Source organism: Crotalus tigris, unplaced genomic scaffold (assembly GCF_016545835.1).
Source record: "Crotalus tigris isolate CLP2741 ecotype Arizona unplaced genomic scaffold, ASM1654583v1 scf7180000017977.1317863, whole genome shotgun sequence".
In the NCBI taxonomy this organism is placed as follows: domain Eukaryota; kingdom Metazoa; phylum Chordata; class Lepidosauria; order Squamata; family Viperidae; genus Crotalus; species Crotalus tigris.
The window spans coordinates 935,675-1,079,853 of record NW_024096755.1 but is presented as its reverse complement, the minus strand read 5'-3'; the positions used below and the strand labels follow the sequence as shown (position 1 = coordinate 1,079,853).

The 144,179-nt window shown below is 39.1% G+C and overlaps 3 protein-coding genes and 2 pseudogenes across 3 annotated transcripts; all 5 read left to right on the top strand.

Moving 5' to 3' along the window:
- The first annotated feature begins 13,728 nt into the window (after positions 1-13,728).
- LOC120309058 (vomeronasal type-2 receptor 26-like) lies at positions 13,729-28,230 on the top strand. The gene is made up of 6 exons (XM_039345853.1): positions 13,729-13,871; positions 14,832-15,123; positions 16,146-17,075; positions 18,003-18,230; positions 22,251-22,377; positions 27,329-28,230. The coding sequence occupies exons 1-6, from the start codon at positions 13,729-13,731 to the stop codon at positions 28,228-28,230; spliced, it is 2,622 nt and encodes an 873-aa protein (XP_039201787.1).
- A 4,248-nt stretch (positions 28,231-32,478) lies between these two features.
- On the top strand, positions 32,479-55,962 carry LOC120309057 (vomeronasal type-2 receptor 26-like). The gene is made up of 6 exons (XM_039345851.1): positions 32,479-32,648; positions 34,939-35,230; positions 39,561-40,421; positions 40,843-41,070; positions 54,094-54,220; positions 55,061-55,962. The coding sequence occupies exons 1-6, from the start codon at positions 32,479-32,481 to the stop codon at positions 55,960-55,962; spliced, it is 2,580 nt and encodes an 859-aa protein (XP_039201785.1).
- Positions 55,963-69,828: 13,866 nt separating this feature from the next.
- LOC120309056 lies at positions 69,829-88,770 on the top strand (annotated as a pseudogene).
- Positions 88,771-94,121: 5,351 nt separating this feature from the next.
- LOC120309055 lies at positions 94,122-104,696 on the top strand (annotated as a pseudogene).
- Positions 104,697-110,218: 5,522 nt separating this feature from the next.
- LOC120309053 (vomeronasal type-2 receptor 26-like) lies at positions 110,219-130,259 on the top strand. The gene is made up of 7 exons (XM_039345850.1): positions 110,219-110,240; positions 110,537-110,621; positions 120,199-120,490; positions 121,892-122,752; positions 124,255-124,482; positions 125,892-125,945; positions 129,267-130,259. Exons 1-7 carry the CDS (start codon positions 110,219-110,221, stop codon positions 130,257-130,259), a joined length of 2,535 nt encoding a protein of 844 aa, XP_039201784.1.
- Positions 130,260-144,179: the final 13,920 nt, after the last annotated feature.

The following is a 144,179-nucleotide window of genomic DNA, read 5'->3' as shown; positions in this document are numbered from 1 at the left end:
AGCTGTAAAGCAGAATACCATAGATTGTCACAGTAAATGTTTTGTACATTTGGAAAGGCTGGAAAGTTGATGCATCTTTCCATAGACGATACTGTGGTAGTAGGGTAATGTCTATGTAAGTAGAAGGCAACATTTAAGTAACTTTATAGAAAACAATTATGCTTGGAAGAGTTAGTGGTAAAAGGCTGCCAAAGAACATGATGGTTGGACATCACCATAGCTAACACCTGCCAGAGCATAGAACAACTCAAAGTAATGGAAGATCAGAAGATGTGGAGAGACCTGACTATAGAATCACCAAGAGCCAGACATAACTGAATGGATAACATCATCATCATGGTCTTCATGATCCCGACCATCATCATAATCATCTAAATGCATGTTACCTTCATTCTAATTCCTTAGTTTTATTATTAAGAGCTATTGAATTGGATATCATACAAATTTAATAACTTATTAATTATATTCTCAGACTGATGTGATATCTCCGAATTGATATTTATTTGTTTCTGCTTCAGTCCCAGCCTGTTTCAGTATGCACTGAGAGTTGCCCTCCTGGCTCCAGCAAGAAAATGAAGGAAGGGGAGCCCTTTTGTTGCTATGACTGTATTCCATGCCCAGATGGGAAGATTTCAGAGAAGGAGGGTAAGAGATGTTATGTTGGCATTTATCTCACCCAATGGTAGCAGTCTCCAAATGCAACCTTATATACATGAAGGCTCTTTTTTAACCAGCATTTTTTTCCAATGTTTTGAAAAGGATTGAGATACGGTAGTGTTAGGGCTTGCTGAAGACAAATCAGGTGACCATTATTATCATATCAGATCACATGCATAGATTATATGGAGAATTATACAATTATATAAAGAATTAGAATTCTAAAGATCTTTTACATATCAAGTTTTTGAAATTATATTACAATACCAGTCATTAAACATATTGTTTAAAGCATTCTTGAAATCTACACACTAATATTCAGTTGTTTAATTAATGGGGAATAAAAATGTTCTAACTATTCTTAAATATATATAAAGATTATTTTAAAGATATTCCTCACTCTATATCCTCCAAAAGCTCTTCAAATCATTTTATTTTTCAGATACAAATGATTGTTTCTTGTGTCCAGAAAGAAGCTATCCAAACAAGAATCAGGATTCCTGTATTCCTAAATCTTTGACATTTTTGTCTTACAATGAACCTTTGGGAATCAGTTTAGTCTTCTTTATTCTTTTATTTTCTTTGATCTCAGTGATGGTGCTTGGAATATTTGTGAAGAACCACAACACTCCTATCATCATTGCCAATAACCGAGACCTCACTTACATTCTCCTCATCTCCCTCCTGCTCTGCTTCCTTTCTGCATTCTTATTCATTGGTCAACCTGAGACGATGGTATGTCTCCTACAACAAACAACTTTTGGAGTTGTCTTTGCGGTGGCTGTTTCTTCAGTGTTGGCAAAAACCATCACAGTGGTTCTGGCTTTCCAGGCCACCAAGCCAGGATCCAAGATGCGAATGTTTGTGGGAAAGAGACTGTCCAACTCCATTGTCATTTCCTGCTCTCTTATTCAAATAGGTATTTGCATGACATGGCTAACAATTTCTCCCCCATTCCCAGACAGTGATATGCATTCAGTAGTTGAAGAAATTATTTTGCAGTGCAATCAAGGCTCTGTGACTATGTTCTACAGTGTCCTAAGCTATTTGGGCTTCTTGGCTATTATTAGTTTCATAGTTGCCTTTGTGGCCAGGAAATTACCTGATGCTTTCAATGAAGCCAAGTTCATCACCTTCAGCATGCTGGTCTTCTGCAGTGTTTGGATATCCTTTGTTCCAACTTATCTGAGCACCAAGGGGAAGTGCACTGTGATGGTGGAGATATTTTCCATCTTGGCCTCTAGTGCTGGTTTGCTGGGCTGCATCTTTCTTCCTAAATGTTATGTAATTATTTTGAGGCCTGACTTGAATACCAAAGAACACCTAATGAGAAGGAAAAAATGATGATTTTATATTTTACTAGGTAGCATTTTTATATAAATCTGTTCACAAGAAATTGTTTAGAAAACTTAAAATGCACAGACAAAGCTCCTCTTCTGAAATTGTAAAAGCAGCTGCTTTTTAAATCAAGCTTATGTCTGCTCTACAGAATGCCACTGAGCTGTTCATTTTATACATCTGTGCATTACCCTAGTTTTATCTTTGGGATACAGAATGTGGAGTAATGTGTAACTCCACAAACATAAATAGGCTGCATTTAACAGCTTCTGAAACTACCTTATTCATCATGAAAAATATAAAGATGTTTATATGTTTATCAATAGCAATAGCACTTAGACGTATATACGTAAAGTATTTTCTAAGTAGTTTACAATGTCAGCATATTGCCCATAACAATCTGATCCTCATTTTACTGACTTTGGAATGATGGAAGGCTGAGTCAATCTTGAGCTGGTCAGCAACGAACTCGTGGCTATGGTCAGAGTTAGTCTGCAATACTGCATTCTAACCTTGACCCACCATAGCTCCTTAATCACAACTAAGGTCATCTAGAAAAAAAAACTCTTGTTCCAAAGTTTTACCTGCAGTTTTTAATATGAGAATATCTAATACAGTGTTTCAATAAATAACAATATATGTAATTCAGGATTGAACTGTGGAATCCTTTCTGCAACCAAGCTCAGAGAGCATGAAGGACTGAACAGTATCATATTTTCATGGCTGAAATTGTGACAGTTCTTTTTATATACAGTTATATATAAAGTCTAATATTTTCTATATCAATCTTTTGATATCAGGAAAAAACTGATACCCTAAGAAAATGGGATTTCCAATTTTGAATAAAAATGCAGTCATTTTAAATGAATCATATTCAATTCCAATATAAAAATTGTATTACTCTTCTTTGATTAATATTCATCTGCACAGACATAAAGAACTACTTTTCTAACAAGAATGCTGAGCTGGCATTTACAATACAATTGTATTTCAATCTGGTGTCCTCTACAGAAGTCAGTATTTCATCTTCCAGAATTCCAGGCTATCATTACCATTGTGGTTTCAACATATCAGAAGAGTGTGCATAAAAAAGTAGGCTAATGAATATACTTAAATTAACACTTGACCTATAGTGTTGAAGGAAAGTTCACTCTGCTGTTAAGACTTCTTTTGCAAACTAAAGGCTGTTTGGTTGAAAATATTGTCTTACATTATTATGATCAAATGCAGGTGTAAATGTTCAAAGTAAATAATAAATATGAAGGACAGGGCACCTGGTTCCATATAGCTGAATGATTAACATTAATTTTTTCTATTAATACCTTTACAATAAAATAAATGAATTAAACCAGTGGTGGGATTCAGCCAGTTTCGCACCAGTTCGGCAGAACCAGTAGCTATTTGTTTGTTGCCCAGGCCCAGAACAGACTTCTGAAAGTGGCATCCACACAAGAACCAGTTGTTCACATATTTGAATCCCACCACTGAATTAAACTATAATCATATGTCAGTTTCTGTTACTATATGCTAGAGTTAATTTCTCCCAAAGCTCACAAAAAGTAAATTTGCATAAAGCAAGACTGTGGGGGGGAAAGTACACGCAGCAAACTGCCATGCTTCCCCCCCCCCACAAACCTCATAACCTTTTGATACCCTTTGTCCCAAGGAAGCAGCCAAAAGGTCATCCCCTTTTGACTTAATACCTTACCTACCTAAATAAATAATATGCTTTAAGTTTCCCCTTATCTCTTCCTGTCTTTATCTCTTCTTGTCTTTGCCAGTTCTTTCTCCTTTTTACTCTACCTGTATTTGTTTTTACAGTTATATATAAAGTCTAATATCTCTGAACAGGTAATATGTTACTAGAAAATAGTTGCTTATACGAAGGAATTTTTCAATTACTTTATGTCAACAGCTAAAGGTTAAACTTATAAATGTAAAAATGTCAGCAGTTAATGGTAAAGCCTATGCATGAAAAAAGTATATAAGAAGCAATAAACTCAGAGTTTGTCAAGCTGTGTCCTACAGTTTCAAACCTCTGCTCAAGACATGCCTGAGTCTTTTTCTTAGCATCGTTACAACTGGCACCCGTGGAGAGGGACATCCCCTCCCGAGGGAAAGCAGCAACCAACATATTTACAGTCGTCTGGAACAGAACCCTTGGTGCACCTTCTCGTCTTCTCGTCCTGCGAGATTTCTCAAACTGTAAGTATGGGCTGCGATATATCTCACCTTCAGCAAAAGCATGTAAGAGACAATGCCTGAAAAGGAGCTTAGGAAGCTGGTGAGTGAGATAGGAAAAAACTGTCTTTGGTATCCTGAAAGGGGAACGCTCCAACTTAAGGATTGGGAAAGAATAGGTAACACCCTTCACCAGGAACCCTGAGCCTCAGTGGATGTTTTATATTGTTGGCATCAATGTCACCATGCAGTGGAAAAATATGGAGCTGATGCAGTACAATTAAGTTCTACTCCCTCTCCAGGTTTTAATCATGAAAAGGTTTCAGTTCCATCAGCTCCTATATCTTCTATGATGGATGTGACACCTTCAGAGAAAAAGAATTCTAGATCTTATGTTTCCATTCGCCATGTATTAGAAAATCAAATAGTGAAAGGAGAGGGAGATATGCAGGAAATAGCAGATATGCTCTCAGTTTGTCCTGTACATTTGACTGGGCAGGTAGATGCGAATGGAGCCCCAGTGGTTGAATATCAACCACTTTCTTATGCAATCTTAACAGAATTGCGTAAGGGTATAAGAGATACTGGGTTAGGTAGTTCATATGTTCAAGGTATGTTAGAAGCAACAATGAGGAATCATGTTTTGGTACCAGAAGATTGGAAAACAACAATTCATATGTTATTAACACCAGCTCAGTATGTGGTATAGGATAGTGAGTTTAGACATCAATGTTCATTAAGAGCAGCAACTTCTGGAGGTGCTTACCTCCCAGAGCAATTATATGGCTCTGGTAATTACACTCCAATGGATGCACAAATTGTTTTGCCTATAGCTACTCTTCAAATATCCTCTGAATGTGCTTACAAAGCTTTTGGAAAAGTTCCTATAACTGGGAAACCATCTCAAGCATTTTCAAATATTCGTCAAAAGGCAAATGAACCATATGTAGATTTTATTAACGTCTGCAAGATGCCTTGAGATGACAAATTGATAATCCTGATGTCCAAGCAGAATTACTTATGAAATTGGCTAAAGAAAATGCCACCACTGAATGTAAACGGGCCATCATTGGATTGGGAGCAAAACCAGATTTAGCAGAAATGATAAAAGCATGTCAGGACATAGGGACTGTTTCTTTTCAAGCTAATCTCTTAGCTGCAGCTCTTACAAAACCTCAGGGGAAATGTTATAATTGTGGTAAAATTGGACACTTTAAACAGGATTGCAGAAATCCTGGGGGAGGAAGGTATGCCTCCCGACCATTTAAAAATAATGCTAGGAGACGTCCAAAAACAAAATGCCCTAAGTGTAATAAGGGATTTCATTGGGCTGATGAATGCTGGTCAGGAAACTACTAAGCGGGCCGGTCTCTGGCCGGTTTCTGGGTCCAAACAGAGACCCTTCAGTAATTCCATCAACAATTAACAATAGCTCTGCTGCCACTAGAGGGAGTGCTGGGATAGATTTAACTATCCAACAAGAAGTGTGTTTCAAATTTCCAGAAGAAATACAAGTAGTTCCTTCACAACTTTCTGGACCTCTCCCTTCTAGATATGTTGGATTAATTTTGCCTTGATCTAGCATGGGAAAAAAGGGAATTTTTGTAATACCTGGAGTAATTGATTCTGACTATACAAGTGTGATCTTTATTCAATTATGGACTAACATGCCACAGACTTTGCCAAGCAATACTAGTCCTGCACAATTACTCCATTTGCCCTATTTTGTCCCTGCAGGGGGTCATGATAGGGATCAAGGGGACAGCGGGTTTGGTTCCACAGATCCTGTTGTAATTGCATTAACCACCCCAATCACCACCCAGCGACCCTGTCAGACAGTCTTTTTTCAGGGTAAGCCTTTTGAGGGCATAATTGATACAAGTGCTGATGTTTCAGTAATTTCAGCTAAAGATTGGCCTGCGTTTTGGCCCACTGACCCATGCCCTAGTGTCTGGGGTGTAGGAGGGCGACAAGGTGCACAACAAAGTACACAATTTCTTTCTGCAAGTCTTCCTAATTCTACTGTACCTGTTCAACTTCGTCATTTCATTCCTGACATTCATGTCAATCCTTTGGGGATGAGACTTGCTTAGTAAATGGGGGGCTACCGTCACCTTCGATGAATAAAATGTTTGCCTTACCCTTAACTTGGTTAACTACTACACCTGTTTGGGTGGAACAATGGCCTCTTCCTCTATACAAATTACAGGTCTTAAAAATTATTGTTCAAGAACAATTACAAGCCAAACACATTGCCCCTTCCACTAGTCCATGGAACACTCCAGTTTTTCTTATCAAAAAGAAGTAGTGAGAAGTTTGTAACAAAAAAAATTTCCTGTCTTTGTTTTTCAACTGGCTGCATTGCTTTAACAGCAAGAGAGACCAAAAGAAAGAAGGGGGGGAACTGTTCGTTTTAAACTTTTTTTTCCCTCTCTGCTTAGAATTCCAGTTTGCGAATGGAGATGAAATTTAATCCCTGCTCTTGCAGTTTCAGCTGGCAAAATCTTTATCTATCAACCAAAAGAAATAACTCTGAATTGTTTTACTTAAGTTTTGTAAATGTTTAACCTACTTAATAGAAATTTGTTTCCATCTTTGATTAACTTGGAATTTAACTTATTGACCAAAGGAAAACAACCTGGAGATCTCATTTGTAGTTCCAGCATTTATCACAGTTGAGCAAATTGAGTACTTGAGTACTCAATTTGTGGACAGAATTCCATATAAAAATTGTCACTTAACACTTTTGATATTTCTTACTAGTAAGCTACTTACAGGAGTATTAACTGTGTTAGAAGTGCAAAAAGTATATTGTATTGAATGGCTTTACTTATCCCATCCCAAAATGTTTTATCTTTTATCCAGGCTGTTGCTGAAATAACCTCAGGACATAATCAAGCTTGTCCTTGAAATGGGACTGATTTAATTAATATTGTTCTTCTTATCCCAAAATTTGATTTTCAATTTTATTTTCAGAATAACTTATCTCTTCAATGCTGACTATATATGCTGTATCTCATATCATCTGCCTACACTGCAGTGCAATCCTCATCACAACGCTCAGAATTGTCTGCTGCTATTTTAGCTTTCCACATCTTTTCTCAACAGACTTTTAACTTAATCTCTGATTCTCATTATGTGTGCCAATTTATTTTTAATCTTACAGGTGCTTACATCATGCCCAGGATCAACTCCAATCTTATGGCTTTGTTTTTAACTTTACAGCAGCTATCCTTTGTTTCTCACATATGTATCAGTCCTTTAAGGACTGCCTTCATAAATAATTAAAAAAGGAGGGATCAAGGGTACCTAATTTGCATCAAATCAATAAACCAGCTAAATATTTCTTTTCAAAACACTACTGCCTACCAGCGTCACTTTCAGCAGAAAGCTGTGCTTCCTAATCCATTGGTATATTATCAGCAATTGCCTGATAAAACCTGGTTAGATCCAATTCCCTTACTAACTTGGGAACGAGGCTATGCTCTGTGCTTGCTCCTACAGTCCCTCTCTGGATTCCAGCCTGGTGTGTGTGACCAGCCAAAGATGTCATGGCATCAAGTCCAGATCCCAATACCGGAAATGAAGCAGGTGACTCTTCAGACAGCGCAACGTCCCTTTAGCTCTCGCCATCGCAGTCGGCCAACAACCTGGGGTGATGTGAAGAACCTAATATCCAAAGCACAGGAGGTTCTGAGACAACAGGGAAAAGAACCTACACCAGAGAATTTATGCGCTGCCATATTTGCGGTTTTGATGCCAATTCCTTAGTCATTCTTTGCCTCTCTTTCCTTCTTAATTGCTGCATGGGGGCTGAAGCTCTCCCATCTTATCCTTTAGAATCATGGATGAAATATAATATTTGGGTGCAATTAGCTAATGTAACACAAGTGACAGACTTTTGTATTTCTGAATCATATGACATGGAAAATCTACTCTCTACCTGTCTTATACCTGTGTGTGTCCCAGCTTCAGTTTTATGTATTGTTTCAATGTTTCTGATCAATCTGGCATTATTCAAAAGCAAATTAATGTTTTACATAACTTGGCTTCTGATTTAAAAATTGATACCTTAGGAAATTTGTGGAGTGCTTTATGGTCATGGCTTCCCATTGGCCTTCTTGGAAAGATTGTTCAATATCTCATTATAATAGTTGCTATCCTTATCAGCTGTTGTTGTTTATTTCAATGTCTTTTCTCTTTACTTAATAAGATGTCTTGCAATCTTCCATACTAAACTAAGACTACTAACTACTCCCGCTTAGGATGTCTTCACTAATAAAATAAAGAAGAATGAGATGTGGGGAAAAAAGCACATGCAGCAAACTGCCATGCTTTCCACCCCCCACAAACCTCATAACCTTTTGATACCCTTTGTCCCAAGGAAGCAGCCAAAAGGTCATCCCCTTTTGACTTAATACCTTACTTACCTAAATAAATAATATGCTTTAAGTTCCTTCTTATCTCTTCCTGTCTTTATATCTTCCTGTCTTTGTCAGTTCTTTCTCCTTTTTACTCTACCTGTATTTGTTTTTACCTGCTCTCTGAATAGTTAATATGTTACTAGAAAATAGTTTCTTATATGAAGGAATTTTTCAATTACTTTATGTCAACAGCTAAAGGTTAAACTTATAAATGTAAAATGTCAGCAGGTAATGGTAAAGCCTATGTATGTAAAAAGTATACAAGAAGCAATAAACTCAGAGTTTGTCAAGCTGTGTCCTACAGCTTCAAACCTCTGCTCAAGACATGCCTGATTCTTTTTCTTAACATAGTTACACAAGACACTGAGCAGCTGGGCAAAAGAGGTGTAGATAATAGCTTTGGTCCTTTCTTTATTCATTCTACTAAAGGTTTTAGTAGCTGAATTCATAATACTTGAAGGCAAGTTGTATACATGATTTGGGCACTAATAAAGTAAGATCCAAGTTCATATGAAGAACATGACTTCCATTCAGGACAGGAAAGCTAGTATCTGTCTTCAGTCATCTTCAGTCATCTTTTCTTAACACATTAAGATCATAAAAAGTAAGACATGGGATGGTATGCATGACTCTGTCTTCACCTAGTCCTTAACATCATATGCATTGAGATAAATCCCCCAAAAGACCATTTATTTATTCATAAAATTTGCATGGCTGCCCATCTAAAGCTACCCTGGACAGCTTACAGCAACAATAAAACTGTCCAGAGTTACCCTGTGGTAAGATGGATAACAAATAAATGAATGAATGAATGAATGAATAAGATGGACAACCAATACATAAACAAACAAACAAATAAATAGAATCAAACAACCATAAAACAGTAAAAATAATAAAACAAAAACCTTGCACCTTAAATGTCCTCTTGAGAGGCACTGCAGCAAGCTCCAGTTGCCCTCATTCCATACTTTCTATATATATAAAATCTGTATTTTATTTTTATAGAATTTTTACTTTCCATTTATAGCGGGGATCTCCAACCCCCCAGCCATGATCCATTGGGAACCGGGCCGCCAAAGTGGCAGGCAAAGCACACGAGGCTTCATTTGCTCATGTGTGGGATTTAGGTGTGGGTGCCGCTGAAGCCACTGCCGCCGGTCTGCAGAACCAAGAAAGGTTGGGGACTCCTGATCTATAGAATCTTTCTCCAGCATTTTGATAAAACTCCAGGTCCTAATGGCCTTCCAAAATGCTCAAAGGGTGTGGGCCCAAAGGAAGTTTTTCCAGCAGCTAAGACAGACCCTGAAAAGGCCAATTTCCAAAGTCCCACCAGTAGCAGGATTTCAGGAAAGTGACTTGGTGACGCATACTCCATCAGATCTAGTGGCAAAGGAAGATATTTTCAGGAAGAGCTAATTCTGCAAATAACCAGGTCCCATGTCATGCAGGGCTTTAGAGCTGATAACCAGCATCTTGTATCGGACTGAGAACTGGGAATCACTACAGCTTGTGCAATAAAAGCATAACATTGGTAAATCTTTGAGCATCCCATAGCGTGCAAGCTGTACAGTCTGAATTATATCAGTAATGTCCTGGAATTAGAAAAACCAAATATTACCAAAGTTCAGAATTCTATTTCATCATCTTTCTGAGATAAAGACCTGGCATGTATTACTGAGACCTGGCTGGGCCAAGAGGGAGGTCTTCCTCTCTCAGAGATGTGCCCAGATGGGTTTCAGATAATGCACCAACCGCGATTCCAGGGAAGGGGTGGGGGAGTAGCAATTCTTGTCCGAGAATCCTTGAGACCTCGCAGGATCCCTGCCCCAGAGGTTGTTGGGTGTGAGTCCCTTCTCTTGAGGTTGGATTCAAGGGTTCAGTTGGGCTTGTTGTTGACATACTGCCTCCCAGCTATGTGACAACAGCCCTGCCCGAGCTGCTGGAGGGGGTAGCCAGGTTGGCGGTGGAATTCCCCAGGCTTATGGTGCTGGGGGATTTCAATATGCCATCACTCGGCGAATCCTCCGGTGTGGCTCAGGAGTTCATGGCTTCCATGACAACCATGGACCTGACCCAGATAATTCAGGGTCCGACCCATAGGGGAGGACACATGCTCAACTTGGTATTCCTCTTGGGGCAGTGGAGACGTGATTTCGATTTAAGGGGTATAGTTATTTCTTCCTTGTCATGGTCGGATCACTTCCTATTGAGGTTAGATTTCTCTGTCCTACTCCCCCACCGCAGGGAGGCGGAACCGATTAGGTGGTTCCGCCCCAGGCATTTAATGGATCTGGAGGGGTTCCAAATAGTGCTTGGGGGTTTTCCTGATTCGCTCCTCCATGAACCGGCTGAGTCCTTGGTTGCTGCTTGGAATAAGGCGGCATCAGGGGTGTTAGACCGGATCGCGTCTTTGCGACCTCTCTGTGATTGTGGATCCCGGAGGGCACCTTGGTTTACCAAGGAGCTACGGGAGATGAAGTGTCAGAAGAGATGTCTAGAGTGACGCTGGAGGGCTAGTAACTCCGAACCCGACCACACACTTTTAAGAGCCTATATTAGGATTCATTTAGTGGCTATACGAGCGGCAAAATGTTCGCATTTTTCCACACTTATTGCATCTGCAGAATCTCACCCCGCCACCCTGTTTAGGGTGACCCATTCCCTACTTAACGTTCAGGAAGCCAGGGAGTCCTTACAGGGTAGGGCGGAAGAATTTGTGCAGTTTCTATCAGACAAAATCGCTTGGATTTGGACAGACCTAGACTCCGATTGGGCAGGGCCTTCTGAGATGACACGGGCAGGTCTTAGCCCAGTTTTATGGGATGAATTTGAGTCTGTGACCACTGAGGATGTTGAAAGAGTGGTGGGAGTGATGAGTGCCTCCACTTGTTTATTGGACCCGTGTCCTTCCTGGTTGGTCTCGGCCGCCAAGGAGGTGACACGAGGCTGGCTCAGGTGTTGATCAATGCTTCGTTGAGGGAGGGGTCTTTCCCACAACCTTTGAAGGAAGTGGTTGTGAGGCCCCTTCTCAAGACCTGGCTGATTTAAATAACTTCCGCCCAGTCCCCAATCTCCCCTTTTTGGGGAAGTTTGTAGAGAGAGTGGTGGCGCTCCAGCTCCAATGGTCTCTGGATGAAGTGGATTACCTAGACCCTTTTCAATCTGGCTTCAGGCCCGGCTTCAGCACAGAAACTGCTTTGGTCGTGCTGATGGATGGCGGGCTCGAGACAGGGGTTATTCCTCTGTCTTGGTGCTACTTGACCTCTCAGCAGCTTTTGATACCATCAATCATGGTATCCTTTTGCGACGACTTGGAGAGGTGGGAGTGGGAGGCACCATTTTACGGTGGTTCTCCTCCTACCTCTCTGGTCGGTCGCAATCGGTACTGGTGGGGGGGAAGAGGTCAACCCTGAGGCCCCTTGAATGTGGGGTGCTGCAGGGGTTGGTCCTCTCCCCCCTCCTATTTAACATTTACATGAAGCCGCTGGGTGAGATCATCAGACAGCATGGGGTGAGGTTTCATCAGTATGCTGATGATACCCAGCTATATATCTCTTCCCCGAGCTCTCTCAGTGAAGCAGCTGATATGATGGGCCATTGCCTTGAAGCCGTGAGGGTCTGGATGAGGGTTAACAGACTCAGGCTCAATCCTGACAAGACCGAGTGGCTTTGGATGTTGCCTCCCAAGGATCATGTTAACTGTCCAGTGTTGACTCTAGCAGGGGAAAATATACCCCCTTCGGAATGGGTTCGCAACTTGGGTGTCCTCCTTGATCCACAGCTGAAATTGAAACATCATTTGATGGCTGTGGCTGGGAGGACTTTTGCACAAGTTCGTCTGTTGCACCAGTTGCGACCCTACCTGGACTGGGAGTCTCTCCTTACAGTCACTCATGCCCTTGTCACCTCACGCCTGGACTACTGCAACGCGCTCTACATGGGGCTACCCTTGAAAAGTATTCGGAGACTACAGTTGGTCCAGAATGCGGCCACGCGAGTGATAATGGGTGTTCCTCCACGTTACACCTATCCTCCGTGAGCTGCACTGGTTTCCTATTGGTCTCTGGGTCCAATTCAAGGTGTTGGTTATTACCTTTAAAGCTCTATATGGCTCAGGGCCAGGCTATTTGCGAGACTGCCTACTTCATCATAGTTCCCTTCGTCCGGTTAAATCCCACAGGCTGGGCCTCCTTCAGGTCCCGTCAGCCAAGCAGTGCCATTTGGTGGGGCCGCGGGGGAGGGCTTTCTCTGTGATGGTGCCCACATCTTGGAACCAGCTCCCCCCGGAGATTAGGACCGCTCCCACCCTGTTGGTTTTCCGCAAGCTGCTTAAGACCTGGCTTTTCCGGCAGGCCTGGGGTTTATAAAATCTGACCCCTGGATGAATCTTATTGTATTGTTTGTTTTGTTAATGTTATATTGTGTTTTTATTGTTAGCTGCCCGGAATCCTGCGGGAGTGGGGCAGTCTATAAATTTTAATAAATAAATAAATAAATAAAACCATTTATTTACTGTATTTATTGCAGACATGAATGACTGTCAAAAACATGTAAATGGAAATTGTCCAGATAAGGCAGTATTTTTCTATTCCCAAGTTAATAAATTGGAAGGGGGGGGGAATCTTTCAAATGTGACTCAGAACCTATATACTATTAACATACTTTTCTTTACTAACCTAAGGGGAATGCTACTTCATCTGCAAATCCTTTGGGAATGGATGTATGACTTAATAATAGCTTTTCTGTTTTGAATCTAAAGATTTGCATTTTATTCTTTTTCACTATGGAGTTCACTGCTCACTAACAACACTCACAAGTAAGATTGTAGCTTCTTTTTCTCTTGAGGTATATATGCATAAACACTGATGCCATTTAGAGCTAGAGAGAAGAGACAAGATTATGGATAGGTAAGGATCCATAACGCTAACGCTAGGCAGTCCAAGGTTCAGACTATCAGGAGATTGAGGCACCATTCAAGTCAGGCAGTATTAACCACAGATACAGTAATGGCTGGGACCTAGAAGAAAAGAGAATCATATCCTTTGCCTTTGCACTGAGGATGGCATTTTTATTAGTGTTCCTACTAGTACTACTTCCTTCCATGGTGTGCAAGAGTGATAGGTGCAGCATGTATAATCCACACACTCCATATCACAAATACCATCATCTGGGAGACCTTATGGTTGGTGGCATTGTTTCACAGGCTGCAATTGTCTTCAAACAAATCAGTTTAACCAAACCTCCCCCATCAGCAATGCCTGGAGATTTTATGTAAGGAATTGTCCATTTAATTGTCTTTCAGAGATTTCAGTCACTGAAATAGTTTAATATCTGGCCCTAATTATCGGCTAACACTAAGGAGATACTGAGAAATATAGTTTGGAAAGTATTCACACATTTAAAGCAACATTCTCAACTCTTAAGGTCCTCCTTATTTGTGACTTTGATTCCCAGTTTTTTGAAGATGGGTAGGAATTAAATAAGAGGATGCTTAGATAGTAGAAATCTAATTTAAACCTATTTCTTCCTGTAATATTTCCATTGTCTTCATTGCTTTCTTCTGCCTGGTCTCACATGATGCTACCTTCTTACATTTTTTAAAAAAAAATTGCGCTTCCAGTTTTAATATAGTTTTTAATATGGTTTTCTGTCTGGAAAATATTTATTGATAATTTAAAAAATCCTCTGGAAAAGCAATATTCTTTCTTACAGAAACACAAGTAATCCAGAAACTTTTGTACAAGCGTTAAGATGTGTAATCCTAGCTATTTGCAGGAGCTTAAATAGCTGTACCTTTGAAAACCATTTATTCTGAGTTTTAAGTACTTTTTGGATTCCTTCAGTTCCTTATTTTAAATGTAATTCAGTTCATTTATATAATCAGTACAAATAATTGTAAAAACATTTACATATATGAATGCTTTTATCCCCATCCTTTTATATGTTGCCTAATAAAGTTTCATGGATGATGTCCATATGTGTGTGTGTGTGTGTGTGTGTGTGTGTGTGTATGTGTGTGTGTGTATGTGTATATATATATGTGTGTGTATATATGTGTGTGTGTGTGTGTGTGTGTGTGTGTGTGTATACCTGAATGTGATATCTGGGAAAAGGTTATATATTGCTGTCAATTTGTATTAATTCAAAAGTTAATTTGTGTATTGTTTCTTCAAGAGGTGCAGAGAATGAAGTCTGGTATTATTTACCTCTATTCATATTCTCTCATTGTAGCCCCGTTGCTAAGAATTACCAACACATCCTGGCTATGGCATTTGCTATAAAGGAGATAAATGAAAACCTTCAAATCTTACCCAATCTCACCTTGGGTTTCCATATTTATGATAGCTATGACAATGCTCAAAGGACTTACCAGGCTACAATGCTGTTTCTTTCATCAGTGGAGAGACTGATTCCCAATTACAGCTGCAATATCCATAATAATTTAGTATCTGTTGTTGGGGGATTAGATGCTGAAATCTCTCTTCATGTCTCCACCATGTTGGATATCTATAAAATTCCACAGGTAGGATATTTTTTTAACAACATATATGAAATTTAACATACATAAATCCTGTAAACTTTTAGTTAGGTAGTTTCAATTGCTACAAAACAAAATATTATTAAATAATTTAAATATCCCTTTCAAGGTAGTGATTATAAAAGAAAGGACCAATGACTGGCAGAAAGTGCTCTCCTCAAACTAAAAAAAGGTTTTAAAAGTTTGCTCTTATTAAAGATAAAAACACCTGTCACCCTCTAATATCTCATTTACACAGTTTCATTGTTAAGGTTTGATCCTTCTGAAAATGAACTCTTACATTCCATTTCTACAATATTATTAAAAAAATCTGATCATTTTCTTTGGGCATATAATATTATATCAATAAGTAGTCTAAATTACATGCTTACATGACATATTGATTCCACACTACACTTTACATTTGTGGAGGGCAAGGCAAGCAGAAACTGGAAGTGACAGAAAGGAAATAATGACTTTCTTGGGAACAAAGATGCAGGAAATTGGGAATCAACAGGAACAGATCTATAAATATTCAGAAGAGGAAGGCTGAAAAGAATATCCTACAAGTCAGACAAAGCAATTAAGACTTAAAATGAGGTAACAACCAAAATATTGTTGCAAATCTGATAAAAAATGGAAGCAGAATGAATCTTTCCTTGCCTATCAGTGTATATCTCCAAATTCTACTGCAATAAGGAAGAAGTACTCATGTTTTTTCATGGATGAGGGGCTCAAAAATATACTGAATCTCTCTAAATCATTTTGAATCTCAGTCAAACATTTCAGAATTGTCTAACACAATTTAACATCATTAGGATCAGTTTGAAAGGATGTTTCAATGAGTTCTAAATTTAAGGCACCATCCTAACATTTATGACAAAACAATGCAAACATTAAATACAGCGGGAACTGAAATGGGATTTCAACTAATACTTTATGTAAGTATTATTGGATTCTTAATATATTTTATCTACATTGTAAGGGTTCTATACATGCTGTTTTTATTTTTCCCCATTTTTCTCTAGCTTATTTATGGTTCGGCTCCTTTGATGAACGAAAAATCTCCAGAGCTCACTTTTTACCAGATGGTTCCCCCAGATCCACTTCAGTATGCAGGAATTGTCTCACTGCTCCTACATTTTAGGTGGACGTGGATTGGGATCCTTATCATGGACGATGACCAAAGCGAAAAATTTGTACAAACTGTGATTCCAGTTTTTTCCAAAAGAGGAATTTGTTATGCTTTCATTGAAAAAATTGGTAAATTTAGTGATATAGATGGACTTTATCACATGCTTCAGAAAGGAGTAAAAATATATGATCAAGTCATGGGTAGTAAAGCCAATGCATTTGTGATCTATGGGGAATCCTTCACCATGATATTTTTGAGATGGTTGCAATATATACCAAGTATAGAAAAGACAAGAACTAGACCAAAAGGTATTGTGTGGATAATGACAGCCCAGATAGCGCTGACTTCCTCAGCATTTCAACGCTCCTGGAGTACGGAAATAATCCATGGTGCTCTCTCCTTCTCAATGCCCTCTGCTTATCTACCAGAGTTTCGGTCATTTGTTGCAAAACAAAATCCCATCTTCAGTAGAAAGGAAAATGGGTTTATCAGTCAGTTTTGGCAAGATGCTTTTAACTGTGTGTTCTCAGATGAAGTTGTGAGTGATGTGTCTGGAGGCATTTGTACTGGGACAGAGAATCTGAAAAGCCTTCCTGCCCCTATTTTTGAAATAGACATGACCGGCCATAGCTACAGTATCTACAATGGTATTTATGCAATAGCTCATGCTTTCCATGCCATATCCACATCTAGATATAAACACAGAGCAATGGGGGTCAGAAGAGGAGAAAAAAACCATAGACAAGATATCATACAGGTAATACAGGTATTACAGATTATCAATATCCTCATTTGCCAGATCACCATCCATCTAAGTATATTGGTAAGCCTGCATCTGCATTTCATCTGCTTTCCCATCTCCTGAATATGAAATAACAGCTCATAGTTTTGTCACAATAGTTCCTTTCCATTGTTACTATTTGAATGTTTTATTTTGAATTCTATTGAGTACCTCTCTATGAAGTTTAGGATGTTAAAGTTATATTTGTGAGATTAACATTAGAAAACTCACTCTACTGAATGTCTCATTGAACTGTGTTTGTCTGTCTATGCCTGTTTCTGTATCTGTCTGCCTGTCTCTGTATGTTTGTCTGTGTGTGTCTCTCTGTGTGAGAGAGACATAATAGCAGTGTTCCAATATTTGAGGGGCTCCTACAAAGATGACAGGATCAAACTATTTTCCAAAGCACCAAAAGGCAAGATGAGAAACAATCAGTGGAAACTAACCAAGGAGAGAAGCAACATAGCACTAAGGATAAATTTCCTAATGGTGAGAGCAATTAACAATGGAACAACTTGCCTTCAGAAGTTGTAGGTGCTCCATCATTGGAGGCTTTCAAAAAAAAAAAGACTGGAAAATCATTTATCTGAAATGGTATAGGGTAGGGGTGTCAAACTCGCAACATCATGTGACATATCATGACTTTTTTTTCCATTACCAGCAATGAGGTGGGTGCAGTTTCAACATAACACATCTGGCCCAGGGGCCAGCTGTTTGACACCCCTGGTATAGGGTCTCCTGCTCAACTAGAAGATCTGCAAAGTCCCTTCCAACTCTATTGTTCTATGTTCTATGTGTGTGTGATTCAGTGACAATAAATGTAAAAGATATCAACAAAGAATGCAATTGTATATCTTTTTTTTCTGCTATGAAAACTATCATCATGGGAATGAGTAGTTTAACCTTTCAAAAACTCTTCCAGTTTTATTTATTTGGTTTATTTATTTGTTTGTTTGATTATTTGTTTAGCTTCATTACTTTCTAAGAAGAGTCTCTTTTAACAATAGTGCTGGGGACCAAATCTCCTTTGACCAAAATGGCATAATAAGAGCTGGCTTTGATATTATCAACTGGATTGCTTTCCCAAACAAATCATTTCTTCGTGTAAAAGTTGGGAAGATGGATCACCTAACTCCTCCAGATCAAGGTTTAAGTATCAATGATGACCTCATTACATGGCACATTTTGTTCAACCAGGTAAGGTCCAGTTATTCCACGTGGTTCTGAATTAATTCTGACTTTTATTCTGATGTTCATTTTCTAGACGATGCTTGATGTACATGAAATATTGATATTAATAAGTTTTATGTCAATTCATATGATGAGATATTACTCATATCTGCTTAGATGGCTAGCTCTACTAATTATGTTTGAAACAAAAGTATATTATTATACCTATTGCTGAAAATTGGTGTGAAACGCAATTGGGTTATTTGACACTTATAAATGTTGGTTTAAGCTTTCTTAATATTGGAACCTTTGCTTTTTTAAATTTGAAATCTGTGATTTTATCTATACTGGCAGGTGCAGGTAGTCGTCAACTTTGTTTAGTAACTGTTCAAAGATACAGTACCAATCGGTCATCACACTAACAACCATTGCTGCATCCCCATGATCACATGAGCAAAATTTGGGCACTTGGCACTTGGTATTTGTTTGTTTGTTTATTTGATTTCTTTCTTTATTTGCTTTTCCAGTGTGTCTGATGGCTACAGGATCTAATATGGTATTTATAATGGTTACAGGATCCGATATTGTATTCATGATGATTATAGGATGTGATATGTTACTTATGATGATTACAGGATCTTGCAGTTACATGATCACCAGCTTCCAAGCAGCAAAGTCAAATGGGGAAGCTAGATTAATGTAATAACCACTTCATTTACTTTATTTATTTATTTATTTATTTAATTGTATTTATATGTCGCCCAATTCCAAAGGACTCAGGCCGGCGTACAAAATTAAAACAATCATCTAACAATAAAACAATAAAATAATACAATCATACCGTGAGTCCGATCATATCCCGGCCCCCCCGGGGACATCAGCCCCAGGCCTGCCAGAACAGGAGAGTTTTAACGGCTTTCTTAAAGGCCGGCAGGGTGGGAGTTGTTCGAACCTCGGGGGGAAGTTGATTCCACCAGGTCGGAGCCACCACAGAAAAGGCCTTTCCCCGAGGGCCCACCAGCCGACATTGTCTGGCCGACGGGACCTGAAGGAGGCCCAATCTATGGGACCTCACCGGTCTCTGGGAACTGTGCGGCAGTATGCGGTCCTGCAAGTAACCTGGCCCTATGCCATGAAGGGCTTTAAAGGTGATAACCAACACCTTGAATTGCGTCCAGAGACCCACAGGAAGCCAGTGCAGCTTGCGGAGGATAGGTGACACATGGGCGTACCTTGGCGCGCCCACAATCGCTCTCGCGGCTGCATTCTGAACCAACTGCAGCCTCCGAACGTTCTTCAAGGGTAGCCCCATGTAGAGCGCATTACAGTAATCCAGTCTTGAGGTGAGAAGGGCATGAGTGACTGTGAGTAAAGCCTCTCGGTCCAAATAAGGCCGCAACTGGTGCACCAGGCGAACCTGGGCAAAGGTCCCCCTGGCCACAGCCAATAGATGTTGTTCCAAATTTAGCTGTGAGTCCAGGAGGACACCCAAGTTGCGTGCCTGCACTGAGGGAGGTAAATTTGCCTCCCCCAGGACTAATGATGGACCATCCAGTTGACCTTTGGGAGGCAAGACCCAGAGCCACTTGGTCTTGTCAGGGTTGAGTCTAAGCCTGTTCACCCCCATCCAGACCCTCACATCTTCCAGGCAACGGCACATCACGTCGACTGCTTCACTGAAAGGACATGGGGTGGAGATATACAATTGGGTATCATCCGCATACTCATGATACCTCACCCCGTGTCGCCGAATGATCTCACCCAGTGGTTTCATGTAGATGTTAAAAAGGAGGGGGGACAGGACCGAGCCCCGAGGCACCCCATGATCGAGGCGCCTAGGGGTCGATCTCTGTCTGCCCGCCAACATCGACTGCGACCTGTCAGAGAGGTAGGAGGAGAACCACCGCAATACGGTGCTGCCCACCCCCACCTCTCCGAGACGACGCAGAAGGATACCATGGTCGATGGTATCGAAAGCCGCTGAGAGGTCAAGAAGCACCAGGATAGAGGAATGACCCCTATCCTGGGCTCGCCAGAGGTCATCAGTCAGTGCGACCAAAGCAGTCTCAGTGCTGAAGCCGGGCCTGAAACCAGATTGAAAAGGGTCCAGATAATTAGTTCCATCCAAGGATCGCAAGAGTTGGGACGCCACCACCTTCTCTACAACCTTCCCCACAAAGGGGAGGTTGGAGACAGGACGAAAGTTCTTCAAAAGAGCTGGGTCCAAGGAAGGCTTCTTGAGGAGGGGCCTCACCACTGCTTCCTTTAAAGGTTGCAGGAAAGACCCCTCCATCAAGGAGGCATTGATTATTGCCTGGAGCCAGCCTCGTGTCACCTCCCTACTGGCAGAAACCAGCCAGGAGGGGCACGGGTCCAATAAACAGGGGGTGGCATTCATTGCCCTCATGGCCTTGTCCACTTCATCAGGGGTCACAGGCTCAAACTCGCTCCAGATAACATGACTAAGACCAGCCCCCGGCAACTCAGCTGGCACTGCCCAGTCGGAGTCCAAGTCTCTCTGAATCTGAGCGATTTTGTCCGAAAGAAACTGAACAAACTCCTCAGCTCTCCCCTACAAGGGTTCCTCCGCCTCCTCCACTTTAAGAAGGGAGCGGGTCACCCTAAACAAGGCGGCCGGGCGAGATTCTGCGGACGCAATAAGTGCGGAAAAGTGAACACGCTTTGCTGCCCTTATCACCACTAAATAAGTCCTAAGATAGGCTCTTAAGAGTGATCGGTCAGATTCAGAGTTACTGGCCCTCCAACGTCACTCTAGACGTCTCTTGTGGCGCTTCATCTCCCGGAGCTCCTCAGTAAACCAAGGTGCCTTTCGGGGACCACCACCACAGAGATGTCGCAAAGGCGCAATTTAATCCCGGACGAGTTGTGGGCAAGGGAGTCAGGTATTTCCCCAAGCTCCTCCTGGAACCGATCTGGGTCCATTAGGCGCCTGGGGTGGAACTACCTAGTCACCTCCCTCTCCCTGCGATGGGGGAGCGATGCTCTGAAGTCCAGCCTCAATAGGAAATGATCTGTCCATGACAAGGGCGAGATCTCTATTCCCCTTAATTCCAGATCATGTCTCCATTGCCCCGAGAGAAACACAAGGTTGAGTTGTGACCACCCCTATGAATCAGATCCTGGATTACCTGGGTCAGGTCCATGGTTGCCATGGAAGCCATGAACTCTTGCGCCGCCTCTGAGCGATCGCCGAGTGATGGTAGGTTAAATTCCCCCAGTACCATAAGTCTGGGGAACTCCACTGCCAACCCGGCTACTGAATCCAGCAATGCAGGCAGGGCTGTTGCAACGCAACTGGGAGGTAGGTACGTCAGCAGCAAGCCCAACTGAACCCGTGAACCCAACTTCAATAGGAGGGATTCACACCCAACAACCTCCGGGGCAGGAATCCCACGAGGACTCAAGGACTTCTGAGCGATGACTGCCACTCCCCCACCCCTGCCCTGATGTCGAGGCTGATGAAGCACCACAAACCCGTCCGGGCACATGCCAGGTCCTCCCTGCTGTCCAATATTAAATCACGGACAAGGGGGGCTTTGTTGACAATGGACCTGGCATTAAGCAACAGCAGCCTACAACTAGGGCCCTGTACTCCCCTGTCACCAGTACTACAGGATGAGCCTTTTGAGGGGCCGGAACAAGGAATCGCTCTAATATAGCGAGTCCTCATTCCCCAAATATGGCCTGCCCCTCGGCTCCCGCCATATCTGCCCATCCCAGTCATAACTTTAATGATTAACAACTGTAGCAAAAACAAATTGATGTGACTCAATCTTGCAACTGCCTTACTCAGTTGCCGTTTGAGAAATGGAAGTTAACTCTTGTTGCAAGACAATAATTTTGTCAGAGAGCTAGTTTACTATATTTAAAGGAATTAATGTGGGGCGGCAGGGCTTTCTTCAAAATACATTGATGGATGAACACAAGCAAAAGTGTTATGGAACAGAAAGAGATTAATGTGTACTTAAATGTTTACAAAAAATTGTATGCCTTCTTCAGACTATTGTTATCTTCTTTCATTCCTAGGTGCAGCCTATTTCTATCTGTACTGAGAGTTGTTATTCAGGTTCCAGCAAGAAAGTCAAGGAAGGACAGCCATTTTGCTGCTATGATTGCATCCCATGCCCAGACGGGAGCATTTCAACTGAGAAAGGTAAAAAAAAATATATTTGATCTGGGTTATCTGAAATAAATTTGCATAAAAATGAAGTACATATAGTCTTCAATTTATGAACACAAATTAAAAATCCTCAACTTATAAGCCCAAAATTTCCATTGTTAAGCAAGATAGTTGTTAAATGAGTTTTGTCCAATTTTACAACCTTTCTTGTGACAGTTGTTAAATGAATCACTGCAGTTATGTTAGTAACAAGGTTGATAAGTGAATCTGGCTTCTCCATTGACTTTGCTTATCAGAATGTCACAAAAGGGATCACATGACCTCAGGACATTGCAACCATTATAAATGCATGCCAATTGCCAAGCATTTGAATTTTGATCATGTGACCACAGGGTTGCTGCAATAGTAGTAAGCATGAAAAATAGTTTTTTTCAATGCTGTTTTGAATGGTCATCAAAAAATGTTTGTAAGTCTAGGATTACCTGTACACTATGTTTTGAGTTACTCCAGATAGTAGGAAGCTGTGATATGTTAATAAGTCATTTCTCAAATCAATGGAGTAATAGATTCCGCTCAATGGAAGTTCAGACATAGTTTGCTCATGAATTATGAGTAACTATTTCCTACTTTCAAGAATCAATCTTTTTAAAATTAACATCTGTCACTGAGGAATTTATGAAATATACTTGCATATATGCACCTCTCTCCGAGGTGGCGCAGCAGTTAGGGTGCAGTACTGCAGGCCACTTTAGCTGACTGTGTTCAACAGGTCAGCGGTTCAAATCTCACCGGCTCAAGGTTGACTCAGCCTTCCATCCTTCAGCTTCGTGCTTTGAGCAGCAATGTGTGGTCTTAGCTGTTTATTCCTTTTAACTGCCAGTGGGGGTATGAACTGATTGGGTGGGAGCTTGGCTGTGTTCTGATTGGGTGGAGGTGTGTTCTGAATGGTTAGGGGCTTGGCTGTGCTCTGATTGGCTGGGGGAGTGTTCTGTTTGGTTGTGCTCAGGTTAGTCTGAGTTGCAGAGGGGTTTAAGATTTTGGGCTGCCTTGCTATTTTCTGGCTTCGCGTTCGTGGTCGTGCCTCCTCTTCATGGAGGGTGTCAGTTTGCTTCATGTATGGATTGGAGGGGTTTAAAGTGGCTAATGATGCAGCTGTGGTCTGGCTTCTGGTTTGTGGTCGTGCCTTGTCATCGGTGTGGCTTTGGGTTTGTTTTTTGCGTGGATGTGTGGTGGTGACATCCTGTGTGGTTTTTGTGAGTGTGGGTCTGGTATCATTTTTTGCGTTAGGGAATCGTTTGTCAATAAGAGCGGGTTTCCAAATGGCTGGTAGGCGGGAGGTATCATCTCGCTTGTTCATGCTGTGTGGGCGTTTTTCTATCTCGATGGCTTCTCTGATTATTCTGTTATTAAAATGTTCACTTTTGGCAATGGTTCTGGTATTTTTAAAGTCAATTTCATGTCCTGTGGCTTTAGGGTGTTGGACCAGGGAAGATGTTGGTTCCTCTTTTTTGACTGAGTTCTTATGTTCTTCAATGCGTGCACTTATTCTTCTGTTGGTTTGTCCGATGTATGTGGTGGGACAAGTGGTGCATGGGATTTCGTATACTCCTTGATTTTCTAATTCAATTTTATCTTTGGGGTTTCTAAGGATGGTGGATATTTTTCTGTTTGTGCAGAATGCTGTTTTGATGTTGTGTTTATGGAGGATCTTACTGATTCTGTCTGTGGTGCCTTTTATGTATGGGAGGAGGGCTTTGCCGTTTTCTTGTTCTTTGTCTTGGATTTTAGTGGGGGTTTCTTTTTGGATTAGGTTTGTAATCTTATTTCTATGGAATCCATTGGATGTTAGTACATTGGTGAGAGTGTGTAATTCGGGTTTTAGGTGTTGTTCGTCAGCTAAGCGTTTTGATCCTCCATAAACACAACATCAAAACAGCATTCTGCACAAACAGAAAAATATCCACCATCCTTAGAAACCCCAAAGATAAAATTGAATTAGAAAATCAAGGAGTATACGAAATCCCATGCACCACTTGTCCCACCACATACATCGGACAAACCAACAGAAGAATAAGTGCACGCATTGAAGAACATAAGAACTCAGTCAAAAAAGAGGAACCAACATCTTCCCTGGTCCAACACCTTAAAGCCACAGGACATGAAATTGACTTTAAAAATACCAGAACCATTGCCAAAAGTGAACATTTTAATAACAGAATAATCAGAGAAGCCATCGAGATAGAAAAACGCCCACACAGCATGAACAAGCGAGATGATACCTCCCGCCTACCAGCCATTTGGAAACCCACCCTTATTGACAAACGACTCCCTAACGCAAAAAATGATACCAGACCCACACTCACAAAAACCACACAGGATGTCACCACCACACATCCATGCAAAAAACAAACCCAAAGCCACACCGATGACAAGGCACGACCACAAACCAGAAGCCAGACCACAGCTGCATCATTAGCCACTTTAAACCCCTCCAATCCATACATGAAGCAAACTGACACCCTCCATGAAGAGGAGACACGACCACGAACGCGAAGCCAGAAAATAGCAAGGCAGCCCAAAATCTTAAACCCCTCTGCAACTCAGACTAACCTGAGCACAACCAAACAGAACACTCCCCCAGCCAATCAGAGCACAGCCAAGCCCCTAACCATTCAGAACACACCTCCACCCAATCAGAACACAGCCAAGCTCCCACCCAATCAGTTCATACCCCCACTGGCAGTTAAAAGGAATAAACAGCTAAGACCACACATTGCTGCTCAAAGCACGAAGCTGAAAACACCAGCCTGAAGATGACGAATGGGACTTCGTCGAAACGTCGCCAAGGCACTTCCAATTTTACGTGGGAGAAAACCCGAACAACCAAAAACATATATATATATATATATATATATATATATATATATATATATATATACATACATACATTGCTTACTGGTGTACACCGCTTAGAGAGTGCTTGCACTTAAAAGCGGTATATAAGTCTCATAAATAAATAAATAACATTATTTAGATCATTATTTTTTGTCTTTCTTCTTGACCAGGGTCTTCAAACCTGGCCCTTTTATAACTTGTGGACTTCCAGAATTCCTCAGCCAGGCATGCTGGTTGAGGAATTCTGGGAGTTGAAGTCCACAAGTCATAAAAGGGCCAAGTTTGAAGATCCCTGTTCTTGACAGTTAAGTATGGGGTGTTTTATGCCAAGTGTTTGTCTGTTTGAATTCTAAAATCCCAGACTTTATTTTCTAATACTTTGTTTATGTTGTCGTTCCCACCAGTTCTTGCTTGCAGGCAAATAGTATTTCTTATAAATATCCCTTTGAAGGTGTTGATACTTTCAAGTTGTTCCTTTTTTATCATGATAGAGCTATTATCTACATACGAGATCCATATTTTGGGTTATTTGCATGGGAATTTCTACTCATTGCATTATGATCTCTGCTATGAGTCCTGAGAGGTGATCTCATGGGTGTTTCTCCAATTTGTTGGTATATATGTCCATCAAACTAAAAGTAGGTGGTAAGACAAAGGTTGATGAAATCCATGATTCTGAGTGTTTACATCTTAGTGTATTTAGTATATTTGGACACATGAAACTATCAACAACATATTCAAAGGGAAGAATAAAGCAGCAATGCACTCCCCTTCCTGGATATCAGCAGCAGCAGAGGCAGTGCCAGCAAATTAGAAACACATGTCTATCATAAAACCACCTTCACTGATCAAATGCTCCACTATTAAAGTAGCAACCCAAACTACCACAAAAAAGCTGTGTGAGAGCATTATTAAATGAGCATGAACACACTGCAGCAACCAGGAACATCAGGAAAAAGAAATAGATCATCTCTACATTTTCCAACAAAATGCAGACCCCTGCAACTTTGCCTGACTGCCTGACATTTAACCCACTACAGCACAACCAATACAGTCTGTGAAAAGGGTAACACTGCCATACACGAAAACATTTCAGAAACAACCAATAGACTATTACAATCACATGGCACCATAATAGTACACAAACAAACTAAAGCCCTCCAAAACATCTTAAGTAAACCAAAAGACCCATAGCCTAAGAAAAGAAAACAGGAGATACCTACAACATACAGTGTAAGGATTGTAATACAACCCTATGTATGACAGACAGGTAGAAGACTAGCATATCCATGAACACCAATTAGAAATAAAAAGACATAATGAAAACTCCTTAATTGCATAACACATGGACAGACTTCACCATAGTTTTAACTGGGAAACCATGAACATCCCAGAGCAAACTAAGTCCAAAAATGATAGAGAATTCCTGGAAACCTGGCACTCAGACAAATCAGCCATCAACAGGCACATAAACACAAACAATATCTATGTACCATTTCAAAAGGAATAATCAAAAAGCTAAAAAACCACACCATCTCCATGCCATCAACCAACACCCAGAAGAGATTAACACCAACATTAATAACTACACCAACAATTAAGCAGGAAACAATACCCCAAATAAGGAACTATCAACTCTAACAGTTCAGAAAGCACCAAGAACCCCACAGTTCAACTGTGGGCTACAAATATTCTCTTCTGTCAGTATCATTACTTTTCTGGACTTCTAGTTCAATTTTAATCTAGTCCACCAGTCCAGCTATGTATCTAATATCTGGAATTACCTAGGTGTTAATTCCCTTGATGATTTTTCTTTCACTGAGTTTGAACACTGTTTCACTCTTCCGATGCTGTCATTATAGTATGCCTATGCTTCTACTCTTCATGTAGACAAATTCTTAATTTTAAATAAAATTCAAAAGATAAAAAGATAATTATGTAATTCAAAATTTATCAATAATCAGTGAGCTCACAGACTTTCTATAAACCAACTTTTTTGTTTAAAAAGTTGGTTTATTGTGATAGGACACTGTTCATATTAATGACATGCTAGCAAGATAAATGTAAAATCTTTTTTTTTCTTTTTTAGACAAAAATGAATGTGTTAGATGCAAAGATGACTATTACTCCAACACAAGAAAAGACTTCTGTATTCCCAAAATTGTCAGTTTCTTAACGTACAAAGAACCTTTAGGGCTGAGTTTAGCCTGTCTTGCACATTCTTTTTCCCTAGTCACAGTTCTTGTGCTAGGCATATTTGTGAAGAACCACAATACTCCCATCGTCATAGCCAACAACCGGGATCTGACCTACATCCTCCTCATCTCTCTCCTGCTCTGCTTCCTTTCTGCACTCCTATTCATTGGCCAGCCTGGAAAAGTGACCTGTTTTTTGCAACAAACAACTTTTGGAATGGTCTTCTCAGTGGCTGTTTCTTCTATCTTGGCAAAAACCATCACGGTGATTCTAGCATTTATGGCTACCAAACCAGGTTCCAGAATGAGGAAGTGGGTGGGAAAGAAATTAACCAATTCCATTGTTTTTTCCTGCTCCCTGATCCAAGCAAACATCTGTATTTTGTGGCTGTCAATGGCTCCCCCTTTCCCAGATATTGATATGGTCTCAGTGCCTGAAGAAATTGTACTACAATGTAATGAAGGTTCTGTGATCATGTTTTATTGTGTCCTTGGCTATATGGGTTTCCTAGCTCTCATCAGCTTCACAACAGCTTTTCTTACTAGGAAGTTACCAGACAGTTTCAACGAAGCTAAGTTCATCACCTTCAGCATGTTGATCTTTTGCAGTGTTTGGTTGTCTTTTGTCCCAGCATACTTGAGCTCCAAAGGGAAATACATGGTGGCAGTGAAGATCTTTTCCATCTTAGCCTCTGGTGCTGGGCTTCTAAGTTGCATTTTTTTCCCTAAATGCTATGTTATTGTGTTACGACCAGAGCTGAATAACAGAGAACAACTAATTAGAAGAAAAGAATGATAAAAATTATTTGTTATATTGTTGATCAATTTTTGTAAGGGTAGAATTCTATTTCTGTATTCATAATAGAAGATTTTAAAAAATAGTATTTTTAGCTACTTGTCTGTATACATTTTGCCAACTCTATCCCTATCCCTTCATTGAAACTTTGATTTCTATGTCTATGTTATTAAACCTTAGCTGTGGACCAGCTCTCTAAAATGATCTAGGAATGGACCAAGATTAGAGAAAAAAGACTGATAAGTGCTGTAATATCTGTAAATTGTAATGCATTTCCTGATCCCTATTGTAGTATTCTTAGCTATTAACATGGTCAAAAGGTTTCCTCCATTTCTGTCCTATCTCATGTATGGTTCTGGAAACCTCCAATTAATATGCAATAAGCTAAGATATAGTAGTAAAAAACAAAGTATCAGTCTCAAACATATTTTGTAGTTCTAACACTGTCTAACAAAGAAAAAAAGACAAAAGAAGCAGTCTGGCATTGGGATATTAAACTCACCATCTACTGTATTAGAAACACCAGAAATGGTAAGTATACTGCAAAGTTCAAAAGGAAAGAGAATTACTGGAAGGAAGCAATGACAAGCAACATGTGAAACAGAATTACAGCTTATTTAACCAGATTACTCAAATGCCTTTTTCCTTCTGCATGAAAAAACTATTGAATGTTTGGCCAATGAAATATAGTGTAAAGTGTAAGTAAAGTGTCCCCACAGACCCTAAACTGTACTGAAACTCATCCGCTTTAAGATTTCCACACTTCTGCTTTACTTTTCTACCAGTTTAAAGTAAGAGCCAAGGTGGCGCAGCAGTTAGAGTGCAGTACTGCAGGCCACTTTAGCTGACTGTGTTCAGCAGGTCAGCGGTTCAAATCTCACCGGCTCGAGGTTACTCAGCCTTCCATCCTTCCGAGGTAGGTAAAATGAGGACCCAGATTGTTGGGGGCAATATAAATATATATATACATTGCCTACTGGTGTACACTGCTTAGAGAGTGCTTGCACTTAAAGCGGTATATAAGTCTCATAAATAAATAAATAAATAAAATAAACTGCAGTTCTTCAGTATACCAAGAGGATATAATGGCTTGGTAGGTTAGGAAAGGCCCTTCAGGAATCAACAGCTAAGGACAACTGCACAGTGCAATCTTCAATTGAAAGATGCAGTGCCTTAGTATAATAACCACTATCAAATTTGGGAATTCTCAAAAATCCAATAGATGACAAATAAAAATGACTGTCATGAATGTTCTAGCAGAAACTACCGAAAGAGAACTCCAAGCAGGATTTCTGTATTGCCAAGGTGATAAGATTCTTATTTTCATGAGAAATTTTTAGTGAACAGTTTAGCTTTCTTTTTTGTTCCTGTTTGATTGCTGCTTTAGTTGTGGATATATTTATGAAACACACACTCTTTTAACATTTTACCTAATAACCAGGACCCCACTTGAATTCTTGTTTTTCCTCCTCCTCTGCTTCTTCTGAAAATTATGTCCTCTGAAAGAAAGCCTTTGCATCAACACTCTTTCCTGTTTCCTTTGTGGTAAAAATTATCACGATGATCCTAGCATTCATGGGCATCAAACCAGAATCCATAATGAGGTAGTGGATAAGAAAAAAAAATTCAATTTATATTGTTATTTCCTATTTTCTTATGAATCAAGTAATTCTATTGCATGTTTGGCGATTTTTCTTTCATCAGTGAAATATTCTACCTTTGTCTGTCAGAAAACTACCTGACACTTTTTTTTATTGAAAAGTTTTATAAAAGTTACAATATACACCCCAAAGCCCACCCATCCTAAACCCCCCCTCTCCCTCCCCCACTTCCCAGAGCTGAGTACAGCTGAGTACAGCTGAGTAAAGCAAGAAAATATTGTACAGTCTTGGTTTCAGTATAATCAATTGTTGGCTAGGTGGAAGTTAGATCAAAAGGTTAGTATTACTTTAATGGATGAGAATTTGGTAAAACAGATTAAGGATCAAAATTAAGTGCATATAAAGAGAATTTATACTGTTTTAATAGAATTGGATTCGGAAATGGAGTTAGTTAAAGATTGTATGGTAAAGTGGCTCAAAATATTCAAGAACTGATTCCATTGGATATATGGGAGGTAATTTGGGTTAGAAATGCAAAATTTACCCAGGCCCAAAATTTAAGAGAAAATTTTTACAAAATGTTTTATAGATAGCATCTGGATCCTAAAAAGTTGTCTTGTATGTATCCTAATTTACAGCCCAAATGTTGGAGATGTGGTGGCTTGGATGCTATTATTTTCATATCTGGTGGACTTGTAGAAATATAAAAGTTTTCTGGATTAAGATTTGGTAGAACATTCAAAAGATTTTCAGGAGAAAGATAAAGTTTACTCCACAATTATTTTTATTGGGTGTTATTGTAGATTGTGATACTAAAGAAACTAACTTGATGTTGAATTTGATAACAGCTGCAAGGTTATTGGTAGGGCAATATTGGAAGAAGGATTGTTTGCCGACTATAGAAGAATGGACGCTTAAGGTGTCAAATTTAGCAGAAATGGCTAAGATTTCTTCTTATCTGAAGGATCACTCACAAGAAAGATACATTTCGGTCTGGAGAAGATGGATAGATTATATTCAGAATAAATATGGGACTAAAAAGTTCCATCTAGTTTATGAGTAAATTTTAGAGTATTATTATTATTAATAGTTTATTATAGTAAAATTTTTATTAGTTTTATTATTATTTTTAGTATTAGTATTGTTTAAAAATTTGGATATTGTATTGTTTAATAATTAGGATATTAACTTGTTTAACAATTTAATAATTAGGATATTAACTTGTTTAACAATTTGGATATTGTATTGTTTAATAATTAGGATATTAACTTGTTTATGTTTACTTTTAATTTGTTTATATTTATGTTAAAGGGGAGTTAAAGCGCATTATGGACTTGGTTATTTATATAGTTGGTTAATGTTAGTTAGAGTACTACCTGACACTTTCAATGAAGCCAACATTTTGATACTTTGCAAAGCTTAGTTATGCTTTGTTCTAGCAAGTGGAAAACACATGATTGCTAGAGATATTTTGTCCATCTCCACTTCAAGTGCAGGGATAGTAGATTGCCCTTCTACCTCAATTATGTATTATGATATGACATGAATTGAATAAGGAGGAATATATTCATGGAAATAAATTATTTATCCTTTATAAAAATGTTCATATCAGAAAGTTTGTGTAAGTAGCAGTACTTTCTCAAATTTGCCTGTGTCACTTAATTATGCATGTTCAAGTTTTCTTAATATTTCAAAGAGATACCCTAAGGAAGATTATGGCTGATTAGCACAGTGAGATTTTTTTAAAAAATAGCTGCAGAATAGAACGATAACCCACTCTCCTAAGATTGGACTATATGACCTGCAAGGTCCCTTCCAATTCTGTTATTTTATGCTCTATGCTTCTATCATGACCAAGAATAATATATTTCAATTTTATTTGTTTGGTTGTTACATTTAAATGTGCTCTTGCCATACAATTCTTTGCAATTCAGAAAGCAAAGCAAAGTCAATCATAAGAAAACAAAACAATTTTAAAACAACCCAAAACAAGTTTTGCTGGAACTTTGATATAAACATCCCTAAATTTCTTCTCCAAATAAAGGGAAACACATCAACACAAACCCCAATCCAAACTATCTGTCTATCAACCCAACCTTCTTCCAGATGCTTTGTGGTCCTTCAACTGGTTAAAGAAAAAATGTCCATTTTGAATTAGGCCAAAATAGCCTTTCCTAACTGAGTGAAAGAGAAAATACTTGCTGAACTGTAAGAAACACAGTTTCTCTAGCAATTCCATAGGGAATCAAGCTGTGTCTTAATAATTAACTTCCTATTCAGGAGTCTAAATAATTACATTTAATTCTCCTCTTTTTCCAAACCCCTGTGAATATGCCCAATAGCAAAACTTTTTATTGTGAGATAATTGCTTCTTCACCTTTGATATATATGGATATACGTACAAATATTACCATTTAGAGGGGGAGAGGGTGGGAGTATGGCTAGGTAAGATCAACTATATCTATGCAGGATAGTCTAAGGTTTAGATTTTTCTAGCAGATGAAAGTCTTTCAAGTGGAGCAGTGTAAATCATAGAAATGTTAATAGTTATGCCTTAAGAGGGAAAAAAACCCACAAGATTCTTGACTAATGTCTGGTCCTGAGAATGGCAATTTTATTGGTCTTACTACTAGTATTGCTTCCTCATATGGTGTGCAAGACTCACAGATGCAGCATCAGTAATCCACACTTGCCGTATCACAAGTACCATCAGCTAGGAGACCTTATGATTGGTGGCATTGTTTTTCAAGCTAGCATCTTCACCAACACAGTCACCTTCACTGAATTCCCCCCACCAGCATTGCCAGGAAACTTTGTGTAAGGAATGAAATCACTGCTTGCTAATACTTCCAGGCTTTTGATCCCTGGAATAATCAAATGTAGCACTGCCATATAGAATAATCCTTGATTAGCTTGAGTATCTAAAACAGATGCTCAGGAAAGCTTTTTTTTGTGAATACAAGAAAATAGAAAGAAAATAGGATAGTATATATTCCAATATTGAAAGCAGCATTCCCCAAACAAGGGCCACCTAAAGCAGTGGTTCTCAACCTTTCTAATGCCATGACCCCATAATACAGTTCCCCATGTTGTGGTGACCCCTAACCACTTATACATCACTAGGTCTCAGGGGCGTGGCCAAAGAAAAGGGGGGAAAATGGCGGACAGCCTTGTTTGGCGACCCCCGTGAAATGGTCGTTCGACCCCAAATGGGGTCCCGACCCACAGGTTGAGAACCACTGACCTAAAGTGTCATTACCAGAATTCTCAAAAAAGCCCATTCTGGTTGGGGAATGCTAGGAAATGCAAATTATGCAGCTTGAAAATTCCCAGGTTGAGGAGAACTAGTTTAAAGCTCTTGTACTGTTCTGTTCCTTTTTCGATGCTTTGTCTTACCAACTCATACATTATGACAGTTTCTCCCCTCTTCAAACTTTGTACTTTGTCTACTCACATATGTCTTCCAGTTACAATAGTCTATAAAATTTCCCTCATTTCTAATTTTAAAAAAATAAGAAATTGAAATTTCACTTATACCTTAAAGGAAGGATAAATTAATCAATTTCTCATATCCTGTATAATCCTTAATAAAAGACTGTAAATTTTATTATTTTGATATAACATTGTCTTTAAACTTGCCAGATAGGGGACATTGCTTTATCACTCCTCAGAGACATCCCCACTTAGATCATTGCAAGTTTTTTTTTCTATAATGTCATGGGTGTTTCCAGAAACTGAATTTACAGTAGTCCTTTTCTAATGGAATGCACTCTTGTGTGGACTTCAACTTGTACCATTTCCTTCCTGCAACACTCTGCTATTTGGTGAGTCAGAGCTGAAATTCATCACTTTAGTATCTGTCTGGGGAAGGTTGATCTAGAGTTTGTATTACTAATTAGAATTATTTCCCAAATATTGTGCTTCATCACTGTTTTCCTTTTGGAAAATATTGGGTGATAACTTAGAGATTTAATCCTCTTTCATAATAAAATAACACACACACACATACACACACACACACACAAGTTAAAAGACAGCAATTTGAATATATATCCCTGCAAATGCCACTACTGTTGAATTTTAAGCTCTTTTCAAACTTCTTTATCTCTCTCTGTCTCATTTTTTTCCTTCAGAAACTTCTTACAGTACTTTCAGTGTTGTCCTATTTATTCTTCTGATTTAACATATTTTGAAAGAATACTTTCTATATGAGCACATTTATTGCTTACATTTTTTTTATATTTAAAAAGATAAGTTGATGTTTGTTATACCTTTTCTTTTCAATATTACAAAATTGAAATATAAATTACTTGGTAATCAAGTTTCATGAAGGTTCTCAGTGTTACATGCTTGTGTGCATAACTATGCGTATGTCCATGTTAAATGCATATGTTGAACTATGCTGGATCACAGTGTTAATTTTGAGCTGCCATATTTCAAAAAGACCTACCACCAGACAGGGGAGTGTCTTGTACCATGAATTTGAACAAATATTTTGTTGAGCGATACTCAACTTTTTTAAGTAAGTAAATTTATAACTTCATATTTATCCACTTATTAGTGATATGTTAGATTAAAAGAAGAATCTATACAGTATGGACATTTAAATAATGGATACTTATATTATTGGAATGCGAACTTCAATGCAAAATTAATTTCAAATTCTTTACAAATGTATGCACACCAGGCAAAATTGCTAAGAAAAGCACAAAATGCATTTTTTATGAATATATTTTAAATATGTATTTTTTACAAACATTCAGAGAATGTGTGTATATTTTTAAAAAGTAACTTCTAAGTAATATGGTAATGGATAACCAAACTTTATATACAAAAATCTCAGAGAACCCCAAATCAATATTTGTCCATATGGAAGAGGCTCTGTCATTATATACTATACATTTTTGGACTTGAAAGTCAAAATATTGCAAGGTTTTCACTCACAGGAAAGCCACTCCACTGTATCTTAACAACATATGCATGTGGCTACTTGTTTACAATTTCAGAGAGATGGTCCAATGTTTCTATCTCAATAATTCTTATCTAGAAACCAGAAGTAGTTCAATATAGAATAGCACTCTCATATGAAGCACAAATCTCATTGTAGCTTAATTCCTAAGAATTACCAGCACATCCTGGCTTTGGAATTTGCTGTGAAGGAGATCAATGAAAACTCACAGATTTTACCCAATCTCACCTTGGGCTTCCGCATCTATGACAGCTATGACAAGGCTCAGAGCACCTATCATGCCACCATGCTGCTTATATCATCCATGGAAAGATTGATCCCCAACTACATATGTAACATCCAGAATAGTGCAATAGCTGTTGTTGGAGGACTGGATGCCCATATCTCCCTTCATGTGGCCACTATCTTGGATATCTATAAAATTCCACAGGTAAGATACTTTATACACAAATTTAATAATGTTTTCAATTCCTTGAATATTCTCAGTGTTGTACTGCATTCTAAACTATAGTTGAGTATTTCTGTATTTCCAACAGTCATAGTATGATGAGTAATCCATTTGAATGGCAGTCTTTAATATATTTACTGGCTGTTATGCCCACTGAATTCATGGCATATGTATTTGTAAAGACATTAAGAGATGTTGAACTAGACTTTTAATTACTGCATGACATTAATTGCTTTTTGTTGCATTTAATTTCTATATAACAGGCCTGTTCTATTTATTGTAAGTCGATGAACAGAATTATTCAATAAGAATTATTCTGATTTTGATTCTTTCTCTTATTATGTGCAAGCTCAGAAGGTATATTTTATGCACTATATACAAACTAGTTAGCTATTTTCACATAACCTGCCAGCTTAAACTAAAACCAGAGGGGTAGTTCATGTTTCAGTGTGTAATGGAAAAGCTAAACATTAGCTTAGCATACTGTGTGAGCCAAGCCATTACATTAAGCAATAATATGGTTTATTTAGTTGGATAAAGCATGATTCATGAGCAGAGCAATTTTACGCACACTAACAATTGCTTAATTGTGTTAACCTAGTCCTTTAGTTTCAGTGAGAGCCAAAAGAAATCAAATCAAGAGTAAACAAAATTCCAAATAAGCCTACATATAATGATATCTACCCACAACTATAAGTGCTTCTGAAGGTAATTGTTTAAATATATTTCAGTTCAGATTCAGACTTGAGAATAATGTAGAAACAGCTTTGGTACACTGAAAGTGATCTCTGAAAGAAGCAGAAGATGGACAACTTGTCCTAGATCAGACTTGTGGATATTTCAATGGTGATTAGTATCACCAACTATGGTTTTTTCTGGAATGCCTTTGAGAATGCAACATAGACTGCATGGTTTTCTCATGATATTGCTCCTATCTCAAGGATAGGTTTCAGAAAGTACTACTGGGAGATTTCTGTTCTATTCCATATTGATTATGTATAGAAGGCTATAGGAATCAATTTTGTTCCCTATACTATTTAGGAAGCCACTGATATGATCATCAAGTACTATGGGGGAGGTGTCTCAATGTAGGTACCAGAATAACATACTTGGAAGGGACCTTGGAGGGCTTCTAATCCAACCCCTGCTCAAACAGAAAACCCTATACCATTTCAGACAAATGGTTCTCTAATCTTTTCTTAAAAACCTCCAGTGTTGGAGGACCCACAACTTTTGAAGGCAAGTTGTTCCACTGATTAATTGTTCTGTCAGGAAATTTCTCTTTAGTTCTAAGTTGGTTCTTTCATTGATTAGTTTCCCTTCATTGCTTCTTGTCCTGCCTTCAATGCTTTGGAGAATAAGTTGACCCTCTCTTATTTGTAGCAACCCCTTAGATATTGGAACACTACTATCATATTATCCCTGGCCCTCTTTTCATAATAACAGATCATCAGGAATGCTAAACTTTGTGCTTTGGTCCTTTTGCATTGGATTGTGGTTTGCATTGGTAGGATAAATTGAAAATGAATCTAGGCAAGCCTAATAGTGTGCAGATCACAAGGTTATTCTCAATCAGTAAGTTCATCTGTCCCAAATGGAAGTATTTTTCATCCATAAATCAAGTTTACAATTTAAGAAAAATCCTAGACATTCTTCTATCCCTTTGCATTCAAATCAGTATAGTGGCTTGGATCAATAATAATCTGTGGCTAGCTGCACCCCTTTCAATCAGGGAAGTGCTGGTTACCATTAGCCACCTACAGAGTATGTATTTCCCATTTAGCCAAATTCAATAGGCTCTTCCTTGAAATATGTTTAAAGGAATTACAGAAATTAATAGATCCAAATTTGTCATCATTGGAAACATAAAATATCTTTGTCAGTTGAATTTCACTTGTTTGCCATTCCAAATTTAAGGGGTTTCTCATTACATTTAAATCAATTTATGGCTTGGGTAGAGCCAGTCTGGTGTAGTATAGTGGTTAAGGCAAGGCACTGGGCTAGAAACCAGGAGACTGTTATTTCTACTATCATCCTGGGCACAAAGCCAGCTGTATGTAGCCACTCTCTTTTAGCCACTCTCTTCCATTACCTAGAAAGGAGGCTATGGCAAACTACTTCCAAAAAACCTTGCCAAAAAAATTGCAGGGACTGGTTTAGACAGTCACCAATAGTCAAAAACTGCTCAAGTCTCTTCTACTTGAATGAATGGTTTTCTTGCATTCTATTAACTGGCTGTTGCTTAAGAGTACATATAAATGAACTAAGCAAATTTCATACTGAATGATTTGAGATGCATTAAATTAAATGTCTTCTTTTCTTTAGTCTGTATATCAAAAATCTGCATTGCTGATATTACTTTATCCTTTATACAGTATATGCTGTACAAAATATGCATACTCTGTGTATATTAATAATATGTGTACACATTCTTTCTTGCTTATATAACATTTCTATAATATTAGGTTGTTTTATTTTTTTTCATGATACATTAGGAGCTTAAATTAATTAGTAGAGATACAAATCTTCCAAGATTCAAGTTGAGATTCAGTTCAATAAAAGATTTGGTGTAGATACATCTACATTTGTTTTATTTTGTAGCAGAATGGTGAAAAATGGCAAGGATAATAGATCCTTTAGAAAATAATAAACCTGCAAATTTTTAATCAAGTATTCCCAATGGGTATACGAAAAAAAAAATTTTGGAACTATTTTCCCATTTTAAGACAGAAATAGCACAGATAAGGAAAGGACTGCACAGCAGAAAATCTTCTCAAACTGAGAAAGTATATAAATAAGACTGTTTGAAAAATTAAATTCTTATTAAAGATTGAACAATCTGATATTGTCCAATCACTTCCTGACATTAGTATGAAAAAACTGTTCTGATTTTTTTTTGTTTGTTTGTTTCTGTATCAATTAAAAAAGTCTGGAAGTTCACCCCAATCATTATTGCATATAGGCATCTACTGGAGGTATAAAGTTGGCAAGTAATGAAATATGGATTGAAACAATACCACACAAGCCCCATCCTTCACATACATATGTGTATGCGATATTATAATACAATTAAGAAATGGTAGATCTTGTCCTGTGATGTCCTGAAACAGGTGTTTTTTTTTTATTCTGGTATTACCATATTTGGGAATAATATGTAATTGCAGCAAGTCCATAAGTTCACATCTACACACACAATGATGAAGGCTCACTTGGGCCACAATAAGACAAGTCAGAAACAGATAAATAATAGAAAGAAAACATTTTTTGTTTGAGAGAGGAGCACAGAAAATGAAACTGGGAAGTAATGAGTCTACAGATTGGATAGAGTCAACAGGGCAAGCTAAAGACCAAACAATAGATTGAGAAATAAAGAAAGATAAGAAATAAAAGGGTGTGGATTTAAGGATGAACATAAAAAATATCTAAATTATTTACTTACTTACTTATTTACTTACGTACTAACTTATTTATAAAAGTGCCTGCTTTGACAGCACATATGCTTTTTTTTTTTTTGAAAAAAAGTTACAGGATATATAAGTGACACAAAAAAGTCTTTTGCCATACATTCTAATTTATAGAAAGACATTAGAAATAATGCTTAAGGTATTAGGAACCTAGAAACCCCCTGAAGCTTCAAATCATAACCATTTTCAAGGCACTTGATTCAATACATCATCTTGAATTACCCAACCATTCAGATGATAGAATAACAGAGTAGGGAACAGGTCTTGAAGGTCATCTAGTCCAATCCCCTGCTCAATCAGGAGACCGTATACAATTTCTGACAATTTCTGACAAGTCTCTTCTTGAAAGTCTCCAGTGATGGAACACCCACAACTTCTGAAGGCAAGCTGTTCCATTGATAGATTGTTCTTGCTATCAGAAAATTTCTCCTTATTTCTAGATTGAATCTCTCTTTGATCAGTTTCCATCCATTGTTCCTTGTCTGGCCTTCAGGTTCTTTGGAAATAAGTTGTCCACTTTGTGACAGACCCTCAAATTTGGAATATTGCTATCAAGTTATCTCTAGTCCTTCTTTTTACAAGTCTAGCCATGCCCAGTTTTGACTGAATGCCCAGTATTTAATTTTAAGCAATTATTAAATCTAAAGTAATCCTCCTGATTTCACATAGAAATAGTAATATAGAAAATGTAGAGGATCTTCAGACATTATTTGCATTATCAGTGTTTAAGATTGTGTTATACAACTGATGTAACTGTCACTATTATCATCTACACTATGTAGCTTGTTATGACAATCTGAAAATGCTGTACAGCTTTGACTATTATTTTCTCTTCCATGTCTCATCAGCTCATTTATGGCTCTACTCCACTGATGAATGATAAAACTCCAGGCCTTTCTTTTTACCAGATGGTTCCACCAGAAGCCCTTCAACATGCAGGGATGGTCTCACTGCTCCTGCATTTTAACTGGACCTGGGTTGGGCTCCTTGCCGTGGATAGTGAACATGGAGAAGAAATTATTCGAAATGTGGTTCCACTTTTTTCAAAAAAAGGAATATGTTATTCTTTTATTGAAAAACTCCCAAAATATAGTGATGTAAGTGGATTGCATGGTATGATTAATCAGGCAGCAAAAGTATATGAGCTTATCATGGACAATAAAAATAACGTGACAATTGTCTTTGGAGAATCTACCACCATGGGGACTTTGAGATGGTTCACGTATCTACCCAAAATCGAAGAGGTGACAAGTAAACCAAAAGGAAGTGTATGGATACTGAATGCCCAGATTGAGTTTACTTCATCAGCATTTCAACACGAATGGGACACAGAAATAATCAATGGTGCTTTTTCTTTCACAATGCAAACAGTTGACCTACCAGAATTTAAATCATTTCTTAAGAAAAAAAATCCCTTCATCGCCAAGGAAGATGGATTTATCAATCTGTTCTGGCAAGATGTTTTTCACTGTGTTTTGCCTAATATAGTTACGAGTGATGTACCTGAGGCTATTTGTAATGGAACAGAGAATTTAGAGACCCTTGCTGGACCTCTTTTTGAAATGAAAATGACTGGTCACAGCTACAGCATCTATAATGCTATTCATTCTTTAGCTCATGCTTTACATGCCATGTCCTCCTCAAAACATCAAAGAAGAGGTATGACAGACAGAATAGGAGGAGAGATCCATAAAAAAGACTTTTGGCAGGTAATGCCCCCAATGTCCTTATTTGGTTGCATAGCAAGAGTATTTGTATAATGGCAGGGGTGATCTCCATTTCCTTAATTCCTGTCCCTCACAAATCTCTCATGGATCTGTATTTGTATGTGTAACTGTTTGACTCTGAACATCATGCAGATTTTAATTTATTGGATCCTGTTGTTTTTATTTTAAGTAGCATTCAAATGATAAAAAAGTGGTTAGCAAAATCTTAGTGGAATCCATTATTTTCCATCATTTCTTCCAATGATCCTTATAAATTATAATCTCAACTCTTCTTCTTTTAATCTAGTAAAAAGAGAGGTAGCATACATAGAATGCAACTATATATCCGGTTGTGTCTTCTGAAAATTGCTATCATGGAGAGGTATAATTTAACTCTTCCAAAACTCTTGCGTTTGCCTTTTAGCTCCATTACTTTCTGAGAACTGTATCTTTTAACAACAGTGCTGGAAAGCTTGTTTCATTTGATCAGAGTGGGATAATAAAAGGTGGATTTGATGTTATAAACTGGATTTTTTCCCCAAACCAATCATTTATTCGAGTGAAAGTTGGAAATATAGATCACTTAAGTCCTTCAGATGAAATGTTACCCATCAATGATGAAAACATTATGTGGCACAAATGGTTTAATCAGGTAATACTAAATTTTATTTATTGGTTGAATGATTGATTGATTTAATTTACATCCAGTAAAATATTATGTAAAAATGTTGTTTATCTATTTATTTGATTTTTAATTCATAGTATGAATTATATTTTTCTCTATTCAAAAATTTGATTTCATTTGGTAAATATTAGGAAAGTTAAGCAAGCTTAATATGTGAATTTTTCTTACAACTTGCAGTTGGCTGCCTTTTAATTAATATTAATTCCATATTAAAGTGAATTGTCCTAGATCAGATCTTGTGACAACAGAAATCTCAATCAATAGAAAAATCAGACAAGTTACACTTTTGTTTCACTATGCCTTAATTTGCATGTCATTCTATAGGTTTCATACCTGAAGAATATAGCCATCAGATTATTTCTTTCAGATAATAATAATAAAAGGGTTGACAATCAATAAGCAAAAGAAATTAAAGGCATGACTTAAGCAAAAACAAAATATTCTAAATCTAGCTAAATCTAGTTTTAACCTATACCATTCTCTTTATTTTTTATTTCTTTCTTTTTTGCATTTTGTATTTGCTTCTATCACACCCATAGACCAATTCATATACTGTCTTTTCTTCTTTAAATTTCTCAACTCCCTCTTTCTGAGGATCTCATCAGTTCTATCCAATACAAGTTTTCCATCATCCAGATGCTTTAGATTCATTCATTATTTCTTTAAATGTTTGAAATGAAATTCAATCCTCATTTATTTTCTCACTATAGATCAATCATTGACAATGTATTATCTTAGAAATTTAGAAATTAATATACAGTATTATTAGATAATTTTCCATCTAGAAGTAAATGCTGATTGCAAAAGTAACTACATTATTATGGTCAGTTCATTGTTTTAATGGAATAGGGCAGGCAAAGATAAATAAGTGCCTAAGTATGGATTGACAAATAGATATCTCTTAACTAAACTTTCCCCCCTTTTTTGAGAAGTGAAATCTATGTTTTAAAACCAGCAGAATGTCTTGAAAAGAAATACAATAGATCACTTTCATTGGTCTACTTTGATGCATTGCATGTCAAACTGAACATTATTATCCACATCTCAGGAAATACTGCAACAAAACTCATTAAAATTTGTTGCTATTATTGTTCAATAATCTCAATCAATTCCTTTATGTGTAAAGCAATAATATTCTCTAGGGTCTTTTAAGTACTGAAAGAGGACACAATGAGTTTATGACACAATGTATGTTGTAATAATATGGCTGAGAAATAAACTAATTTGTCTACCTATAAGCTTTATCATATCAAGTAGGCTATTCTTTTTTTTTTTGTATAATTTTTATTAGCTTTTATAGGGTTAACAATGAGCTGGGGTTGGGGTTGGGGTTGGAATTTGGGTTAGAGTTAGGATTAGGGTTGGGGTTGGGGTTTTTCCAAATAACATTCTCAATATTTAGCAAACAGCATAATGTCTGAGTTCATGTGTTTAACAAACAATAATAGATAATAGTTAATTATCATAAACAATATGTTAATTAATCACTCGATAGTCTTCTTCTTACTAATATATATTCAAAGTTACATATCACATTCCTTTCTCTCTAACTCGTTTTTTTAGCCATCGATAGAAATTATCCCATGTTCTAAAATACACCGAGTCTTCTTTCTCTTTTATCTTTAAAGTCAATCTATCAATTTCTGCACACTCTAAAATTTTCTTTAGTACTTTTTCAGCTGGTAAATTTTCATTTTTCCAATGTTGATTCTTGCTGCAGTTAGTATGTGTAAAATTAAATATATACAATCTTTCTCATAATTTGCTCCTATTATTCCTAACAAAAATAATTCTGGTTTAAATCTATTTGTTTTTTAGCCATTTTCTCCAACCATAAGTGTATTTTTAATCAAAATCTTTTTGCTTTAGGGCATGTCCACCAGATAAGTACCTGGTCTTTGTTTGCATTTCCAACACTTGTTTGAAATATTTTTAAACATTTTTACTAATCTCACTGATGTCATATGCCATCTGTAAAACATTTTATATAAGTTTTCTTTATATGCCACTGCTTTAGTTATTTTAACCTTTCTTTCCCATAACTTTTGCCAGTTTTCTAATTCTATATTATATCCAAAGTTCTTTGCCCATATTAACATTGTTTCTTTTACTTGTTTTTCCTCCATCTTTAAGCTTAACCGATATTTATAGAGTTTCTTAATCAACTTTTATCTGTTTTAACAGTATCTGGTCAAATTCTGTCTGTTCTTTATAGAATCCCATTGTTTTAGCATCTTTTTCATATCTCGTTTGAATCTGCAGATATGGCCACCATGCTAGATCAATACTTTGTTCTTGTAAATCTTGTCTGTCTTTCAATTTTCCTTCATTGTCCAAAATATCTTTATAGGTCACAACTTTATCATAGTTAATTAAATTTGGGTAAGTAAAAGCTTCCATTGTTGAATGTCATCCAGGTATCTTAATATAAATTTTTCTTTTATTTTTTCCCATTCTGAAAGAAGTGAATTTCTTATAAAATGGTTTTGAAAGTATCTATGTATTTTATTCTTCCCATACCACAGAAAGGCATGCCAACAAATTTGTAAGTCATGTCTCTCTAGGTATAATAGTCTTTTGTCTCTAAGCATTATCTGGTAGTCCAAATCCTCCACTTTCTTTTGCTTCTTGTAGCATTTTCAATCTAATTCTAGCTTTTTTTCCTTGCCAGATAAATTTCAATATTGTTATATTCAGTTCATCAAAAAAGGCTTTCCCCAGCCTTACAGAAATTGTTTGAAATAAAAAGAGTATTTTTGGTAAGTTAGTCACTTTCACTGTTGCATTTTCCACTTTTCCATATCCAATTTTATTTGTTTTAGCAGTCTTACATAGTTATCTTATTTTATTATTACACATCTTGCTGTTAGTTAAATTCCCAAATATTTAACTTTTTTAACTATTTGAAGATTTGGGTTTTTTTGCTAATTGATTTTTTTCTTTTTCTATTAGATTCTCTATTAGCACTTTAGTCGTTTCTCTGTTTATTGTCAACCCTGCCACTTCGCCAAATTTTTCTATTTTCTCCACAAGTTTAGTGCTTGTTTCCAATGGTTCTTCCAATATGAAAACCAAATCATCTGCAAATGCTTGTAGTTTATATTTTTCATCTTTTATCTCCATTCCTTTAATTTCTATATCTTGTCTAATATTTCTATTCAATACTTCCAGTGTTAGTATAAATAGTAATGGAAGTAGTGGTAGTGATGAGATTCAGCCAGTTCACACCACTTCGGCAGAACCGGTAGCTAATTTTTGTTGCCCAGGCCCAGAATGGACTTCCAGAAGTAGCATCTACACAGAATACCAGTTGTTCACATAATTGAATTCCACTACTGGATAGTGGGCATCCCTATCTTGTGCCTTTTTTAATGTTAAAGTTTTCTGTAAGATCTCCATTTACAATTATTTTGGCTGTTTGTTTATAATAAATTGTTTTGATTACATTTATAAAGTTTTTTTCCAAAATCCATTTCCACAAGTTGCTGGAACATGAATTACCAGTTTACACTGTCAAACGCTTTCTGTGCATAAGGAATATTAAAGCTATCTGTTTCCCTGAATGAATTTCATAGTACTCTAACACATCAAGAATCATTCTTATATTATTTTTTATCTGTCTTTTAGGTAGAAAACCATTTTGGTCTGTATGTATAAATTAGATCAAAAATTTCTTTAGTCTTTCTGCTATTATTGAGGCGAAAATTTTACAGTCTACATTTAATAGTGATATTGGCTATGGTTTTTTATTTGCATTAAATCAGAGTCTTCTTTGGGCATTAAAGTAATGTTGGCTTCAGTCCATGTATTTGGTATTTTAGCCTCCAAGAGTACTTCATTGCACAGTTTTTTCAAGATCAGACTTAATACATCTTGTTATGATTTATAAAACTTTGCAGGTAATTCATCTGGTTGAGGAGTCTTATCATTTTTTGCCTTTTTATAGCCTCTATAATCTCCATCACTGATATTTTTCCATTTAATATATTTTGAATATTCTTGAAATTTTTGGTAAGTCTGCTTTTTTTAAATACTGCTGTATTTTTTCTTTTGGAATTTCCTCTGCATTGTAAAGTATTTCATAATAATCTTTAATAATTTTTTAATTGTATCATTTTGAAACTGTAATTCAGCTTTTGGATCTTGCAGCTTGTTTATCAATTTTTCTTTTTTTCTTTTTTCAGTCTATATGCTAACAATCTCCTCAGCTTGTTGGCATTTTCAAAAAAGTTCTGCTTAGCCTTTTTAATCTGTTGAGCCATTATTTCCATCTCAGCTAGATTTAATTTATGTTTTATTAACCCCATTTATTTCTTATGTATTTTCTTTTGTGGATCTATTTGTATTTTTTTTTAAAAAAAAATGTTTTATTGGTTTTTTTTAGTTTTTACATCAAAGTGCTTAAGAAACAACGTGGTAATGGGGACATCAATCATCCAAAAACAAAATCATACATGTATAACTCAAATTAATTCATTAAAAGTTCCCTCTCTATTTCCCTCGTACAATATTACATATTCAAATTAATACATTTCTAAATAGAGTTCAATCAATCAAGACAGTCATCAATCACATTTTAGCTATAAAAATCCAAATCCTGTTTTTGAGCTTTACTAATTTACAATTACCATATTCCAATTAGCCTTGAATAAACATATTATTAACACTTCGGGTATCCCTCGTTTCCCTTTTTTCTTAACATAATAGTTATATCTAAGCTGGATATATTGTTCCAACAATAACATTCTTGTATTTTCCAGATATAATCTATTTCTTAATCTAATAAGTCATTTATTAATACCATTTCTTCTCTTGTCACAACTCCCTCTTATTCTCCTTCCATTACAAACTAATTATCTTATTTAAAGTAAAAATATTAGTCCAAAAAGTACATTTCTACTCTATTTTAGATATATATTCTATCAATTGATCTATGTCTATAAAAAGTCTTTTTAACCCATTAGGTAAAGTTTAACTCCCCTCTGAATAATTATCATATCTAAGACAAAAATATTATTACAAAAGATATATTCTTACAATTCACATACTCTGTTAGTTATTAAATCAGTCAAGATCTCTAAAACCTTTTTAACCCATTAAGTGAAATTTTAAGTCACATTTTTAAATCTAACTCTGGCTTTCTTTCTGTGCCAAACCGGTTTCCATAGTAAGGCTTCTGTGTCATTGAACCCCAATATTTGAATAGAAGTATTTATTGACACTTCGGTCTGGTCAGAGTTCTCTTCCCCTTCTTCCAGTATTATCTGAATGATGTAATCAGTTTTATTCCATGTTGTAGTTACTGGTTGGTTATCCACGTTATCCATGTATACAAGTTTTCAGTGACTTGTATCTGGATGTCAATTACTGTTGTTTTTGAGACTTCAGGTATCTCAGTTAAAGTCATTCTTTGATCAAGATTCTCCATAAATTGTGTATGGGGTTGTGTAATATCCTCTTCTATGTTAATTGATCCCTTTTCTGTTGTTTCTTGTCTTATAGCATAATCAATTGGAGTTTAAGAATCAGTTTGAGGTTTTAGAGCAAGTTTTTTTAAGATTGATTTGCTCAGTAGTTTCCACAATTTCTCCCGGTATAAGTTCATAGTTGAGTAATAATAATAATAATAATAATAATAATAATAATAATAATAATAATAATAGTAATGTTGGAAGGGACCTTGGAGGTCATCGAGTCCAAACCCCCTGCTCAGGCAGGAACCCTACATCATTTCAGACAAATGGCTGTCCAGTCTCTTCTTAGAAACTTCCAGTGTTGGAGCATTCACCGCTTTTGGAGGCAGGTTGTTCCATTGGTTAATTGTTCTAACTGTCAGGAAGTTGTGGGTATGGTTCCTCCATCTCTTTAAGTTGTATATGTTGTTGCATACAGGCCTCTTTGGAGTTAATCTGTTCATCCTCTATTGTTCCCTGGCTTATAGCTTGATCCATTAAAATTTGAGAATCAATTTGTGGTTCTGAAATACCATCTTTAATTTTTCTGAAAGATTTCATGTACTCCGTAGCTTCCAAAAAATTTTCCAATATGAGTTCATAATCAAGTTGTGGGTTAGATTCCTCCACTTCAGTGGTGAAATAGTCTTTTAATCTTTTAGTGGAGGCTATATTTAGTAAAAGTCAGCAAATATCCACCTCTAGAATTTCTAGTAAACAAATTCACCATCCAGCTATTTCAAGTCCTTTATCTTTTCCCTTTTATTATCATTTGAAGGTCAAATCCATCTTCAAACAGGAAGAGGAAATACAGTTGCAATAACAATTTTCGCCACAAGATATCCTCAGTAGACAGTAAGATCTTTTTTTCCAAGTTAATAAAATTTTATCTCATTAAGGAAATAGAGAAGAAAAAAGCAGATATCTCCAGCATAATAAGTAAAATAATAATAATGTTCTATAATAGGGATTTTTTAGGACCCCTAGGTATCCCAAAAAACTAAATAGTCAGTAAAAAGTTAGCTATTTAATTTCTTTCGTTTCCAGAACTTTTTTTCCCAAGTACACAGACGCTGCTCTCTTAAAGCAGGGAAGTAGTTCAAAAGCTTTTTACAGGAGAGTAGTTAGGGCAAAGAGAGGGAAGAAAAAGTCTCATCTGGATTCTCCACAGTGGTTCTTTATGCTTAGCTGTTCTTCTGACCTTCGGCTGGTGTGGCTAAGAAATCAGCCATTTTGCTGGCTGATCTTTTCTCCATCAGCCCTAAGGAGCTAGCTCGGACCGCGGAAGGTGCTGCTGCCCTTCCGCAGTCAAACAAGGGCCTCCTCAATGGTAGTCACCCCTCCAGGGTGACTTTTTAACCCAATGAAGGGGAAACCAGCCGGCAAAGAGAGTGTTTGCACGACCACCTACACTGCGATTCGAAACTGGAAGTCGATCTATTTGTAATTCTGATTCTAACTTTCTGAATTCTTCCTTCAACTTTAACTGTTGTTGTTTCTTTTCTTTATTCTTGTTAGCAATATAAGTTATAGCCAACCCTCTGAAATATGCTTTAGCCGTATCCCACACATTTTGAAGTGATTTTCTTCTTTCGTGTTTATTTTGAAGAAAAATTCCATTTCCTTTGTCGTTAGTTGTAGAAATTCTTTTTTCTTTCAATATAGATTTATTCAAGGACCATCTTATTTTTTTCTTAGTTCCTCTCCAAGTCATCTTTATTGGGTTATGATCTGCCCAAACATTAATTTCTAACTCAGTTTCTTGTATCATCATATTAAGTTCCAAAGATGTCCATATCATATCAATTCTAGACCACGATTTATGTCTATTTGAGTAAAATGTATATTATAATTTCTTTGGATTTTTCTCTCTCCATATATCTTGGAAACAAAGTTCTTCTTTGTAGCATTTTTAAAAATGCTTTAGGTAATATATCTCCTCCTTTTCCTCCTTGTTTAGTGCTTTCGTGGTCCAAAGTTCCATCTGTTATTGCATCAAAGTCTTCCATTATACAAAGATTTTGGTAGTTTAGATCTAACATTTTAATGTAATTTTTGGTAAAATTGTTCTTGCTTATCATTTGGTGCAGAGCTTTTCAACCAGTGGTATGCGTACCACCAGTGGTACATGAGCATCTGGCTGGTGGTATGCATAGGACAGATAGAAAAAAATGAAAAAAAAAAGTTAAAAAATGTAAAAAAAAGTGTAAAAGTGGATGAGGTGAAGTGGCAGCAACGCCGCACAGGCTTATGGCAAAGTCAGCTGGAACTGCAGTTGCCTGGGTCCTACTGAGAGCCCAGTATCAAAGCGCGCAGCTCCAGCTGATTAGTAGCAGTCTTAGGGGTGGCAGGCAGCCTCATGCCGTCTTTAGGTGGAGATTCCGCTGGAGTTGTTTGACACATTGCCTGGGTCCCCCCTGCCCCCAGCCAGATGCCCTCACCTCCCCCAAGCATTTTTTTACTCACCTGCTTTCAGCAGCATTTATTTATTTATTAATAAAATTTATATGCCGCCCAATCCCTAGGGACTCAGGGCGGCGTACAAAATTAAAATAATAAATATAACAATAAAAATAAGTGCATTCATATAGCATGTCCCAATCGTATCCTGCCCCCCCTCCCCCCCTGGGGACATCAACCCCAGGCCTGCCGAAACAGGAGAGTTTTAATGGCTTTCTTGAAGGCCGGCAAGGTGGGAGTAGTTCAAATCTTGGGGGGAAGTTGATTCCCTTTCTCCTGTCCTTCTCAGTGTTTGTGAGACAAAAAAAAAGTCCCATGAGACTTTCTAACTTCTCACAAGAAGTTAGAAAGTTTCATGGAACTTTTTTCTTTTTTACCCACAAATATGTGATGAAGGAAGAGAAGCAAACAAAGGCAGAGAAGCAAAAGGAGAAAGGGAGTGCAGCTGAAAGCAGGTGAGTAAAAAATGCTTGGGGGAGGCGAGGGCATCTGGCGGGAATGCCAACCTTACCCTGCATGGTGACAGGAGGGTTAACAGCAGGTGCAGAGGGCCCAGGAACTCCTGCCCATCTCACTTGCTCTCAGAAAGCAAGTGGAAAGCAAGTGACTGAGATGGGCAGGAGCACAAGATCGGTGTTTCTGAGCACACACCAAATCATGCCCTTGCCCATCTTGCTCACTTGCAGGGGTCCTGACCGACCTTCACTGAAACAGAATGGGGAGGGCATAAAAGAGCCCAGAGGAGGTAATTGGAGTTTGGCCATCACTGCTGCCACCACTGCTGTTGCTGAGCCAGATGGCTGTGTGACGGCGGCTACTGCAGTTCTTGCCCGCTACTTCTCCTTGGCTGCAAGGGGAGGAGAGCACAGGCAGCGGAGGAGTGCATGGGGGCAAGGAAAGAGCCACGGCTGCCAGACTCCCTCTGGTGTGTTGTACATGGCTGCAGCTGGAGAAAAGCAGCAAGCAGGGAAGTGTATCATTCATTGCTGCAGCCAGACCCGAAGAAGAGCCGTCACAACACAGAGGTGAATCCCACCTGGCTATATTCTTTGTGGCCAAAAAGGGGCTTTGATCCCATTTCCCTTCACTCCAGCCGGGTCCATGAATGCCAGATCTAACCCCAAGGTGGTTCAAAAGGCCAACAGGCTGGCTGGGGGTTTTGGGTGGAGACATGTGAGCTTTCCTCCATGTTCTTGAATCTGGCATTCACAGACCTGGCTGGAGTGAAGGGGAAGCAGGATCAAAGCCCTTCTTTTGGCCGCAAAGAATGTAGCCAAATGGGATTCGCCTGCAAGTTGTGCCGGCTCTTCCTCAGGGCTGACTGCAGCAATGAATGAGCCGCTTTCCCGCTCGCTGCTTTTCTCTGGCTGCGGCCGTGCACAATGCACCAGAGCCAGTCTGGCAGCTGCAGCTCTTTCCCCACCCCTGTGCGCTCCTCCACTGCCTGCGCTCTCCTCCCCCTGCAGAAGAACAATGGCTGTGCTGGGCTCCCGGCTGCACCGAGCGCAACCAAAAAATGAAAGTGATTCAGCAAAGGAACCACCATTGAAGAAATTAAAACTGAGGAAGGGAGGGAGGGAGGGAGGGAGGGAGGGAAGGAAGGAAGAACAATGAGAAGGAGAGAGGGACAACGGAAGGGAGGGAGGGAAGGAGGAAGGGACAAAGAGAGAAGGAAGGAAGGAAGGAAGGAAGGAAGGAAGGAAGGAAGGAAGGAAGGAAGGAAGGAAGGAAGGAAGGAAGGCACAATGGGAGAGAGGAAGGGAAGGAAGGCACCCACCCCAGTCCCACTCCCCTCCACCAGAGACCCACAAAGGCACCCTGCAACCTGAGGGAGGAGGGATGGACAATGGAAGGGAAGGAGGAAAGAAGGAGGGAAGGAAGGAAGGAAAGAAGGAAGGAATAGATAATGGGAGAGAGGGAGGGAAGGAGGACATCCACCCCAGTCCCATCTCCCTCCACCAGAGACTCATGGATTCCCCCCACACAGGCATCCTGCAACCTGAGTGATGAGCTGGCCATGCCTCCCCGCCATTGACTTTGTTTGTCAAAAAGTTGCAAAAGATGGTTACATGATCTTGGGACAGTGTGAATGTCATACGTATGAATCAGTTGCCAAGCATCCGAATGTAAATCACATGACCCTGGGGATGCTGCAACAGTCATTAGTGTGAAAAATGGTCATAAGTCACTTTTTTCAGTGCCATTGTAACTTCGAATAGGCACTAAGCAAATGGTTGTAAGTCAAGGACTACTTTATCATTTTTTTTTCTTTTTTTGGGGGGGGTCATGTTTTTGACACCTTGCTGGGTGAGTGGTGTTACTCAGATGTTGCTTTATCCTAAAAGTGCTACAATGGATGAAAAGGTTGAAAAGCCCTGATTTGGTGCACATATTGCTACCATCAGTATCTGTTTTTGATCCATCATTATTTCCACCATTAATATTTGCCCCTCTTCATCTGCATAAATTTGTTTAGGGTTCATTGTTTCTTTAATGTACAGAGCTAATGCAAAGTGTAGTTTACCAATTTTCGGTTGTTCTAACAACTTATAATGTTGTCTCTTAATGTGTGTTTCTTGAAGACAAATCATATCCATTTTTAATTTTTGTAATTGTGTAAAGGTTTTTCTCCTTTTTGAAGGAGAATTTAGTCTATTTATATTCATTGACATAATCCCACTCTCCTCCCTTTCTTTCAATTATATATAGATCTTAATCTTCTAGTCAATATTATCTGTCTCTGATCTCTTGGTCTTGCTCCTTCTTCTGTATGTGTTTTTAATTTATTCCTCCTCTCTTGGTTTGACTGCTCCTTCTACTGCCATTTCTTCCTGTTTCTTTGTTTCTCTCTTTGTACCGGATTCAGAGTCACCGCCTTCCAAAAATGCTCTATGGTTGTCAAAGAATTCCATCGCTTTAAGTGGCATATCCAGTCTATATCTTTTCGTATCCCAGTAGATTAAAATCCCTTCTGGAATCAGCCATCTGAAATTCACTCCTTTTTCAATTAATTTCCTAGTTAGAAACTGGTATTCTCTTTGGTATTCTCTTATTCTTCTAGGAATTTGTTTGAGGACTACAATTTCTTTTTCTTTGTATTTCAATGGTTCGTCTCTTATTCTTCTCAAAATCTCATCTCTTGTAAATCTTTTAAGAAATCTAACATGTACTTCCCTGCAGATTTTATTTCTTCTAGCATAGTTTGAGTTGACTTGATAGATCTGGTCTAATTCTATTTCCATTTGCTGTTTCTCAGTTCCTAATGGATCTGCCAATAACTTCGTTATCAAGTCTAGGAGATCCTCTTTCTTATCTTCCATTATATTTGGAAATCTTAAAAAGTATGAGGTGCTTTCCATCTCCATCTCAGCTATCGAGTCTTCTAGTTCTTCATTTATTTGGATCAATTTCTGATTTTCATCTTTTAAAACTTCTAATTTCTGGTCAACCTCAGTTGATTTATCTTCTATTTTTTTGGATTCTTTGTTGATTATCTATGATCATCTATTTAAAATTTTCAAATTGAGAGTCCATATTGTTAATTTTTTAATTCATTTTATCAAAATCACTTTTCAACTCCTTATGGTTTCTCATTGTGACCGCCATGTGAGTAGCGATTGCCTTTTGAATTGTTTGTAGGGTCGCTTGAGTTTCCTTTTGGAAGTCATTAGCCTTTTCTTATTGAAGTATTGTATCAATTGATCTCTGGTAAACTGGACTTGCAGAAGCCAAAGAGGAAGTAGAAGATCCTTTTTTTTCCAACTTTAGATAGGTTGGAGGCACTCATTTTTATCTTTAAATCATACTTTGTAATTCACCAAGTAAGTCAAAATTTATAATCAAATAGGCTCTTAACAAATAGGAGAGGTAAATAATAAAAAAATAGTAAAAGAGCAAAAGGGAAAAAAGAAAAAAATATACCAAAATTTGTAAACCAAAATATTCTGTTCAAAAGATTTCTTATTATTTACTCTTTCAAAACAGCTTGTAAAAATTCCAGGTCAAGTTATATTTGTAATCCAGGGAAGTCCGATGACTTCAAACACATTTTTATTTATAATTGTAATCTATCCTATAGGACAGGACAATCCAAAAAAAAGTCTTTTCTTTTTCAGCCACAATCTTCAGGACTATAAATTCCAAGGACACCAAAATGTTTAAACTAGAAGCTATGTCTGGGCATATAGCCAAGTTTTAAGACTCCAATCAAAACAACTCAGTAAGATAAAGAAAAGAGAAAAAAAATACAAAATTAAATGTAGTTCTCAGTTTTGCCAGTAGGTGTCATTAGATGTCCATTCCTACCATAATTTTAAAAAGTAAAAAAAGTTAAAACCTGATGGTTTCCAAACAAACTAAAATTAAAAAAAAAGATTTATAAATCCAAACGTTTCCCCAATTTATCCTTCTTTTATGCCTTAGTTATCTTCACAATATTGTAATAAATCAGTTTTAATTCTCCCAAAGCTTAAACTGCCACTTATAGTTCAGGAGGGCTAAAGAAAAAAGCCCCCCCCCCCCCCCGAAGCATGGGGATTTTTTGCTTTGGAATGCTTTTTCCCAGAACCGGTATTTTCACTTGTAGAGAGAAAAGGAAAGTAGACTCACCCAGATCAGCTGTTTTGCTTTCTGCTTTTAAAATTCATTGTCTCTGACAATCAGCTGCTTCTGGCAGACCGCATGGGTGCAGTTAGCCTTTCTTCCTGCCGATCCTGAGGGCTCCTTTAGATCAAGCGGGCCAGGTACCACTGGCCCGCAATCTGCAAACTTTCACCCTTTGGCCAGTCACCTGTATGGGGTGACTTTCAGTCCTATTGGACTCCCCAGCTAGTAGAAATCAGACTTGGGGAAGGGAGCTTCATTCCCTAGTGCCCATCTTGCAGCGATGTCTTCAGTAGGCTATTCTGATCTACCTTTACTACTTTATCATCAGGTGTTGAATTGACTGCTTAACTTTAAACATTCTATACTTCTTTTGAAAATGCCTACAATTTGTTATTAAATTTTCTAATGGACCCATTGGACAAGCAGTTTCAAAATCCCTCCTCCAAACATTCTTTTTCTCTTTTATTTCTAGGTGCAACCTATTTCTGCATGCAGTCAGAGTTGTTTTCCTGGTTTTAGCAAAAAAATGAAGGAAGGAAAACCATTTTGCTGCTATGATTGCATCCCTTGTCCAGAAAGGAGAGTTTCAACTGAGATTGGTAATCTAATTTCGTCATTATTATAACCTAAATTTATATAAATGTACTTTCATCTGAACTGTGGTTCATCTGAGCCTTGATGGCACAGTGGTTAGAATGCAGTACTGCAGGCTAATTCTGCTCACATTGCCAGGAGTTCGATTCCTTCGATCCTGACTGGCTCAAGGTTGACTCAGCTTTCCATCCTTCCAAGGTCGGTAAAACGAGGACCCAGATGGTTGGGGGCAAAATGCTGACTCTGTAAACCGCTTGGAGAGGGCTGTAAAGCACTGTGTGAAGTAGTATATAAGTCTAAGTTCTATTTAAATATGATATATAGAAATTACAAATTTTATGAGGTAAACTAATAGATTTAATTCACCATATACATTAACCTAACCCATTCCACAATTACATACATCCAAATGAAGAGGAATGAAGGAGATTCATGTTGGAAACATCAAAGAATAAGACATAGCGTTATTTACTGAGGCAATCTGAAGGAAAAATAAGAAATATAAATTTTAATAGTCAGAATATATATGCTAATAATTGTTTTAAAATAAGATATTTTTACTTTAGTAAAGCAAAGGGACATATTACTATAGATTTAGCCTGACTTTGGTTTCATATTTTCTCTCTTATTTATTTACTTACATAAAATCTAAATTTAATTCTTAATAAAATCTAAAACATATGGGTATTTTGAAATCAGCCAAATGAAGGTGGCTCCTGTGAGCACTGAAGGCTTTCCATATCAAAATCTTAAAAGTCTTAGTTTCCCTTAGAATTATAATAATAGCATACTGATGAATTTATGATGTGCATGTTAAATTCACATTCCATCTTTGTTTCTTTCAGATAGAAGTGAATGTTCTAAATGCAAAGAGAAAACCTATCCCAACAAGAAAAGGGACTTCTGTATACCCAAAATAATTAGTTTCTTGTCTTATGAAGAACCTTTAGGATTCAGTTTAGCCTCTTTTGCACTTTCCATTTCTTTGACCACAGTTCTTGTGCTAAGTGTATTTATGAGAAACCACAACACTCCCATAGTCAAAGCTAACAATCGGGATCTGACCTACACTCTCCTCATCTCCCTCCTGCTCTGTTTCCTTTCAGTGCTACTATTTATTGGCCAGCCTGGAAAAGTGACCTGTCTTCTCCGGCAAACAACTTTTGGAATGGTTTTCTCAGTGGCTGTTTCTTCTATTTTAGCAAAAACCATCACAGTGGTTCTGGCTTTCATGGCCACCCAGCCAGGATCTAGCATGAGAAAATGGGTGGGAAAAAAGTTAACTAATTCTATTGTTGTTTCTTGCTCCCTGATCCAAGCAAGCATCTGTATTTTGTGGCTGGCAATCACTCCCCCTTTCCCAGATGTTGATATGATCTCTGTCACTGAAGAAATTATCCTGCAATGTAATGAAGGCTCTGTGACTATGTTTTATTGTGTTCTTGGCTATATGGGTTTCCTGGCTCTTGTCAGTTTCACAACAGCTTTTCTTGCCAGGAAGTTACCTGACAGTTTCAATGAAGCCAAGTTCATCACTTTCAGCATGTTGGTCTTTTGCAGTGTTTGGTTGTCCTTTGTCCCAGCATACCTGAGTTCCAAAGGGAAATACATGGTGGCTGTGGAGATTTTCTCTATTTTAGCATCTGGTGCTGGGCTTCTATTTTGCATCTTTTCCCCAAAATGTTATATCATTGTGTTCAGAGCTGAACTGAACAACAGGGAACAACTAATAAGAAGGAAAGACTGATGGAAATAAGTGTTTTGTCCTTTGTCAAAGTTTAAAATCTAAATTTCTTTGTAGGCACTGTTAAATATTTACAAAAATGTCGCTCTTAGCTTCTGATTTATGTAAATTTCCTCTATTTTCCAAAACCTTTTATTTTTTATTTATAAAAGTTAATTAAATTTTAAATAACAGCTCATGATCCTGCAAACTATGCTTGCTTTATTTATTTATTTATTTTATTTTATTTTATTTCCAAAATTTATATGCCGCCCAATCCCAAGGGACTCAGGGTGGCGTACAAAATTAAAACAATAATCTAACAATAAAACAATAAAACAAATACATTCATACAGCATCTCCGATCATATCCCTCCCCCCCCCCAGAAACATCAGCCCCAGGGCTGCCGGAACAGGAGAGTTTTAATGGCTTTCTTAAAGGCTGGCAGGGTGGGAGTAGTTCGAACCTCGGGGGGAAGTTGATTCCACCAGGTCGGAGCCACCAAGAAAAGGCCCTTCCCCGAGGGCCTGCCAGCTGATATTGTCTGGCTGATGGGACCTGAAGGAGGCCCAATCTATGGGACCTCATCGGTCTCTGGGAACCGTGCGGCAGTATGCAGTCCTGTAAGTAACCTGGCCCTATGCCATGAAGGGCTTTAAAGGTGATAACCAACACCTTGAATTGCATCCGGAGACCCACAGGAAGCCAGTGCAGCTCGCAGAGCATAGGTGATACGTGGGCGTACCTTGGCGCGCCCACAATCACTCTCGTGGCTGCATTCTGAACCAACTGCAGCCTCCGAACGCTCTTCAAGGGTAGCCCCATGTAGAGCGCATTACAGTAATCCAGTCTTGAGGTGACAAGGGCATGAGTGACTGTGAGTAAAGCCTCCTGGTCCAAATAAGGCCACAACTAGTGCACCAGGTGAACCTGGGCAAAGGTCCCCCTGGCCACAGCCGATAGATGTTGTTCCAAATTTAGCTGTGAGTCCAGGACACCCAAGTTGCGTGCCTGCACTGAGGGAGGTAAATTTGCCCCCCGCCAGGACTAATGATGGACCTTCCAGTTGACCTTTGGGAGGCAAGACCCAGAGACACTCGGTCTTGTCAGGGTTGAGTCTAAGCCTGTTCACCCCCATCCAGACCCTCACATCTTCCAGGCACCTGCACATCACGTCGACTGCTTCACTGAAAGGACACGAGGTGGAGATATACAATTGGGTATCATCCGCGTACTGATGATACCTCACCCCGTGTCGCCAAATGATCTCACCCAGCGGTTTCATGTAGATGTTAAAAAGGAGGGGGGACAGGACCGAGCCCTGAGGAACCCCATGATAGAGGCACCTAGAGGTCGATCTCTGTCCCCCTGCCAACACCGACTGCGACCTGTCAGAAAGGTAGGAGGAGAACCACCGCAATATGGTGCCGCCCACCTCCACCTCTCCGAGACGACGCAGAAGGATACCATGGTCAATGGTATCGAAAGCCACTGAGAGGTCAAGGAGCACCAGGATAGAGGAATAACCCCTATCCCGGGCTCGCCAGAGGTCATCGGTCAGTGCAACCAAAGCAGTCTCAGTGCTGAAGCCGGGCCTGAAACCAGATTGAAAAGGGTCCAGATAATTAGTTTCATCCAAGGATCGCAAGAGTTGGGATGCCACCACCTTCTCTACAACCTTCCCCACAAAGGGGAGGTTGGAGACAGGATGAAAGTTCTTCAAAACAGCTGGGTCCAGGGAAGGCTTCTTGAGGAGGGGCCTCACCACCGCTTCCTTTAAAGGTTGTGGGAAAGACCCCTCCATCAAGGAGGCATTGATTATCGCCTGAAGCCAGCCTCGTGTCACCTCCCTACTGGCAGAAACCAGCCAGGAGGGGCACAGGTCCAATAAACAGGGGGCGGCATTCATTGCCCTCATGGCCTTATCCACTTCATCAGGGGTCACAGGCTCAAACTCACTCCAGATAACATGACTAAGACCAGCCCCCGGCAACTCGGCTGGCACTGCCCAGTCGGAGTCCAAGTCTCTCTGAATCTGAGCGATTTTGTCCGAAAGAAACTGAACAAACTCCTCAGCTCTCCCCTGCAAGGGTTCCTCCGCCTCCTCCACTTTAAGAAGGGAGCGGGTCACCCTAAACAAGGCGGCCGGGCGAGATTCTGCGGACGCAATAAGTGCGGAAAAGTGAACACGCTTTGCCGCCCTTATCGCCACTAAATAAGTCCTAAGATAGGCTCTTAAGAGTGATCGGTCAGATTCAGAGTTACTGGCCCTCCAATGTCGCTCTAGACATCTCTTTTTTTTTTTTTTTTTTAATTGAAAATTTTTAAATTTTACAAAAACAAATCCCCTTCCCATACCCCCCCCAACCCTACCTCACCCCCCTCCTACCCAACCTCCCAAACCCTCCCCTGGACTTCCCAGAGCTGAATACAGGCTTAATTGAGAAAAAAACTTAAAACACTTTTAAAACCTAAACAAATTTAAATACAATCATCATTCTATATAAACTCCCTCCAAAAACGCAAATTTAAACATTACTTTCTTTGAATATCTATACCTATAATGTAAAATCTAATTTCTCCCTCTTTCTTTATCCTAATACAAAAAAATAAATATATAAACCTTTGTTATACCATCAAAACTAAATACTCTTAGAAAACTTAAAGTAAATACATATTTCCTTCAATCTTCATAATCTTCTCACCTATCCAAAAAAAAACTTAAAAATCCTAAACAAATCTAGACACATTTAGTTAAACAAATTATTTTCTCTTAAAGATATTAATAATATTTAAAAACTTGAAACACTTTTGAATCCTAAACAAATCTAAATACAATCATCATTCTATATAAACTTCCTCCAAAAACACAGATTTAAGCATTACTTTCTCTCCTAAACAAATCTAGACATTTAATTAAACAAATTATTTTCTCTTAGAAATATTAATAATAATATTTAAAAACCAAATTTAAGCTTTACTTGGAACTTAAACAAATTATACTCCCTTCAAAACACAAATTTATTAGAATCCCCTCACTTTCCAAAAACGATATAAGTTTTACTTCTCCCACAATCTCAATAGTAAACTTCTTGTCTAAAATTCTCATTCAATGTCCATAATTTTCCAATAACCAGTTGCACCCACTATAAACACAAACTTCTTATCTAAAATTTTCATTCAATATCCATAATCTTCTGTCTAATAGCCAGTTGCATCTACTATAAGCACAATCCATATCGGTCTCTCTTGCCCGCAAGCATCGAAAAAAATGCGTGGAATTCTGCCCTTGAAGATCGCTCCAAAGAGTTTGTAAGTCCTGGTTGACCCACCAGCTCAGGAATCAGTACCTGTGAAACTTCCTCAACCTCCTTCTTCTGTTGGTCTTTCTCTTTACATTTATATGTTACTTTTTCTTTACATTTATATGTTGCACAAGTCTCAGGGACCGATACCTGTAAAACTTCCTCAGTGAATTCCTCCTTGTGTTGATCTTCACAGTTGTAAGTTGTACAAGTTATCCTCTGCCCGTTCCTCTCTTGTTGGTGCCCCTCAAGCTGAAATTTCCCAATTTCGATTTCAGGCAGCAATTCCACCCTTGAAGATTGCTCCAAAAACTTTGTAGGTCTAACTTCTCCCAGAGCCACCCTTGAAGATTGCTCCAAAGACTTTGTAGGTCCAACATCTCCCAGAGATTCAGAGACCGCTGAATATGAAACTTCCTTAACCTTCTTCTGTTGCTGCTTTTCTTTGGAGTTATGTACTATACAAGTTGTCTTCTGCTCCTCAATCTGGACTTGTTGAGACCTAATAGATGGCGATGCACATACCCCCAGGACCGAAGTATAAAAATCTTTTGCTTGAGAAACAGTATTAAGTCTATGACATGTCCCCAGGTAGTTCACCACCATTCCAGTCGGAATATCCCATCTGAATAGAATTTTTCTCTTTTTAAGTTCATTTACTAGAAAAGCAAACTCCTTTCTTCTTCTTAAAATTTTAGATGGGATCTCCTTAAAAATTATGACATCTTGTGAAGCAATTTGAAATCTCTTCTTATAATAGGCTTGCACAATTTGATTGCGTAAGGATCTTTTACCAAAGTAAATTACCACATCTCTTGGCAGATTCTTCTGTGCTGCCACCACAGAGTTAACCCTAAATAATTTTTCAATTTCACTAAGTATTCCCTCTTTTTCTTTATTCAAAATCAATGCAAAGTCCTTTGCAACCATTTCTTTCAAATCTTCTTGCAAAGACTCTTCCAGGCCTCTGATTCTTAAGGCATATTCCATTTGTCCATATTGAAGCATAAGAATCTCATTTTCCATTTCTTTTTCCATACTTTCAATTTTCCCCTCCATTATGTCCACTTTTTCAGCTACCTCTTCCACATGGGAGTTCACCTTTTCAAGAACAGAAGCAACTCCTTCTAAAGCCAAAACAAAATCTTGTCTCAAGATCTTATTATTTTCCTCTAAAATCTTTTTCATTTCTGCCCTAATTTGAATTATAACATCTCCCATCATGTTTTGCAAATCCTTCATAGTTATTAGCTGACCCCCAGAAGAGGGTGAAACTGTTGATTTAGAAGCTGTAGAAATCCCTGGACGCTTTGGAGCCATCTTAAAGAAAAACCTTTAGCCCTTCTTAAAAAATTATAAAAATTCCTTCAAAAATCATAACTCCCTCCAAGGAAGGTCATTATAATAAAAAGAAAAAAGGGAAAAGAAAAAAAAAGGAAGAGAAAAAGAATTGAAAAAAGCTTTACTCCTTCTTAAAAATTACAAAAAATTAAACAGAAAAAAGTCCTTCAAAAAAGAGTCATTACAATAAAAAGAAGGGAGAAGAAAAAAAAAAATAATAATAATTAAATAGAAAAAGTCCGTTCCAAAAAAAAATACTTAGAGATACCAAAAACAACCATTCCAATCATAAGAAAATAAAAAGGGAAAGGGAAAGGAAAGAAAAAGAAACACCAAAAAGCCTGCCGGTCAGCATTCTAACTTCAAAAAAAAAAAAACACCGAGAGATTTGCCGATCGCCATTTTACTTTCCCTTTCAACAAAGAAAAAAAAAATAAAAAGAGAGAATAAAAATAGAAGCAAGTCTTAAAACTTAAAATCCAAATAAATCAAAGAAAGCAAAAACTAAATCCTCTACTCAGCTCTGTCCGTTTATAAAGAAAAAACTCACCAGTTCTCTTTAAGCACGGAGGTGTTTGCAACGGCTCGTTTTGTCCCTAAGGACAAAAACAGCTGGGAAGCGGAGACAAGTCTGAACTCCGTGGGAGCACTCCTTTCACCCCCCCCCAAAAAAACTTGGGGGGTGCAAAAGAGGCTCTACCACTATTCAGACACTCTCTACCCCCCCCTTTGCCCGGGAGGGGGATTTTGAACCGCTGAACAGCTGGTGTCTGCTGTTCATAGCGGTTCTTACACTTACCCAGGAAAGACGGCTACAAAGTAGCCGCCATCGCGCGCGCAAAATCCACCGGAAGTCCTATATCCTCTCTCTAGACATCTCTTGTGGTGCTTCATCTCCTGGAGCTCCTCAGTAAACCAAGGCGCCCTCTGGGGACCACCACCACAGAGAGGTCGCAAAGGTGCAATTCGATCCAGGGCCCCGGACGCCGCCTCATTCCAGGCCGCAACCAGGGACCCAGACGAGTTGTGGACAAGGGAGTCAGGTATTTCCCCAAGCTCCTCCTGGAACCGATCTGGGTCCATTAGGCGCCTGGGGCGGAACCACCTAGTCAGGTCCCTACGATGGGGGAGTGATGCTCTGAAGTCCAGCCTCAATAGGAAATGATCTGTCCATGACAAGAGAGAGATCTCTATTCCCCTTAATTGCAGATCATGTCTCCATTGCCCCGAGAGAAACAGAAGGTCGAGTGTGTGACTACCCCTATGAGTCGGATCCTGGATTACCTGGGTCAGGTCCATGGTTGCCATGGAAGCCATGAACTCTTGCGCCGCCTCTGAGCAATCGCCGAGTGATGGCAGGTTAAAGTCCTCCAGTACCATAAGTCTGGGGAACTCCACCGCCAACCCGGCTACTGATTCCAGCAACGCAGGCAGGGCTGTTGCAATGCAGCTGGGAGGTAGGTACGTCAGCAGCAAGCCCAACTGAACCCGTGAACCCAATTTCAATAGGAGGGACTCACACCCAACAACCTCCGGGGCAGGAATCCCACAAGGACTCAAGGATTTCCGAGTGATGACTGCCACTCCCCTACCCCTGCCCTGATGTTGAGGCTGATGAAGCACCACAAACCCATCCGGGCACATCTCCGAGAGGGAAACACACCCCTCAGGGCCCAGCCAGGTTTCGGTTATACATGCCAGGTCCTCCCCGCTGTCCAATATTAAATCACGGACAAGGGGGGCTTTGTTGACAATGGACCTGGCATTAAGCAACAGCAGCCTACAACTAGGGCCCTGTACTCCCCTGTCACCAGTACTACAGGATGGGCCCTTTGAGGGGCCGGAACAAGGAATCGCTCTAATATAGCGAGTCCTTGTTCCCCAAAGATGGCCTGCCCCTCGACTCCCGCCATATCTGCCCATCCCAGTCATAACCGGGATGCTCCGACCTTCTCCCCTCCCCGGAGTACCCCCACCCTCACCAACCTTCTCCCTTCCTGACCAGACTAGCTTTCCATACAGACCAAGCCCAAGGGTAAGTCCTGCCCCCCCCGCTTTTGCTATTGCACTCAGCAGAGGGGGCACCAGGCTCCGCCCCCAACTCCACCATTCTCATACCCCAAACACTCAATACACATTCACACTCAATTAATATACATAAAAATAAAAATATTCACATTCATACGCCCTAAATACAATAATAAAATTTATACATGTTCAATTTTATTTTCTTGTAGCATCCTTTTCTTAAAACACATTCATTTTTTAATTAATATCTTGCTAGAATAGCTAATAAGAACAAACTCTCAGCAATCATTGTGAACAAGTCATCAGGCATAGATCATAGGGCATATCTTTGAAATAAAAGAAAAAGAAACTAGGGTGCTAACTGGTGGTGGTGGGGAAAAAATGAAAAGGCTACCAATGGGTGTGGAATCAGATTATAGCTTCCTGTGCATCCTTGACTAGCAGTCAGTAGTGCAACACAACAACATAGAGGAAAAACCTCTTAACCTCTTTTAAATACATTTTGACATTTGTTAACTGTTCCCTACAGTATTCTTGGGAGCATTTTTGGGAAGTGGCTTGCCAATTCCTTTTTCCTGTGGCTGAAACATTTGGTCCAAGATAGCCCAACTTTGTGCCAAGTGTGGGAACTCACCACATCCTGGTTTTTAGCCTGGTTACTTAATCAGTGCAACAACTGATCTACAACCACAGAGGTTTGCTGCCTTGTGCTGAACACATCTCCCTAGAAAATAAACATGAAGTAAAGGTGATTTAGGACAGTTGTAGCATCCCGAGGAAATGTGATCTCCTTTTGCAATCTTCTGACAACCAAAGTTAAGGGGGAAGCCAGATTCACTTAATAACCATGTTACTAATTTAACAACTACAGTGATTCACTTATCAACTATGGCAATAAAGGTCAAAACTGGGGCAAAATTCACTTCACTGTCTCACTTAGCAATAGAAATTTTGGGCTCAATTGTAGTCATAAGTCAAGCTCTACTTATATCTCCCTTGAAATCAGTATGTAATCAGTGTGTGATCTGATTATGTTGAGAATATGCCTCATCTGCTTTGCTCTTTAGATTGCTTAAGGGTGTTTGTGCGGCAAAATTGAACATACTGTTGCCATACACAGACAATACCTTATTCTTTTTTAACTATCAAAATCTTTACCCTGATTTGTGAAAATGGTATAGTAATATGGTAAATACTTTCAGTATACAAAAATTGAAATAAGTCTAATATTATATCAACATTAAAAGTGCCCTAATAATTGTTTTATTAGATTAAAAGGTTGTATTAAATACTTGAAGATAATTATTTTTGCAGGACTCTTAGTAAGGCCTTCTCAATAGTACTACTCCCCTACAGAATAGCTTGCCTTTTTGTGTAGGAGCCAATACCTCACTGATGGATTTCTGCAGAAATATGAAGAAAGTATTTGTGAGGGGTTCTTGGTGCTCTCTGAGCTTGCTTGTTTTCTTGAAAACATTTCATTACACACAACCCCAAAAAATTTAAGAATCAGAGCCGCGGGGAGGCAAGGGCTGGAAGTCGCATGGCTGGGATGGAGCAGTCCTCCTTAACCAGCCCACTGATGGTCTCTGGATGGTCGGCTGCAGCCAGAGCCGGGCTCGCCCCCCTCACCCGGTGCAGCGCCTACCAAGCGCAACCCGCAGAAGAGGAGGACTGCTCCGCCCCAGCCATGCGTCTTCCAGCCCAGGCTGCTTGGAGTGAAAAGCATGCAACATGCTGCCGCTAAGATCCCGCTTTCCCCACCGCACCAGCGCTGGAATAAAGGGAGTCCGATTGTGCTGGGGAGGAGGCAGAGGGCAGGCATTTCCAAGGCCAGTCTTAGAGGAAGACAGAGATCTGTGCGCCTTACCTCCCTGCAGCTCTGATTCTTAAATTTTGGGGGGTTGCATGCATGGGGTACTGGGGGAATCGGTGTGCGGAGGAGAGGAGAGCGCGGCTGACTGGGCGGGGAAGGAGTACTGGAGCAGCCAGAGAAGGACTCCACTGCAGCGCACGGAGCTTGCTGGAGGAGGTGCAGTTTGGAGCTGAAATGCGGCGGGAGAAACCCTGGTGGAGAGGTGGGCCGATCTCCTCCACTTCCCTTCCTTGAGGAAGGGCTGTCGCCATGGGCAATGCAAGGAGCATGGACTCTCAGCAGAGGGACTTCAGGGTGCACAACCTACCCCTCAAGCTCCCGATGCCCAAGCCAGGATAGCTGAAGGAGAGATTCGACGTGGTGCTGATTGCTCCTCGAAGCACGAAGCTGAAAACACCAGCCTGAAGATGACGAATGGGACTTCGTCGAAACGTCGCCAAGACACTTCCAATTTTACGCGGGAGAAAACCCGAACAACCAAAGACCTACATACAAACACCCGCGAAAACCTCAAAACAGAAAACATATATATATATATATATATATATATATATATATATATATATATATATATATATATATTGATATCTTTGTTCTTCCTCTTTTTCCCTGACCATAAGCACATTCTTATTCAGCAACTGGAGATCCTAGCAAATACTTGTGACTTCATTTCCTTAATTCTTATATTGAAAATATTTTTATATCAAACTAGTTCTTACAATATATATTGTTGAGTATAAAAGTCTTAAATGCTTATATACAACTCCTCAAATCTTGGGGAACAAACAGGGTGAACTAGAAGCAACAGTACACGAGGGAGAGTATGACATAGTTGGCATAACAGAAACCTGGTGGTACAAAACCCATGAATGGAATGGACTGATGGAGGGATACAAATTGTTCAAAAGAAACTGGTCTACAAAAAAGAGGAGGGGAGTACACTATATGTAAGAGAACACTACATATCTACAGAAATGCAAATGATCCAAGATAAAATCTCTACAGAATGTATATGGGTCAATATAAAAGAGAAAAAAAGTGACATTACCATAGGTGTATATTACAGGCCACCCAACCAATCAGAAGAAATAGATGAACTCTTTGCCAACCAGTTAACAAATGTATATAGGAAGCATACCACATAGTAATGGGAGACTTCAACTATCCAGATATCAGGTGGGAGACAAACTCTGCAACAAGCGGGAGATTAAATAGATTCCTAACCAACCTAGACGATAACTTTGTCATCCAAAAGGTGGAGGAGGGAACTAAACGTAAAGCCATACTGAACTTAATTCTAACTAATAGAGAAGAAGTGATAGAGAGAGTTGAAGTTGCAATAACCTTGGGCAAAAGTGACCACATCATACTGGAATTTAATATAATGCAAATACTAGCAACAGAAAAAAATCCAACCAATGTCTTGAACTTCAAAAGAGATGACTTTAAAAAACTCAAAGAGAGCCTAGGAAAGATCCCATGGATGAAAATCCTAAAGGGGAAAACAACCCAAGAAGTGTGAGAAACTCTGAAAAATGTGATCATAAAAGCCCAGACCAGCATAATACAACTGAAAAAGAAAAACAAGAAATTCAAGAAGAAACCAGCATGGCTGCACAAAGATCTCTCCAAAAAACTGAAAGACAAAAAGAAAAAATACAAAAAATGGGAAAAGGGGCACATAACTAAGGCTGATTATCAGCAGACAGCCAGAACATGCAAAGATGAAGTCAGGAAAGCAAAGGCTCATAACAAACAAAGAAATCATGGATAATAAAAAAGATAATCAAAAAATAGATCTGCAAACAACTAGAACAAACAAAGTTATAACTAGTAGCCAGTATGGGTTTTTAAAAAGCAGATCATGCCAAACCAATCTTATTTCATTCTTCGACAAAGTGACTAAAATAATAGACTAGCAAAATACTGCGGACATAGGATACTTAGACTTCAATAAGGCATTTGATAAAGTAGACCACAACCTACTCTTTGGTAAGATAGAAAAAGGTGGAATAGCCAACATCACCACCAAATGGATCTGTAGCTGGCTGGCAAACCATACTCAATGAATAATCTTCAACAGCACTACATCCACATGGAGAGAAGTAAGCAATGGGGTACCACAAGGTTCCTTCTTAGGCTCAGTACTCTTCAATATCTTCATCAATGACTTAGATGAGGGAATTGAAGGGGAACTCATAAAATTTGCATAAGACACCAAACTGGCAGGAGTAGCCAACACCCAAGAAGACAAACTCAGGATCCAAAAAGATCTTGACAAACTTGAACAGTAGGCCCTATCCAACAAAATGAGTTTCAACGTGGAGAAAAGTGAAGTCTTACGTTTAGGCGTGAAAAATCAAAAGGACAAGTACAGATTGGACAAGACCTGGCTTAAAAACACTAACCGTGAGAGGGACCTTGGAGTTCTAGTGGACAATCACTTAACCATGAGCCAGTAGTGTGCAGCAGCAGCCAGAAAAGCTAATACAATCCTGAGTTGTATAAACAAAGACATAGAATCAAGATCATGCGAGATATTAGTACCGCTTTATAAAACCCTAGTGAGACCACACTTGGAATACTGCAGCCAGTTTTGGTCACCATATCACAAAAAAGATGTCAAGAGTTTGGAAAAAAATCAGAGAAGAGCAACTAAGATGATCAAAGGCCTGGAGACTAAAACATATGAAGATCGGATGCAGGATTTGGGTTTGGCTAGTCTAAAGAAAAGAAGAAATGGGGGAGACATGATAGCAGTATTCCAGTATTTGAGGGGCTGCCATAAAGAACAGGGGGTCACATTATTCACCAAAGCACCAGAGGGCAGGACAAGAAACAATGGTTGGAAACTGATCAAAGAGAGAAGCAACCTGGAATTAAGGAGAAACTTCCAGGCAGTGAGGACAATTAACCAGTGGAACAGCTTGCCTCCGGAAATTGTGGGCACTCCATCACTGGATATTTTTTTAAAAAGAGACTAGATAGTCACTTGTCTGAGATGGTATAGGTTCTCCTGCTTGAGCAGGGGGCTGGATTAGAAGACCTCCAAGGTCCCTTCCAGCAGGTATTTCCACTGATTAATTGTTCTAACTGTCAGGAAATTTCTCCTTAGTTCTAGGTTGCTTCTCTCCTTGATTAGTTTCCATCCATTGCTTCTTGTCCTGCTTTCAGGTGCTTTGGAGAATAGTTTGGCTCCCTCTTCGTTGTGGCAACGCCTGAGATATTGGAACACTGCTTGTCCTTCTTTTCATTAAACTAGACTTACCCAATTCCAGCAACCGTTCTTTATATGCTTTAGTCCTCTGATTATCTTTGTTGCTTTTCTCTGTACTCTTTCTAGAGTCTCAGCAACTTTTTTACATTGTGGTGACTAAAACTGGATCCAGTATTCCAAGTATTGTCTTACCAAGTCTTTATAAAGTGATATTAACTTTATAATTTCACATGATTTTGATTCTATCCCTCTGGTAAAGCAGCCTAGAACTGTGTTGACTTTTTTGGCAGTTGTAGGATCCTGCTGGTTCATATTTAAGTGATTGTCCACTAGGACTTCAAGATCCCTCTCACAGCTACCACCATTGAGCCAGGGAACCACCTATATTCTACCTGTGCATTTGTTTTTTCTTGTCTAATCTAGAACCATATATTTTCACCATTGAATTTCATTTTGTTAGATAGCACCCAATGTTCAAGTCTGTCAAGATCCTTCTGTATCACTTCCTACCTGAGTAAGAGGAAGAAAAAAACTTTTCAACTCAGGAAAACATTGCTTCTCCAGCAGGTCCATAAGGAATCAAACTTTGATAACTTAAATTCTTGTTTATCTATCTTAATGACTGTGTTTAATTCTATTGCTTTTCCCAATCCCTGTGGTTTTCAGTGAACCTTATAATTAAGACTGATGAAGAGTGTTATTTTCCCATACCATTTCCAAAATCCAAGATTCAGACTTCAGCAACCACCATTCAAGACCAGTTACTATTAATTGCAGAAATACTAATAGATGTGCTATAGAAGTAAAAGTGATTTTTGATATCCAGAGCATGGATATCATTTTACTGATCTTGCTGCTAGTGCTGCTTCCTCACATAGTCTGCAAGTCTCGTAAGTGCAGCATCACCCATCCATATTCTTCATATCCTAAATACCAACAACTAGGAGATTTCATTGTTGGTGGCATTGCTTCTCAGACTGGCATCATCCCAAAAGATGTCCTCTTCACTGAAACCCCCTCACCAGTATTGCCAGAAGAGTTTGTGTAAGAAACTGGATAATTGCTTCATTTTTCAATCAGTTTGGTCACTGGTTTAAGCAAAATGAGAAATGTTGTCTTAATACAATGCTTTGCCTGGGTGATAATGCTGAGGAAAGATCATCTGAGGAAGAATATATTATGGCAGATATTCAGAATTCTAAAGCAGCATTCCTCAAATTTAGGAAACCTCCCCCCCCTTCAAAGTGTAGCCTTTAACTGTCATAATTCTTTGAAATATCTAGCCAGCTGAGAAACCCTAGGAATTGACTCCATTCCTGCAGGGAAGCCACATTGGGGAAAGCTGGTTTCAAGACTAATTTCTTTCTATTTCATCTTCCTTTCAGTGTTTTTCACCTGCCAAATCTCTTCATTAATCCAGTTTCATCCTTGACAACCTTTCTTCTCCTTCATGCACGGCCTTGATCATGTTTGGTCTGTTACACTTTTATTTTGCAGATTTTGTGATAATTTCTTCTTCAATGAAACATTAAACATTAAAACATTGTAATTTTCCTGTTTTTTCAAAGAATGATCAATAAATTTATCTCCTTCATCCTTCAAATGTTAAAGATAGTCACTGTTTTATTCATATAGCTTTCATCTAAGTCACAATTTTTAAAATTGCTTTCAGTTCTATCACAAATCTATTACTTTACTAAATAAGTATACTCACCATACATAATCTCATTTCTGTCGTTTTGCAAATCAAGAATAATCCAGACATTTGTATCAGGGATATCTGTATTTGTCTGAATACTAAGGTAAACATGAATGTGAATTTGCATATTCTTTTTAAAATTATGTACATCTGGCAAATTTGCAAGTAAAAATTATTTGGACAAATGTATATAAAAATACTATACAGAATTCTAAGGTTATTTTTAATATAAAATCTCAGAATAGTTTGGAATGGGATATCATGACTTATAAAAAAAGAAACATTTTGAAGAACCTAAAATTCACATATTTTCTTTCCCTAATGTGCATGGTGGGGGAAAAGATCCAAATATAATAGGCAAGTTGTATGCAAAAATGTAAATCATCTCCATGCATATTAACAGTAAATGCACGTGGCTATGAGTTTACAATGTCAGAAAAATGGTGCAGCCAGCCTGCTAAATTCCTCATTAAAACACAAAAGCTGTTCAATATGGAATGGCCTTCTGATATCGAATGCAACTTTCATTGTAGCTTAATTCCTAAGAATTACCAGCACATCCTGGCTATGGCATTTGCAGTTAAGGAGATCAATGAAAACCCACAGATCTTACCCAATCTCACCTTAGGTGTCTGCATCTATGATAGTTGTGATAATGCCCAAAAAACTTACCAGGCCACCCTGCAACTTCTATCATTAATGGAAGAATTGGTCCCCAACTATGTATGTAACCTCCAGAATGATGTAGTAGCTGTTATTGGAGGACTGGATGCACAAATTTCTCTTCATGTGGCAACTATTTTGGATACCTATAAGAAACCACAGGTAAGATATATTTATCTATCTGTATCCCAAGTTAACATAATTTTTATTTTTAAAAAATTATTTTGAATATTGTATTGCATTCCAGTCCTACACTGCACTAGGAAGTCCTGGAATGGAAAAAGGGATTTATCCCTGCAAATCCAAGAATCACATTCTTGTAAATATTGCTACTTAGTTTCAATCCTCCATCCATTTAGAGTGCATTTTGTAAGTGGAATGTATACTTTTGAAAATATCCAAGAAATGGTATTATGTACTTTTAGATATTTCATAAACTTTTTGTTGTTCTTTATGTATTCTATCTCTTATACAGTCAAACTGGTTTATTTTACTTCTAATTAATTAAAGAAGCTAACTATGGCTTGTGGCATCAAAGACAATGTATTGCATTTGACAGTTGTATTCTGTGTTTAAGTTTGATCTTAATTATCATTTTATCAGGACAAATCTATTGATTGGGAGAGCATGATAAATAAATAATATATAGCTCTGCTGAATGCTTTGTGGGTCTTTTTTAGTCAAAGTGCCAAGCTTTTCAATAACTATTAAGAGCTAATATTAATTAGCATTAGAGTGCAAATTTGCCAGATTTAATCTTGAGTTCAAGATTTACTGATTGCCAATATCAATTTAAATTTGCAAAATTAATAAGAGATATATGTTGCATCTCTTATACTATTGGGAAACATGTATGAACTGAGTTTCGGAAAGGATTGGGCTTCTGAATACTATTTTGAGTCCCTCCTACCCACCCACCACCCATCACTGCTCTCATCCACCCCCAAAAAAGGGTCAGGAAAAGGATTTAGGGAAATGTATGTCTTGGGGAGAGATTTTAAATTCTTTGTTCAAGCTCAGTATAATTTCAACTTTTTATTCAAACCTCAGACTTGTTCATAAAATTAGTTATTTCAAAAACTGTCCTATAAGAATATTTTTAAAATCTCTCCAATATATTTTCATGGAACAGACATTTGTAGATTTTTCTTGTCTAATTCCTTTGCAGTTTCTCTGACCCATGATCTGAACAATTATTAATTATAATTGTAATTATTCTTTTGGGGCCTACTATAATTAACAAGAGTTTAGAATTCAGCTTTTTAAAATGAAGTTTTATTTTATTTTCACTTCTGATATTTGTTATCTTCAAAAAGGGAGAGAAAGGCTGAATTCTCTCCATAGAATTCTTCTATGGTAATGGCCAGGAGATTACACAATTGGAATTACTGGTAATGTATCCCCAGGATATTTTTACAAAAAAGTAAATTACTTATAGTGGAGGTTATTTCTTCAAGTTCTAATCTATAAAAATGTATAAGATGCAACAAAATCAGAAAATTCAAGGAATACACACACACACACACACACACACACCATATTTGGAATCTGTTCAAATTACTCCAAAAGAAAATAAGTGGATTTTATAGATTAAATCAATTCAGTGATTCAGTTCAGAAGGAATGGTTCAAATGACCCATAGGATTTATGGAGAAATGAAGTATATAGGAAATTTAGTAAAACCACAAACATCATTTCAAATAGCAATGTTGAAATTGTTATATATGAATGAACACCAACATGATCCCAACTGGGAAGTGGCCATATATCAAAGAAATAAACAGTATAAGTTTGCTAATATAATCTATGCAGATTGTGATAATAGTTGAAAGTACTATATACATGTGTCCATTATTTTTATCCACTTCTATCTAGCTGATTTATGGATTCCCTCCCCTTATGAATGATAAAACTCCAGGCCTTATTTTCTACCAAATGGTTCCCCCAGAACAACTTCAATATGAAGGAATTGTCTCACTGCTCCTGCATTTCAGATGGATCTGGATTGGGTTTCTTATCATGGACAATGATCATGGAGAAAAAATGGCACAAACTATGATTCCACTTCTTTCCAAAAAGGGGATTTGTTATTCTTTTATTGAAAGAATCCCAAAATTTAGTGATATTACTAAACTTGATGGTATGATTCAGCAGGGAGTAAAAGTATATGAACATATCATGAATAGTAAAGCCAATGCATTTCTGATTTATGGAGAATCTTTCTCCGTGATGTTCTTGAGGTGGTTACAATATATGCCAAAGCTGGAACCAGTGAAAAGTAAACCAAAAGGTATTGTGTGGATAATGACAGCCCAGATGGAATTCACTTCATCAGCTTTTCAACTCCATTGGGATACAGAGATAATCAATGGGGCCCTCTCCTTGTCAATGCACTCTGCTGAGCTACCGGAATTCAAATTATTTATTCAGAAAAAAAAATCCCTACAGTGCAAAGGAAGATGGCTTTATCAGTCTGTTCTGGCAAGAAGCTTTCAACTGTGTTTTTCCTAATATGGCAATGAGTGATGTGTCTGACAATATTTGCAATGGAACAGAGGATTTGAAGAGCCTTCCTGGATCTCTTTTTGAAATGAAAATGACTGGTCATAGTTACAGCAGTTACAATGCTCTGTATGCTATAGCTAATGCTTTACATGCTCTGTCCTCTTTTAAACATAAACACAAAGTTATGGCAGAGAGAGGAGGAGGAAGGCTACATAATCAAGGCTTCTGGCAGGTAATGGCACCACCCTCATCTGATGGAGCATTACGTACGTAAGTGTGATGGCAAAACTAGGTCTGAATTTCAGTAGGTTTCCCATCTCTTAGCAATGTAACAAATGCTCAGAATTTTATCAGAATCCTTTTTAATTATTACTGAAAATACGATATAAATACAATACTGCACACTGATTTGTGCTGGGCACTTTTAGGATTTTAATGGCATATAATAATAGTAGTAGTAGTAGTAGTAGTAAAGTTGGAAGGGACCTTGGAGATCATCTAGTCCAACCCCCTGCTCGGGCAGGAAACCCTACACCATTTCAGAAAAGTGGCTATCCAGTCTCTTCTTAAAAACTTCCAGTGTTGGAGCATTTACTGCTTCTGGAGGCAAGCTGTTCCACTGATTAATTGTTCTCACTGTCAGGAAGTTTCTCTTTAGTTCTAGGTTGCTTCTCTCCTTGATTAGTTTCCACCCGTTGCTTCTTGTCCTGCCTTCAGGTGCTTTGGAAAATAGCTTAATTCCCTCTTCTTTATGGCAGCCCCTGAGATATTGGAATACTGCTATCATGTCCCCCCTTGTCCTTCTCTTCGTTAAACTAGACATACCCAATTCTAGCAACCGTTCCTTATATGTTTTAGCCTCCAGTCCCCTAATCATCTTTGTTGCTCTTCTCTGTACTCTTTCTAGAGTCTCAACATCTTTTTTACATCGTGGTGACCAAAACTGGATGCAGTATTCCAAGTGTGGCCTTACCAAGGCATTGAAGAGTGGTATTAATACTTCACGTGATCTTGATTCTATCCCTCTGTTAATGCAGCCTAGCACTGTGTTGGCCTTTTTGGCAGCTGCAGCACACTGCTGGCTCATATTTAGGTGATTGTCTACTAGGACTCTGAGGTCCCTCTCACATTATAATAAACACATGTTTAACTCTAGAATTTAGATATTTTGATGTAATAGAATCAGATTACTTTTCTATTAACCATCATTCTGATTTTGTGGTAAACTTAAGGAAATAGTAGTGTAATTCGTTCTTTTGTTTCTTCCCTAATGCACACCAATCTGGCTTCTCCCACTGAGCCTTATAAATGATTTCCAGTCAGAGAGAGAGAGAGAAGTCTAGAATGTTCTTTTATGGTGATCTTCAAAAGAAAATACCATCATGAAGAGGAAAATGTTCTCAAAACTGGCATTTAATTTTTTGTTCTAGCTCAATTATTTTCTGAGGGGCGTTTCTTTTAACAACAGTGCTGGAGATCTGGTTTCTTTTGATCAGAATGGAATAGTAGCAGCTGGATTTGATATCATCAACTGGATTGCCTTCCCAAATAAATCATTTTTTCATGTGAAAGTTGGGAAGGTGAATCACATGGCTCCTCAAGATGAACTTTTAACCATTAATGAAAAGGTCATTACATGGCATAGTTGGTTTAACCAGGTAGGATCTAATTACTGGCCTAATAATCAGATCTAAATATCATGATTTTGAATTATGTGTCTCTATTATGATATGGAAATTCCTCATGTTCAATAGTCTCTTGAAAAGGTAGGTGGATTAATTTTAGTATATGAATTTATATAATAATTGCCCCTCTGATCTACAAATGTCTACCCTAATTGCCAGGGTTTTCTGTTTATTATGTAAAAATTGTTGGAAAACTATGACTCTGGATGATGAACAACAATTAAAATTAATCATAAAAAGAACAAGAAACATAACACATCACAGAAAAGGATAGCACATCTGTCAATATCCATAATTTCCTAAAGATGGATTTATATGAAGTCCTGATCCAATGCCAAAAACCATTTCTGTCACTTCACAGAAAGCCATCAGGTCACTTACTGTCTACTCTACAATTCTACAATTTTGAGAAAGGGGCGTTGTCTTACCTGAACGCCTTTTCTCAGCATGATGATGGAGAATCCACGGATGGGTTGTCTTAATCTATCTGCTCCAATTAGACTAAGTCTGAAATTTAGTACCGCCCCCTCTGTGCCAACTGCACCCCAGTTTTAGGCTAAGGCGATACCCAGACTTTAGTCCGACGCGTCTGAACAAATGGGGACCAGGCCAACTGACCTAATGGGAGGGAGTGGATTCTCCATCATCATGCTGAGAAAAGGCGTTCAGGTAAGACAACGCCCCTTTCTCCAGCATGATTGGATGGAGAACCCACGGATGGGACATACCAAAGCCCTGTGTCCCTAGGGTGGGGAATTAGATTGGGCCTGGTTCCCACCCAATGTTAATGCGTGTTCTAGGACCTTGCGGCCAAATGAAGCCGTAGAAGATGCATATATATCCATCTTGTAGTGACAGACAAAGGAGGAAGGCGATGCCCATGTTGCTGCCCTACAAACTTCCTCTATGGATGCCTGGGTAGACCAGGCTGCTGTAGTGGCTGCGCCACTGGTGGAATGGCTGTGATATGGCTGGGAGCTTGTAGTGACTGAGTCTGGTATGCCAGAGAAATACAAGCTCTAATTCACCTGCCTATACTGGGTGAGGAAACCTTCTGTCCTAACGACGAAGGGTGAAATGACACAAACAGAGCCTCAGTCTTGCGGAAGGATGAGGTTCTCTGTATATAGCAATATAAGGCCCTATGAACATCCAATCTGTTCCACTGAGCCTCTATGTCATTAGATGGGTTCGGACAGAAATCCGGCAAAACTATGTCCTGTGATCTATGATACAAGGAGTTGACCTTGGGCACGAAAGAGGGATCTAACCTGAGAGTAACCCTGTCCCTATGGAAGATACACAGGTCCTTTCTCACTGACACGGCAGCCAGCTCAGAGATTCTTCTGGCTGAAGTTACAGCAACCAGAAATGCCACCTTCATTGATAATTGTTTGAGCAAACAAGTGTCAATTGGCTCAAAGGGTGGTGAGACAAGAGCCTATAAAACCTGATGAAGGTTCCAGGAGGGGTATCTATGTACCGCTGGTGGCCTGGCATTGTTAGCTCCTTTTAGGAAGGAGCGTATCATAGGGTGCTGTGTTAAGGGTTCCTTGCCACAGAAAATAACCGTGGCAAGTGCTGCTACCTGCCTACGGATGGTGCTTGTGGAAAGCCCTTTGTCTAAACCGTCCATCAGGAACTCCAAGATAACTGGCACTGCAGCCTGTAAGGGTTCAATTTTGTGAGCTAAACACCAATTACAGAAGCTCTTCCATGTGGCATCGTATATTCTATTCGTCGAGGGTCGCTTGGATTGCTGGATCATGGCTATGACCCTTGACGAATATGAGTCTAGGCCTAAGGCCTGCCTCTCAAGTGCCAGACGGTTAACTGGAGCCATTGAGGGTCCGGATGATGTAACTCCCCCTGAATGAGGGAGATCCGATTGGCTGGAATCCTCCATGGAGGGGATGTGGAGAGCTCCATCAGGTCGGTGAACCAAGATCGTCTCGGCCAATGCGGGGCGACCAGGAGGGCAGTTCCCTGGGCCAGGGACTGTGGAGTGCATCTGCTCCTTCTGCTGATGGAGACGGAAACCTGGAAAGGAATCTGGGAAGCTGTGAGTTGGCTGGGGAGGCAAACAGATCTAGGGTTGAGGAACCAAACCTGTCCACGATCTCTCTGAAGATCTTCGGATCCAGCTGCCATTCGGAATGGTCCACGGTGGCTCTGCTCAGTGAGTCCGCCTGCTGGTTGGCCACTCCGGATATGTGCTCCGCCCTGATGGAGGCAAGATTCAGTTCCGCCCAAGACCCCAGCAATCTGGCCTCCTGCATGAGAGGCTTGGACCTTGTTCCCCCCTGTCTGTTGATATGTGCCTTGGCTGTGATGTTGTCTTTTAAGACCAGGACGTGCTGACCCTGTACTAAGCTGCTGAATCTCTTTAGGGCCATGTGTATGGCTCTTAGTTCCAGCCAGTTTATATTGTTCTTTAGATCTTGCCTGGACCACTGACCTTGGGCCCAGTGTGTGTGGAGGTGTGCCCCCCACCCAAATAGGCTTGCGTCTGTGGTGATGGTGATCCTGTCTGGCTCTTTGAATTCTGCTCCCCGTGACAGTGCCAGAGAGTCCCACCAATGAAGGGAGTTCAACACCGACCGTGGAACTCGGACCTTCTGGTGGGATGTGCTGGTATGAAGTCTCTGAAATGGAAGGAGAAGCCACTGTAATTCTCTGGCATGGAGACGTGCCCATGGCACAATTTGCACGCAGGACACCATCTTCCCTAGTAGTTGTGAAAGGGATGCCAATGTGACTACTCTGTCCTTTCGGATCCGACGTACAAGAGTCTGGATAGAGTTCCGTCGGTCCTGAGATAGGTAGACCGTGCAGTTGCCTGTGTCTATAACTGCACCCAAATGGAGGAGCCGAGTTGTTGGTACAGTATGACTTTTCTGGAAATTCACAAGAAAAACCGTGCTCCTGCAAAACCTTGATGGCTAGAGCGAGGTCTGCTTGGGCACCTTGCCATGATGATGACTGAATTAGAATGTCATCTAGATAGCATTGAACTCTGATGGGTTTTTGTCTAAGGTGGGCTGCAATCACTGCCAGTACCTTTGTAAATACTCTCGGTGCAGATGAGAGGCCAAATGGAAGGGCTCTGTATTGGTAGTGGCGTCGGGCATAACTGAATCTGAGGAATTTGCAGTGTCCAGGAAAAATTGGGATGTGCAAATATGCCTCAGTCAGGTTTATGGAAGTAAGAAAGTCACCTTGCCTGACGCCAGCCAGGATTGATTGAAGTGATTGCATCTTAAATTTTTTATATCTCAAGTAGAGGTTTAGACCTTTTAAGTCCAAGATCACCCTCCAGCCCCCTGAAGTCTTGGAAATGACGAAAAGGTTTGAGTAAAACCCTCGTCCTTCTTGGTCTTGTGGTACTGGTTCAATTGCTTGTATTTGCAATAAATGAGCTATTGCCTCTGACATAAGTTCAGCTCTGGTCCTGTTCGTTGAAATAGGACAAGAGCGGAATCTGTCAGGTGGATGGGAACAAAATTCTAGTCTCAGACCTTGGGAGATGGTGTCTAACACCCATGCGTCCGTAATAGTGGCCGCCCAAATGCTGGAATAGAGGGCCAGCCGGCCTCCTATGGGAGGTGAGGCTGCAGGTTCACTTGCCTCGCTTAAAGGAGTGGCTCCCTGCGCCTCGAAAGGACCGCTTGGACTGGAACTGTGATCTGCCTCTGTATGCTGAACGATCTTGTTGTCATTCCTGTCTCTGAAAGGAGGGGCGAGGAGCCTGGGCCCAGTCCCAGGCTGGCGCTGGCCGAAAGGGCTGCCCTCTGTGACAAGTTCCCCCAGCGTCTATCTCCCCTCCTTGATGTATTAACCAAGGTCTTGCGTTTATCCTTACCTTCGGTTAGGTATGGCTCTAGCGCCTTACCAAAGAGTTGTCCACCTGTATAAGGTTTAGAGGCCAGATGCCACTTCGCCTTGGTGTCTGCTCACCAGTTTCTGAGCCAAAGGAGCCTTCGTGCTGAAATGTCTGCCGCGATGGTCCGGGCAATGTATCTGATCGTGTGTAAGGAGGCATCGGCTAGATACTGGGACATGGCCACCAACTTACCCAGATTCTGGTGGACTCTGAGCTGGTCCGGAGGGATCATGTCCTGGAGCTCCCGTAGCCACAGGACCGAAGCCCTGGCAAAGAAGGCCATGGAGGTTGCCGCCCTCATTGCCCAGGCTGATGCCTGGTGGGACCTTCATAGGGCGGACTCAATCTTCTTGTCCTCTGCCCTTAGTGCCTCATTTATGTCCCCAGGGATGTTGGACTTGGGAAACAATGAGTTCAAGGGCTCATCAATCTCAGGAATCTCCAAAAGGGAGGTCAGGGAAGGAGCAACATTGAACAATGTTCTCTCTACCGCACCAGGGCTTAAGGGGGATCCTAGTTTTTCCCATTGTTTCTGGACTATATTTAGAAAAAGGGGAGGGCAGGGAATATGATTCTGTGAGACAGAGGGCTCAGTGTATATGGCATGGGGACCCTGGGATGTTGGTGGGTTCTCCTGTTCTTGGGCGAGGTTTGCAGTGGTGCAGGCCTTGAGAAGCAGGGAATTGAAGAAGGAATGGTCAAAGAGACTGACAGGAGGGGTGGGTTCGGATGGGGCGATGCCCTCGTCCTCAGACAAAATTAGGCCAGCTTGTTCAGCTCCTGTAGATTCCAAATCCGATGCGGGATCATCCATCCAATCCAGAGATTGTGAATGATGTGTGGCCTGTGGGGGTGGCTGTGGGGTGTTGGAGGCCATAAATTGAGCCACAGCCTGGGCTATCATGGACTGGAGGAGGTTCGGGTTCAGGGCCTGGTTCTCAGGAGGGCGAAGTCCTGCTGCAGTGGGAGTGAATGTGGCCTGGGGCCCTGAGGTGTCCTGACCGGTTATACCCCTCCCTGAAGCCACTGTTAGGTTTGAATCTGACTCAGGAATTCCCCTGGGGGGAGACCAGGCCCCTGGGGCTGAGGCACTGTGCGAAGAAAGGGGCTCAAATATAGACCTTCCCATCGTGCCTGTCAGATCTGGGGAGGCTGCTCTCAGTCTTTGGCACCCTTCCTCCCTCTGTGGCTCCCTGCTTGGCCGGGCTCGCTTGGTGGTGCTCTTACCACTTGCCTCTGATTGGCAACTCCTCTTGGCCGGCTTGCTGCCTTTCTCTGCCATGATGAGTTGCTCTGGTCTCAACCTTGGCAAAACGCCCCCCTCGGTGCTGTACTTCACCAAGGGAGTCTACAGAGATACTTCAGCCCAAGAGGGGGGTGGGTGGGGAGTTAATGGGCACCCCGATCACTTGGGATCGATCAGGCCCTCCCCGGTCGAATCTGCTCTCTCGACGATCCTGCCACCGATGATGTAATACTGCCTTCAGAAGAAAGTTCCAGGCAGTCTGGGCCTCAGCCACACACAAAATGGCCGCCAAGGGCTTTTGCCATGCACAAAAGGGCCTCTGAGGGCTTCAGTCACACACAAAATGGCCACCAATGACTTCAGTCACACACAAAATGGCCGCCGAGGCTTCAGCCCCACACAAAATGGCCACCGGTGACTTCAGGCACACTCAAAATGGCCACCAGTGACTTCAGCCCCACTCAAAATGACCGCCGAGGCTTCAGCCCCACACAAAATGGCCACCAGTGACTTCAGCCACCCACAAAATGGCCGCCGAGGGCCTCAAACACATACAAAATGGCTGCCGGGGGCTTCAGCCACACCCAAAATGGCCACTGGAAGGCAATTCAAAATGGCGGCCACCAATTTCGCGCCCTAAAAAAACAGCCGTTGGAAGAAGCTGCAACGAGCCCTCGTTCGGGTGAATCACCTGGGCTCCTAAAGCAGCTGGTGGCATGTGATTAGGCCGGCTGGAAAAGCTGTCGTCCAAGGCCTGACAGGCCCTCCTGGCTCCGAAAATTGTGCCGCGCCCAAATTCTCACCTGCTGCTCTCTGCTGGGGCCGAGAGACCTGGGAAGGCTCCCTCCAGGCTTGATGAGGCTCTGAAAACGACTTAAATCAAAGGTTTGATCTTGCTGTCCCTAACTGAGGGAAAACAAAGAAGGGAAAAGTTTCCCCCCCCCCCCTAGAGGGAGAGAATTGTGAGTCTGTCAGCCTGAATAGGCTTCAGACTGGGATAATTGATCTTTCTTCTAGATATAATCGATTCTGAATCAATAATAAAATAACAAATAATAATAATAGCCTGAGCTAAGTAATTAAATAGAATTAAACAGTCTTCTGCTCCAGGAGCGAAGACAAAACGCGTCTTGGGGCAAAGAGACTAAGTCTAAAACTGGGGTGCAGTTGGCACAGAGGGGGCGGTACTAAATTTCAGACTTAGTCTAATTGGAGCAGATAGATTAAGACAACCCATCCGTGGGTTCTCCATCCAATCATGGTGGAGAATGCTTGCTTCCCAGGATTCTTTGCTGGAAAGGAAAATATTTAGGTCATGTGGAAAATTAAACATTCAGGTACTTTTACGTTTCCTAAATTAAAGTTTAGGGAAAAGTGAACTTCCCTCATGAAAGAGAATTCACATTAGTGGATATTATTTGCTGTTTGTGTACCATATTAACTATCATTTCTGTTTTCTCTCTTATTTCATTTATTGTGGAAACTGTCCTTCATGTTTATGTTTTGCTGAGATGTAATTTCTGTACCATGGTGTCTTGAAAATTCCAGTTCCAATAGAATTAGATGATAAAGAAAAAGATATAACTAAATTGTTCACTGTATTAGTTTTTCTCCTTTTAAATTTTAAAGAAATATATTTGGGGAGGCACATTTGCTTATCAGGGATTTGCTGCTATTTCACATTTCTTAGAACATATTTACTTGCTAGAATCAGGAAATTCCCTTTCATCAGGAATGGGTTTTGTTTCTTTCTAGTCAAGTCTGGTAGCAATTTATTGGGGTTAAACAATCCAGGACTGTTAACAATTGGGATTGAAAAATTCAGAGTTGTTGAAAATGGTCATCTCTAACATCAGAAATTGGCCATCAAATCAAAAGGTCACATATGTGAAATGGATGGCTATATAAATATAAAACATAAAATGGATAAGTATTGTGAATCCCAAGAAATAATCAAATTGATGAATTTATTTATTTAATCTCAAGAAGTCTAGCTTGTCTTAATCTTGATGACTCCATTGATCAGATAAGTTAGGAATTATGTGGTACTTGTGCTTAACCCTCTACTCTTTGCAATTGATACCATCACCCATTAGGCCAAAGTAGAGAGATTATAGCATTAATAGTTTTCTTATAAATTGGATATGGCTGTAAACTACTTCTCTTTAAATCTACTAAAAAGTGTAATTAATTTTTATGCTAAATTTTTAAGTAAGGAATTGATGAATAGGACATTCCTAGAAGACATCTTGGTGGATGAACAGGCTACTGTTTAAAGTGATGTGTCATCCATACTGCAAATATTATTAATGCAACAGCACTGGTTATAAAATTATGCTACAAAATTTAGAAAGCAATGTGCTGTACTTCTTAATCTAAAAAGCATATTTGATTTAATTTCTAAAGAGACATTTGTGCATATATGTATTCACTACATCCAGTGGCCACAGTCTTTTTATTAATAAACATAATGAATTAAAATCCCAATTTAAAATGAAATGTAGTATATCAAATCATACAAAGGTAAATATTTCTGTAGTTGAATACAATTTTCCTAGTTTCTGTGAATAGATGCATACAATTTAATAGGGTTCTTTGAAGTCCAGGAAAAAAACAGGATGGTATTTTGAATGCATATATGCAAATTGATAAGGATCAGAAATAGACTTATTGGCTCAAAGAGACATTTTGAACAGATCAAGTAAGCATCTTGCTGTTGATTCATAAAACATTGTTTTTTGTTGAGGGCTTACATTGCCTCTTTTAATTCTATGATTCTTATAATCTTCCCCAAATGGATACATGGAAAAGCTGAGAAGTTTACCTATTTGTTATGGATTGCAGTTATTCAAACTTACATTTCTAAAGGAACAAAAACCTATATGTTTTTAAACAAAGACATATTTTATTGTAGATGAAAATACATTTAGATGTGAACATTTGGGAAAAAATAATTCACAAGTTACAATTTTAAGGCAACTTGTCACCTTAGTATGCAAAGCGAAGACATGTAAAAGTGATATGGCTACGAAATAGAGCAATTTATCCATCTGTAGCAATAATTTCTAGTGTATCAACTAAGTCATCTTGAGTAAGCCTTTTGAACTTAAATAAGTGTCAAATTGTAGCCTTTCTTGTTCATTCTCTAATGTAAAACATTCCTCTTTCATTTTAGGTGAGACCTCTTTCTGTGTGCAGTGATAGCTGCTATCCTGGTTTCAGCAAAAAAGTGAAGGAAGGAGAGCCATTTTGCTGCTATGACTGCATTCCCTGCCCAGAAGGGAGAATTTCAACTGAGAATGGTAATTGTCTCCTGTTTGTTCAAAATAAATTCAGGCAATAAAAGAATAATATAATGTAACAAGTAGATTTTTTAAAAAGCATTTTTAAGATGTGAGGATTAAAAACTTCTATTATCAAGCTGTCTCAATGCATTAACAACAGAGATTACCTAATTTTATATGTATGTATGTATGTATGTATGTATGTATGTATGTATGTATGTACGTAATTATAAAAACAAACAAACACGAACACCAGGATAAATTTTAAATTAAAAAACATTTAATCCAGTGCCAAGCTTTCGTCGGCCAACTGCCGACATCATCAGGGCTTAAAACCAGTCTCCTTTATAGTGTTAGTCAATTTGTGCACATGGCTCCTGGACCTTGTCATCGGTCCTACTTGATTGGGCTGCGTGTTGATTATATTCTTGATGTTGATTGATGCTATGGCTCCATTACTTGCTCTACTTTCTCCACTCTCCTTGTTTGTGTGGGTGCTGTTATCTATCTCCTTGCTACAAGCTCCAGAGTTCGGCATATCCCTTCGCCCCCCTTTTTTGGTTGTTCATTTCCTCCGTGTCTTCCCAGTTACTCCTTCTTGCTCCATTGGGTCCAATGACTAGGTCCAGGAGCCGTGTGCACAAACTGACTAACACTATAAAGGAGACTCCCATCGACTGGTTTTAAGCCCTGATGATGTCGGCAGTTGGCCGACAAAAGCTTGGCACTAGATTAAATGTTTTTAGTTTAAAATTTATCCCGGTGTTCGTGTTTGTTTGTTTTTATAAAATGACTATATGCAGGATTCGTATTTTTAACAAAATTAGTAATAAGTATGTATGGAGAGAGAGAGAGAGACAGAGAGAGAGAGACAGAGAGACAGAGAGACAGAGAGACAGAGAGACAGAGACAGAGACAGAGACAGACAGAGACAGAGACAGCGACAGAGACAGAGACAGAGACAGAGACAGACAGACAGACAGACAGAGAGAGAGAGAAACAGACAGTCAGAGACAGAGAGAGACAGAGAGAGAGAGACAGAGACAGAGAGACAGAGACAGAGAGAGAAGTTGACAACTTTCTTATAGATCTAACAACTGCCATTAAAGCATCTATCAAATATTATTACTGTCTCTAAATATTCCAAACATTTTTGGATCAGTTTTCTCCAACTTTTTCTCATCTGGAGTCTTTAACATCACTGAAGTAATTTTGAAGGGAACAGAAGATCCTTTAGACCAGACATGTCAAACACAAAGCCCAGGGGCCAGATGCAGCCCGCAAAGTGGTTTCATGTGGCCTACGAAGCAGTCCTGGAAACAGTGAGGGAATGGCCCCTGCTGCCTTGGCCCTGGCCCAGGCCGGCTGGGAGCCAATGTACAATTTTATGGTGGCCATCTATGCTGAAACACATTCAGTCTTAGCTCCACAAGACTGTCTGGAAACAGTGAGGAACCAGCCCCTGCCAAATTGGTCGTGCCCCCTGGATGCATACTGGGGAGGTGTCACCCTTTGTGAGAAATGAAGAAATGCACCATTGCCTGGAAGTGGCCAGCAAATGGCCCTCGCCTACTTCACATATCTGGCTTGATGGCCTCTGGGGGAGCGGTTTCAGCAGGCAGTGGGGCGCTCTCCTCACAATGCCAATAGCTGAGCTGGGTGGCGCAAAACTGATGAGAAGTGCAATGTTGCCTAGCCCCCAGCCTGCCAGGTCTTGGCAGGCAGCGGGGCACTCTCCTCACAGTGTCGAGAGGCTGAGCTGGGCAGCACAAATCCAAAAAGAAGCATGACATTGCCCAGCCCCCAGCCTGCCTGGTTTCGGCAGGCAGTGGGGCACTTTCCTCACAGCACCAATAGCTGAGCTGGGTGGCACAAAACTGATGACAAGTGCAATGCTGCCTAGATCCCAACCTGCCCAGTTTCAGCAGGCAGCAAGGTGCAAAGCTGGCGAGCTTCACACCGCCTAGCTCAACCTCTCAGTGCTGTGAGGAGAGCGCCCGCTGCTGGCTGAGACCAGGCAGACTGGGAGCTGGGCAGCATCACACTTCTTTTCAGATTCACGCTGCCTGGTTGAGCCTCTTGGTGCTGTGAGGAGAGCGCCCCACTGCCTGCCAAAACTGGGCAGGTTGGGGGCTGGGCAGCATTTTACAGGTAACATTGACTCTCACGCTACTCATGGCATCCCCTCCCCCAGAGCTCACCAAGCCAGATATGTGAAGTAGGTGAGGGCTATGTGCTGACCATTTCCAGGCAATGATGCATTTCTTCATTCCTTACAAAAGGTGACACCTCCCCAGCTGCATTTCTTGCCTGTTTTTCTCCCTCCCTCATCTCAAATATTTTCTACCAGTCTGTACTTAGGAGGGAAGGAAGGAAAGAAAAAAGGAAAGGAGAGGGAGGGTCTGAGGGAAGTTCTTCCTTAGTCCTGCCCTGCTGTCCTTTTACCATCCCCTTGTCCCCTCCTCCTGGCCTATCCTGGGGGTTTCCCATCCTATTTCTAAGGAAGCTTTGGATACAAAGCCAGGTTTCCTCCCATGGAGACGGAATGGGCCTCCCTCTGATTTTGCTCTCATACCCATCATGAGCAACCTGACTAAGGAGAGCAAGCACAGCAGCAGCAGCCTTGAGGAGGGTGACCCCTTGGGGAAGTGGGGCTGGACGTGGTGCCGCAGGTGCTTGAGGGCCAGGCTGGGCATTTGACCTCTGCTGCCCAGGGCTCTGGGCAGCCCACACCACCATCCAGGCCCCCTGCATGGCCTGAGAGGAACAGTGAGGCTCTTCCAGTGGACCATGCCTTGGCACTTGCCCTGGTCCTACCCCCTTCTGCCAGAGACCCTCAGATCTGTCTCACTCCTGCCCAGGCCCCCACAGGCCTCCTTGACACGAATGATGTAGAGCTAGCCATTGCCACCCAAGAGGTCACACCCACTCTGTCCACGCCCACCCAGTAGGCCGCACCCACTCTGGCCACCCCCCCACCCCCCCAAGGGCAACCGCAATGTTGATGCAGCCCTCAATGAAATTGAGTTTGACACCCTTGCTTTAGACAAAAAAGGGCATCTAGGAAACAGATTGCAAACAGATTACAAAATGACAAGATCAGAACACAATTACTGATTTTATTCAGGTTTTAATTCACATTTCAGCCTTAAAGAAATTCCTGAAAAACAGTTCATATTTTATTTAATAAAAGAGTTTCCTGATAATAGTCGAATAAAGTCCTCATTTATACAGTATATGAAACTATCCATTGGGAACAGCTATGATATTTCATATAGCTTCATTTTACGTTATGATTCACTTTTTCTGTATTAAATTTGAATCTCAAAATTATAAAATTACAAGTATATTAATATAAGTGAATAGACGTTTTTAGATATGTAAAATAATAGGATGCGGCATCTTTTAATACCCAACATGATAAAAAATATTTTATTAATTCATTTATTAAACAAATTTATATGGCACAAATGTAATTAATAATAATAATAATAGTAATAATAGAGTTGGAAGGGACCTTGGAGGTCATCTAGTCCAACCCTCTGTTTAGGCAGGAAACCCTATACCATTTCAGACAAATGGTTGTCCAGTCTCTTCTTAAAAACTTCCAGTGTTGGAGCATTCAACCAGTATTGGGGCAGGTTGTTCCATTGGTTAATATGTTCTAACTGTCAGGAAGTTTGTAGGTTGCTTCTCTCCTTGATTAGTTTCCATCCGTTGCTTCTTGTCCTGCCTTCAGGTGCTTTGGAAAATAGTTTCACTCCCTCTTCTTTATGGCAGCCCCTGAGATACTGGAAGACTGCTGTCATGTCCCCCCTCGTCCTTCTCTTCATTAAACTAGACATACCCAATTCCAGCAACTGTTCCTTATATGTTTTAGCCTCCAGTCCCCTAATCATCTTTGTTGCTCTTCTTTGTACTCTTTCTAGTGTCTCAACATCTTTTTTACATGTAGTTCTTTAACAGATGGGACTTGCAATATATCTTGCCTTCCAATCTTGGTGGGCAGATAGATATATACTGTATAATATAAGTAGTCCTCAAGTTATAACCACAATGGAGCTTGCCCATTATATTGGTAATTGAGATTGCCATTAAGTGAACTGACTCAATTAATAACCCCCATCACTCTGTCTCCAATACAACTGTTAAACACATATATGAATCATTAAGTGGAGCATGGGGGAGCGGGAGGTTCAAGAGTGGGAGAGACCATGGGGAGCCAAATACAGGCACAAGTTAACCCTGGGATGCAAATGTTAGCATTAGTGAGGAAAAGCAAATAGAGTGGTTTGCTTTTCCTCATTAATGCTGGTGAAGTTAACACTAGGTTTAGTAGGGAAAACAAACTGCTCCTTTGCTTGAGTCCTATAAGCAGCTATCATTTTCCAAGCTTGTGCTTCCACAATCATGCTGCATATCCACAAACTGCTTAGCTGCCAGGCTGCATGGATTGCTGGGTTGAAACGGTTTGTGGCTGTACTCAGAAAAAAAGATGGTCACATGTGTGGTTGTGCTGAGTGGCCCAACACTAGAACAGTCTGTCCTCCTTCCATATACTGACCTCCTGGACACAGGAAATCTTCAAAAAGTAACTGAGTGATAGACAACCAAGGTAGACAGAAGTGTGAGGTGACAAAGCAGGCTCAGTACCTGCAGGGATCTAGCAAGGCAGGATGGAGAGGGGGACACACTGCAACATCTCTGTGGTCGGTCATAAGGATGACTAACTGCAGGGGTGCTGTAGCAGATGCAACTTTGAAATTAGGTCATATGTACTACCTTTTGGTGTTGTAACTTCAAAATCCAAATACTGTTAATAGTTTTAAAGTGGAAAAAATGATTACATTTACTAAAGCAATTTATCTTTATCACACCTTTTGTCTAATCATATACCAAGCTTCTAATCTTAATATTAAATACAATCTGCAAGAGTTAGAAGGTCATATTGGGTATCAGACAAAGCGTGATTATATGACATCCGTAGGTTTTCCTATATATCCATTAATCAAAATAGCTGCCTAATAGTATAGGTAATAATATGATAACACACTGGTCAGATTTATGATATGCATGAAATAATAATGTTATACAACTTCTATTTCAGACAAAAATGAATGTTTCAGATGCCAAGACAAATACTATCCAAACAAGAAAAAGGATTTCTGTATTCCCAAGGTTATAAGTTTCTTGTCTTATGAAGAACCTTTAGGGATCACTTTAGCATCTCTTGCACTTACCTTTTCTTTATCTACAATCCTTATATTAGGAACATTTATGAGGAACCACAATACTCCCATTGTCAAAGCTAACAACCAGAGCCTGACCTACACACTCCTCATCTCCCTCCTGCTCTGCTTTACTTCAGCACTGCTATTCATTGGTAAACCAGGAAAAGTGGCTTGTCTTCTCCAACAAACAACTTTTGGCATTATCTTTTCAGTGGCTGTTTCTTCTATCTTGGCAAAAACCATCATGGTAGTTCTGGCTTTCATGGCCACCAAACCAGGATCCAGAATGAGGAGGTGGGTGGGGAAACAATTAACCAATTCCATTGTTGCTTCTTGTTCTCTGATCCAAGCAAGTATTTGCATTTTGTGGCTGGCAGTGGCTCCCCCATTCCCAGATGTTGATATGTTTTCAGTGACTGAAGAAATTATCCTGCAATGCAATGAAGGCTCTGTGACCATGTTTTATTGTGTCCTTGGTTATATGGGTTTCCTTGCTCTTATCAGCTTCACAACAGCTTTTCTTGCCAGGAAATTACCTGACACTTTCAATGAAGCCAAGTTCATCACCTTCAGCATGTTGGTCTTTTGCAGTGTTTGGTTGTCCTTTGTTCCAGCATACCTGAGTTCCAAAGGGAAATACATGGTGGCTGTGGAGATTTTTTCCATCTTAGCCTCTGGTGCTGGGCTTTTGGGTTGCATCTTTTTCCCCAAATGTTATATCATTGTATTCAGGCCTGGCCTAAATATTAGAGAACAACTAATAAGACAAAAATAAGCCTCTCCCTCTATTCTCAATGTTCTTAATTTAGACTTCTTTCTCTGCATGCAATCTAAGATATTTATGGAAAGTTATCAGATTTTGAAATGAACCTGTGTGCATCTCATCTCTTCTAATCATTTCTTGAAACTAGTCTTTTTTCAGAATCTTTTTCCCAAAGCACATTTATTTTTTAAACTGCTTCACTTCCTATTAGTGGATAGAAGGAAACAAATGGTACTAACAATCTAACAGTCATGAGGGGGTTAGGGCAATAGGGCACTTGTTTAGAATTAGTCATAATTAAGTAATCATAAGTCAATTAGAAAGCTGAAATATGAATCATAAGTCAATTAGAAAGCTCAATATGAAAAGGTAAACCTAAAAACAAAACAATTAGAAATATCCTGCAATATAACTAAACCGGAACTTTGTTTTCATTCTCCATTCTGGGGCCAACATAGTACTAAGTGAGATAAATTTAATGATTATTCAAATTTACTACAGACTTCAAAAAAGCTACCTATAACCTCTCCTTGAAGTTTCAACTGCTGCATACAGACCCTGTAGTTACGTACATGATTTCATTTTAGGCATTTGGCAACCAGTTTGCACATATAACTGGTTGCAGCATCCCATTGTCACATGACCATGTATGCATGTCAAATGTACTATAAGATTGGCTGTCAATTTAAAGAAATATGAGCATATCTAGTATAGCTAGCCTGCTGAGTTTACTTACTTCTATTATTCCTGATTAAAACACAAGAGCAGTTAAATGTGGGATATTGTTTAACACTGAATGTTACTTTCATTTTGAGATTATAATCCCATACCGATTACTAGAGGTTAAGTCCTTTGAACTCAGTGGAATTTAGATCTTTAAAGATACATAAACTTAAAATTTTACCAAATTAAATGATCTGAGAATGCTGAAAGTGAAATTATCAGATAAGAAAGAGAAATATAGACAAATCTTTGAAATAAACCTGCCTAAATAGGCTCCAGCAGAAGAGTAAACTATAAGCAGCAGAGCCGCATTTCTCTTTGGTCTCTTATGCATGCAGGAAAATTACAAACATATTTCATTCTCTTCAAAACTAGAAATTCCACTGAATCTCCAGTTCTTTCAAATCTCCAGGGTATTTTAAAAGAGACCCAATTCCATCCGACTTCTGACCTCTCTGATTAAATTCAAAGATTCTGTTCAAAGCAGCAATACCTCATCGATTTTATGTAGGACTAAAGATGGAAAATTTAGTAACATCTCAAACATAATTTAATTAGCTTTGTTTGTAAAGGGGAAAAACATATTTAAGTTTAAGGAATTTAAGGGCATAATAGAACTCCTCGCCAATGCTTAACTTTAGTCTGCTGTTTCATTTTTAATAGATGCTTATGTGTTTTACAGGATTTACAGTATATAAGATTTATTAACACTATGTATGCACATTCCTATCAATACTTGAAAACACAATAGAATAAGGCTTTTACTATCTTTCCTTCTGTGTAGCTCATTTATGGCTTTGCCATAAAGTTTTGGAGAGATCAGTATCATCATTAAAGAAAGAACTGAATTCTCTCCAGGGTTAGACTTATTTCACTTATTTACAGACCCAATCCAAAAGCTTAAAAATAAAATTATTTATTTAATTATAGCAGCCAAAACAATAATTGTGCAACCCTGGAAAACTTTAGATAATACAACAGCTAAATTGGGGATTAGCAATTAGCATCTTCAATTGCCACATTAGAAAAAAAATCACAGAGAAAGTTATAGAAATCTTTCTACGTGGAGGGAAGTGTATAGTGGGGTGCTGCAGGGCTCTGTTCTGGGCCCAGTACTCTTCAATATCTATATCAATGATTTGGACAAGGGGATAGATGGGGAACTCATCAAATTTGCAGATGACACCAAGCTGGCAGGAATAGCCAACACTCCAGAAGACAGGCTTAAGATACAGAAGGATCTGGACAGACTTGAACACTGGACGCTATCTAACAAAATGAAATTCATTGGTGAAAAAAGCAAGGTTCTACCTTTAGGCAAGAAAAACCAAATGCACAGGTATAGTATAGGGGGTACCTTGCTCAATAGTAGTAACTGTGAGAGGGACCTTGGAGTCCTAGTGGACAATCACCTAAATATGAGCCAGCAGTGTGTTGCAGCTGCCAAAAAGACTAACGCAGTGCTAGGCTGCATTAACAGAGGGTTAGAATCAAGATCACGTGAAGTGTTAATACCACTTTACAATGCCTTGGTAATGCCACACTTGGAATACTGCATCCAGTTTTGGTCGCCGCGATGTAAAAAAGATGTTGAGACTCTAGAAAGAGTACAGAGAAGAGCAACAAAGATGATTAGGGGACTGGAGGCTAAAGCATATAAGGAATGGTTGCTGGAATTGGTTATGTCTAGTTTAATGAAGAGAAGGACGAAGGGGGACATGATAGCAGTGTTCCAATATCTCAGGGGCTGCCACAAAGAAGAGGGTGTCAAGCTATTTTCCAAGGCACCTGAAGGCACGACAAGAAGCAACAGGTGGAAATTAAGCAAGGAGAGAAGCAACCTAGAACTAAGGAGAAATTTCCTGACAGCTAGAACAATTAAATAGTGGAACAACCTGTCTCCAGAAGCGGTGAATGCTCCAATACTAGAGGTTTTTAAGAAGAGACTGGACAGCCATTTGTCCAAAATTGTTGAGTCCTCAGTGAAAGGCAATAACTTCAGGAGTCATTTGGTAGTTCTCAGGAGCCTCTTTATTGATGACCAGCAGCTCTGTTACAACGCTGAGGCACGCAAGCCTCTCTCCTCCTCTTAAAGACAATCCCCGGGCCAAACGGCAACATTTGGTGCGCTTTGCACTTCACGCATGCGTGCAAGTGCTGGCGCCAGCCAGTCTGGTCCCGGGCAGCTTGCAACTGCCCGGGACTGTTGCAACGTCCCAAGCCTGCCTCTGCAGGCTCGGGACACAACACCCCTTCCCCCCCGGCTAAAACTACAACTACATTAATGCTTACACTTGACCTTAACACGAGCGTGGGAGCCACACTAGTTTCCATGGCAACAACTGTAATGTTTTGGGCTTCATTTCCCATTGTTCCTTTAGCAGTTTCTTTAAATCTGTGTAGGTAACAGATTCTAGAGGTGAAGGTGCTGCTAGATTTTCAGCGATCTCAAATGCATCTTGACCACAAACACACAGCAGGGTGGCGGCTTTTAAGCCATCTTCTCTCACTTGATTGACCTTGAGATAATTTTCTACTTTGGCCACGTAAGACTCCCATCTTTCCGGATGCGTAACATCGAACTCGGAAAGTTTCCCTATCTTTCCCTATCTAGTACAGGAAGGGTCTATCAGCCAGCTTACCTCCAACATTTGCTGTATTGGCAGGCAGTTGCTGAATTTAACGCTGTTTCCTGCTGCTTCAGGACTCCAGGGTAAGCTTACAATTGTTTGAAATAATTGCAAGGCATCCCACCTTCGTCGCCAGTGTTGAATCCTCAGCGAAAAGCAATAACTTCAGGAGTCATTTGGTAGTTCTCAGGAGCCTCTTTATTGATGACCAGCAGCTCTGTTACAACGCCGAGGCACGCAAGCCTCTCTCCTCCTCTTAAAGACAATCCCCGGGCCAAACGGCAACATTTGGCACACTTTGCACTTCACACATGCGCGCCAGTGCTGGCGCCAGCCAGTCTGGTCCCGGGCAGCTTGCAACTGCCCGGGACTGTTGCAACGTCCCGAGCTCAGGACACAACAAAAATGGTATAGGGTTTCCTGCCTGAGCAGGGGGTTGGACTAGATGACCTCCAAGGTCCCTTCCAATTTTACTATCATTATTATTATTATAACATGGTTGGATTTTATCATTTATTTTAATAGCAATAAATTATAATCTAGTGTGCTTCTTATATAGGATAAAATTTTCACATATAAAATATGTGACTTTTTATTTACGTGCTAGGAGATATCTTTCTATATTTTTTTATATTTTTTCCGTATACACGTAATCCTTGATTTATGATCACAATTGAGTCCAAAATTTCTTTTGCTAAGCGAGACCATTGTTAAATTAGTTTTGCTCCATTTTATGACCTTTCTTGCCATAATTGTCAAGTGACTTTTTTGCAGTTGTTAAGTTAGCAATACGGTTGTTAAGTGAATCCAGCTTCCCCATTGACTTTGCTTGTCATAAGGTCGCTAAAGATGATCACATGATTCCTGGACATTGCAACCATCATAAATATATGCCAATTGCCAATTGTCCAAATTTAGATGACATGACCATGAGGATGCTGCAACGGTTGTGTAAAAAATGGTCATAAGTCACATTTTTCAGTGCCATTATAACTTTGAACTGTCATTAAATGAGCTGTTGTAAGTCGAGGACTACATATTGGATTTATGTTAATGCTGTTACCTGATTTTGTAAAAGAAGCAATAAATGAACTACCTCATTTAAAAGGGAAATAAACATTGAAATAGATGAGGGGTTATTTTTACTTTGCTTTTTTTAAGTTTTAATGGCTAAAAGGCTGAAAAATAAATAGCCCACTTTTCATATGTAAAGCAGTGTCAAAGTAAGGACACCAAATGAAAAAATGTCAAGAAAATTTATGGTGGCAGAATTTAAAACAAATGTTCAGCATAAAAAGGTTTATTAGAATATCCACAGTCTACTTCTTTTGAGTCCTTCTCTGTGTCTCTGAGTGTGTTTGGTGATCAGTGATTTGGACTGAACGGTCTATAACTATACTCCACTTATTCCTGTTTAGGCAGAAATGATTCATATTTATATTACAATCAATCATTTGATGGCTCTTCATTTATAAAGTTTAGGTCTGGCCTGCTAATTTCTTTGATCATCCAAAGTTGGCTTACATTATCAGCAAGGCACCTTCATAATACTAACTCAAACAAAACAATGAAAATCTCAAGCATGCCAAGTATGATCACTTGGCCCAATATCACTATCAAACTGTTCCAAAATTATGAATGTGGCTTTCAATCACTCAAATATTCCTCATTATTCATCCTTGCCAAATGCCCTAGTTCCTTTAAGAATTCAAATGAAAACAATAGTTGAACTATAAAAAGCATGATTTCTTCAGGTTTTCCCTAGGGAATAGAACTCTGACTTAAAAATTACTTTCTTCTTTGTGCATCTAAATTACTATTATTAATTCTACTGTCAGTCCAAATCCCATGGAAATTCAATGCCCAACACTAACAAAAAAGACTGACATAAGATGTTGCTTCTCTCTCTTTTTCTTAAAATATGGATACTATTTAGAATCAAGAGAAACATGGCTGGCTTCTGCATAGATAAGGATCCCCAGGTTTGATCCTCGATAGATCAAGATTCAGATTTAAAGACTCAAGATGTGTAAATTGCAGAAATGTTAATGACTTTGTTCTAGGAATAAGAGGGATTTTTAGAGTTTTCCCCTTTTAATGGGAATGGCAATTTTACTGATCTTAATGCTAGTGCTGAGTGCCCATGTGGTGTGCATGACTTATAGATGCAGTATCTTTCATTCACATCCTCCATATCACAAGTACAATCATCCAGGAGACCTTATGGTTGGTGGAATTTCATCTCATGTTGGTCCAGTCTCTGAAGACAGTACCTTTAGAGATCATCTCTCACCAGTATTGTTTGGACAGTTTATGTAAGGGATTTTATTGTTATTTATTTTTATTTTTCTGCATTTGTATTTCTTGAAATAATAGATTATAGCATTGCCATCCAAAAATGATTGGGTTGAAGTTAAGGAGATTCTCAGAACAGCATTTCTTTTCTCAACCAGGCAAAATATAGTGTGGAGTATAATGAGATGTTTAAAGCTAACTTCCAAAACTGAGCACCTCCAAATAGCTGGGATTCCATGCTTACAAATCTCAATTATTGCTAATCTGCCTGAGCACTACTGTGGGGCAGGTAGCTTGGGGAAGTCTGATTTAGAACTCTTTTGCATTTTTCTACATACTCCTCTTCAATGATATACATTAATTAGTCTTGCACCTAATAACTCTTTTAAACACATTACAAGATTTTCAACTAACAACATAAGAGTGTCTGGAAGCCTGGTTCTCTGCCAGAGGATTCCGTATCTTTCTTTTACAAAGTGACATTATATATGTGGATTTCAGACATTCCCTATGTTTATGTCTGAAATCATTTGCACATTTTTTTCTGCAGAAATATCTGAGTTCCAACAATAAATATTGACTTCTTTATCAATGTACACATGTACTTATATTAATCTACATCCTGAGGACTTTTAATTTACTCTATCAGAAAGACAGAATTACTTGATGGGGTTTGTCTGCTATAGTATAATTATTGATTATAATATAAGAACAAGTAGACTATCCTTCTGATGTGCAATACTTCTCTAATTGTAGTGGTGTTCCTAAGAATTACCAACACATCCTGGCTTTGGCATTTGCAGTAAAGGAGATCAATGAAAACCCACAAATCCTACCCAATCTCACCCTGGGCTTCCATATTTATGATAGTTATGACATTGCTCAAAGGACTTATCAAGCTACCATGCTGCTTCTATCAGCAACTGAGAGACTGGTCCCCAACTACCTATGTAACATCCAGAATAAAGTCATAGCTGTTATTGGAGGACTGGATGCTGAAATCTCCCTTCATGTGGCAACTATCTTGGATATCTATAAGATTCCACAGGTAGGTGGGATATCCTTACATGCAAATGGCATGCTACTTATACTGACCTACTTTCCCACTGCAGTTTTGTTTTGCAGCATTATTTATAATCAGGTAAATAGTTCAGAAGTTGAAAAAAAATGTCTTAAAACAGATTTATTTGTTTTTGTGCTGGACTTAGGCTCGCAATATTTCATTTATTTGAAATTATTGGGGAAAGGTTGGTATTATGTCTCTAAACAACCTCATGGATTGGACTACAATAATATGCAAATTTTTGTGGTTCAATATTTGCTATTTTCTTAGCAAAATGCACGAACCATACCATAAATAGTTGGTTGAGTTAGTTTGATGCACCATATTTCACAAACAGTATAATGATCTTTTTAGCCTGGTCTTTGTGTTAAGGTTTTGAGTTTCAATAATATTTCTTCAAAATCAATCTCAGAAATTAATCTTTAATTAATCTATTGTTACCAAAGTGACCAACATTCAAGTGATTAGTATAATCCATAATGTGAAATTTATCTTATTCCCTTTAAACAAGATGAATCAAGCTCTGCATATAGAAAGATTTTTGCAATGTTCATTAATATTTTTGTTATTAATATGGTTAAAGACAAGTATTTTGGAAAACTATCAGTATTTTTAATATCTGTAAAATTTAATTGCACATTAATAAATAATTATCTCCAGTTAAGTACAAAATATCCAGAATAATGTCAAAGTTTTTGTTGGTGGACCTGATCCCCAAATATCCATTATGTAACAGCTAAGGGAGGATAACAGATCTGCCATGATTCAATTCAGTTTTTTTCTCTTTTCCCAACCAATGATTGCATTGTTTAATCTACAAACATATTTAGCTAAGTTGTTAGAATGTGAAAGCATTTTCTAAACTATTCTTCTTCTTCCTAAATTTGGTAAAATTCCCATGACATGATCGCATCCTTTCAAATGTGACTCTTAGATCAAAAAGCTTTTTTTTTTCAGGGATCACATTTTTCAAAACACTTTTGAAAAAGCATTTTCCTCTTTAATTTCCAGATGATACCTGTTTCTAGGTACAGCAAGAGCCATCATCTTCATTTCAGTAATTCAAGCACACACATACATGAACAATACAGTGACAACAATCAGGTTTTGGTTATGAAGGGAGAGTTAGTGGATTTTTATATATAACAGTTTGTCCTATCACTTTTTGGTATTGATTGTCCTTGCTAATCTTTGCTAGTGGCTGCTTATCTGAATGTTGCTTAATAGGAACAAGAGAAGAAAATAAGGCTGATTTTCTTTTTTTAATTTTCAGTTGCTGCTTTGAATGGTATATAAGTAGAATTTATTTCTACATGTCTGTTTATCATTAATTTCTTCTAAAAGCTTTCTTGCTTTCTTACACTTAGCATAATATAAAATGTGTACCACTTCCCAAATGAAACTATCTCTGTTGTGAAATTAAAAGAATTTCACATCTTTTGACTACCAGCTAACAGTCATGAGTACCTTCTATAAATCTTATACTTTATCATATTTGTCATGTATGGTCAAGTTAAATCAATCAGATCAAATCTTTATTACATTCATAGGCCAATCCTTATATTATATGTTGTAAATAAATACTTTGTTTTCTCAGCTAAAGAATCTTTGGGAATGCATAGAAGGTTTTGAAAATATGTTGTTATCTTGTGCGCTACAGAAATGCCAGAAGATTTTAGTAAACTTTTCATTGATTCTCAAATGTTTTTGATGTATAGCAGAGATTGTTTTTCATGGGTTCAATTTCATAATTCCTTATGAAATTAAATTTTTTATTCTTATATAGAAAAAGATATTACAAACTTCTCTAACTTGAAGTAATTGTTTTGATTCACCATCAACTATAGAAATATACCCTTTTAAAAATTTACATCAACATACAAATCTCTTTGTCTTTCTCTGCATGTAGACAAACCTCCCAGGTATATCTGTGCATGTGTACAAATAAGATTATACATCCTCTTTTGATATTTTGAAAATATGAAACAGGAATTATCCGTCATCTATGAATCTACTGCTTGGTTTTAGATATATTCTTATCAAAATTCCTCCAGATCTGGAGCATCACTGAGTGGCAATCAACAGCCTTCCAACATCTTCCATGCAGTCATGCCTTCCACAACTACAAATTCCAAGAATAGGAATTCAGGGAATTTTCATCTCAACAAGGCAGGCAAGGCTCTTTAAAAGGGTTGGTATAAGGATTATTAATTCAATATACTGTACATTGATAGTTTTGAACACTTGAAAATGTTCTCTAGATGTTGTTCTTACCTCCTTTTCTTTTCTCTTGCTCATTTATGGCTCTGCTCCAATAATGAATGATAAAACCCCAGGGCTTTCATTTTATCAGATGGTTCCCCCAGAAACTCTTCAGCATAAAGCAATTCTCTCACTGCTCCTGCATTTTAATTGGACATGGATTGGGATTCTTATTATGGACAATGACCAGGGAGAAAAATTTGTAGAAACGATATTTCCTCTTTTTTCCCAAAATGGGGTTTGTGTTTCTTTCATTCGCTGATTCCCCAAAGTAACTGATTTCAGTAAAATTGATGGCATGCTTCAGCAGGGGGCAAAAATCTATGGCAAATAAGGCAAATGCAGTGGTGTATAATGGAGAATCTTTTGCAATGGGAAATTTGTTATGGCTTCAATATATTCCAAATATAGAAGAGGTGAAAAGTAAACCAAAAGGTATTGTTTGGATAACGACAGCACAGATGGAGTTCAGTTTAATCCCTGTTCAATGAGCTTGGGATCTTAAAATAATTGATGGTGCCCTTTCCTTCACAATTCATTCCACTGCTCTACCAGACTTTAGATCTTTTGCTGAGAAACAAAATCCCTTCAGCACAAATAAAGATACATTTATCAGACAGTTCTGGAAAGAAGCCTTTGACTGTGTATTCCCAGGTATCACTATGAGTGATATAGAGAAGAATATTTGCAATGGTAAAGAGAATTTGGAGAGCCTTCCTGGAACTCTTTTTGAAACGGATATGACTGGCCACAGCTACAGCATCTACAATGGTATTCATGCCATAGCTCATGCTTTACATGTTCTGTCTTCCTCTAGAAATACTGCGAGCTCATTGATAGATAGAGTAGGAAGGAAGATTCATAATCAAGATTTTTGGCAGGTAATATCCTCATTAGGCATAATACTATGAGTGATTCTATTTTGACTGATGTCCCCTGCTTTAGAATTGAAAAATAAAATTATACGTCCATCAGAATGCTGAACTTCTTTATATATTTTCTCTATTTTAAGTATTGATTACTATATGGCTATTGTCTACTGATTTATTTTAGGACTCTTCCTATGTTAGTTAATTCATAATTATAACTTTAGAAAGTTTATTTTCCAATTCCCATGATTCTTATTAGAAATATATCTGTCTATATCTATATGTCTTTATGATTCTCCAACTCCAGAAGTCAGAGTCACTCTTTTTTTTTTCTGTTAAGCAAAATTTTAGGGGAAAGTTAGGGGAGTGTTAATCATAACCTTTAGCTCCACCTCATTTTGAACAAAAATAATTTGTAGTCTCCAATTGATCCTTTTAAATCTATTTGATTCTATTTTCTCTTCACTTGCAATATAATGAGGGAAAAGTTATCTAGAATGCTATTAAATCTTTTCTGTTGTAAAATATATCAGCATGGAGACTGGCAATTTAGTCTTTCCAAATACTTGCATTTTTCCTTTCAATTTAGCTCCATTATTTTCTGAGAAATGTTGCTTTTAACAATGGTGCTGGAGAACCAGTGTCCTTTGATCAGAATGGAATTGTAGCAGCTGGACTTGATATTCTCAACTTGATTGCTTTCCCAAACCATTCATTTCTTCATGTGAAAGTTGGAAGTGTGGATCATTCAGCTCTTCCAAATAAAATATTAACCATTAATGATGAGATGATTACATGGCCCAGCTAGTTTAACCAGGTAGGGTTTATTTATTGTTCCTAGTTCTGAATTAACATGTTTTTCCAGTTTGATATGTAAATTCATATTATTGGACAATAGTAAATTCTTATATAAAGTTATTTTCATATAAGCAACTTCAAAGTCTCATTATCAAATATGATTATATGTGACATAAAGATTAATTAGGTGTTAGTTTGTGGGGCATCATGTTTCACAATATAATAATAAGACAATCATATCTCATTCCTAGCCAACATGTGCTCATGGTACATTTATTCTTAGGAATCCAGGGCTTTTTGCTTTTCCCAACTCATGACTGTAGTTGTTTAATTTAAAAACAAGTATATTCCACTGAACTTAAATGTTAAAGTGTTTTTCAAATGATTACGCCTATCCCTAATCTGGTATGATGTCCACGGCATGTTCTCATCATTTCAAATGTGGTCAATGGAATAAAAAACTTACAGATATACACTTTTCCTCTTTAACGTCCAGGTTATACCCATCTCTATCTGCAGTGAGAGCTGTTATCCTGGTTTCAGCAAAAAAGTGAAGGAGGGAGAGGCATTTTGCTGCTATGACTGCATCCCATGCCCAGAAGGGAGGGTTTCAACTGAGAATGGTAAGAAATGTGCATCTATTAATTAATATATTTTCATTAAATTCAACATAGTTGAATACAGACGAAATGTTTTCTAAACCATGAGATGAATCATTTCTGCTCTCAGGAATATTCTAGCATAATTTGATCATTAATTTTCAGTGATGATAGTAATGATGATGAAATTAAGTTATCCGATCTTCATTTACACACTAAGGGCTAACATCCAATCATTTATGAAGTTTCATTGTAATTACTCTATGTATGTATTGTTGAACAATGTTTATGTAATTTTTTCCTGTTTACCACAAACATATTTTTGTAAGTTCTTTACCTATGTCAATGGTGGCGAATGTATTGCACGGGTGCCAGAGGCAGCACTCAGAGCCCTCTCTGTGGGCACACACGCCGTTGCCCCAGTTCTAGGCCTTCAGCTGTGTTTTATAAAATCTTTTCGCTTTAGGCCTCCGCCTAAAGGTTCAATCAATCAATCAATTTCAATTTCTCTCAGGAAAAAAAAAGATCTTGCAAAGTTGGAATTGATTGATTGAACTTTTAGTCCCACCCACTGCTGTTACCACCACAGCCATGCCCACCCACCCAATGGGCCACACACACCTGGCACCCAATGATGCATAAGTGGGTTTTGGGTTGCAGTTTGGGCGCTTGGTCTCTAAAAGGTTCGCCATCACTGACCTATGTTGTATGTTGAGCTCCCTGGTAGCGATACAATTAGACGAAGAGTTATGTTAGGCTTGTGTATTTTGAAGCATCCACAGAAGCATAGGAGGTTGGATCCACTACTTTTTATATGCCACTTCTTCTAAACAGAGTCTCCTCCCATGTTGACAAATTTACATATAGAATTTTCTGACTTTAAAATTCAAAATTCAGCATCATCAAACAACTAGTTATCTGTAATAAATGAAAACTATTCAACGTCTGTAGGAAGAGAGAAAGAATAAGCACTTTTAAACAGGTGCTAGCCAAGGAAAGAAAACAAAAGTTATTTTATCTCATAGTTAAGTTGTATGTAACATGAACTGATTTTTTTAAAAAAGTATCATTTTTAAATATATTAAGGCCAATGAAGTATACAGTACTATAAATACATATATACTATACCAGTGATGGCGAACCTTTTAGCAACCGAGTGCCCAAACCGCAACCTAAAATCCACTTATTTATCGCAAAGTGCCAGGGCTGCATCAGCATTGTGATGCCCTCATGGGGGGGGCAGGGAGGTGCCTCTGAGTGCTGCCTCTGGCACAGAAAAACCGGGGGCGCAAAAATGGGCCACCATGCTGCAAGGCGCAAAAACGGCCATGCCGTGGGGTGCAGATACAAGGTGCTGCACCATGCAAGAATGGGGCAGGGCTAGTGAGTATCACGCAGGCACTAGCCCCTCCCCATTTGCAGCACATGTATGCATGTAAAATTCTTCCCCCTCCCTTTTCTTCCAGTCCACCAATCAACAATGATTGGTGACCTCTGCTCTACCACCTCTACTCGAGCTTGCTAGTTGGCTGCTTCACCTCCTTTGTGCTGGATGGGTCTCCTGCTCCGGGTGGCAATGATGGCCTGATGCACCTCCTACTGGCGGTGGTGGCGTGTGTGCCAACAGAGAGGGTTCTGAATGCCGCCTCTGGCACGCGTGCCATAGGTTCGCCACCACTGTACTATACCCATCATGCTATTTCCCTTCAGGCTCAGCATCCTAATGCAGTGAACAAAACAAAAGAATAAGAAATGGTACAAAAAATTAAAGGCATGACACAAGAAAAAGAAATGTAACTAGAACTAATTTACACTAACATCCTTCACTTACCATTTCTGTTTTTTCAAAGAATCCTTCATTCTATTACATAAATAAATTGTTTCATTCATTCCCTTTTGTTCCTTAAAATTCTCAAGTCTTTATATACATACACTTTCATTTCATAAGTTTTGGACCTCATTTTTTCTCTTTACCTAACACAACCATCTCAATGAACCTTCTTTCTTATTGATCACTCAAACAGCATTGATCATGCTGACTGATTACCTCTGGTAACACTTCTGCTGTGCAAGCTGCATTAGTTACTAGTAGTTTTCCAGATCCAAATCAAACTGATGGTTGTTACTTATAAAAATATTAATGGCATAAATGTTGGCAATCTATGGGACCACCTGCCTCCAATTGTTTCTGTTTCACATGAAAATCTGTTTCAGTTTGGTATACTAGTTTAGTTACTGGCCTAGAAACCAGGAGATAATGAATTCTAAACCAGCAAAGTGACTTTGAGCTAGACACACTCTCTCGGCCCAATGCATCTCACAGGGTTGTTGTTATTGTTGAGACAATAGGAGAAAGAAAGAATATTAGGTATGTTTACCTTCTTGAGATCGTTGTGAAGTAATAGAGACAGGATAAAAATCTGTTAAATAAATGTACTACTAGAATGCTATCTAGAAAACAAATGGAAAACAGACTTCAAAACACCAATTTTTAAATTTCCTAATTGCTCCTCTGAGAAGGAGGTTCTCATTTTTCTTCTAGATAATCAAGCTTCAGCAGGTAGACTTTAATTCTTATATTAATTTTAAACATAAAATTAAAATATTTATAGTTAAAATAAGAATTAAAATACTTCACCTTTCGAATAATCTTTGTAAATTTTAGCAATAACCATAGCTTGTAAAAATCTTCTGATGTTTTCTTTGCACTACTAATTGCATCAGTCTTTTTTGTGTAAGCTTTAATTTTTATTTCCTATGTGATTTGTTATAATATGACCACTTTTTAAAATATTTATAGTTGACCTTAAGTAAATAAAGTTATGGTCTTAAACTAATATTCCTCTAACATTGCTACAAACAGTTCATACATTTGTTCATATTAAACATCCACGTATGTCTTACTCCCTCAATTATACTAAACATTTGCTGAGCATTCTGTTTATTCTCACACAAGCATCACTTCAATCATACAGTGCTATTATCACATTTAGCAACCAAACCTCAACTCCAAATTTGTGTAATTCTTCAACCTTTTATCACATACTTCTTATAAATCAACAAACTTAAGATAATCCCTCTTGTTCACATTCTGTCAAGTTCTTAGAGGCCAATTGAAAACCACCTGAAGTTCTGGAATGATATTTACCATTACTACTTAAAGGAATAGAATCTTGAAAGCCTGCCAACATAATTCTCCATATCAGCATATATCTACGAAAATTAAGGCAAAATTACTCTAAGCTCTTTTTCTTGTTTGGACCATAGAATCCCTTCTATAATGGACTTTTTCCTTCCCTCCTTGTTTCAAGGTCTATTAGATATTCCACCATGGTACCTGTAATGGTATGTAAAAAAAGATCTTGCCATACTGGGCAAAAGGATACTGCAAAAGAAATGGTAAAGTAAGAGACAGCATAGCCTGGAGCCAAATAGTAGGCAGGGCAAGAAGTTCAAAAGAGACCCTCCCTAGTTTCTCAGGGTGTAAGGGAATTGGGGGAGCAGGAAAAAATTTTACTTTCATACTTGCACGATTCCGTAAATGTAGATTTACAATAAAGAGGAAATAGTTCTACTGGTTGTGGTCCCTACCTAGTTTACCCTGCGAGGCCAAAACTTCCTCTCTCATTATACTCACTTTCCCTTTTCACTATGAAATACACTGAGGAAAAACAATTCTCTATTTCTCCCCAGTAAATGAAAACAGTTATGTGTCAATTAAATTTAGCAGGAATCTTGGTAAACAAAATATTTTATAAAACTATAAAACTAATGATTATACATTTACAATAATAAATTAACTTTATGATTGTTATATGATAATTGATGTCATGCTGAACAAATATACAAACTGTATAACAATAACATCTCATCATATCTTCTTTTTTCAGACAGAAACAAATGTTCTAGATGCAACAACACATTCTATCCAAATACGAAACATGATTTTTGTATTCCCAAAACTGTTAGTTTCTTGACTTATAAAGAACCATTAAGGATCAGTTTAGCCTGTCTTGCACATTCTTTTTCTTTGTCTACTGTACTTATGTTTGGAGCATTTATAAGGCACCATAACACTCCCATTGTGGTAGCCAACAACCGGGACCTGACCTATACTCTCCTCATATCCCTCTTCCTCTGCTTCCTTTCGGCACTGCTCTTCATTGGCAACCAGGAAGATTTACCTGTCTTCTCCGACAAATAACTTTTGGCATGGTCTTCTCAGTGGCTGTTTCTTCTATCTTGGCAAAAACTATCACAGTGGTTCTGGCTTTTATGGCTACCAAACCAGGATCCCAGATGAGAAAATGGATGGGGAAAAAAATTAACTAATTCCATTGTTATTTCCTGTTCCCTGATCCAAGCAGGCATTTGTACGCTTTGGCATTCAATGAACCCTCCATTCGCAGATGTTGATATCATCTCAGTGACTGAAGAAATTATTCTGCAATGTAATGAAGGCTCCGTGACCATGTTTTATTGTGTCCCTGGCTATATGGGTTTCCTGGCTCTTATCAGCTTCATCACAGCTTTTCTTGCCAGGAAATTACCTGACACTTTCAATGAAGCCAAGTTCATCACCTTCAGCATGTTGGTCTTTTGCAGTGTTTGGTTGTCCTTTGTCCCAGCATACCTGAGTTCCAAAGGGAAATACATAGTGGCTGTGGAGATCTTTTCTATCTTTGCTTCGGGTGCTGGACTTCTGGGATGCATCTTTTTCCCCAAATGTTATATCATTGTGTTTCGGCCAGACCTCAACAACAAGGAACAACCAATGAAAAAAAACGAGTGATCAATAATCACTTTGTTTTATCCTCAGTCAAAAGTTTTTGTCTAAATTTTTGCATTTCTAAACAATATTGAATATTCATAGAAATATCCACTTCAGATTTTTATTTATATAATTTTTCTTCATTTTCTTAATGCCTAAGATTTAATTAAGGGGAAAGTATGCATCCTACCTCTTTATATCAGTTCTTGAGATATTGTCCTGCTTATTCAGCATGTTTTCTTAAAAAACATTCTCACTTTGTTCCATTATTACTTGCTGATTAGAAGGAATCTCAATGACTACATTACTAGTGTATAATCATCTACCACCTTTCTGGAATTGGCCAGAAATCAATTAGTGAGATTAAAAATAGAGTAAGTAAATGCCAAAGAAGGCTAGTGAATAAATGTTCTAATATTTTCAGGAGTTAGAATTTGATGAGGACTATTGTGAAGAAATAACTGCCTTCAATAGACTCCAGGATTTTTAGTAAGAAGTGGCCTTCAAAAGAGCTCAAAAGGTTTAAGATTTAGATTTAAAGTCTACTCTATCATTTCTATTAATTCTGTAACTATCAACTATAAAGTATGGCTAGCATTCCTAAAATATAATCAAGATAGGCAATCTCATATTGTAGTGTTTCTCCTTGTCTCAGTGACAGCTAGATAGCTGTACAATTTTTCAGCAGCAACACTATATCTCCGTTCCATATGCAGTAGTTAAGAGGACCAGGCATATTAGAAAATAAAAGGAATAGAAGCCAATAAAAAAGAATATAAATTAAGGGCTTTTGCAGATGATTTGGTTGTTACTTTATCCCAACCAACTCATTCTGTAATGGAGCTGTTAGAATTGATATATCAGTATGGACAAGTTTCAGGTTTTAAAATTAATAATAATAAGACTAAAATATTGCTTAAAAACATGACCAATTTGGATAAGGAGATTTTAGTTAGATTGACAGATTTTGAGGTTGTTAATAAGGTAAAATATCTGGAGGTTATTTTATCTGCTTCCAATGCAAAATTATATAAAAATAATTATGAAAGGCTGTGGGTTAAAATACAAAAGGATTTGGAAAATTGGAAGAAGCTGCAATTATCCCTATTGGGGAGAATTGCAGTGATTAAAATGAATGTTTTGCCAAAGTTTCTCTTTTTATTTCAAATGATACCTATTTTAAAGAATGAGGTCAACTTAAATGAATGGCAGAAAAGTATCAATAAATTTATTTGGGCAGGGAAAAAACCAAGAGTAAAACTTAAAATTATACAAGATATTCGTGAGAGAGGTGGACTCAAGGTACCGAACTTGAAATTGTATTATGATGCTGTGGTGTTAACATTAATTAGTGATTGGGTTAACTTAACAAATGTAGATGTACTCCTCCTGGAGGGATGGGATTTACTTTTTGGATGGCATGCCTATTTAATTTTTAATAAAAAGTTTGATAGGGTTTTTAAGTCTCATATTTTAAGAACTTCCTTACTTTGGGTTTGGAAGAAATATTACAGAAGTGATTCTAGAATTCCATTATGGGCTATCCCATGGCATGCGATAGAAGGGATAAGGAGAGGAGTTAAGATGGATAGTATTTCTTATACACAATTACTTAGATGGGATGGTAAAAATTGGCAATTAAAATCTATGGAAGATTTAATACAAGAAAATATTATTTATTCATGGTTTCAGTATAGACAATTATTGGAAAGGTGGAAGATAGATTGCAAGGTGGGTTTGCTTAGAGAGGATGAGAATCTGTTAAAACAAATAAAAGATCAAAGACGAACCCATATGAAAAGAATTTATGGGGTGTTAGTGGAATTGGATTCAGAAGCAGAACTAGTTAAAGATTGTATGGTTAAATGGGCACAAAATTTTGATGAATCGGTTCCATTAGATACTTGGGAGATTATTTGGGTGAGGAATGTCAAATTTACACAAGCCCAAAACCTACGGGAGAACTTTTATAAAATGTTTTACAGATGGCACCTTGATCCACAAAAAATGTCTCGTATGTATTTAAACTTGCAGCCTAAATGGATGCTTGGATGCTTGGATGCCACTTATTATCATATTTGGTGGTTATGCAAAAATATAAAAGCTTTTTGGATTAAGATATGGTGGAATATTCAAAGAATTTTTAAAAGAAGGATAAAATTTACTCCACAATTGTTTTTGCTGGGTATTATTTCCGATTGTGATAGTAAAGAAACTATATTAATGTTAACTTTAACTAATGTTAAATTTAATTACAGCGGCTAGGTTGTTAGTAGGGCAATGTTGGAAGAAGGAATCTTTGCCTACTTTGCAAGAATGGTTTCTTAAAGTTTCTTACTTAGCGGAAATGGCAAAGATTTTGGCTTTCTTGAAAGATCAATCGCAAGAGAAGTACCTCTTGGTATGGAAAAGATGGATAAATTTTATACAATATAAGTATGATATAAAAAAATATTATTTAGTTTTGAATAATTTATATTTAAAGTTTAAGATATTTTTTAGATATTTTTCTTTTTTTAATTTCTTATTTTTTTTTCTCCTTTTTCTTGTTTCTTTTCTTTTTCTCTTTCTGCTTTCTAAATATTGGTGTTAAAGTATTTTATAATTTGTTTAATTATTGTAATCAAATTTGTATATGGTTTATTTGTGTTTAAAATTTTTTCTTTTAAATTTTAATTAAGCCTGTATTCAGCTCTGGGAAGGTTGGGGGAGGGTGGGTTGGGAGGGTTTGGGGAAGGGAACTTTTTTGTAAAATTCTAAAATTTTCAATAAAAAAAAATAAAAAAAGAGGACCAGGCATATTGCTCTCAATTCAAAAAGGCTGCCAATCATTATCACTCAGTTAGTTATAGCTCCACTATTGCTACAATTTCAAACAGATATCTTCTGTACAATTCAGCATTGTCTAGCTCTACAGATGGATCAGAATCATCCATCTGTACAGTTTATGTTCCACTCCACCTCTCAGAAGGAAAACAAGCTATACTTGCATATATGGGAGCACAATGTGAGACTTTGGCTATTATACCCTAGTAGCTCAGTATTAGCCTTTAGACTAGCCTATAGACTGGCAACAACTTAAGATATTCATGTTAGTTGATAAAATAATAGTTGAACTCTTAAATAGCAAGTTATTATTCTTTATTAGCCAAATGTGAATGGACACACAAGAAATTTGTATCCGGTGCATAATCTTTCAGTGTACATACAAGCAAAAATCATGATCATAATTATCATAAAAATACATTCATCATAAATCATAAAATACCATACTTTGTGATAGTCATAGAATAAAAAATAAGCAATCAACATAAATCATAATATGATACTAAATAAAACAATACAAATCATAAGATACACGCAACAAAGTTATAGTCATAAGAAGATAAGAAGATAGGTAATAGGGAAGATGAGAAGAATAATAGCAATACAGCCCTACTAGGTAGTTTGACTGTATTGTGGAAATTAGTTGTTTAGCAGAGTGATGGTATGGGAGGAGAACTGTCCTTGTGCTGCTCTGATGTGCAATGCCCTGTAGTGTCATCTTGAGGGAAGAAGCTGAAACAGTTTATGTCTGGGATGTGAGAGATCTGTAGATATTTTTACAGCCCTCTTTCTGGCTCGTGTAATATACAGGTCCTCAATGGAAGGCAGACTGGTAGCAATTGTTTTTCTGTAGGTCTAATTATCCATTAAAGTCTGTGTCTATCTTGTTTGGTTGCAGTGCCAAACCAGACAGTTAAAGAGATGCAAATGACAGACTCAATAATTCTTTTCTAGAACTGTATCAGCAGCTCTTTGGGCAGTCTGAACTTTCTGAGTTGGCACAGGAAGAACATTCTTTGTTGTGCTTTTTTGATGCCATTTTTGATGTTATATGTTCATTTTAAGTCTTGAGCTATTATAGAACCTAGAAACCTGAAACTCTCTACTGTTGATACTGTGTTGTCTAGTGTCAAAAGAGGTGGTAGAATAGGAGAGTTTCACCTAAAATCTACTATAATTTCTACAGTTTTGAGTGTGTTCAGTTCAAGATTGTTCTGACTGCACCACAAGGCTAGTTGTTCAACTTCCCATCTGTATGCAGATTTGTCTTTGTCTCAAATGAGACCAATCACTTTTGTATCATCTGCAAATGTTAGTACTTTAACAGAGGGATCCTTTGAGATGCAGTCATTGGTATAGGAGAGAAGTGGAAAAAGCACACAGTCCTGCGGGGGGGGGGATGCTAATTGTGCAAGTATCTGATGAGATTTTGTCTAGCTTCACCTGCTGTTTCCTATCTATTAGAAAGCTTATGATCCATTTACAAATATGGTCAGGCACGGCTAGCTGAATCAGTTCAGTTAGAAGAATGTCTGGAATAATGGAATTGAATGCTGAGCTGAAGTCTACAAAAAGGACCCTTGTATAGGTCGTTGGAAATTCAAGATGTTGTAGGAAGTAGTGCAAAGCCATATTAACAGCATCATCTGCCCATCTATTTCCTCTGTAGGCAAATTGCAAGGGGTCTAACAGCAGATCTGTGATGATTTCCAGGTGGGCCAGCACTAACCTTTAAAAGATTTACATAATTACAGATGTCAGAGCAACTGTTGTTCAGCTCCTTGATGGAGGGTTTCTTTGGCACTGGGATGATAGTAGAGCATATAAAGTAAGAAGCAACATAATATATCTCTAGTGACTTATTAAAGATGTGGGTGAAGATGGGTTTGGCAGCACAAGCTTTGAAGCAAGAAGGAGTTACCTTGTCTGGGTCTGGTGCTTTTCCAGGCTTTTGTCTGTGAAATAGACTTGAACATCATTTTCTGTGATCACCAGAGGTGGGGGGGAAAGGGATGGGGTTATAGGAGGCTTGGCTGTTGTTGGTGTGTCTGAGATGGAGATGATGGTGATTGGTTTCCTCTTAAACCTACAGTAAAACACATTCAGGTCATCTGCCAATTGTTGATTCCCTTCAGCATGGAAAGGAGGTTTGCTATAACCAATATTTTTAAGAGTTTTCCACACATTTGCTGGTTTGTATAGTATTACACTATAATAGGTGGCAAACTATTTGTTTTTAGGCAGCCTTAATAAATTTATTTTATACAAAATTAATGAATAAAATTCCTTTTGTCAGCTTTATCCTATCTTCAAATATCCTTCTTAATTTGAAGTGTAACCCAACATACCCAAAGACATTATTCAATAAAGACTAGAACAGCAAGGAGTGGAGTGGGATGAAAAGTTTTTATCATGTTCTTGTCTCTTCCCAAGCCCATCATGGTTATTCTTCTTTTGAAGTTCAGACTGAAAAAAAATGAAAATGTCTGAACCTGGAGCTTAGGAAGGGTATTCTCTTCAAGACAGAATGCCAGCTTTGGTCATAATCATGGAAATCACCCAAAAAATAAGTAAGGCCAGAAAACAAAAATTAACACAACAAGAGACCGGTCTATAACTGATTGCCAAGCAGTGTGACCCCTTCCACCCATGAGAAATTTCACCATAGCTTGTGGAATCAACAATATACTAGATAGAAGTCAAAATCAGCATGAACCATGACCATCAAAGGGTTAACAGGTAAAGAAATTGAAACATTTTGTATTAGCTATGCCAATGTCCTAAGAGGAGATAGGATAGCTAAGCTGCTTATCTAAAATACAAAGAACAAAAAAATATGTCCCTATGGAACTCATAAAATTGAGGACATTGTCTAAGGGCCCCAAAAGAAACCACAAGTTTCCCTGCTCAAACTCTAAATGATATATTACCACACTGCCCAATCCAATCACCTGGTGCTGATGGAGTTCCACCATTTTGTTATGTTGAAGGATTTCATCACACTTTTCCCTTGTTAATGATTCTGATTGGTCCAGGATTCTATGATCACAGCCAATCAGAGACTTACACAACTAATCGAGAGCTCTACTGTGATGGCTTCCCTGGATGTTTGGAGGACAAGTAAGGGCTGACATCAGAGGGAGGCAAGGAGCCCTCCAAGACAGAAGTGAAAGAAATAGAGGAAGAATTGAGGCTGGAAGTCTCGAAGGAGCCCTCAGGGGAACAATTGGATGAGAGTCTGGGTGGAGAGGAAAGGGGAAAGATGAAGCTGCAGCTGGAGGATTTGGTTAGAGGCTCATGGTGAAGAATCACAGCTGCAAGCCATCAATAGGTCTGAGAAAGAACTGCTTCCTTCACTGGATCTCAGGATGTAGAGTTGAATGGAGGGTGGCTTAATGGAGGTCAGCAAGGGTAGTCTTGCCCCTTCTAATGAGTTTCACCAGTGCATGCCTATTTTATCCAACACATGGAGCAACACAATGTTAGAAACAACTGCCCATTTTCTCTGCCATGGGTGTGCTCCCACTCTATGACTCTGGTTCTCATGGCTTTGAACCATGCTTTGTGTGACCTCATGTTTGGACTTTGGACCTGCTTCTTGGACTTTGGACCTGTACTTGGCTTGGATTTACCATGTGTGGACTCTGATCTGTGCCTGGATTTTGGATTATGCATATGTGGACTTGTGGACTTGTGCGTTTGCCTGTGGACTTTGTAACTCTGTGCCTATGCTGAGCAGACTTGAACTCAGTAGAACTTTGCAGTTGGTGTGAGTGGGGTTGGGGAAATACTAATGGGGGCTTGTGGTTCTCAATGAAGTGTTTAAAGCTCCCCATATGTGTGGACCGGCACAGGACACCTACACATATCAGAGGACACACACACCATCTAGTTTATCTTCAGATTATGTAATGAACTTTACCCCTTGACATGCAGATCTGACTGCCATAGAGTGTTGAGATTTTTCCCCTGGTGGGAAAGGATCTATTAAAGAGCCCATTCCTGCACCTCTAGTGGGCAGTTCATTCAAGACTCTGGTCACCACCTGGAATAAAGAGACAGAATGCCTAAATAGATTAAATCAGAGTGGCCTCTCTAATTCACTGTAACCCTTTGGTTTATTCAAGAGGCCAGAGAGATAAAACAGTCTAGATAAAACAACCAGTGAAGACTTGTACAAGTATAAGTACATGTATGAATACACAGTAGTAATTACACTAGCAAAAAGAAATGTTTTGCACTCTTATTGCATTGATTGAATGCCATCCAGCTGTCTTTCTTAAGGTGATTCATTCCCTTGAGGCAGTGGTGGGATTTAAATACATGAATGTGGTAACCTAATGTCCACCCACTTCCGGTGGACCATTCTGGGCCTGGGACACCTCCCCAGGTCACAACAGACTTTCTGAAGTAGTGTCTGTTATGTCCCGAGCCTTGCAAACGGCTCGGGCGTTTGCAGGCAGTCCCGGGCAGGTGCAAGGCTGCACGGGACCAGACAGGCTGTTGCCAGCGCCGTGCGCATGCGCAGGTGCTGGCGCGGGAAAAGTAACACATTTACCTGGGAGTTGCCTATATAAGAGGCTGCGAGCGTTTGGGAAGCTTAAGGAAAGCCAGCTACTTGTAAGCTGAACGCAGAATAAAGAAAACTGAGAACTCCAACTGCTTCTCGTGTCTGCTTTGCGCCAAGGACTCAACACTGGCGACGAGGGTGGGATTGCCTTACACCGTCTGGAAAGGAAGAAGTGTAAGCTTACCCAAGTGAGTCCTGAGCGGCGGAACGGCGTCGACTCGGCAGCTACCCGCCAATCCAGTGCGCATTCGGGGGTAGGCTGGCTGATAGACCTGTCTCCTGAAGATGGCGAAAATCGGAAGGCTTTCGGAGTTCGACGTCTCACATCCAGAGCGGTGGGAGTCATACGTAGCCAGGGTGGAGAACTACTTCAAGGCAAACCAAGTGAGGGAAGAGAGCTTGAAGGCTGCCACTCTGCTTTGTGTTTGCGGTCAAGACGCCTTCGACATTGCAGAAAACCTTGCAGCACCTGTTCCAGTAGAGTCTGTCAGCTACGCAGATCTGAAGAAGCTATTGAAGGAGCACTTCCACCCCAAGATGTCCGTCATCGCATGGCGCCACACCTTCAAGCAGAGGGATCAATGGCCCGGTGAGTCGGCCAAAGAATTCATCGCCGCATTACGGAAGGCCGCCAAGCACTGCGAGTTCAAAGACCTCGAAGAACGACTGAGGGACCGATTCGTGTGCGGGTTAAGGCATCGAGATCTACAACAGAGACTTTTCGCTAAAGAAGAATTGTCCTACCAAGATGCCTTAAGGGAAGTCACCGCAGAAGAAGCAGCAGGCGGCGCTGTCAAGAACATGCGGCCGATCAGAAACAGTCCAGAGGTTGCATCCGTGCACCAGGAAGACGTCCAAAGAAACTCCGAGGAGGATCCGGACGAGGAAGTCAACCGTCTCCACCCCACGAAGGAAGAAAATCAGAAGGGAAGCTCTTCAACTCCGCTCAAGTGCATCGGCTGTGGAGGTCGCCACAGGAGAACCGACTGCAAGTTCCGCTCCGCTACCTGCCGGGCATGCGGCAAACAAGGACACATTGCAGCTGTGTGTCTGGGCCGACGAAAGGTACAACCTCAGGAAGAACTGCGCCTGAAAGGTACCAGATTCCCCAGCCAGAATAGGGTAGGGTTTTGCGCTTCGCGAAGAAGCATCCTTAGGACAGGCACACACAAGCCCATTAAGAAAAAGCTGTCACTCAAGGTGAAGCTACAAGGGGTTCCATTGTCTATGGAACTGGACACAGGGTCTGCCCTTTCAATCATCTCCTTGCATACATTTAGGAAGATTTGTTCCGGTAGTGGAACTCAGGCCAAGTTAAGGCCTTCTGACATTGTGTTAACAGATTTTCAAAATTCAAGAGTGTGTGTTAAGGGGGAGGCCACCCTTAACGTGCAATACAAGAGTTTTGAAGGTCCACTAGACTTATTAGTAGTAGGGGGTGAACGAACGAGTCTCATAGGACTCGATTGGTTTGAGGCCCTGGGGATACACGTCACAGGACTCAACAGCTTACAAACACTCGACCTACAGGAAGTCTGCAAAGAATTTGCAGATGTTTTCAGCCCCCAGCTGGGCACATTCAAAGGACCCCCTGTGTCCTTAAAGCTAGACCCCACTGTCACTCCCATTAGAATTAAAGCAAGAAGGGTCCCTTTTGCTTTAAAGAGTAAAATTGACACTGAGTTAGACAAACTGATTCAACAGGGAATCCTAGAACCTGTTGATTCCAGTCCTTGGGAGACCCCCATTGTCACGCCTCTAAAGGCAAATGGGGACATTCGCATTTGTGCTGACTACAAATGCACTCTGAATAAGGCATTGCAGCAACATGCCTATCCTGTTCCTGTGGTCAGTCATATTCTGGCCTCCCTCAAGGGGGGGCGCGTTTTTGCAAAGCTTGACCTAGCTCAAGCGTATCAACAGCTGCCTGTTGATGATGATGCTGCTATAGCTCAGACTATTGTGACCCACAGGGGAGCCTTTAAGGTAAAAAGGCTGCAGTTTGGAGTGAATGTCGCTCCTGGGATTTTCCAAAGCGTAATGGAAAACACACTGCGGGGCATACCGGGGGTTTGCCCCTACTTTGATGATGTCTTAATTGCAGGAGACTCCACACACATTCTAGCTGAAAGGCTAAGGGCTGTTCTGTTAAGGTTCAGGAAAACAGGCCTCAAGCTCAAAAAAGACAAATGCAAAATTGGGGTGCCTTCTACTGAATTTCTGGGATTCAAAATTGATGCTGCTGGAATTCACCCTGCTGAATCCAAACTAACTGCCATTTTAGAAGCACCTAGGCCAAAGTCCAAGGCCGAACTTCAGGCCTTCCTGGGTCTCCTGAATTTCTACAATTCTTTTCTTCCACATAAAGCTAGTGTAGCTGAGCCTCTTCACAGGCTACTAGACAAGCAAGCTGTGTGGCGGTGGTCACAGACGCATGAGGCCTGCTTTAACGAAGTCAAGGCCTTGCTCACTTCTAACAGTGTACTTGCACATTTCAACGAGTCTCTTCCTGGGTGCATCGCGTGTGATGCGTCCCCTTACGGGGTTGGGGCTGTCCTGAGCCACCTCAGGTCTGATGGAACTCATGTTCCTGTTGCATATTATTCAAGAACATTGTCTTCTGCCAAGCGCAACTACGCTCAGATAGACAGGGAGGCTCTGGCTGTTGTTGCGGGAATTAAAAGATTCCATGATTTTCTATATGGCAGGCAGTTCACAGTCTTCACTGACCATAAGCCTCTGCTGGGACTGTTTATCACACGTAAGCAGACTCCCCAAATCATTTCCCCTAGAATGCTTAGGTGGTCTATTTTTTTGTCTGCATATGATTTTTCTTTACTCCACAAGCCTGGGAAAGATATGGGCCATGCTGATGGCCTCAGTAGACTGCCTCTGCCAACAGTGGAAGCTGACCCTGCGCCAGCTGTCAACATTCTATCAATCCAAGCCTTGCCCGAGCTCCCTCTTAGTGCCAGGGATGTTGCCGCTGAAACAGGTACAGATCACACACTTTCACGTGTCCGTTCCTGGGTTTTGTCTGGTTGGCCTGAGGACTGCCCTAGTCCTGAGTTTCAGAGTTTCTGGTCCAAAAGGAACGAGCTGTCCCTTTCTCAGGGTTGTTTGCTTTGGGGAAACAGAGTTGTCATTCCCACCTCAATGAGGACTAGGGTCTTGGAATCCCTCCACGAGGGTCATCCTGGCATTGTTCGTATGAAGGCTCTTGCACGCAGCCACTTATGGTGGCCTGGTTTAGATAAAAATATTGAGGCTAAGGTGCATGCATGCCATCTGTGCCAACGATCTCACCCAGAGATGCCCCAAGCTCCCGTGCACAGATGGGAGGAAACACAGTCCCCATGGTCTAGGGTGCACATTGACTACGCTGGGCCCTTTCAGGGCCAGTTCTTCTTGGTCCTTGTTGACAGCCACTCAAAATGGCTTGAGGTTGTACCTGTCTCATCCACCACCACTCAAAGACTATTCAGGTACTGAGGGGGATTTTTGCTGCACACGGGCTGCCAGATGTCATTGTGTCCGACAACGGCCCTCAATTCACTTCCTCCGAATTCCAAGCTTTTTTACAGGCTAACATGATTCGTCATGCCACGTCTGCGCCTTTCCACCCGTCCACCAACGGTATGGCTGAACGCATGGTGCGCATCACAAAGGACGCCTTGAAAAGACTCACCTACGGGGACTGGCATCACAGGTTGGCTGACTTTCTCCTTTCTTATCGCACCACACGTCCACTTCTACAGGGAGAAGTCCAGCTGAACTTCGTTGGGGGCGTCAACTTACTACTAAACTTGACCGGTTGCATCCGGACAGATTGCCTTCATCTACCTCACATCCTAGGGCACCTAGACAACTACTTGAGGGTGCCCCGGTCTGGACTCGCAATTACGGGCCTGGTCATACATGGGTCCCCGCTTCTGTCTCCAGGGTCACGGGTCCTCTATCCTACGAGGTAGCTCTGGACAACGGTCGTGTCCTGCGCAGGCACATCGACCAACTCCGCCCTAGGCGGCATCTTCCAGCTGAGACTCCTGGGTCTTTTCCAGGGGGGGAGGGGGACCCTTTGGAGCAAAGGGAAGGGCACGAGCTGCTGCCCATCTCCACTGATGGAGCCACAAACGGCCCATTCCAGGGTTCCGCAAGAGCTCCAAACAAGAATTCTATGAGCCTACCCAACTACCAGGCATCCATGCCTACTCCAGCCAGGGAGTCACCCCGGGGGCATACTCACTTTCCACACATATCACACAGCACTCCAGTCACGGAGGATACCCGGGGGCATCCCAACAAATCATTCCCCGCAAGAGAGCTGGCACACAATCCCCAAGGTTGGCCTGACCTTACCCCAAATCCTACAGGGGGTCAAATATACAGGGAGGTGGTTGAGGAACCAAGTCCCGACTACAACACCTCTAGCCCAAATCAGGGAATAACTGAGTTTTGGGAAGGTACAGAAACCCACACAAGCCCAGACACAGAACGGGGTTCAGGGAATGGACAGCCTCCTGACAGGTCTTGGACGGACCTAGGAGGTTCAACAGAGACGCCCAGCAGTGGCTATCACTTCAGGGGGCCTGAGGGTCTACAGCTAGGCAGGTCAACCAGGTCACAAAGTGACAGAAGCCCTGGCCTGACGAGCCCGGTGGGCGAGCAAGCAGGCCAGGCATCAGGGCACAGCCCTTGGAAGGCACCAAAACAAAATAAGGAGAACAGGCTCACATCTCCCTCCAGTCAGGGAACTCCTGCTAGTAAACCAGAGCTGAGAAGGTCACAGAGAGCAAAGAAATCTCCTAAGTACCTAGAGGATTATATAACATTGCTGGCAATGCAAAAGCCAGCAAACAGTGGAAGCACTGGGGAGCGGAACGCTGTATAGAACAAATGATTATATGTTGGTAGTAGTTTCAGCCCGGGGGAAAGGGGTGTTATGTCCCGAGCCTTGCAAACGGCTCGGGCGTTTGCAGGCAGTCCCGGGCAGGTGCAAGGCTGCCCGGGACCAGACAGGCTGTCGCCAGCGCCGTGCGCATGCGCGGGTGCTGGCGCGGGAAAAGTAACACATTTACCTGGGAGTTGCCTATATAAGAGGCTGCGAGCATTTGGGAAGCTTAAGGAAAGCCATCTACTTGTAAGCTGAACACAGAATAAAGAAAACTGAGAACTCCAACTGCTTCTCGTGTCTGCTTTGCGCCAAGGACTCAACAGTGTCCATGCATATTCAGTGGGCCCTTCTGGGCCTGGGATGTGTCCATGTACTTCCAGTGGACCTGGGAGGTCTCCCTGGCTCAGATTGGACTTCCAGAAGTGGCTCTGGGCCTTGCGAAAAAGGGCTAGAGCATCAGCCTGTTCACAGTCAACAAAAAAATAGCTACCAGTTCTACCGAACTGCTGCAAACTGGCTGAATTCCACCACTGGACATTTGATGGACAAAAACCATTCAGATTTGTGAAAATCAGCACTTCAGATGGACAGCACCAATAGAGAAGATTGGGGTCTCATCTAATAAAATGAATTTAGAACATTTTAAGTCTTCAAGTTCCAAGAAAATGGATAGCAACTTCTTCAAAAATTTTATTTATATACTGTTTAATTGAACTGATTCATTTCTCCACCCAGCTCATAGATGCAACTCTAGGCAGCCAACAACACATTAAATAAATAAAGCAATATCAACAAAGCATTGAAAGCTAGTTCCCTGAAACAAACTCAAAAAACACATAACAAAATAATGACATCTCATGGACCATCTAGACTCCTGACTGCTATGCCTTGGAACACATGTAGATTGCCCGTGCTTTATTAAAGGCTGGTAATATTGGTACCAATCTCAATAGGAATGGAAATCTAGAGGATGAGCACCATGACCAAAATTAGCTGTAGTGCTTTTCAGTTGGATTATGCTTATGCTTGGTTAAGGCTTCAAATGAAGTAATAGGAGATTGAATCTGAACATTATCAATCTCTGACTGACAGAATGTTTCTATTACCTCAAAATGAGCTGTAATATGCCCTATGATCAAGAGGCCTTCATCTGATCTGACTATTTTGGACAACTACAGATCTATCACCAACATTTCTTTTCTTTGAAAAGTTAGGGAGAAAGTGATGGCACTTCAATTTCAAAGGTCTCTAGAAGAAGACTTTTAGGTTTAGGTGAGGATACAATAAAAGAACTATATCAATCTTGGAGAGACCAGGTGTCTCTGGTTTAGGTGAGGATACAATAAAAGAACTATATCAACTTGGAGAGACCAGGATCAGGGATTTCCTTACTCTCTCTGCTTTCATAAAAATACTAAATACCCAGAGACTTGAGATTTTCTGAGCTTTTTAAAGTCCATTCTGATAGCATTATAGATATTTTCTGCAGATTATTTCTCCTAAACTGTATTAGCAAGAAATTTCCTTTGTTAGAGAACTAAATAAATAGATATTATTAAATGTTTCTATTCAATTGAAGTAAGTGGGGTTTTATTTTTTGTTTTTGTTTTTTGCTTTTTTCATTTTGAATATCTAAAATGCAAAGTTATAAAATAGCTATTCCATTTTATATTCTTTTCACTTTTAAAGAAATTAAGCACTGATTTTTACTAAATAATTTAAAGCCTCATTCCATTTATTCCTGTTTAAGACATAATGATTCCTATTTATACTACAATAAATCATTTGCTGTTTTTAATTTATGTAAAGTCTGGCCATGCTAACTTCTTTAATATTCCAAGGTTAGCTCATATTATCAGCCAGTCAGTTTCAGAATATCATCTCAAACAAACTCATGAACACCTCAAGTACATCTCTGGGCATTATTTCTTTGCCCATTATCACCATCAAATTGTTCCCAGAATCTGAACATAGCTTTCAATCCCTCACATATTCCCCATTCATGATTCTTACAAAAAAATATCCTAGGAGAGAAAAAAAAACCACATGATTTCTGCAGGACTTCCCTAGGGGAAACTGAACTCCAATTTAATAATCATCTTCTTGTTTGTGCATGTACATTACTGTTTTTAATTCTTCTTTTTCTCAGTCTCACTGAATTTCAGTGTTTGTTAGAAAGATTAATAAAAAAAGGTTAATGTAGGATGTTACTTCTCTTTCTCTTAAAATAGCAATACAATTTAGAGTTAGAGAGAAACATGGTAGGCTTAGGGATAAGTAAGGATCCCCAAGCCCAATCCTAGACAAACTACCGCTCATATTATAAAATGTTAATCACAAAAATGCTAATGGTCATGATGTAAGAACAAACAGAGCATCTTTGAAATCTGTCCTTGTAATAGGGATGGCAGCTTTATTGGTCTGGCTGCTAATGCTGCTCCCTCATGTGGGATGCAAAACTCACAGGTGCAGCATCCTTCATCCATATCCTCCATATCACAAGTATCATCAGCCAGGAGATCTTATGGTGGGAGGCATTCCTTCTCAAATTGCTCCAGTCTCAGATGAAGTTACTTTTGAAGAACACCCCACTCCAATATTACCTGAACAATATGTGTAAGGAATGGAATTATTATTATTGGTTTATATTTTCAGATATTTCTGATTGCTGAAATAATCCATCAAAGAATAATAGATGATTGACGGGGATCAATATAAGTAGTTGCTAAGAAAAGCATTCTTTTCTCAATCAGTGAACATTATGCGTGGACTTATGGGGAATGGGGAAGCCCATCTATGTGGTGATATTCTATGTTTAAAGCACACTTACCAAATCAGAGCATTGCCACCTGAATGGGCTGCTGTGAGTTTTGCCACCTGTGAGAAGTTCGCAATTCTCCACTATTGCTGTGCTGATTGGGGAGAACTCCTTGGTGACATACACACAGCTTGAGGAGGACTGATTTAAAGCTCTTTTATGTTTTTCTTGTTTGTGCTCTGTGTTTAAAATTCTTTGCACAATTGTCCTTCAAAGTTGTCTGATAATGAATATTACTGAAGAATATTCAATTGTAAATGTTCTTATTAATTCATATACAGAAGGGAGATCACTTATAGCGGCAGATATATGGGATAAGTTGGTGAAACTAGCTTACTGAATTCCCCTTATATATAACTATTGGTAGAATGTAAGAATGGTAGAATATCCTTCTGATGTCCAAATCTCATTGTAGTGGCATTCCTAAGAATTACCAGCACATCCTGGCTTTGGCATTTGCAGTAAAGGAAATCAATGAAAACCCACAAATCCTACCCAATCTCACCTTGGGCTTCCATATTTATGATAGCTACAACAATGCTAGAAGTACGTATCAGGCCACCATGCTACTTCTATCAGCAACTGAGAGACTGGTCCCCAACTATCTATGTAACATCCAGGGTAATCTCATAGCTCTTTTTGGAGGACTGGATGCCCAAATCTCTTTTCCTGTGGCAACTATCTTGGATATCTATAAGATTCCACAGGTAAGACATCATTTCAATGTAAATTTCATGCTATTTTCAGTTTCACAAGGCAACCTCATATTGAATTGTTAAGTATATTGAGGCAGAATGGGTGAAAAGATATTCCCCTGAAATTTCTAGAGTCCAATAGTCAGAAATAATCCATTTAATCCAAAAGTAAGCTCTTATTTTTAAGAATCTTAATGTTTTAACCCACCTATTAAAAAGCTAGTTGGAAGAACAGACAATTCTGGGAATAAAACTCAATTATTTTTATTAGTTTTACAATGTTTATTCCAATTACATAGAAAGTAGGGTATGCTAATAAGTAATGGGCATTAATAACAAGAATAGTATCTCAAACTCATTATAAAGGAAGAGACAAGTGGCAGAAGGTAAACAGCATTATTGTTTGAGAACAGAGAATGGAAGAGGAATAAAAAGGAGACAAAAAGCTGAATCAGTAAATCTATACTACAAATCAACAAAGAGAGATTGGGGGGGGGGGAGGATATAGACTGGAAAAACAAACCATCCCACAAGACAACACCAATCAGATTTTAGAGGAGATGAGGAGAATTGCTCAGAAGTATTGAAGGAAAGCTGCAATAATTTAGAGAAACTGAAAAACTAAAAGGCACACTAGTTCTCCAAGTCAGCTTTGAATCTCTTTCAGCATTAAAAAGGTTTCATTTGACATGGTGAATTCCAGAATATAATCCAAGTATCCAGTTGCTTCCAATGCTAATGCAGTCTCAAGAGTTTATCTAGAAATAAATTTAGTACAACCTGATACAAGACTTCAAAAAGCCATCTCTGGGAATTAGAAAAAAATCATATGTACACTTTGTTCTTATGAAACAAAAGATGTTGCAAGAAAACCTCATTGACCACTGCAAATCTAAATGGTTCATAAGTATCTCTAAACTAACTTTCATTTCACCTTCAACAAAAGCATAAATTGAACAATTTAAAAATGTATATCAATATAAAATTCAGGATATTCATCTATGCATCTAGACATCACTAGATATACTTGTACATGAGGACAAATTTACTTTTGTCTGGAAAATAAAAATGCTTTTGTTTTGAAAATATGAAGCACCAATTACCCATACCTTATGAATATACTGTTTGGTTTTAGATGAGGTCAGGTTTCATAATATTCTATTAGAAATTATTCCTCATCCATAGCAACACTGAAATTTAATTCATCAGACCTCCAATACCTTTCTTGTTGTTATGCCTTCTAGAACTACAAAATCCAGGGATAGTAATTCATGGGATTCTCATCTCAGCAAGGCAGGCAAAGCTCTCTTAAAGGTTAGGATAAAATGATGAATTAATACATGTTGATCACTATGAAGACTTGAAAGTGTTATCTAGATGCTGCTCTTATCTTCTTTTCCTGTTCTTCTCTAGCTTATTTGTGGCTCTGCTCCAATAATGAATGATAAAACCCCAGGCCTTTTATTTTATCAGATGTTTCCCCCAGAACCTCTTCAGTATAGCGGGATTGTCTCTCTGCTCTTACATTTTAATTGGACATGGATTGGAATCCTTATTATGGATAATGAGATGGGAGAAAAATTTATAGAAACAGCGATTCCTCTTTTTTCCAAAAAAGGGGTTTGTGTTTCTTTCGTTCAACGGTTTCACAAATTAACTGAGTTCAACAGACTTGCAGGCATGCTTCAACAGGGGGCAAAAGTCTATGATTATGTCATGGGTGGTAAAGCTAATGTATTGTTATTCAATGGAGAATCCTTTACTATGGGCTATTTCCTATGGCTACAATATATTCCAAATATAGAGGAGGTGAGCAGTAAACCAAAAGGTATTGTGTGCATAATGCCTGCACAGCTGGAATTCAATTTAATCCCTTTTCAACGTGCTTGGAGTATCAAAATAATTGATGGTGCCCTTTCCTTCACAGTTCATTCCCCTGCTCTACCAGAGTTCAAATCATTTGCTGAGATACAAAACCCCTTCAGTGCAAAGGAAGATGGATTTATCAAACAGTTCTGGCAAGAAGCCTTTGACTGTGTATTCCCAGATACAATTCTGAGTTACGAGCATGAGAATATTTGCAGTGGAAAAGAAAGTTTGGCGAATCTTCCTGGAACCTTTTTTGAAATGGACATGACTGGCCATAGCTACAGTGTCTACAATGCTATTTATGCCATAGCTGATGCTTTACATGCTCTGTTTTCTTCTAGAAATGCTGACAGGTCAATGATGAATACAATAGGAAGGAAAATTCATAATCAAGATGTCTGGCAGGTAATCTATTTTTCATTCTTCTTGACTCCGTTCACTTAATATATCATAATGTACATATATTTTGTATGTTGTTGTTAGTTGCGAAGTTATGTCCGACCCATCGTGACCTCGTGGACAATGTTACTCCAGCCCTTCCTGTCCTCTACCATCTTCTGGAGTCCATTTAAGCTCATGCCCACTGCTTCAGTGACTCCATCCAGCCACCTCATTATCTGTCATCCCATTCTTCTATTGCCCTCAATCTTTCCCAGCATTAGGCTCTTCTCCAGTGAGTCCTTCCTTCTCATTAGGCAGCCAAAGTATTTGAATATTTTGTATATGTACGTGCATTGTATATATCATATAGGGGTAAGATGATAGCAGTGTTCTAATATTTAAGGGGCTGCCACAAATAAGAGTAGATCAATCTATTCTCCAAAGCACCTGAAGGCAGGACAAGAAGCAATGGGTGGAAGCTAATTAAGGAGGGAACAAACCTAGAACTAAGGAGAAATTTCCTATCAGTGAGAACAATTAACCAGTGGAACAGCTTGTCTTCAGAAGCTGTAGGTACTCCAACACTGAAAGTAATAATAAGAGATTGGTCAACCATTTGTCTGAAATATTATTGGGTTTCCTGCCTGAGCAGGGGATTGGACTAGTAGAAGACCTCCAAGGTCCCTTCCAACTCTATAATTCTGTTGTATTGTATCTACAGCTTTACTTCCTTTCCTCCTGAATCCCCTGTGGAAATATATCTGTCCATATATGGTTGTATGATTGTCTGACTCCAAAAGTCAGAAAATGTCCAATCATTTTTTGGAAGTATGATTCAAACTATCAGGGAAAAGGTGCACATTCATTCTATTTATCTTTTTTTTGAACCAACAATATTTTGGTTTCATCTACTAATCCTTTGACTCATGTCACACGTTCTCTTTAATTTCACTGGACAACCCATGGTCCATTGGGTCATTCTTTTTTCCATATACTATATAGCCTTGTGCCATTTCCTTCCCCCCCCCCAACCTTCAAAACATTCCCAGTGAAGATTTGTCCTCCTCCCCTTCCTCAGCTGACCCATGGAATTGCCTGCCATTTTGCTAGGGGAGAGGGGAACCAAGGATGCTACAACTCATGAGGAAAACTACATCTCCCTTCCCAGTTAAGTATATCTCCAGAGGCCCCTTTCCCTAGGGAGAAAGAGGACTCACCTAGTAAACCTTGGTGCCTCCCTGCCAGCCCTACCTCACTAGTATTCCCAAAGAGTCAAGGGTCGCACCATTCTGTAAGTTAACCCATTTGAGCTACCTTGGTTCAATAACTGTTGCCCTATACTATCAAATTTTGCTCAGTTGAAGGTTACAAATGAACAAACACAAGAGTTTTTGTAGTGTAGATATATCAAAAATGAAAGTGCCTGGAAGGCAATTCAAATGTGTATTTTTCTGTTTTGTAATTTACCAGCATGGAGACTGGCAATTTAGTCTTTCCAATATTTTGTGCTTTTTTTTTTAATTTAGCTCCACTACTTTCTGAGAAGTGTTGCTTTTAACAATAGTGCTGGGGAACAGATTTTCTTTGACCAGAATGGGATTCTGGCAATTGGATTTGATATTCTCAACTTGATTGCTTTTCCAAACAAATCTTTTCTTCATGTGAAAGTTGGAAGCGTGGATCATTCAGCTCCCTCAGATAAAATATTAACCATCAGTGATGAGATGATTACATGGCACAGCTGGTTTAACCAGGTAAAATTTAATTACTATTTCTGAACCTGAACTAGCACTAATTTCTCTAATCTGATATCATTGTTTTATATTGGACATTAGTAAATTTATACATCAAGTTATTCCCTCATAAGCAATTTTAGAGCTCATCATCAGGCCCAATTAACTGTGGCATAAAGATGACCCTTAACAGTATTTGGGGAGAAATAGTGAGCAGTCATGTCCTCTTGATGCAATCTGGCTCAGTCCCAGGCCGTGGATTAAGGTTATACCTATCCTTAGTTATTCTGATTTTTAAGCAGTGCTTTCAGGGTTTTTTTCCAATACTAATAGGTGGACATTATTAATAGATAAAGCTACTAATTGGAAGTGCTATTAGATTCAAAGTATTTAATTTAAAAACAATGAGATTTGGCTGAGCTTTATACAAGGACAATTCGGAAATCAACCTCCATTTGGTTATCAATGACAGACACTCGCAGATACAGAACTTTTATTATATGCATTAGAAAACTACAACATTACATTACTTTTTGACATAATTGCCATTCATAATTGTCATAACATCTTACAAGGTTTGAAACTCCTTAGTAGTAGTCACTCGGCACCAAATCTGGGCTATGGGAGGGGTGATCAAAAATTGTTGGGTGTGTCTAGCGGTTTGCGGGGGGGGCATTATTGTGAACCAACACCACACCAGAAGTGGTGCCATAGAAAATCTCACCAAATGTGAAGATGCCAAAGGAGTACTGCTAGTAAAGTTCATGGAGCGTGGGTTGACCATCAATTCAGATGTCTACTGTGAAACATTACGAAAACTCAGATGAGCCATCCATAACAAGCATTGGGGCATGCTGATTTCCGGTGTGGTGTTATTTCACGATAATGCTCATCCATACACCGCTAGACACACCCAAGAACTTTTGAAGCAGTTCCATTGGGATGTTTTTGATCACCCCCCACCACATAGCCCAGATTTGGCACCCAGCGACCACTACTAAGGAATTTCAAACCTTGTATGAAGTTATAACAAATGCCTCAATCTGAATGGCGATTATGTCAAAAAGTAATGTAATGTTGTAGTTTTCTAATGTGCATAATAAAAAGTTCTGTATCCGCGAGTATCTGTCATTGATAATCAAATGGATGTTTATTTCTGAACTGCCCTCGTATTATTACCATTCTAATTGAAAAATGAGTTTCAAGTTATTATTTCTATTACTAAACTCAGAAGATGCCTGTGACAAATTCTCATATTTTCATATTTATGTGCCCATTGGGTCAAAAAGCTTCAATATACCTACTCCAGAATATAATTGTCTTTAGACTACAAAATTTGGAATTAAGCACATTTGGAAATAAGCAAAGATTTGCTCTTTGAACAAAAAAAAATCTTCTGATTTCTTCTCCATATTTTCCTTTATTCCTAGGTCCAACCTATTTCTGTCTGCAGTGAGAGTTGTAATCCTGGTTTCAGCAAGCAGGTGAAGGAAGGGGAGCTGTTTTGTTGCTATGATTGCATTCCATGCCCAAAAGGGAGGATTTCAACTGAGAAAGGTATGAAAACATTGCTCTGCTCCCATCTAAACAACCTTTACTACATTTTGAGGCTCTGATATTTTGAGAAAATATTTCCAAAGCTGGTAATTGTTGCTTTAGACCAGTGGTTCTCAACCTTCCTAATGCCGTGACCCTTTAATACAGTTTCTCATGTTGTGGTGACCCCCAACCCCCCATCCAGCTGGTTGGGGGGTATCAAAAATTTGACCCAAAAAAAGGAAAAAATGGGAAAGTATAGGTAGTCCTCGACTTACAACAATTCGCTTAGTGACTGTTTGAAGTTATAACAGCACTGAAAAAGCAAATTATGATCATTTTCACACTTATGATTGTTGCAGCATTCCCAGGGTCATGTGATTTACATTCAGATGCTTGACAACTGATTATATTTATGACATTCACAGTGTCCCAGGGTCATGTGATCAATGGCCAGGGGTGTGGCCAGCTGATCACTCAGGTTGCAGAGTGCCTGTGGGGGGGAATCTGTGGGTCTCTGGGATGGGACGGGGTGGGTGCCTGCCTTCCTTCCCTCCCTTCTCTCCCCTTGTCCCTTCCTTCCTTCTTTTCTTCCTTTCCTTCACCTCCCTCTTAGTCTCTTCCTCTTTCCCTCCCTCTCCCATTGTCCCTTCCTTCCTTTTCTTCATCTCCCTTAGTCTCTTCCTCCTTCCCTCCCTCTTTCCCATTGTCCCTTCCTTCCTTCTTTCCTTCCTTTCCTTCACCTCCCTTAGTCTCTTCCTCCTTCCCTTCCTCTTTCCCATTTTCCCTTCCTTCTTTCCTTCCTTTCCTTCACCTCCTTCTTAGTCTCATCCTCCTTCCCTCCCTCTCTCCCATTGTCCCTTCTTTCCTTCTTTCCTTCCTTTCCTTCCCCTCCCTCTTAGTCCCTTCCTTTCTTCCTTCCTTCCTTCCCTCTTTGTCCCTTCCTTCTTTCCCTTCCTTCCATTGTTCCTTCCTTCCTTCCCTCTCTCATTGTCTCTTACTACCCTCCCTCTTCATCCCTTCCTTCCTCCCCCCCTCCATGCCCAGGAAGGGACAAGGGGAGGGGGACAGGCTGCCAGAGGCAGAGGAGAGCTCCACCCAGCTCACTTGCTCAGCTTCACCAGAAAACATGCTGCTTGCTAAGTTAGCAGAAGCCCCAGGATCAGCACTGAGCTACAGCTGATTTGCCCTTCTGCTAAATTAGCAAGCGGCATGTTTTCTAGCAAAGCTCGAGCAAGTTTGCTGGGCAGGAGCCAAGGAGAGCTGCTACAGCTGACCTGCTTCTTGGCTGCTCTGCAAAAGCGTGGATCAGCTGTAGAGGTTCGCCCCGATCCTGGACAAGAGGGAAGGAAGGACAGACAGAAGGGACAAGGGGAAAGAGGGAGGGAAGGAGGGACAAAGAGGGAGGTGAAGGAAAGGAAGGAAGGAAGGAAGGAAGGAAGGAAGGAAGGAAGGAAGGAAGGAAGGAAGGAAGGAAGGGACAAGGGGAGAGAGGGAGGGAAGGAGGGACAAAGAGGGAGGCAAAGAAAAGGAAGGAAGGAAGGAAGGAAGGAAGGAAGGAAGGAAGGAAGGAAGGAAGGAAGAAAGAAAGAAAGAAAGAAAGAAAGAAAGAAAGAAAGAAAGAAAGAAAGAAAGAAAGAAAGAAAGAAAGGGACAATGGGAGAAGGAGGGAAGGAGGAAGAAACCAAGAGGGAGGGAAGGAAAGGAAGTTCCAGCCAGCAGAGGCTTGGCAGCCCGGCTGCTGAGGAACAGAAGAGCGTAAAGCCAAGGAGAAGAAAGTGGTGGTTTCCTCCCAAAGGGGGCTCCTTTTTTCCACCCCTTCCCTGGGTTTATGGAGAATTTTTCATCACCAAAGCTGACAGGTGCTCCTTTGAGCCTGCCGTGAGCTTTCTCGCCCCCTTTGCTTCTCCCCCCCTGCTTTCATAAGGATTGTGGTGCCCTTGGGAAGCCGATCGTGCTTTGAAGCTTAGGAGAGGAGGAGGAGTCCCTCCTTCCCTCCCTCTCTCCCTGTCAAGCCCCAGCGGGCTCAACATGAACGGGCAGAGGAGTCGAGGATGGGCGGGGTGGCAAAGGAGACTGGTGGCCGTCGCCACACCTCCTGGCTGACAAGCGCAAGTTCGGGGGTCGCCAGCTGATGAGCGCAGGAGTGCTGCCTCCCCTTCGCTGACCTGCATGCACGAGAAGAAGTCAATCCGGTTGCTGCACAATGAGTCTCTGGAGAGGGCGGGGCCTTGCTCTGCACCTGCGCTCTTCATGCGCCTCCTGCAGGGCACATTTGGTAGAATTCATGCAGATGCTGCCAAGCAGCATATTTTCCACAAACAAGTGAGGTGGAGCAGAGGGGGGGAGGGAGAGGTGAAGCAGAGGGGGGGAGGCTCTTAAGCCCTGCCTAAGACCATCAGAAATATGTGTTTTCTGATGGTCTTAGGCAACCCCTGTGAAAGGCTTGTGTGACCCCCAAAAGGGTCGGGAACCATAGGTTGAGAACCGCTGCTTTAGACAGTGCAGTATTCAAGCAGTTTGTTAATTAAAAAATAAACACTGTTTCTTGATTATTTTTTAAAATAAACAAAGAACATTTTTCTATTGAATTTAACCATCTGGGAAATTATGAAATAACTACAAAACCATGTATTTTTAATATTGTTTTATTCCTCAGTAATGGCATCTACAGGGTCTGGGGAAGATTAATACCCTGGCCATCTGCACATTCCTTAGCTATTGTAGAACAGTAATTAATAAACAACATTCTAATAAACTAGTAAAGAGAACTCCAGTATATTTAGCTGAACTGGGTTCTGAGGTGAAACTCAATTGCTGAGAATTCTGTAATATCGATAAATATTATGGATAGAATGAAATGTTTATTTGCTCAGAACCACCTTTTTCTGAATCAGTCCACCCAATTAATATTATATTTTAAATAAATTCAAAATGCTACAACTTTTGTACATTTGAGGACTGACCAGTAGTCACTTTTTTCAGAGCTGTTGTAACTTTGAACAATTGCTAAATGAATGGTTGTAAGTCAAGGACTACCTGTTGGATACATATACTGTGTACTCGCAAAACTAAAAGCAACAGATTTGTTATTATAATGCTTTACTATAACTATTATTTGTCCTTTCCATCTCTAGAGATGGAAACCCACATATGGATTTTAATGATAAAATTAAAAAAATAAAAAATTAATAACATATCAAACATTATTAAATGCAGAAAACAAAATTTGGGTCATTGGTCTCTGGAGAGTTACCAGACACTTTTAAAAACTCAAATTGTTCTATATATTACAATGTCATGCTGGATGGTTATACAGAATATTAGTGAGAATTCAATCTCATTTCTTATTTTTTTCAGACAAAAATGAATGTACTAGATGCAAAGACAAATACTATCCAAACAAAAAACATGATTTTTGTATTCCCAAAACTATTAGTTTCTTGACTTATGAAGAACCTTTAGGGATCAGTTTAGCTTGTATTGCTGTTTCTTTTTCTTTATCCACTGTTCTTGTACTTGGAGCATTTATGAGGTACCACAACACTCCCATTGTCATAGCCAACAACCGGGACCTAACCTATATACTCCTCATTGCTCTGCTACTCTGTTTCCTTTCGGCATTGCTCTTCATTGGCCAACCAAGAAAATTAAGTTGTCTTCTCAGACAAAAAATGTTTGGAATGGTTTTTTCAATGGCTGTTTCTTCTGTCTTGGCAAAGACCATCACAGTAGTTCTGGCTTTTATGGCCACCAAACCAGGATCCAGAATGAGAAAATGGGTGGGGAAAAAAATGACTAATTCCATTGTTATTTCCTGTTCCCTGACCCAAGCAGGCATTTGTACTCTCTGGCTGGTAATAGGTCCCCCCTTTCCAGATGTTGATATGATCTCAGTGACTGAAGAAATTATCCTGCAATGTAATGAAGGCTCCGTGACCATGTTTTATTGTGTCCTTGGCTATATGGGTTTCCTGGCTCTTATCAGCTTCATCACAGCTTTTCTTGCCAGGAAATTACCTGACACTTTCAATGAAGCCAAGTTCATCACCTTCAGCATGTTGGTCTTTTGCAGTGTTTGGTTGTCCTTTGTCCCAGCATACCTGAGTTCCAAAGGGAAATACATGGTGGCTGTGGAGATTTTTTCCATCTTAGCCTCTGGTGCTGGGCTTTTGGTTTGCATCTTTTTCCCCAAATGTTATATCATTGTGTTTTGGCCAGACCTGAACAACAAGGAACAATTAATGAGAAGAAAAGACTGATTAAAAACAATCTGTTCTTTCTTTATCAAATGCGCATCTTGATTTCTGTGCGTTGTTGTGCATATTAACTAACTCTTAGATCCCAATCGATATAAATTAACAATGCTTTCATTTTGGGATTTCCTGACTATATAAATCTGCTTTAAAATCTATATTGGTTAGTCAATAGAAGAAACTACCAGAAGAGAAAGAAGAAAAAATTTGGTCAACAACTAGAATATAATACAGTAAAATAAAATAGTCAAGATAATATAAATATGACTAAAATCTATAAAAGCAAGCTGAATCACTAAGCGTATAGTCCTGGGGGAATTGGGGGGAGATAGGTGCCCTGCAGTATTCCTGTGGTTGGTCATAAGGGTGAATGACTGTGCAACCAGGTCATAAGTAACATTCAAGGGGTCCACTGCAGTATGCAACTAATCATAAGTTGAGGACTACCTGTACAAACATGTGAAGGTCATAAATATGAGGCTTGATCAGAGAGTTATTTTTTTCATTCCCATTATAACTGCAAATGGTCACTAAACAAGGCAGTCATTAAGCAAGAACTAGCTGAAATTTAAATTTGTGCCCTCAAGAACTCCAGGTGTAAATTGTGGAGGAATAGGCTAGGCCATCTTCAAGCTACCAAGAGTTACCTCTCCCTCTGCTGTTCATTCCTGCATATGTCTTGGAATTCCATTCATCCATTAATCCATCAGCAGGGTGGCTGCTACAGATTCAAGTGCTTAGAAAAGTCCTCTAGCAACACATTTTGAGAGTGGCCAAAAACATGACTACCTTATGAATGGCATTCCAAGAATCTTTTCACAATAATGCATATAGGTTGTCAGATAATGTGACAATCCACTCCAGAAATTTGAATAACTTGTGTCCAAAAAAGTAGCTGTTCGAAGATTAGAAGAGTTAAAATTATTGGCCCCCAATTTGTCCTTCATTCTATTCTCCTGCTCAAAATGGCTGCCTCCTTTTTTTCTAAATTTGCCCTGCATGGAAGATAATTTGTCTCAGTCTGAGCTTAGGCCTTACTTTCATACTGAATAGCCCAAAACCAATTCATCTTGTGTTAGGGCTGGAGCTCCATCAGTGCATCAAGTTAATACATTCTATTTAAAAAATCACTATTAGAAAAGGGAGAATTAATAACTGAAATGGGATTCTTTCAATTCTCATCTCTTTGGACAATGTTTTTTTCCAAGTTTTGAGATCAAAGCCTACCGCATTTGAAGATACATTAGTATCCTCTGCCAAAATCCAGAAATGAACCTCCTGTACATATTTAACTATGCAGTTGCATGTAAATATTTAAGCACTATTAGTCAGATTTAATGTCTCAAACATTAAACTGACCAATACTTTTGCTTGATGATTAGAAGCAATGTCACTTCATATATGACAAAAACCTGTTATTTTTCAATTGTCCTATAGAGAAATTGCTACTATGGATTGCTGATTATCTTGGTCTATAATTATGTAAAGTAATTTTCCTTCTTCTCCAAACCTCTGTTGAATTTCAGTGAACAATATCAAAATTACAAACAAAAATAAGGATGTTATAAATATGACCCATACAGTTTATACTTAAAGAGGATGATTGGGAAGGTGTACTTGTATATTGCCCTTACTAGGATTAATTGCATTTTTCAGTCCCCTGAGAAATACAGATTTGATTGATATAAGCCTGCAAACAAAACTAAGAGCATTGCAGATGAAAATAGATGGATCTGTGTATTGAAAGAGGATTTATATTTGCACTGAGGATGTTAATTTTAGTGATTTTGCTGGTGAGTTTTTTTCCAAATATGGTAGGCAAAGCTCGCACAGTAAAATGCATTATCCATGATCTTCATCCTCCACTTCATAAATATAATAAGCAAGGAGATCTTATCCTTGGTGGTATACCTACCCTTTCTGGCTTGGTCCCAGTGTCAATAGACTTCAGAAAACAACCTCCTGTGGGATTGACTGAAGAAATTCTGTAAGGATTTAAATTTTTGGATATGTTTATTTGGCTTTCTTATGTCCTAGAGGAATCCATTGTAGAGCTCCAAATAAAGTCTGGAGCTAAGTACCATCCCATGTAAGATGTGTCGCTAAAAGATTTATTCATCAAATCTGACTATTTTAACTCAGTCTGCAGACCATGTTTTTAGTGTTAAAGTAATATTGAAGAGGAAAAAAATGAAACACTAAAGGGAACATATTTTAGGACATTTGTGTAACTTGTAACTAAATATTCTTCAGTTTGCTCCTTTCCTCACTTCATTCTGTTGCATCACAGATTCCCATTTTGTCTGTTCTGCTCATCTTGTGACTCTAGTGACTCATTTTTGATTGCATTGAACAATTCATATATCAGCTATTTCTACTATAAATAGTATTGCACAAGCATTATTTTCTCTTCAGTGTCATAGGAGTGTTCCCTATTAACATAGCTGTTAAGTACTGTCATACAGAAATATAATCTATTGATATCCTCTATAAAATTAAGTCTACTTAATTTTCTGAATATTTTAGAATTTCTTAAAAGAATAACAGAGTTGGAAGGGACCTGAAGGTCCTCTAGTCCAACCCCCTGCTCAGGCAGGAAACCCTATACCATTTCAGGCAAATGGTTGTCGGATCTCTTCTTAAAAGCTTCCAGTGCTGGAGCATCCAGAACTTCTGGAAGCAAGTCCTCTGATGATAATTTTGAGTTTATTAATGCCAGACAGCAAAGTTGCTAATAGTCTTTTTTTTTTAGCTGCCTATTTCTCCATTTAGAACTTCCTGGCTGCTCATGTTTTCTTACCGAAAGACACCTTGAAGTGAAGAGTTTCTTCATATCTTCCCTTGGGATTGAATGAAATTATAGAAAGTTAAGAATAAGGCAGACGCTCAGAAGATAAGAAGAAAGATATTCTGCACATAAATACCCCTTAGTGCCATTGTATCTAATGCAGAAATAAAAGCTTCACACAGCCATGACAAAATCTTCCCAGTTTTCTTCCCCTTTGAAGAGCAATATGTTTTCCAGCAACCAAATAGACATTTAAAAAAATAAAACCCACATAATTTTGTAAGAAATTGTCTTTAATGAAAATATGTTATGGTTTTATATGGAATCACTACAAGCTGTAAAGATCTGTTGCTCATGGGAGCACTTCTCCAGATCCCAAGGCTCTACCTAAAGATAACTTATCTTAACCATGCTTATGCTTTCTTTTGATTATGAGGAGATGGTGGTTATAATTGTAATATGATTTCTTTCCTTGCTGCCCCAGGAAAGATAATAATGTTGTAATAATATCCAAATCACACTGACAATCATGGAAACAAGCAATACAAACAACTGAATATACATGGTACATAAAAGATTTTTATGTAAATGCTAGCCATCTTTCTGATATCAAATGCAACTCCTGTTATAGCCTGATACCTAAGAATTACCAGCACATCCTGGCCTTGGTATTTGCAGTAAAGGAGATCAATGAAAATCCACAGATTTTATCCAATTTTACCTTGGGCTTCCATATCTATGACAGCTATGACAATGCCCAGAGGACTTATCAAGCCACCATGCTCCTTCTATCATCAGAAGAGAGGTTGATTCCCAACTATATATGTGACCACCAACACAACCTGATAGCAGTTATTGGGGGTCTTGACTCCATTGTTTCTCGTCTGATAGCAGCTGTTTTGGATATCTATAAAATTCCACAGGTAGGATAATTATCCATGAGAAAGTTGGGAATATATATTTACACATTTTTTGTTTATTTGTATTAAGTTGAAAGCAACAATGCATGATTACCTCTTAACTGATGTTAGAGTTTATGGCATCAACAGAATCACAAAGGATATTATCTGAGGGTTCTTTTTAAGCCTTCTGCTTTTTGCTGTACATAAAGCCTATCATCCAATTCTAACCTATCCAAGGCAAAACACAGAATATGTAAGTATTTTAAAGTTTTTATCCAATGGAATTTGTATCCATTGCATTTTTTGGTTGGCAAGAATTCTACATATTTTGTGTTCTCTAGAATTTGCTTTAAGAAATTCAACAGGATTCATTGTGGTCTGCATAATTCTTACCTAGTGGTACCTATAGTTTCTTCTGTGATTTATGCTATATTTCTAGATCAAATCTTTACTTCTTTCCATGAACCACTTTCTGAATACCACTCAGTATTCAGAAAGATCCTTTTCAATCCATTTTATTTCTTGATAAAGTACCAGCTGAGCCAAGAGCTTGGCTCCACATGTAGCGTGACTTGGCTGCCAGTTGACATAGCTCTGGTTCCTGTTAGAAAGCTCTCCTTCTGTATAATTTTCCAGATCCAAGATCAATAGTTTTAATGATCATACATATGGACCACAATTAGTAGGATACTGCATTTAAGTCTTGCATCAGTTGCAACAATTGATTATTTTGCAGTTCTGTACATAAACTTCATATGCTCTATTTAGTGTCTACCTCAAAGCCCTGTCTGTGAAAAGAATTCATTTTCCCACACTGAATATTCAAGAGAATTAAGGCATTTAAATTGTTAAACTATATCTATATTCTAGATAAATATTGTATCAGCAATTTTTTCTTCTCTACCAAATAATTTGGTAAAGCCCACTTATATCCTACTTTTTTCAGAAACAGAAAACTGTATAATCCATATTTCTATTTTGTTGTTTTCTTCATTAAATTGATCATTTTCAGCCAGGTATACTCTATTTACATATCCAGCCAATGATGTGTACCTTTATCCAGCTTATTTTTAAGAAGAGACTGGACATCCATTATTATTATTATTATTATTATTATTAGTAGTAGTAGTAGTAGTAGTAGTAGTAGTAGTAGTAGTATATTCAAAAGCTTAATATTACCTGGTGATGTTTTCTTTCATAATTTAAAAACTGCTTTTCACTTTCCATCATTCTGTTTTTGATAGGATATTTAGAATTATGTCATTATAATAAATTTAGAAGTATATCTTTATTAAAATGTCAAAATATCAAAATGGGGAACCAGTTGGATCTAATGATGAAAGCATCAGGCTAGAAACGTCCTGCCTTAGCCACGAAATCCATCTGGATGACTTCGGGCCAGTCTCTCTCTCTCCAGCCCATAGCATCAGGCTTGGATAATAAGCCTGTGGTTCAGTTCCTGTTGCAACCCAATTCAGTTTATTTGGAAAAAAGTGGAACTGAGCTTCCAACAAAACAATAGAAAAATAACAAATATAGAATTGTAAAATTATAAAATGATAGCAATTGAAATTAAATACATCTAATTCAGGAGAAGCTACCTTTGACAAGTTCTCTGTACTGTTAATTATCATTAACAAAACAAATTACTGATGATTTCAAGTTATTAAACCATATACGTCCAGATGGGTAGAACTAGCAACAATTATTACAAAAGACTGGCACCAATTAAAGAAATAGAACTATTGCCTTCTTTTGGTCAAGTTTAACAAGGATGCCGTAGTTATCGGATGCACTCAAAATTACTGTTCTTCCACAAATTTTATTTTTGTTTCAAATTTCCCAATGTTATTGCTTCTGACTTTCTGTTTTATAGAGAAAATAATTTCATTTACACATAATTAGAAATTTTAGAATATGCAAACCGTAGAATAGAACCAAAAAAGCATGATGAAACTTTTGCATACCATATATACCATGTAAATTGGCTCAGTCGATTCATATGCTAGGAATTTAAATAATATTGATTTAATGTTAGATGGTTAGGCATACCATTCTTTCCTGACCCTAAAAAACCAATATAAAGGATCTGAAATCAACATTTAAAAATTACTTTAGAAATTTAGGAAGCTAGAAATAATCTAATGTTAGAGAATAATATTAAACTGTAGGGAAATCTAATACTGTGTTATGCAGAAAATATAAAAACTTTCCCAGTGATATTTTTTACACTTGCTATGAAGAGTCTTAAACAGCATTTGAAGGGTCCTTCGTGCTTTTTGAGCTTGGTTGTTTTCTAGCAGACCTTTTATTACCCAAAATAAGTTAACAGCATCACTATAGGAAAACAATCTCAGCTCAGAGAGCACCAAAGACCCCTCATTTCAATCCTGAACTACAAATGTTCTTTCCTATCTGTAAAATGAGTTTGCTTCCCATACCATTATTCTATTACAATAGAATGATGAGACAATGATTACTATTAGCATTATTATTTTCTATTTTAAATAATAAAATCAGAAACTATTAGATCTCTGATTTCTAAGTGCAGCCACTAGAACGATCCCACTGGCTTCATTCTGATTCAGCCTGGATCTAAATTAATATATATTCTACTAACCAGTAAATGTTGCATACATCTCTGTTACAATTTCTCCTTTTGTTTATTACAATTTCTGAGACTAGGACCTTCCAATGTTTACCTATAACTTGTTAGAAGCTGCTTTCAAAGTTGAAAGTACCATTTTTTTCTATTGTGGTTAATTCCTATCATATCTGTTACATCCAGGACTTCTAATGTATCCAGAACCTCCCAAATTTTAGTTCACCACTTTATTTCCAGAAATTAAAGCAATATTTCAGTTTGCCAGTTTTGTGCCACCTAAATATAATAATTATAGTGGAAGTTAAAAGATAATGTCTTGGTATTTACTGGAAAAACATGTATTAATAACACAAATATCTATTTCATCAGATGTACATTAATTTTAGGGAGGGTAGTGCAGAATTTCTGACATGATTTATTAGGATACATAGACTTATTGTTTTCATCATCACCTGTTATCTCTTCTTAGTTCACCTATGGCTCTGCTCCAGTCATGAATGACAAAACTCCAGGCCTTTTCTTTTACCAAACCACTCCTCCAGAATCTCTCCAATATCCAGGAATTCTCTCTTTGTTTCTGTATTTCAAGTGGTTTTGGGTTGGAGTCATTGCTATTGATAATGATAATGGAGAAAGATTTTTGCAAGCCATCTCATTGATTTTTTTCAAGAGTGGTATCTGCTTGGCCTTCATAGAAAGGGTATTTGTTTATTTCCTTCACATCAATTACATGCTGCAACAGGGGACAAAAATATCTTATGAACTGATGAGCAGCACAGCTAATGTAGTACTAGCTCATGGAGAATCATATTCTATGGCACTTTATGGTTGGCTTTCATATTTTTATGAAATACAGACAGAAAGGCTTAAAGGTAAAGTATGGATAGCAACAGCTCAGCTAGAGTTTCTATCATTTGCTTGGCAAAGAAATTGGGAAGCAGACGTGTTCTACGGAGCCCTATCTTTCAAAACTCACTCCAATGACATACCAGAATTCAGATGGTTTCTTGAAAGCATAAGTCCTTTTGACTCAAAAGATGGATTCATTGGTGACTTTTGGCAACAGGTTTTCACTTGTGTATTCCCAAACTCCATGGAAGACAATGTTGGGAGTATTTGCACTGGGAAAGAGAAGTTGGAGAACCTCCCTGGGGCATTTTTTGAAATGGTCATGACTACCCCCAGTTATAGCATCTACAATGCTGTCCAAGCAGTAGCCCATGCTATCCATGACATGACTTTCTCTAATATCAAACTCAGAGCAAAGAGGGATGCTCAAGGACAAAAGTTGCAAAGTCAAGAACGCTGGCAGGTAATGTTCCAAAAGTCTTTACAGAACAATGAACTATAACTTGTATCTTACAAAACATGTGCATACAATTATCACAACTTTTTCATTACCTCACAGTTGTTTACTTTCTTCTCTCTACCAGTTAAATGCAACAGCCTGTATTTCATTTGTTTCCCTGCTCTCTTTTGGATATCTGTGACCATCATTTACACAAAATGATGGAGAGTTTTATCATTTATACCTTTATTAATTTTTACGGAGCACTAGAAGCTCTCATTATTAAAATACACAAAACCAAATGATAAAAAAGAGAAAAAAAGAGAAAAAAGAATAAATCAAAGTAGCATGAAATTTAAAAGATCAGAGGATATTAAACATTTCTGCTGTAGTGTCATAGTTTATAAGGCGCTTCTGTTGTTTTCAGCTCTAAGTAGTATGTTATAATATGAAAAAGGTCAGATTAATGGTTTCAGTATGCAGAGCTTCTATTGCTCTATCGTTACATTCTTGGTGACCATGAATATTCCTATTGCATTGCACTCATGTCGGAAGCACGGAGGCACTTTCTGTGTGAAAGGATTAGACTGTGACATCACTGTTACCCAGGGAACACCCAGTTGAAAGCTCCTTTCATGTCCCCAGCAGGAGCTGGAGCTAAGGACAAGAACTCACCCTGCCCCACAACAGCACTCAGATCTCAAACATGGGCTTGCTAACCTCCAACCTAGCATCCTAACCACCATGTTCCTAATATTCCTATGATCCAGTTATACTGACCATGGGATCATTTCCAAAGCACAGGACTATACAATGAGTATATAAGGAATGGGCAGTCAATCTGGATTTGAAAGGCCAAATGGGGTTCAGACATATGCTCAGTACCTATGGCAAACATCAAAAAATACTACAGTTTTTTGTTGTATGGTAGAAGCAACTTTTTATTCTTTCCTTCAATCTATCAATTTCTACGGTCACCCATCTCAGTCATGATTCTTAGCAACTTACAATTCAAAAAAAATATTAGAATTAAAAATATTAAAAACATTTTAAAACCAATAAAATGCTAAAAACATCCAAATTAAATATACATAGGAACAAGATATTTGGCCAGTTAGCAATATAGCCAGGAAATGGGATCTTTGACACATTCAGTGCCCCAGGCTTAGGAATATAGCCAAGCCTCACATCTATATGAGACCAGGAAAAGAGACTACTTTGAGATGTTTCTGACTATTAAAATTACTTCTAGAAAAACCAAATTGATTAGTGTAATGTGGGTTGATTCTCCTCTTGTTATATTTAAATAATTTCTTCCAATATGTTTCCTCTCTTGAAGAGCATCAAATACCATTGTTTTGCTTCAACCATCAGTTAGGATGTAAAATTTCACTCTTCTCTAAAATGTCCTATTTCTCTTTCTAATGTAGCTCCACCACTTTCTGAGAAGTGTCTCATTTAACAATACTGCTCAAGACAGGATCACCTTCAACCAGAAAGGAGAGCTGGTGACTGGATTTGATGTCTTCAACTGGATTATTTTTTCCAACCTCTCTTTACAGAGAGTGAAAGTTGGGAATCTAGATCCTCTGGCACCTCCAGATCAAATGTTCACCATTAATGATGATGCCATTACCTGGCATAGCTGGTTTAATGGGGTAGGAAAGACAGCAGATAAGTGCAGTGATTAACACTGAATTCTGGAATGAATTCCACTGGAGAATTGTACATTTTTTTAAAAAATGTTTAAAGTACATATGTATATATGCATGTGTATATGGTACAAATAAAATACGAACACCAGGAGAGTATAAATATAAAAATATACTTTACTAAAAGCTGCCAAGCTTTCGTTTGGAAACTCCAAACATCATCAGGGCTAAGGAGCCAGTAAACAATGATGACTTAAATGGGTTTTGCCGGCATCTGCACCCGGCTCATGGACCGCGTCACCGGTCCCGGCCGGTTAATTAGTGTTCCAGGTGTTTCTTTATTACTCTCCTTATGCTTCATCATGATAGACCCCCACCCCCAGAACTTAACAACAACTGTGGAGAGTGTGGAAGATCCAGCATGAGGAGCCTGCAGCCTGACGCTGTGGGTAGGGTGGAGAAGAAGAACGAAAGCATGGCTCGATTGCCTAGGCATACGGTGAAAGGGAGAGACACGGAATTCTGCCTGGATTCCCTGCAGACAAGGAATACCCCCACCAACAATACAGCCCCCTCCCGGGACGAACACTTTGAAGTCCCCCCAAAGACGAGCACAGAAGAGGGGAGTGAGAACGCGGGGAATCAGAATGCAGAGATCTGGAGACCTGGTGTCCGCCTGAATACCGTTCCTATCAGCAATGGGGAAGAGCGTGCGATAGGGAGGAGGGATGAATTGAGAGACGGGGTAAGCACCCGATCACGCAGCAAACAAATGGAACGGTGGAGAACTGTCGACACGAAGATTACCAGAACGGAGGAGGAGGGCATAGACCCCCAAATATGTAACACCCGTATGAAAGTTACTCATGACAGTGGAAGAGTGAGAAGAAAGGGTGTGGAGCAGGGATTGGGAAAAGCGTGTGTGTGGGGAGCGTCTGTGAGCCCAGGGAAGCTTGTAACACTGATAGAGGAGAAACAGATGCCCCCAGGGTGGAGAATGAAAACAAAAAGGGGAGGAGGGTCAGTGCTATGGAAGGAAATAAGGATAAAGGGGTGGTGGAGGAGATGAATACCAGTAATGAGATAGTGGAAGGAATGATCCGGAAGAACCATAGAAGGAAGCGTAAGGAGAGTAATAAAGAAACATCTGGAACACTAATTAACCGGCCGGGACCGGTGACGCGGTCCATGAGCCGGGTGCAGATGCCGGCAAAACCCATTTAAGTCATCATTGTTTACTGGCTCCTTAGCCCTGATGATGTTTGGAGTTTCCAAACGAAAGCTTGGCAGCTTTTAGTAAAGTATATTTTTATATTTATACTCTCCTGGTGTTCGTATTTTATTTGTACCATATATATATATATATATATATATATATATATATATATATATATATATATATATATATATATATATATATATATAGTTTTCTGAGGTTTTCGCGGGTATTTGTATGTAGGTCTTTGGTTGTTCGGGTTTTCTCCCGCGTAAAATTGGAAGTGTCTTGGCGACGTTTCGACGAAGTCCCATTCGTCATCTTCAGGCTGGTGTTTTCAGCTTCGTGCTTTGAGCAGCAATGCTCACACGAAGCACGAAGCTGAAAACACCAGCCTGAAGGTGACGAATGGGACTTCGTCGAAACGTCGCCAAGACACTTCCAATTTTACGCGGGAGAAAACCCGAACAACCAAAGACCTACATATATATATATATATATGTATGTATGTATGTATGTATGTATGTACGTACGTACGTACATACATACATACATACATACATATATATATATATATATGTTTCCTGAGGTTTTCGCAGGTGTTTGTATGTAGGTCTTTGGTTATTCAGGTTTTCTCCCACGTAAAATTTTACGTGGGAGAAAACCCGAATAACCAAAGACCTACATATATATATATATATAAACACACACACTAGCATAAAATGCACGAACACCAAAAAATTTATAAAACTATAAAAGTTTTAATGAGATAAAATACCAAGCTTTCACTGGCTACTTCCAGCATCGTCAGGGTAACTTCTAGTTGATGGGGAGCTATTTATGGCACTCTTTGCGCCCTGCTCCTAGACCTCATCACAGGTCCCAGCCAATCCACCTGTGTTTTGGTCGTAATTTCCATATTGCTAGCCATTGTTTCCTTGCTTTCTTTGCTTGTATCCATACCATCACCCTTTCTCCCCTCCTCATGTGACCGTGAGCTAAGGAAACCCCTTAGTTTCATGTGATCAAACGTATGTTGAACATCTTTTCGCTGTTTGCTCTCCTCACCTTCTTTCCTAGCACTCCCCGTCGCTGTTCTCCTCCCACCTTCCCTCTTTCCATGGTCCTTTTTCACAGCTACATCCTCATTGTCTTTCCCTACGTCACGGGATTTCATTGTGATTGTCTTATCATGACTCCCATTCTCCAGTGCTTCCTCACTAGCTTTCCCTTTCATTTTCTCATCAATGGGAACATTTTAATGGCATCGCTGGAGTCCGTCCACGGTCCCCGTTGGTGCACCCAGGTCACCAATGTGAAACACGCTTTCGGGTATATCCCCGTAACACCCTCAAGTTGGCTTCTACCCTCCTCTCCACATAAAATCTTCGGTGTAGGGGTCACCCCCTCTCCGCTACTCATCCATTTCCCCATTCTTTGGGGGTGCGTGATCATCCTCAAGGGGAGGGAAGGGGGGTCCTTCGGTTCTCGGTTTTCCCCTCCTTGTGTATTTCCAGGGGGGATCATTCCTCTCAAGTGTTTCCGGGAGCGTGTAGAGGCTCTAAAGTTGTAAGTAATTGCCTCTTCATCCTCCCGTAGTTCTCCTACATCCCCGAAGCGAGAGCACACTCTTGAGGCAATAACATGGGTGGAATTAATCGCAGAGTCACCGATGGGGTGATCACTCTGCATCCGGGTGCTAGTACAAAACTGCGTCCTTACCGAGCTCTTCACAAGGCACGGAGAGACATCCGATCCATCGGCAGTTGGCTCCCTGATGTCAATACGTTCTTCCACCCGTTGGGGGTGAGCATACGCCCCCGTATTCAGAAGGTTGCTCAGTTTCTGATTACTCCCTATCTGGGTACTTTCGGGGTTCTTCTCCTCCACCACCTCTCTCTCCAGAAGGCACATTGCGGTGTTAAATTGTTTCTTTCTGGGAGATCGATCACCCGTGATCCATGCTCTTAATATTACATGTGCAGGACATAGGTCCACATTCCTGTTGATAGACTCCTTGTTTGAGAGCCAAGCTTCCTTAAAGAGCCGGCCCCCCTATCCATCCGTGTGTGTGTGTGTGTGTGTGTGTGTGTGTGTATGTGTGTGTGTGTGTGTGTATAGATATAAAATAAATAATACTCAATCACTGGGAGAGTTTTAAGTAAAAATGCCTGAATAACCAAAGACCTACATACAAATACCCGTGAAAACCTCAGAATATATACATACACATACACACAGAGACACACAGATGGATACAGATACAGATCAACTTACGACCACAATTGAACCCAAAATTTATGTTGCTAAGTGAAACATATATTAAGTGAGTTTTGACCCATTTTACACCCTTTCTTGCCATAGTTGTCAAGGGAATCACTGCAGTTGTTAAGTTAGCAACACTGTTGTTAAGTGAATCTGGTTTTCCCACTGACTTTGCTTGTCCAAAGGTTGTAAAGGTGATCACATGACCCTGGGACATTGCAACTGTCCTAAATATAAATCAGTTTTCAAGCATCTAAATTTTGATCACATGACCATGGGGACATTGCAACAGATATAACAGTGAAAAATGTTCATAAGTCACTTTTTTCAGTGTTGTTGTAACTTCGAATGGTCACTAAATGAACTGTTGTAAGTAGAGGGCTACCTGTATAGATACAGGTACAGATAGGAGTACAGGTAGAGATATGGAACAGCACAGAGGTTTCTACCCTAGTAATCTTGCCAGAAAATTTATTTAGTAAGAAAATATAATTGGGAATTTAAAATAGAAAAATGGAAAAAAAGGATGGATGGAAGGAAAGAAGAAAGAAAGAAAGAAAGAAAGAAAGAAAGAAAGAAAGAAAGAAAGAAAGAAAGAAAGAAAGAAAGAAAGAAAGAAAGAAAGAAAGAAAGAAAGAAAGAAAAATATTAAGCAGGAACTGATGCTGTTTAGAGATCCTTTGGACCAGAAATGTTCATAACAAGCCAAAAGGATGTCAAAAGGACAATACACAACATCATCAGACAAATGGAATGATTATATAATGATGTCTGATGCAAGTATAAGCCATCATTTGCCTCCCATCCTCTTAGTGTCCTGCAGACAAACATGTTTTAATGAACAGCAAAAAGATGCTGTAAAACCAAAGAACCAAAACATGATTTTTAGCTTAAAATGAGGCAAGGGATAAAGTTATATATCAGGTTAAAGTACGTTCAAACGTATTGTCTAGGAAAATAATTTCCCCTCCAAAATGTAAAGAAATCAATCATGAATTTTCTTAGCAATGATAATATCGTAAGAGTCAAGCTAGTTTAAATTACATTCCATTATGTCCATTATTCTGTTGTCAAGCAGTACCCAAATGGAGATCTCTTCACTGAGCCTACCTAACCCATATATTATTGAAACATGTTTTATCAGTTTAGTAACATACAAAAAAGCCCAAGAACTAAGCTTTTTTATCTCATTATTTTCAATATTAATGTT

Coding starts and splice junctions, on each gene's coding strand:
- LOC120309053 (XM_039345850.1), top strand. CDS start 110,219: ATGACCATCAAAGGGTTAACAG. Junction 120,491..121,891: donor ATATCTATAAGATTCCACAG/GTAAGACATCAT, acceptor GTTCTTCTCTAG/CTTATTTGTGGCTCTGCTCC. Junction 122,753..124,254: donor ATAATCAAGATGTCTGGCAG/GTAATCTATTTT, acceptor TTTTTAATTTAG/CTCCACTACTTTCTGAGAAG.
- LOC120309057 (XM_039345851.1), top strand. CDS start 32,479: ATGGTGTGCAAGACTCACAGATGCAGCATCAGTAATCCACACTTGCCG. Junction 35,231..39,560: donor ATATCTATAAAATTCCACAG/GTAAGATACTTT, acceptor ATGTCTCATCAG/CTCATTTATGGCTCTACTCC. Junction 54,221..55,060: donor GAGAGTTTCAACTGAGATTG/GTAATCTAATTT, acceptor TGTTTCTTTCAG/ATAGAAGTGAATGTTCTAAA.
- LOC120309058 (XM_039345853.1), top strand. CDS start 13,729: ATGTATAATCCACACACTCCATATCACAAATACCATCATCTGGGAGAC. Junction 17,076..18,002: donor CCATCCATCTAAGTATATTG/GTAAGCCTGCAT, acceptor TTATTTGTTTAG/CTTCATTACTTTCTAAGAAG. Junction 18,231..22,250: donor GGCACATTTTGTTCAACCAG/GTAAGGTCCAGT, acceptor TTTCATTCCTAG/GTGCAGCCTATTTCTATCTG.